Source organism: Schistocerca gregaria, chromosome 8 (assembly GCF_023897955.1).
Source record: "Schistocerca gregaria isolate iqSchGreg1 chromosome 8, iqSchGreg1.2, whole genome shotgun sequence".
NCBI lineage: Eukaryota > Metazoa > Arthropoda > Insecta > Orthoptera > Acrididae > Schistocerca > Schistocerca gregaria.
Window position 1 is genome coordinate 507076450 of NC_064927.1, and position 121816 is coordinate 507198265.

The 121816-nt window shown below is 45.4% G+C and overlaps 1 protein-coding gene across 1 annotated transcript; it reads right to left on the minus strand.

The window, feature by feature from the left end:
* Nucleotides 1-29889: 29889 nt before the first annotated feature.
* LOC126285278 (uncharacterized GMC-type oxidoreductase Mb1310-like) lies at nucleotides 29890-81115 on the minus strand. The gene is made up of 8 exons (XM_049984567.1): nucleotides 80666-81115; nucleotides 77982-78141; nucleotides 65374-65537; nucleotides 59179-59283; nucleotides 52583-52798; nucleotides 44107-44349; nucleotides 43480-43616; nucleotides 29890-35775 (listed from the first exon to the last, which is right to left on the minus strand). The coding sequence occupies exons 1-8, from the start codon at nucleotides 81113-81115 to the stop codon at nucleotides 35367-35369; spliced, it is 1884 nt and encodes a 627-aa protein (XP_049840524.1). The 3' UTR covers nucleotides 29890-35366.
* Nucleotides 81116-121816: the final 40701 nt, after the last annotated feature.

Genomic DNA, 121816 nt, shown 5'->3' on the forward strand with positions numbered 1-121816 from the left:
CGAGTACGCGAGTTACCATCTATGGTAGCGTCTTCTTTGGACATCCTCCATGGTTCTGGCTCTCAAATTAATCACGATGCGCGGTGGAGACTAGGATAGCTCGCCTAAGGACTCAGTGTCAAACGTGTTGACAACTACCAACGTTTACAAGTGGTTCAAGTGGCTCTGAGCACTATAGTACTTAACATCCCAGCTCATCAGTCGCCTAGAACTTAGAACTACTGAAACTTAACTAACCTAAGCACATCACACACATCCATGCCCTAGGCAGGATTCGAACCTTCGACCGTAGCGGTCGCGCGGTTCCAGACTGAAGCGCCTATAGCAGCTCGGCCACTTCGGCCGGCACCAACGTTTACTTGACCGTTTCAACAGGGAAGGCGATTCCCTTTTGACAAGCATAGTCACGTTGGTAAAATGTAGATTCATTGCTGTGCGTCAGAATCAAAATGCCAGAGGATGTTGTGGAACATGCCGGATCCGGAAAAAATAAATAAAAATTCAGAACTCTACAATTGTCAGGAAAGCTTATGTTAACAATTTTTTGGGACACATATGGGCCTTAACTGGAAGAGTACATGACAAATAGAACAAATATCACCGAAGAGTTTTAAGGTGACTTTTTGGAAAACAGTTCTCAGCAAACGAGGTGGTCTGTTCTCAACGAAAGTGTTTCTGATGCATCTCACAGCCCTCGTGCACGCGGGACTCCACACCGTTGAACCTCTTTGTTTTGCAAGGTTAATTTTCCTCGGATTTGGAGGTGCAGAAAGCAGTACAAAACTGGCTTCGCGACCAACATTAAATAGTCTTCTTGACATGAATAGGCAACCTGTGGACCGCTGAGCCATGACCATTGGAAAGGAAGCAGAATATGTTAAGAAATAACGTACATTTCGAACCGCCGTTTTTTGTAAATACATTGTAGACCAAAAAGGTATATACAATTTTTGGCTTTTCCTTAATGTTTCCTTATTTTTATGCCATATTGAGGAGAGGTTTCCTTCCCGCAAGCCGCAACGCCTTGTTATCGAAAGATACTAATAAATCAGTCTTAAGGTCTGTACAGTAGCAGTAGGTTAAGACCGCAGTCGTGTATCGATAAGGAAGAGCCCGAGCCGTGCTACTTCCTACCTGCAAGCCAGTCACACTATTAGATACGGCCAGTCTGTTTTCGTTACCGCTTCGTGTATTCATTTTACTATTGCGGTAGACCTAGTGCTTGTTTCTGTGGTTTCCTGATCTTCAGGAAGACGCCAGTTTTCTTTCAGACGATCGAGAGGGTCACGTCATTTATCTGCAAATTGCATAAACCACAATTTTTGAGTGATCCTTGAACGCGGCTCATCGTAACTGGGCCTGCTGCAGAAATATTTCTCGCGACGTCTAGGTCATTTTCAAAGGAACGTTTCATACCTTTTCTGTATCTGCGTCTATTTAGATACACCGCAAGGCATCGCAGGGTGCGTGGCGGAGGGTACCTGTACCACCCCTTGTCATTTCCGCTCCTGTTCCACCCGCAGCAGACAGAGCGAGGGAAAAACGACTGTCTGTACGCGTCCGTGTGGGCCCTAATTTCTCTTCTACTATCTTCGACGTCCCTAAGCGCGATGTATCTTGGCGGGAGCAGGAGCAGAATCGTTCGGCAGTCGGCTGCAAATGACGGTTCTCTAGATTTTCTCACTGGTGTTTCCTGAAAAGAGCGTCGCCTTCCCTTCATGGATTCGCATTTGAGTTCCCGAAACATCTCCGTAACACTTAAGTTTTCTTCGAACCACCGGTAACAAATCTAGCATCCCTCCTCTGAATATCTTCGATGTCTTCCTTCAACTCGACCTGGTACGGTTCCCAAACACTCGAGCAGTACTCAAGAAAAGGGTGCAACACATTCCTATATGAGGTCTCCATTGCAGGTGAATCCTCTTTCCTGAAATTCTCCCAGTAAACCGAGGTCGACCATTTGCCTTCCCTACCACAGTTTTCACATGTTCGTTCCACCTCATATCGCTTTGCAACGTTACGCTGTGATATTTAAACGACTTGACTGTGTTAAACAGTTCACTAGTAATACTGTATCCGAACATTACAGGTTTGTTCTTCCTACTCATCCGCACCAACTTACATTTTTCCACATTTAGGGCTAGCTGCCATTCATCACACCAACTGGAAATTTTGTCTTGGTTGTCTTGTATCTTCCTACAGTCACTCAACTTAGACACCTTACCCTACGTCGCAGCGTCGTCAGCAAACAACCGCAGACTGCTGCTCACCCTGACCGCCAAATAATACATCTATACCCAGAACAACAGCGCTCTGCCACACTTCCCTGGGGCACTCCTGACGATACCATTGTCTCTGGTGGACACGCGCCGTCTTGGACAACACACTGGGTTCTATTACTTAAGAAGTCTTCGAGCCGCTCGCATATCTGTAAACTTGATGCATGTGCTGGTACCTTCTTTAACAGCCTGCAATGGGGCACCGCGTCAAATGCTTGTGTCTATTATTGTGGTTGTTGTTGCTATGGTGGTCTTCAGTCCTGTGACTGGTTCGATGCAGCTCTCCATGCTACTCTATCCTGTGAAAGCTTCTTCATCTCCCAGTACTTACTACAACCTACATGCTTCTGAATCTGCTTAGTGTATTCATCTCTTGGTCTCCCCCTACGATTTTTACCCTCGACACTGCCCTCCAATAGTAAACTGGTGATCCCTTGATGCCTCAAAACATGTCCTACCAACCGATCCCATCTTCTAGTCAAGTTGTGCCACAAACTTCTCTTCTCCCCAATCCTATTCAACACTTCCTCATTAGTTATGTGATCTACCCATTTAATCTTCAGTATTCTTCTGTAGCACCACATTTCGAAAGATTCTACTCTCTTCTTGTCCAAAATATTTATCGTCCATGTTTCACTTCCATACATGGCTACACTCCATACAAATACTTTCAGAAACGACTTCCGGACACTTAAATCTACACTCGATGTTAACAAATTTCTCTTCTTCAGAAACGCTTTCCCTGCCATTGCCAGTCTACATTTTATATCTCCTCTACTTCGACCATCATCAGTTATTTTGCTCCCCAAATAGCAAAACTCCTTTACTACTTTAACTGTCTCATTTCCTAATCTAATTCCCTCAGCATCACCCAACTGAATTCGACTACGTTCCATTATCCTTGTTTTGCTTTTGTTGTTGTTCATCTTATACCCTCCTTTCAAGACACTGTCCATTCCGTTCAACTGCTCTTCCAAGTGCTTTGCTGTCTCTGACAGAATTACAATGTCATCGGCGAAACTTAAAATTTTTATTTCTTCTCCATGGATTTTAATACCTGCTCCGAATTTTTCTTTTGTTTCCTTCACTGCTTGCTCAATATACAGATTGAATAACATCGGGGATAGACTACAGCCCTGTCTCACTCCCTTCCCCACCACTGCTTCCCTTTCATTCCCCTCGACTCTTATAACTGCCATCTGGTTTCTGTACAAATTGTAAATAACCTTTCGCTCACTGTATTTTACCCCTGCCAGCTTCAAAATTTGAAGGAGAGTATTCCAGTCAACAATGTCAAAAGCTTACTCTAAGTCTACAAATGCTTGAAATGTAGGTTTGCCTTTCCTTAATCTTTCTTGTCAGATAAGTCGTAAGGTCAGTATTGCCTCACGTGTTCCAATATTTCTACGGAATCCAAACTGATCTTCCCCAAGGTCGGCTTCTACTAGTTTTTCCATTCGTCTGTAAAGAATTCGCGTGAGTATTTTGCAGCTGTGACTTATTAAACTGATAGTTCGGTAATTTTCACATCTGTCAACACCTGCTTTCTTTGGGATTGGGGTTATTATATTCTTCTTGAAGTCTGGTATGTCTATTATGTTGCGTTCATTTCCTTCAAATCGACAGCGCAGTGCTGTAGTGTGGCTGTGGGATCATAGGATCGGTTGTTAAGTACTTGTACGAATTAAATCTGCGCCTCAGACTCGAGTCTTTTCCTCAGACCAGCGCTCCTCTACGTTTCACGGTGTACCAGCACGCTTGGTACGGCTAGTATAATACGTATTTAAAACAGCTAAAAGTAAGAGTTGTGTCGTGTTTTGAGACTCGCTGTTGAACGTACGAACTTTATGCCGCGTCTCAGTCCTCGTCCCCCTGTTATTTATTTTCTAACATTAGCCCAAGTCACGACAGTTAAAGGTAATTACTGGCGGTATGTTTGTGGCGGCTCGTCGGAAGCACAAAAATCATGAAAACAAATACTCTAAATCATCTGAAACACAGGCACAGGATCTGAAATACGACTTGCACATTACCAGACGAAAACCTGTTACTGATTTTAGTTGCATTTTATCATTTTTATTGTTTTCCGGAAGTTCGTCACAGATACGAACCCATAGAAAATTCAACGATTGTTGAAAGTATGTCGTATAAATATTGAGTGAAGGAAGTGATAAATGCGACCGTGATATTTTTGGAAAGTGTTATTGCGGCAACGGGAGAGAACATGGTATTCACGACGACCTTTACAGTTAAATTTCAAAGATGAAGATGAAGTCAAAGGAAATGTGATGGTCTGCTTGCAGAACTTTGACATATTTATAAGACAGGCTATTAGAAAACAGAGGAAAGTCTTTGGAGAAGGCAGTGAGACGCGAAGTTTATGTTAAAAAAAACTGTCTTATCCTACTTGTACTTTTCTCCTTATTTCCGCATTCTTCATTTTGTTACAGATGATGGGATTCGAAATCTACAGGTCGTCAGATTCCGCTTTTAATAATTGCTTTAACACCTGTAGACTAATTCCCCCTTATAAATGTGTTTGTTGATTCTGAAATGGACAAAGCATAAAATATTATTCTGTACGACAGAAGGCATGTTAACATCTCCTGTATGTCCCAACTGTTGAGCGTAGTTTCATTCCGTGTCTACATTTGTCCAAGAAAGTAAAATGTTCTTTTAGTCGATGTTTGTAACCTTGTAAATGTACTGTATTGGTACTGGAACGTCTATTGCCAGAAAATTGACGTTGGTTAGCTCTAGTCAGGAACTTCAACAATTTCTTATAAATTCAGGATATGTGGGAAACTATTAAGATAAACCGCAACGACTGACTTCGGCATGATCAAACAACTTCCTTTCAGCAGTATTGTCATAGTGACTTGAAACGGCATGCTTAGGGGAAAAAAACAGTCTGCTCCATAAAGTTTGTTACGTGTAAAATGACACGCATTTTAAAAAACAGAAGAGAAGTTAAGCGAAGTGACTGTCCACATGACTTCCCCTACAGCAGGTGGGCCTAGCTTTCCGAATTAGTAAGAAATAGATGTACTCAGTATCAGGACATGAGCTAGCGCCTAAAAGGAGGCATCCATCCGTACTCGCAGGTTACGCGGGTAGAATACACACTCAGGAAATCTGCCTAGCTGCAATTACAGAATACCGTTCTGAGTTCAGAAAACGCGGGCATTCGTCTAATGGTGTTCGTTGTTATTCCGTACTCGCAGACTTGTGTGTCTACTACATCTGTATCCACCCATTGAACAGTTCATAAAGTTAGGACCCGTTTAACGTATGTAAAAATACAAATTTGTGTCATAAGAAATAATAATACATTTATTTTATTACAGAACTGATCTGTAAATAAAAATAATATTCTGTGTGTCCTCGAGACGAGAAAGAGACAGAAATTACTTAATATTATTCACTCTATAAAGCAGTATGTTTGGAATAGGTTTGACATGAGCTTTCACGGTTTGTTAATACCACCCAAGGGTGAATGACGGAAGGTGTCGACCAAAGGGATTTGAGGTACTTCATTCACTGTTTATTTTTTTACAACACACTTCTTTATTAATAACATTGATGATACTTTTAAAAGGAAACAACACAACAGGCCTTGTAAATCGCCTAAGTGAAGTACTAAAAATAATCGTTAATATGGTTAGGAACACAATAAACTTCAACTCACAAATAGCATTCAATTGTTTACTAATTAATTAAATGTCTGTTCAAAGGAATTTCCCCACATAATCAACACAACTTGAAACCAGAATTCAATACACATCCTTGCTATTAAATGTCTGAGCAACAATTCAATTGACTTAAAAAAACCACAACCACCTAACCATGTTTACAGAATTATGGGAAAGAAATGCATATACACCTGTTTAGCAAATGAACCACTTTCGGCCTGAGCCACCAACAACATAAGTCGTTCTTATTACCCATTTAGAGCCACTCCGAGGTACTGGAAGCAAAAGATAAGTCTTCCACGTGTACACCAAAGGCACGGTTTCCCCGACTGCATGCCGTAAGAAACCAGTCAACACGCTCCCGCCTCCAAGTACAGGAAGGCGTCGGGCTAGTAAACAACGGCCGCTACGGTGGGCGGGCGCGACTACGTAACTGCTAGCCACAGTGGGTCGGTTCCTCCCGCAGCCTCTGCAAAGACCGGTGGCAAAATTACTGAAATTGTCACCACCTGTGACACAAAGGGCAAGCAACTCACCAACGTAATAAGGACATAAATGATTTGCATATACAACGTGTCCAAAACAGCTGTCTGTCCACTACTTCCAGCACCTCAGAGGACACCACTTAACACGGTGAATTCAGAGTCACCTAAACATACCGCGCAATCTGCGCAAAACCACATAAACCTCCTGCATGAGCGCACTACGCTTAAAATAAGGAGTATTAACTTAACACAACATACAACTTCTAAATCTCCGGGTGACGCCTGGACTCGTGAAACGGATCTACCAACACATCATCACGGCCAATAAACCGCCTCCGCTCTCCACTTGCGAGGCACAAATAGGATATGTCCTGCAACACACTGATTAAAATATCTAAAACAGTGTTCGTTACAAGATTAACACTCAATGTCACAGGGAAACATTAATCAGAAACAGAAATCGGTTCGTTACAATAAACGCACAAATTACATGGCTGAAAAACACAACCAAGTCAGTGGCACACAAGAAGGTCTTTAATAGTAAGGCCCTTCATCATTTTCCCATTCAGAGAGACGTAAAACAATAACACTTAAGAAGAGTAGTATGAATGCGTTTGAGCACTTCAGTGACTGACAACCAATAAGTTTTTAAATGCAGAAAACAAGTCCTCCCAGAATAAACGCGGCATTACGCAATGGACTCCTAACAGTAAGGTCATGCGTCCAAAACTGCTCAATAAATACACCACAACGCAAGCACACACAGTAATCGCCAGAACGATGGACACTGACAACAAAATGCAGCTTACATCCAAACGAACTGTGCTCGCAAAGGCATCACGTCAGTCACAGAGCCATAGAGACGAGAATGTAGTCACTAGAAGCAAACGGCAAATCCATGACAAACAAGGAAGCAGCATGTTCCCGACAGCGTCGGCGCCTCTACCCACCAAGTCTGCCGCAAACGCCCAAACACAATCAGGTAACGCGGCAACTTTCCTCTCGCCACCACACACGGCGTCGGCAGACACGGCTTCACGCTCCGCCCACTACTGCCTATCGCACTGTTTCTGCCCGCCCTCCAAAATCCAACCACTCGACTGTCACAGGTGCCTCGGCGACTTCCCCCACGAGGGGGCGCCACTTCTCCCTTTCCTCCCCAATAAAGCGATATTATACGCGGTACGTGCGATAGATCAAACCCGAGCCGCCACGGCTCAGGTTAATTTTAAGACATCTCCTTTTATACTGTAATTATTGGCGGTTACAAAGATGTCAGTCACTGTTAGAGAAGCATCTTGGCTCGAAGACGGACACCAACAGCTCAGGGATACATCTCTGGGAGGTAATTGCTGCTTAGGACCAGCCAGGTGTTAGCAACATAACAGATCTGGAGAATTCCCTCAGGACTGACTGGTAAGACACACTTAGCTTTCTACAGGAACGGGCGTTTAGAGTAGGAATAGAAATTAATGCCTGCCCTGATAGTCTGCTGTTTTCTTGCTGAAACAGAATTTTGCAATGGGAGTGAGGGGTCACTCAGCTTCACTTACAAGGGTTGGAGAAAAATGTGGAAACACCAAAAATACAACCCAGAACCAGGCCTAATACAACGTAGGAAACGCGTTGGCAATCAAAGTAGTTCACGGTCGTGTCGGAATGGATAAATACAGGCCACGTACGTTTTTCAGTGGAGTCCCATACCATTCTTCCTGCAAAATAGTGCTAACTACAGGAAATGATGATGGAGGGGGATAGTGATGTCCCCCAAAGTAGACCAGAAAGGTGTTGCGGTAGGCAGGGGAGATGAGGCAGTTCATTCTCACGGTCACACAACCCACCAAAACCCATGCAGGACGATGTGAGCTTCTCGAACGGGGGCTTCTCATCTTGGAACACAGCGACACAATTGGAGAATAAACATTGTACCATGGAATGTATCTGATCAGCGAAAATGGTCACACAATCATGGGCAGTAATTCAATCTTGCAGAGGAACCATGGGAACATGGAATACAACGATACGGCTTCCCAAATAACTACATAACTTCTGCTATATTTCACGCTTAGGCCATAAACTCGCTTGGAAACAGTGAGAGCAAGTCTCATCTTACCAAATGACATTCTTCCATTGATCCATAATCTAGGCTTTATGGCTTCGGGACCACGTTTTCCTCTTACGGCCATTTGCATCACTGATGAATGGTTTCGGTATTTCGGCTCGCCATGAAATTTGATGTTTACGGAGCTCCCTTCGTGGTGTTTTGATGCTGTCAGGGTTCACGAGTGCGACATTCAGTTCTGCGGTGACTTTTTCAGCTGTCCTCATCTTTTTTTCGCCGCAGTCGGTTCGGTGACCGTCTGTCACGTTCACAGAGCATATACTTTCACCTGCGTTGTGACTTGGCCAATCTTGTTTTTCCGCTTTCCCTGTATGCAATGCAAATCTTGAATAGCGTGCTTCTTGAAACACCAAACACTGGACTAGCTTTGTTCCGGAAGCACTCAGTATACAAGCACCCTTTAATTAGCCTATGTTCTGATTCACTTAGATGCGACGTGCACTCACAAGTAAACAGAACACTGATGTGACTACGGCTGACATTTGTAACGTATTGAGGAAACTGCAGAGGTGCTGTTCATGGTCAAATACAACAGCGCAACCTGCAGGCTCCGGTCGCATCTGCCTGTGTGATTTAAGCATGCATTTCTCGCATTGTTTCCACATTATTGTCCTACCCTTGTAACCTCCCCCTCAATTACGGACCTGGATGACTGTGAAAAATTAAACCGCTTGCACCAAATGGAAATTTGGGAAAAGCAATCGTTACCGAAGTTAATTTGTCGGTAAAGAGGAAGGAAATGGTTACATCTAAATGAAAGGAAAAATGCAAATTAAATTGGTGGAAATTAATTTTGAGAAAAGGGTAAAATTAATAAAAGTAAATGTGCGGTCGTTACGTTAACAATTAATTGGCGTTATTTAGATATTTGAGATTTGGGGAAAATTACGGTCGCCAGTCCTATGGACAACTACTACAATAACTGAAAAAGAAAGATTAATGCACATATAACTAGCACTAAAAGCGTGGCAACTGAAGGTGGACACGTGTTGTGTGAAAACTGAAAGTTTGTCAGAATTAATAAATTTCGCTACACTCTGACTTAATTTAGCAAAAGAATTAATAAAACTGGAAAATTGAAAGTTAATTTAGTGACTGAAATTCATAGTGAACTTTGTTTATGAAGCACTACGAAATTCAATAAAATAACGTTTAGTCTTATGCTACCTGAACAATCGTTTCAAAAGCTACTTGAACTTACGCAATTTAGAAATAAGAGATTTAACTTTGAACTTGAATTCAATAATTCTGAACAATTAGCATAGTAGAATTAAGTACGTACCAAGCTGAGTTGCAGTCACAGGTAAGCTAAAATATGGTAACAAAACTCGCACTCTTAATTTCTGCTCGTGTAATCTAAATATTGTAGCCATCTATGAATACTTTAACTGCACTTTGAAATTAATGGAATGATATTACTTTAATGGTGGCGTATGAATTTCAACGACACTCGACTTAATTCCAGAAAAGGAAGGGACCCTGCTTGGTAATACAATTGGGATAATTAGCGACAAAGGTTCATGCTAAGTTGCTGTATTTTTGTGATGCAACAGTTTGATAAGCTGAGGTCTGCCATACAGTTCTAAAACTTTGCGTGCTTCCAGTCTTCCTTGTGGGTTGATTGAAGGTTTGCAGTCGTCGATCGGGGAGGTGGCGACAGTCACTCATTGTCGGCCGTCGCTGTTGCAGAAGCTGGATGTTGGCGCGCCTTCTTCACGACACGGTCACCAGGCGAAACGGGCTCTTGATGTGCGCCAGCTAATGCTTCCCGTCCGCGACACCGTGTCGGAAGCTATCATAGAAAGTCGAGCGCAATTACATGCTGGCAAACCTCGAAAGCGCGGCAACTCGCGGGAGCGCCACACAACACACCTGCTCCACCGCCCTACTCCAGCCAGACTCCCTCTGCCCGCGCTCCACGCGGGAGAGTTAACATTACCGAAGATCCTAGACACTTTGGCTCTCCACAGAACGTATCGATGTAATAGTTCGATAGCATAGTTTTCCCTAGGCCAGACCCAGCGTAAAAATACAAATAGTATTTACAAAACAAACCAATTATACATCGATATATATATATATATATATATATATATATAGTAAAACAATTACCATATACAGGGTATCCCGGCTATCGTGTCCACCCAAAATATCTCTGGAACAATAACAGCTATTGGAAAATGACTTTCACCAGTATCAATGTAGAGCTGGGGCCCATGAATGTACATATTTGGAAACATTCTAAAACGAAAGCACATGTGTTTAACACAAATTTATGTTTTTTTAAAAAATGGACTTCCTATATTTTTTCTTCAGCAATCCATAGTATGACAATGCACATACACAATGGCGTTGATTGCATCGCAATATTCGCATTACATCCCGAGATATTGAGACGCGAAGTTGGCGCTTGAAACACTCGACATGCGCTGCTAGCGCACGTCCTGAGGCTCACGCGTGAACCCCATGCTGCCCGTAATCGCGATGTGATGGACATGTGTAATCACACCTCCATACTTGTCAATAGTATAGTAATATAGGTTTTTCCTCGCAAACTTTCCGCGCTGGGCGACAAAAGACTAAAATACGGTTGGTCGGCGTTCAGAAGAATCTGTAGAGAGGGAGGACATTCCGTGGTTTCGAGAAGATGATTCGTTCTCGGAATTGCGAGGGTGGGAAGCCGAGCCTTGCTGGGAAGCCAGCGGTGGAGAGACGAGGTCTTTCGTCGTGAGCGCCCGTGTGTGACGGTCGCTCGATATCAGCTTCTGTTGGTACAGACGGACTTACTGTCCTTGCTCTCAGGAGGGTTTTTAGTTCGAACAGTTAGGCCCTGTACTGCTGCGAACCTATACGATTCTGGTTGGTTCAAATAGCTCTGAGCACTATGGGACGTAACATCTGTGGTCATCAGTCCCCTAGAACTTAGAACTACTTAAACCTAACTAACCTGAGGACATCACACAACACCCAGCCATCACGAGGCAGAGAAAAACCCTGACCTACGATTCTGAAATTCACCTCCTGGTTGGAAGTCGTCGTTGAGAACGCAGCGTTCAGTAATCGGGAGCACTTCCTCCGCCTATACTTACGATGAGGCGTTATCTGAACTGCGTGCTTGTGGCTGCGAGTACGCGTTTCTCGTCTGTAGACCACAGAGAAGAGAAGACAGTATTAGAGTTTATTAGTCAGAGGACCGCCTTCTGCCGTCCTAGTGTTTCAAAGAGTTTCTGTGGCTGGAGTTGTTCCATCACTTCGACACACCGGACACACTACATATGGTGATATCGCAAATTGGTTCGGCTTATTAGGGCTATGAAAGCTAAGCAGCTATGATGACGTTAATTTATTTCTACTGAGGTTACACACCACCGTAGATCATCTAAGAAAGTACTGTTTTCTAGTGTTTGGTACGTACATGATTTCAGTTATTGATATGAGATCGCGCAGTCATAATAAAAGGGGAGAGTTGGGCAACTGACTAGTAATTTTAATTAGGAAATGTAAACTTTGTAATCTAAAGGATTTTTTTAAATCTACAATAAATATATAAGCAGGACAACGTTTATTATTTAGTAGTATTAGTTGCGTTAATCATTCATTTATGTTTTGGTTGTAATTTGTGTGTTAAAGTCCATTAAGAGATCCTAAGATCTGCTTCAGGACCAGATCTTCATTTTAGCGTTTACTATTTTCCGTTGCCCACATTTATTTTTACACCCGTCTGGAGTAGCATTTTGAACTCAAACTCGCAAGTAAGTAAAGTTTTAACAATAAATGAATTCTTGTTATTAAGAGCGCTGTGCGGCTGGTCCCAGCGGAGGTTCGAGTCCTCCCTCGGGCATGGGTGTGTGTGTGTGTTTGTCCTTAGGATAATTTAGGTTAAGTAGTGTGTAAGCTTAGGAACTGATGACCTTAGCAGCTAAGTCCCATAAGATTTGAGACACATTTGAACATTTTCCATTGTACGCATAACTCGTGCTTTATTGTTTTACGGATCTCATGTGCAAGAAATGTTGTCGTTTTCGCCAAAGAGAATCTTCATTACACGGTCTAGCTAGAAAGGAATGGGCCTCACGTAATGTTATATGGGCTACGATGACATAACAGCAACTATTTGCACTGTACTTTTTTTTGAAGGAACTTTGAATGGCGCAAATTAATTTACGCATGTTGCAAAGATGGTTAATACCGTAGTTTGAGAAAAGGGGCCTCACAGGACAGAGCGCCTCTTCACTACGCCCTTGCTGTGCGCGAGTTCCTAAGTGAAGACTGTCCAAGATGATGGATGGGTCGCTGTTCACCAGCTAAACCCGCTCCTCCTTGAAGTGGCTACCAAGAAGCCTTGACCTCATCACACCTAGCAACTCGTTATTAAGGCGCACGTATCTGCGCGTCGTTACGCAACAAACGAAGAACTGAGCAATGCTGTTCAGGATGCCTGCCGCACTATAACACCGGACGTGCTCAGACCTATGTCAAGAAGAGCATGGAGGGATGTGTAAATGCGTTTACAGCACGATGGCGAAGAGTCCGGCACATTGGAGACTTACTACGTAGGTAAGTAGTTCCGCTAAAACAAACCAAATCATTTAGCGTTCGATACTACGGGAACGGGGAATTCTCGCCAACACTGTATAGAGTGACTAACAATGGAGTAGGACTTGTTGTAGACGCTTATAACATACGCTGAGCTAAGACGTATCCATCTCGAACAGAATGATCTCCGCCGTACCAAGCAGAACGGGTTCCGAAAAAGTCCGTCTTACGAAACTCGATCCACAGTCCCCTCCCGCGGATGGCCGTGAAGGCTTCGGATCAAGGCCGTCGAGTAGATCCAGTGTTTATCGATTGCGGGAAAGTCTTTGAATCCTTACGAAATCTGCGCTGCTGTCAAAAGTACGATCGTATGGGGCATCAAACGAAATTTGTGAGTGCATTGAGGATTTTTTGGTACGGAGGACGCAACAAGTTATATTGGCTGGAGACCCATCAGCAGGTGTACAGAATGAACTTTGGGTGTGGAAGTGTGCTGCGACTGTTGCTGGTCTTGCTGTGTAATGATGATCTGTCGGACCCTGTTAATAGCAACGTCAGAGTTTTGCAGACGATGCAGTTAATTATAATGGAGTACTGTCCCAAAGAAGCTGCATAAATATTCAGTCAGATCTTGACAAGATTTCACAGTGGTGCAAAGAGAGGCAACCTGCTCTAAATATTCAGATATGAAAAATGTGTACCTCACAATAAAAAAAAAATCAACCTAGTATCCTGTGGTTACACTATCAGTGTGACACATTTGGAATCGGCCAATTCGTACAAATACCTAGTTGTAACACACTGTAGGGGTGTGAAATAAAATGATCACATGGGTTCAGTCGTGGGTAAAACAGTTGGTAGACTGTGGTTTACTGGTAGAACAAGCGAGAAATGCAGTAAGTCAGCAAAGGAGTTTGCTTACAAATCACTCGTGCGACCCAATCTAGAATATTGCTCGATTGTTTAGGACCCGCACCACATGGAACTTACTGGGGGATGTTGAACGTATGCACTGAAGGAAAGCACGATTCGTCAAAGGTTTGTTTGACCCGTGGGAGACTGTCACAGAGTTGCTGAAGACTGTGCTGGTCTACTGTTGAAGATAGACGTAAAATATTCCGAGAAAGCCACTTTCAAAGTGAAGAACCGGCTTCAAATGATGTCTCCAGGAATACACTGCATCCTCCTATGTATCGTTCTCATAGGGACTGTGAGTACAAGGTTAAATGCAGCACACACGGAACCATTTGAACAGTTATTCTTGCCACGCTGCAAACTGGGAGAAACCCAAACACCTGGTACGGTGGGATGTACCCTCTGCCATGTACTTCACAGTGGTTTGCAAAGTGTGAATGTCTCACTTCCTTCTCAATTTCTGCTCTATCCATGACTTTTGACTGTTATAACTGCTGTCTGATTTTTGCACAACTTGTTGATAAGTTATCACTTCCTTTGCTTTATGACCCCCCCCCCCCCCCCCCCCCATGAACCATGGACCTTGCCGATGGTGGGGAGGCTTGCGTACCTCAGCGATACAGATGGCCGTACCGTAGGTGCAACCACAACGGAGGGGTATCTGTTGAGAGGCCAGACAAACGTGTGGTTCCTGAAGAGGGGCAGCAGCCTTTTCAGTAGTTTCAGGGGCAACAGTCTGGATGATTGACTGATCTGGCCTTGCAACATTAACCAAAACGGCCTTGCTGTGCTGGTACTGCGAACGGCTGAAAGCAAGGGGAAACTACAGCCGTAATTTTTCCCGAGGACATGCAGCTTTACTGTATGATTAAATGATGATGGCGTCCTCTTGGGTAAAATATTCCGGAGGTAAAATAGTCCCCCATTCGGATCTCCGGGCGGGGACTACTCAAGAGGACGTCGTTATCAGGTGAAAGAAAGCTGGCGTTCTACGGATCGGAGCGTTGAATGTCAGATCCCTTAATCGAGCAGGTAGGTTAGAAAATTTAAAAAGGGAAATGGATAGGTTAAAAATAGATATAGTGGGAATTAGTGAAGTTCGGTGGCAGGAGGAACAAGGCTTTTGGTCAGGTGAATACAGGATTATAAATACAAAATCAAATAGGGGTATTGCAGGAGTAGGTTTAATAATGAATAAACAAATAGGAGTGCGAGTAAGCTACTACAAACAGCATAGTGAACGCATTATTGTGGCCAAGATAGATACGAAGCCAACACCTACTACAGTAGTACAAGTTTATATGCCAACTAGCTCTGCAGATGACGTAGAAATTGAAGAAATGTATGATGAAATAAAAGAAATTATTCAGATAGTGAAGGGAGACGAAAATTTAATAGTCATGGGTGACTGGAATTCAAGTCTAGGAAAAGGGAGAGAAGGAAACATAATAGGTGAATATGGATTGGAGGTAACAAATAAGAGGAAGCCGTCTGTTAGAATTTTGTACAGAGCATAACTTAATCATGGATAACACTTGGTTCAAGAATCATAGAAGAAGGTTGTATACATGGAAGAACCCCGTAGATACTAAAAGGTATCATATAGATTATATAATGGTAAGACAGAGATTTAGGAACCAGGTTTTTAATTGTAAGACATTTGCAGTGGCAGATGTGGACTCTGACCACAATCTATTGGCTATGAACTGCAGATTGAAATTGAAGAAGCTGCAAAAAGATGGGAATTTAAGGAGTTGGGACCTGGATAAACTGACTAAACCAGAGGTTGTGCAGAATTTAGGGAAAGCTAAGGGAACAATTGACAGCAGTGGGGGAAAAAAAGTACAGTAGAAGAAGAATGGGTAGCTCTGAGGGAGGAAGTAGTGAAGGCAGTAGAGGATCAAGTAGGTATAAAGACGAGGGCTAGTAAAAATCCTTGGGTAACGGAATGAATATTGAATTTAATTGATGAAAGGAGGAAATATAAAAACGCAGTAAATGAAGCAGGCAAAAAGGAATACAAACGCCTCAAAAATGAGATCGACAGGAAATGCAAAATGGCTAAACAGGGATGGCTAGAGGACAAATATAAGGATGTAGAGGCTTATCTCACTAGGGGTAAGATAGATACTGCCTACAGGAAAATTAAAGAGACCTTTGGAGAGAAGAGAACCACGTGTATGAATATCAAGAGCTCAGATGGCAACCCAGTTCTAAGCAAAGAAGGGAAAGCAGAAAGGTGGAAGGAGTATATAGAGGGTCTATACAAGGGCGATGAACGTGAGGACAATATTATGGAAATGGAAGAGGATGTAGATGAAGATGAAATGGGAGATACGATACTGCGTGAAGAGTTTGACAGAGCACTGAAAGACCAGGGTCGTAACAAGGCCCCCGGAGTAGACAACATTCCATTGGAACTACTGACGGCCTTGGGAGAGCCAGTCCTGACAAAACTCTACCATCTGGTGAGCAAGATGTATGAGACAGATGAAGTACCTTCAGACTTCAAGAAGAATATAGTAATTCCAATCCCAAAGAAAGCAGGTGTTGAGAGATGTGAAAATTACCGAACTATCAGTTTAACAAGTCACAGCTGCAAAATACTAACGCGAGTTCTTTACAGACGAATGTAAAAACTAGTAGAAGCCGACCTCGGGGGAGATCAGTTTGGATTCCGTAGAAATGTTGGAACACGTGAGGCAATACTGACCCTACGACTTATCTTAGAAGCTGGATTAAGGAAGGGCAAATCTACGTTTCTAGCATTTGTAGACTTAAAGAAAGCTTTTGACAATGTTGACTGGAATACTCTCTTTCAAATTCTAAAGGCGGCAGGGGTAAAATACAGTGAGCGAAAGGTTATTTACAATTTGTACAGAAACCAGATGGCAGTTATAAGAGTCGAGGGGAATGAAAGGGAGGCAGTGGTTGGGAAGAGAGTGAGACAGGGTTGTAGCCTCTCCCCAATGTTATTCAATCTGTATATTGGGCAAGCAGTAAAGGAAACAAAAGAAAAATCATAGTAGGAATTAAAATCCACGGAGAAGAAATAAAAACTTTGAGGTTCGCCGATGACACTGTAATTCTGTCAGAGACAGCAAAGGACTTGGAAGAGCAGTTGAACGGAATGGACAGTGTCTTGAAAGGAGGATATAAGATGAACATCAACAAAAGCAAAATGAGGATAATGGAATGTAGTCGAATTAAGTCGGGTGATGCTGTGGGAATTAGATTAGGAAATGAGACACTTAAAGTAGTAAAGGAGTTTTGCTATTTGGGGAGCAAAATAACTGATGATGGTCGAAGTAGAGGAGATATAAAATGTAGACTGGCAATGGCAAGGAAAGCGTTTATGAAGAAGAGAAATTTGTTAACATCGAGTATAGATTTAAGTGTCAGGAAGTCTTTTCTGAAAGTATTTGTACGGAGTGTAGCCATGTATGGAAGTGAAACATGGACGATAAATAGTTTGGACAAGAAGAGAATAGAAACTTTGGAAATGTGGCGCCACAGAAGAATGCTGAAGATTAGATGGGTAGATCACATAACTAATGAGGAGGTATTGAATAGAATTGGGGAGAAGAGGCGTTTGTGGCACAACTTGACGAGAAGAAGGGACCGGCTGGTAGGACATGTTCCGAGGCATCAAGGGATCACCAGTTTACTATTGGAGGGTAAAAATCGTAGAGAGAGACCAAGAGATGAATACACTAAGCAGATTCAGAAGGATGTAGGTTGCAGTAGGTACTGGGAGATGATGAAACTTGCACAGAATAGGGTAGCATGGAGAGCTGCATCAAACCACTCTCAGGACTGAAGACCACAATAACAGCAGCAACAACATTGCTTCATGAAAGAAAGAAATATTGTCTTTTTGCTGTTATTACGCCCTGAATGAAATAGGATGACTGAGTCGATTCTCCTAAATCTCCCGCAGTGTAAGCAGAAGGTTAGTTGCTTAACGTTTCACAGTGTAGCCTTTTTGTGATGTTTATTAGTGCTATATAATCGCACAGTATTCTGACGGTGGCTGGCACAGGCCACTGGAAGAGCAAGGTTGCCGGAGCCCCAGTGGGCGCCGCGCTTACTCGTGCAGGACACGTGTGGAGGAGACCTCGTGTTTGAGCGGCGTCTGGGAGGGGTGGGGAGGGGAGGGGAGCGGTGACGCAACATCCCGGCCTGCCTGACCGCCTGACAGCCGTGATGGATGCGGCGCCGCCTCCAGCGCTGTCACTGCCTGCTCTTCGGAACTTGTCCACTCAGCCCTTCTGCTGCGCCTGTGACGCAGTTCGGAATTCCACGTGAAGTACAGAATGCTGGAAACGTCAGCGGGATCGAGCGCCCGTCTTACTTGCACTGAGGCGACGAAAGTCTTTGGGTAGCGATACGCACATAGACACGTGGCGGTAGTATGGCGTAAAAGATGTGTGAAAGGGCAGTGCGTTGGCGGAGTTGCCTTTTGTACTCAGGTGATTCTTGTGAAAATGTGTCCGACGTGACTGTGGCCACACGACCGGAATAAACAGACTTTAGAGGTGGAATGGTAGTTAGAGCTAGACGAATGGGACATTCCATTTCGGAAATCGTTGGGGAATTCACTATTCAGAGACCCACAATGTCAAGAGTGTGCCGGGAATGCCAAATTTCAGGCATTACCTCTCACTATGAACAGTGCTGTGGCCGGCTGCCTTCACTTAACGACCGAGAGCAGCGGCGTTTGCATAGAGTTGCGATTGCTAACAGACAAGCAACAGTGCACGCAATAGCCGCAGAAGTGAGTGTGGGGTGGACGACGAACGTACGGCGCTAGGAGAGTGCGGCGTTGGTCGGCTGTGGCAGCAGACGGGCGACTCGAGTGCCTCTGGTAGCAGCCCGCCTCTCCCGGGCGCGTCGTCATGTCGCTTTGAGCCTAGACAAGTAGAACACTGTGGCCTGGTCAGCTGAGTTCCGACTTCAGGTGGAAAGAGCTGACGTCGGCTTCGGGAGTGGCGCCTATTGTTCGCGACTGGTTTGAAGAACATGTGGACAATCCGAGCGAGTGAACTGGCCACCCACATTGCCATACATGAATCGCATTGAGGATTTGTGGGACTTAATCGAGAGGTCAGTCCTTGCACAAAGTGCTGTACCGGAAACACTTTCGCATTCACGGGCGGCTAAAGGGCAGCGGGGCTCAGTATTTCTGCAGTGGATCTTCAACGACTTGACGAGTCCACGCCACGTAGAGTTGCTGCACTGCGCCGAAGGTCCTACACTGTGTCAGGTGGTACCCCACGACTTTTGTCACCTTAACGTGTAGTGCCAAGTGTAGGCTACCGCGTACTAATGTTACCAGTTTCCTTTCCTGTTTCACTCGCTAATTGAATGAACGAGAAAGCACTTTCTAAATGCCTCTGTATAGTGGCTAACCTCTCTCCATCTTACTCCCGCCGTGAGCTATAAAATAGCGATTGCAAAAATAGTCACACAGAAATCCTGAAATACAAGTTCTGTAAATTTACCCGTCAGTGTTTTTCGAAGAAGTGCGTCTTGAAACCTTCACAGGCTATCAGAATGCCACCAAAATTTCCCTTTCACTTTCTTACTGGCTACAGTGCCCATTTGAGATCCCACCAGCGGGTCTGTAAATCGTTCGATGTATGCTGGCCCGCCTGGTTGTTAAAGACTCCAAAATTTGGAATAATATTCAAGAACTGTTCTCTATATGTTCTTGTAAGTCATTCCCTTCATACGAGAGTAATACGTTACTCGTCATTATGGCACCTATTGATTGAGCGTTGCACTACATTTCAAAGAGACACACATCCATGACACTATTTTTTCAACATATTCACAAACGCAGACTATGTGGTCTAAATATTTTACCAGTCGTTCAGTTTCTCGACGACAGAAATCCGCTACGTGGTCACGGAGCTATTCGAGGACTGTTGTGTGGACGTATTCATCGTTGGAAAATAGTTTTCTCCTTTGTTTTATGTTATTTCAGGCTGTAGATAAAAACGCCTGGACTTCGTTGTTCCGATCAGTTTCGAAGACTTCCCTTCCCCACCACACCGTGCGCCCTCGGTTAAATTCTCGACACCATTTCACTCATTTCACTACGGCTGGATATGACATCGCGTTTGGTCTGTACATCGCCAGAATTTAGCAGTGGTTCTGTGTACAGTTTAGACATTTTACTCACAATAATCATACTGTCCCGTGAACTTCAACTCTGGAGTACGTTTCCAGTTCACTTGCACCGTGTTATCTGTACCGCGGCAGAACTGCATCTGCAGGGAACCCAGAATATGTACTCTCTTTTGACAGTGCGCAACATTTTACTTGCAAAATTCTTAGCGTGGGATGACATGTGTAACGTGTAATTTGCTTCCCGAAATCCCGTAGTAGACACACGACAATTCCCCAGATCCCTTCCACTAAATCTAAGACTTCCATTCGCCTTCTCTAATACTATTTCTTTGTTATTTCATATCGCTTCTTTGTTATTGCCTCTAAATACTTGTACGATGTAACGTGCTTAAGATGTGCATCTGATTCTACACGACTACTCTGCTATTCACAATTAAGTGCCTGGCAGAAGGTTCATTGAACCACCTTCAAGCCATTTCTCTACCGTTTCACTCCCTGACCCCGCGTGGCGAAAACGAACACGTAAACCTTTCCGTGTGAACTCTGATTTCTCTTATTTTATTCGACCATCATTTCTACCTACATAGGTGGCATCAACGAAATATTTTCTCACTCTAAGGAGAACGTTTGGGATTGAAATTTCATGAAGAGGCGCTGCCGCAGCGAAAAACGTGTTTCTTTTAATGACTGCCATCGCAACACTTCTGTCATATCCATGACGCTCCAGTCACTCAACTGTTTCGCGATAACACAAAGCGAGCTGCCTTTCGCTGAAATTTTTCTGTGTCCTCCTTCAGTCCAATGCAACGGAGCTTGTCAAGCGCTATGCTAAAAATGTGACTACTACAAGAGTAGCGGTAGTTGTAGTTTGGAACGGCAATATTCAGTGCGATAACAACACCCCTTTTATCCTGTGGTGGTTGGCGCTACATTAGCTTTCTATTTATTATACGCTTTGAACTGAATAACCTGAATCTTTAAAATTGATAGGTGGAGCAGATTCATCGAACAACAAAATAAAGTAGTCTGAATATCGACTCTGAAATTCTAGCCTCCCATGGAAGTTTACGAAAATTTACACTTAAAAATTAAGTTAAACCAGTTTTTTAGATTACAATCCTATTCCTTTCTTAAGTAATTCAGTGATGAAGATATCTAGATAATTCACATGTACGTGGCTTTTATTCACTAGAAGGCTACGCTACCTTAGAATGCATTCTGCACAGCTACATTCACAATCATAAATTTCACTTCTGCCACGACATATTATTCAAGATATATTTTATCTGATAGACTGAATAAGTTCTAATGCTTAAGTAAGGTCTAAGTGAAATGTATATCAGAATTAGGGGTTCTTAAAGTGGCGGTTGTGCCTTTTTTATTTTCTAATGACTACACCGATGTCTGAACAACGCTCGCAAGCGTCTTTGCAATCTAACAGCACTGATATTCAAAGGTATGGACCTCGCGTAAAAAAAGACGCTCAAAATAAAATATTTTATACCTATCCGGTAATAGCCCAGAAGAGGACAGACAGTCGCGTAATCAGATAGTATCGTGTTCATTGTCTTTGTTACAGACTCCGCCGTACGTTTATCCATATTTAAAGAGAGGTGTCAGTCATTACAGCAAGGGGAAATTTTATGCAAGTCTTTTTGCCTTTCCTTACCAACTTCCAATGCGATACCCCCGTGTATGCAACAGCATAGTTAGCGATCAGTGTTACAGTGCTGCCGATCCTATCTGATAAATTGTTGGGTATCAGAAGTTACCCACTAAACAGTACAACACGAGTCAGTTATATGCATGATCGATAAAGATTACGGCAGGTATTTCAGCCGGGTGAACTCGATTACGGCGACTCCGGTCAGGTTTACTGCCGTGCGTCGCGACTCGTTAATATTACTTACGGACTTGATAAGTGCTTAGTGGTGACAAAGAAAGGCAACAACTAAATCTAAATCATGTCCTACAACCCAAAGCAAAGTAATCGCGAATTGCTGAAAGAGTTCATTTAGTGCATGGAAACAAGCCTTGCCTATTACAGGACATTAGACCGAAAAACATCACAATAAAGCGAAGAGGAATGATGCAATCAACATCTTTCCAGAGCACATAGCAGCAGAACTTGATGCAGAGCAGTCCTCATTTTTTTGAAAGTTAATACATTGAAGACAAATTGCAGAAGAGAAAAAGATATGAGCGTGTGGCGTTGTTGCCCGGGAGGCCCCATTCGGGGAAGTTCGGCCGCCGAGTGCAAGTCTTACGGCATTCGACGCCACATTGGGCGACTTGAGCGCCGGTGATGGAGATGAAATGATGATGATGACAACACAGCATCCAGTTCATGAGCGGAGGAAATGCCCAACTCGACCGGTAATCGAACCCGGGCCCACTGCATGGGAGGCAAGCACGTTGCCACTTTATTTATTTATTTTTTCACCTAAGCAGGCGGACTGCAGAAGAGAACGAAAGATGATCTGGAAGGTGAAATTTCCTGGGAGAAACCAGGACTCGAACCAGAGCCAGTTGCAACCCGTGGGGAAGCACGAGTCAGGACCCATCGTGATAGCTCCACTTTCGCCAGTACCTTCCAACTTGCTCAGGAGTTCTCGCGAGTAACTTGCAGGACTAGTTCTCCGTGATATTGCTGGGATATGGCTTGGGTGGATCGGAACGCTTGCTCGCCAAATGCATAGGTCCTAGGTTCGGATCTTGGTCCGGTACACCGATCTAATTTGCCAGGAAGTTTCATATCGGAGCACACTCCGCTGTAGAGTGAAAATTCATTCTTTAAACTGGAAGGCAGTTACAAATCCGACGCTTTGGGGTCAGTAGCCATCTTCTAACAATCACCTCGAAAAATTCAAGCTGCGACCACGAAGCTTGGGTGTCTTCCTCTATATATTCTACCTTCAGTGTGACACATTGTTTTGCAACGTTGGTTGACTTCGCAGAGACCTTGGTTGCGTTTTCGCTGTTAAGGAAATGGTACACAGTATTAGAGGTTTCCAGTTCACTCGAGATTTATTGTTGCGGTAGTGCGTATGAAGTAACGAGATGATTACATCTACAGATCAGTAGCACGAGTGGTTCTGAGATACGAGTTTCTGACCCATGCCAAAACACCCATTCTAGTACGCTGTGTAACCTCCACGGCCGACGATGCAGGAGCTGGCTCTGCCATACATCATGCCGCACCTGGCCGACCTGTTCGCATAATTCTGTAAGAGTTGTTGGCTGACGAGATGCACGAGTCGCTTCTCGTCCCATGACATCCAACAGGTGCTCTACCGGACACAAGTCCATAGATCGTGCTGGCCAAGGAAGTTGCTGCACGCCTTGCAGAACACTCTGAGTTTCAAGGACCTACGTTATCTTGCTGGAACATCATATCAGCTTCCTGTTGCAAGAACGGCAAAAGAACGGGCCTCTGAACATTCTGCGCCTACCGAGGACTGGTTAGAGTCCTCTACAGAAACACCCGAGATGAATGAGAGTTGTAACTTAAATCGCACCCCAGAGCATTAGGCCTGGTGTGGTGCCAGTTTTTCACGGACTAATGCACTGCATGAGACGGCACTCGCCAGATCTACATCATACGCACATGCGACCATCACTCGCGTGCATGCAGTATGTGCTTTCTTCTAAGTGATTCTTCGACAGCGCCATACGAGCCGTGCACATCAGCGCTGTGGCGTGAGTAGAACATGGGCTAGAGGTGTGCTTGCTCCTAGTCCCACTGCTTATAACCTGTTCGCTACAGTTCGGGTTGACACGTCTCGGCTCACAACCCTTCTTATCTGTGCTGTGGTAGCTGTACGGCCTGCCCCTGCCGCCATTACAATAGGGTGACCCTGGCTGGCGTCTGTGCTGCCTGGATATCCAGAACGTCGTCTGCGGGTGTGAGAATGTTCACGTGGCCACTGATACCAGCATCGTTGCACAACTGAGGCAACACCTCCGACTAGAGAGGTAGTTCTTCAAAAGGATCATCCCGGTACTCGGAAGGCCACAACTTGACCCCTTTAATTCGCTCAGTTGGCTGTAGGAAGCTAGAGTGCGTCTTCATTGCCTGCTTACTTCCCACTTCTGCACCACCCTGAGCCTTCTACCTTTGAGCATTCCCTATTATATGGTAGACACAGAGGGAGCTCTGGTATCTATATCACTACACTGGACGGGCGACGTTGAAACCATTACTACTGAGTCTAGTATCGCCCAGATGGCATATGCCGTCATCGGATCCAAATCGACGTACTCTTTCCAGGTGCACTATTTTTTTTTCTCCGGAAATGTATGTTCCATCTCTAAGATCACCTCGTCGTATTCTTCTGACGAAGAAAGGAAAGAAGTCAGTGGGTGTCGTTCAAATGGCTCTGAGCACTATGGGACTCAACTGCTGTGGTCATCAGTCCCTTAGAACTTAGAACTACTTAAACCTAACTAACCTAAGGACATCACACACATCCATGCCCGAGGCAGGATTCGAACTTGCGACCGTAGCAGTCGCACGGTTCCGGACTGCGCGCCTAGACCCGCGAGACCACCGCGGCCGGCAGTGGGTGTCGTGTTAGAGGAATATGGTTGGGGGGGGGGGGGGGAGAGAAGGCAGGTTCAAATGGCTCTGAGCACTATGGGACTTACCATCTATGGTCATCAGTCCCCTAGAACTTAGAACTACTTAAACCTAACTAACCTAAGGACATCACACAACACCCAGCCATCACGAGGCAGAGAAAATCCATGACCCCGCCGAGAAGGCAGGTAGGCAAATTTAATTTCGTTGTCCAAAGAAGAAGCACGTGCGGCTGTGTTTCGTGCAGACTCGGATGCAGAGCTGCCGTGAAGCGTGAAGCAGACACCTTTTTGGACAGCTACCTTGAAGGCTTCGTCTTGGACGCCACCCGTATCCTCGTCGGAAGATTTCGGAGTATACTGCTGTAATAGTTAGCCTCTTAAGAACCTAATCTGTTTCTGCCACAACAGCCTGAAGGAAAAATTAAGATACGTCCATAGGATTGTCGACCTGGAAAAAGCGTTCGAAATTCTCAGAAAAATAGGGTGAACTATAAGGGACGACGGGTAATACGCGATATGTACAAGAACCAAGAAGGGACAAGAAGAGTCGAGGGCGAAGAACGAAGAGCTCGGATTAAGAAACTTGTAACACAGGGATGCAGTCTTTCGCTCTACTCTTCAATTTTTACATAGAACAAGCTGTAACGGAAGTAAAAGAAAGTTTCAGGGGTGGGATCAAAATTCACGTTGAAATGATGTCAGTGATACGATTCGCCGATAACATTGCTATTCTAGTTGAAAGTGAAGAAGTATTAAAGGAGGTATTAAATGGAATTGACTGCCTGATTTTGATTCAGAGTAAATTGAAGAAAGACGAAGGCAATGAGAAGTAGCAGAAATGAGAATACCGTGAAACATAACATCAGAATTGGTGACCAAGAATTAGACGAACTTATGGAATTCTGCTAACTAGCCAGCAAAATAATCCGTGGTGGACTGAGCAAGTAGGATATAAGAACCAGACTCGCACTAGAAAAAAGGGCGTTCCTGGCCAAGATATGTACAGTAGGGTCAAACACAGACCTTCCTTTGAAAAAGAAATTTCTGAGAATATGTCTTTGGAGCACAGCATTCTATGGTAGTGAAACATCGAGTAAGGGAAAACCGAAACAAGAGAATCGAAGCACTTGAGATGTGCTACAGAAGAATGTTGAAAATCAGGTGAGGAGGTAAGGAGTGGGGAGGTTCCCGTAGAACCAGAAAGCAAAGGAGAACATTGAAAACATTAATAAGAAGAAGGGAGAGAATGATAGGAGACCTGTAAGAGATCGGGGAATAACTCCCATGATACTAAAGGTAAATGTCTGAATGCATTCCCCATTCTTCCCCAGTCCGAGTTCATGTTCCGCCTCTAATGAACTCTTTTGTCGGCCTGGCGTTGTTACCTAATGTTCCTTTATTAACTATCAGCGAAGGACTAGAGTGTATGAAACGGCTAAATACATTTCTTCCTTCATCAATAGGTAATGATGTTGATCATGTGACTTCGAGTAACTGAAAATGGAAATACGTTTTTCGAATCGTTAACCAATCTTCGGACGTAACTCGTCTTCTTCTGCATTTTTTTCTGTGCAGGAGCAAAGTGAAGTAACTGTGCTCTATGCTTAAAACAGTTAAATCAGCAAATGACGCTTTTACACTCGTGCTTGCATTCTGTTGAGGCGATATGGATCTTTGCTAGCTTATCGTGCACGCAGCTATTTTAGTGGCCAACATCAATCGTCTAGATATTGTTAACCGAGTTCACTGTGGTCCAAACATTCGCCAAATAACATTGACTTCCGTAGTTGTGTGTTTCCTTTGGAAAAAAATACCTATTATTCTCTATCGCCCACTGAATGCAAAGCTGCCTGAAGCCACTTGAAACATTAATCGAATTTGGCTCTAAATCTTATAATAAAGCGGACAGCAAGATTTCTCTCAGACTTCAGAGGCTCCAATCTAAGCACAAAATTTGAATATGTGCCGTCTCATACATTTTAATTACAGAACAATTACGGTTAATGAGCTTATCAATATTATATGGTGTGTCGGAATGCACATTAAGGAGACGTTAAGTATACCAAGTTGACAACAAGTAACGTGTATTCATAAAATGGAGCGAACTCCTAAACTTCACTAAACATTCCATAAGTAAAAAATTATATCACTACGGTTCCATGAGGGGTACCAATTCTCCGCAAAGTTCGTGATCAGTATTCAGCGAGGATTAGGTTAAATGAAGAGCGCAGCACGGACATTCAAGTGGCACAAAAATTCACGCACTCGAAGGTTATGGTTGGTTCAAATGGCTCTGACCTGCTGAGGTCATCAGTCCCCTAGAACTTAGAACTACTTAAACCTAACTAACCGCAGGACATCACACACATCCATGCCCGAGGCAGGATTCGAACCTGCGACCGCAGCGGTCGCGCGGTTCCAGATGGTAGCGCCTAGAACCGGTCGGCCACACCGGCCGGCGAAGGTTATGGAAAGCCTAGTTCACCATCTCTAGCGCAGTTCTGGTTGTGAAAATTCGCTTGTGACCCGAAGCTTCATCGGGATTACGATGAATGAAGTGAATCGTGGACTGATGAAGAACCAAGTGGACCCCAACTGAATCATGTTAAAGGATAGGCAATTTCTCATTAGCGAGATTCCCGTAAAATGTTCCGACAAACGAATTAACAATTATAGAAACTTCCTTTCACGAAAAAAGACTAACTCCCAAACAAAATCAGATTCGAATCGCAAACAGCGATGTCATGTCACACTCAGATGACTCCCGAACAGCGACTGATAATTCTAAATAACATTCTGCCTGCCTCATCTCCATGGACATAAGAACTTGGCGGTGGCGAACCGACCGATCAACAAAGCAAATTTGCAACGTTACCAGGTGTCTCCTCCAAGCAGGAGATAGCAGACACAACGCTTAGGCTTTCTCGACATATACATGTGCATCATGCTCAGCAAGCTATCCAACGGTGTGCGGCGGGGAATACTTCTGATCCCTCCCTTCCCTGTGCCACTTGCGAATGGCGTGTGGGAAGAATCATTGTCGGTAAGCCTCTAATTGCTCGAATTTTCTCTTCGTGGTCATTTCGCGAGATGTACGATGTGGAAAGAAGTAATATGTTGTTGGACTATTCCCGGAAAGTTCTCTCGCAATATTTCCGTAGTAAACCTCTGCTTGAGGCTGACCTACTCTCCTGTAATGTCTGCCGGCTAAACGATCCCGTGACAAACATGCCGCTCTTCGTTGGATCTTCTCTATCTTTTCTACCTGGTAATGATCACGGATTGACGAAAAATATTCAAGAATCGGTCGAACAAGCATCTTTCATGCCACTTCCATCGTAGACGTGATAAGTTTCCTTTAGATTCTTCCTATGAATCTGTCTGGCATCTGCTTTCCGTATTATTTGTTTTATGTGATCATTTACTTTGGTCGGTCCGGATAGTTACTCCTACATATATTACGGTAGATACTGACCCCAGCAATTGGTAATCAATACTGTAGTTGTAAAGGTGTGGATTTCTGTGTGTCTGCAGTATGTAAATTTATTTATTATCTACGTCCATGGTCAACAGCCAGAGTTCGCACCATTCACTAGACGTCCGAAGATCGATACTGTTTTGTGGCGTTGCTACTTCGTTATGGACAAGCGCATCGTCGGCGAACAGCTTTGAAGAGCATCCGACGCTTTCTACTATATCATCAGAATCAGCCTGAGAGGGTTGTCTACAACTCTATGGATCTCATAGAGGAAGAGAGCGAGCTAAGTTTCGCAAGATATGTGTTTGCGGAATGAGGTTGACTTTCGTTCGCAAAATACGTCATAATTCTTGAAAGAAAACACTTTCTATATTTATAAAACTGACTAACGTCAACGGTATAGGCCTATAATTATGTGCACCTGTGCTACGACTTTTCTTGAAAATGTTAAAGACATACGCTTGTTTTTCAGTTGCTAAATACCCTTCGTTGCTCCAGCGATCTACGATAAACTGTTACTAGAATGGGATCACGACCTTTAGTGTAATCATTTGTCAAACCGTACAGATTTGTCATCGAGTCCGGTGCCTCTCCACTGCTGAGCTTCTATTGCTCCTTTTTTACTCTGTGAACGGCTATCTTAATATCTGCCATTTCGACGTTCGTACGATCTTTCGCTGTGATAGAATTAAGGAAGACGGAATTCAGTATTTTGGCCTTCTCTTTGTTATTTCGATACCGTTATGGTCACTGAGTGAATGAACAGAGGATTTCAATCCCCTTACTGGTTTTACGCAAGACAAAACTTCTTAGGGTTTTACACAGATGTTGTGAGTACATGTGCTTTTGAAGTTACTATCGTCTACTGTACGAAAAGAGTAATATGGAAATGCTAATATTTACAATGATGTATAACATACAGATAATGTGTGCAAAAATAAAGATACTTTTGTAAAAAAAAAAAAAAAAAAAGGAAATGTCAGGAATGTAATGTGGAAATGACATGGATGCTACAGCTGTAAGTAAGTTCTATAATACCTTACAACGCAAGTCGCACAACAACTTTCAATTGTGACAGTTGGATCTATTGAATCATCATCATATTATTTGTTTTTTCCCCAACACTGAACACTGAAACCTGTGACCGAATATAAAACCACCTGAAAATGGTCACAACCCAAAAACGGGTCGCATATTAAATAAAATCATCTCCTATTGTGGCTGGTGGCTGTTATTATTCTATAACCATAAAGGAACAGTCACGGAGTCCAACTGCATCCATAATGGATAAAATTCAAGAAGTAGCCTGTTTCTTATTAAAAATTTTGCAACCTCTGAAGTTTTCGATAAAGTCCGATACTGTTAGGATTTGCTAATTCTAGAGCCTAACGGTTGATGCTAAGTTATTCATAAAAATATCGGAGCTAGTTATTCATGAAAATATCATAGCTGGTTGAATGGTGTGTGTGTGGGGGGGGGGGGGGGGAGGAGTGAAAATAAGATGGTTCAAATGGCTCTGAGCACTATGGGACTCAACTGCTGTGGTCATCAGTCCCCTAGAACTTAGAGCTACTTAAACCTAACTGACCTAAGGACATCACACACATCCATGCCCGAGGCAGGATTCGAACCTGCGACCGTAGAGGTCTGACGGTTCCGGATTGCGCACCTAGAACCGCGAGACCACCGCGGCCGGCTGAAAATAAGAACCTTGTTTGTTATGAAGCTATTCACTCGAGAGGTGCAACGTTTTTTATGCGGCGAAATTGCCTTTGTTTAATCACGATAGTAGCAGTGCAGAGAATTCTGCTCCTCAGTTTCCCCGGTATTACTTGTGACAGCATAAATATAGTGTGAGAAGTGGTACGATGGCTTCGTGAGAAATGTCAGGGTTCAGTAGTCGACACACTTAGGTTTGTTCACGACGCTGTAAGTGACGTGATTCGTAAAAGAAGTGATGGAGCCGCGATTCGAATTCCAGGCTAAACATTAAGTTTCCCTGTATAATTGTCTGGGTAAGCGAGTTGGTAGACCTAAGGAAGCCAAGGGCATAATACCCGTACAATAAGTAGTGTTAGACTGAGACTACCTTTTGATCCATGGGCTCTTTTTCTTTTGCAAATATTCTAGCTATGTAGAGCAGCGAACGAGGAAGAGAACGGACAGAAAAGTTGAATGACAGCTCAGACAAATGTAAGAAATAAATTATTTATTACTAGAGAATTACATTATTACAAAGTAGAATTTCGAATTTCAGTATTCATGTGTGTTTCGCAAGTGCTTCAAAATACATCATTTACACTGAGAAGTATGTAAAAATATTGAGTGCGGTGACTTAAAATTTCATAGTTTTGCTATAAAGAGGTATAATTTAACTTATTTAAAATAATATATTTTTCTGTTAATTTTGCTAATGTGAGTCTTGGAGAAAGTGCAGTGTGTCATGTGGCAAACGAGGAGGAGAACAGTATTTAACGTCCCGTTGGCAATGAGGTCATTACAGAGGGAGCGCAAGCCCGGATTAGCGATGGATGGGAGAGAAGTCGGTCGAGCCCTTGACGTTTGGCTGAAGCGATTAAGGGAAACGACGGAAAACCTTCATCAGGATGGCCGGACGCGATTTGGAATCGTCTTCCTTCCGAATGCGAGTCCAAGGGAAAACGAGTGGTGCTTTCGGGTGTTATCGTTCAGGTTTTAGTCCTAACGTGAGATGTACTCGCGTAACGTGAACATGAGCAAGAGCACGAAATGTGCAGCTTCACTGTAGTTACGTTAACATGTCATGTGACTGATGCTGCGTTCCTGCAATTTATTATTCTCAGAGTTCTAAAATGAAAAGTTAGGCAGTAAAGACCATTTATTTCTTGGAAAATCTATGCTCCACATAAATGTAGCGGTATCAGTTAAAAAATGTAAAGTCCACGTCGCAGTAGATCCCAATAGCAACTAGATAAACGGTTTCGATTGAGCAACAATCCTCTTCTGTTCATACTTCCAATGTAGTTGATTCCTAAACATAAGACAGTCTTAACTACCACAAAGCCGTTGCTATCAGTAACTTGCCAAAATATCCAAAATCTGACCCAGAGCATGTCTGTCGGCGTATAGTACCAGATCACAATGTTAAAACACGGTTGTATGAACAGCATACGCACAGTCCTATGTAACGCTGAATTGACCACTAGATGTCGCGAGAGCCGAACACGTCAATATGAAACAGAAGCAATAGTAGCAGACTGGGTCCGTAAGAGTAGCCCGGTGACTTGGAACGTGGACTAGTCATTTGATCACTGCTACTAACAAATCCAATAGCGAAATTTCAACCCTTCTAAAGCTGCCCAAGTCTGCTGTAGAAGTGGGTGTGAAGTAGAAACGCAAAGGGACGACCAAAGCGAAACGAAGACCAGGCAGGCCTCATGTACCGGTGGCGCACACAGGCTGTCGAGCACGCGGAGGGCGGTTGTAAAGAGGTCACTTGAAATCAGCGGAAGGTGCAATTTGTGAGATTCAAAGTGCTGCCAGCACTTGAGCTAAGACACTGCCTGTGCGTGGGAAGCGTTTCTGTGATGAGTGCTAGGCGACACTTGGGATCACGTAAAGAGCGCCTACACTGGACTTGTGAATCCCGCTACACGTGACAATCTGATGTTGGGGTATGGGCCTGGCGAACACCTGGAGAACGTTATCGGAGGAACAGCTGCGACACGACGGTTGGATCGGTATGGCACTGCGTACTGTCGCAAAGCGGGTCTGAGGCACTCGCTTGTGAACAGAAACATTCCTAGAACGGACTGGCCTACCCAGTCCCACATTGAACCCAATGGAACAGCTTTGCGATCAGTCAGAATGTCCACTTCGTTGCAGACCTTAGCTTCCAACATCACTACCTTCTCCAGTTCCGGCGTTTGAGGAAGAGTGGGTTACCGTTGATGCACAGGCAGCCAGTCACCCAACAGAGTTCAAGCTGTCATAAAGGTGAGGTGTGGACAGACCCGATATTAATGTCCACTATTAGGTGTCCCGATACTTATTACTTTTCTTACACGACTCATATTGTGATGAGACTGACAGCACTGAGAGCGATCTGACAGCGCTGTGTTCTGCTTGTGCAGACCGCTCTGTTCATCCCTCAGTCCGAGTTTCAGCTCCGTACTGCCATCACGTTATTTTTGTGAGCGCCATCAATGAAGTCACGCTTTTGTTGTGCGTTATTAAACTGGAGCAGCGGAATTTAGACCAACGTTATAAGATCTCGTGTGCTTGGGAAATCCACGAGTGTGACCTTTGAAAAGTTGAAACAGGTCTGTGGGGGAACATTTCTTGCAAAAGCACAAGTTTTTCGCTGACACAAATCCTGTTTGGAAGGCCGAGAACACGTTGAAGATGAACCTCGCTCAGGGAGATCTTCAGCTTCAAAAACCAACGAAAACGTTCAACGTGTGCTTGCTGTTTAACAATAAGGATGATGGGTGACCTGTTAAACTCACGCTTTCACCGTACATGAAATTTTGACCGAAGATTTGCATATTCGATAGATTTGTGCCAAAATTGTGGCAACAAACCTCACAACTGAGCACAGGTACAGTCTTGAGAGGGTTACCAATGATCACGAAGGTGATCACAGGTGGTGAATCCTGGATTTTTTAATACGATTCTTAGACAAACTGAGCCATCTCCTCGACCGAAAAAAAGTTGGATTGAGCAAATCAAACATCAAAACAATACTGATTTGTTTTTTTGGCAGTAGACGTGTCGTGCATGAAGAATTTGTTGCTCCAGGGCAAACTGTCAACCAAGTGTTTTATCAAAGATGTCGTTGAAAGGCTTCTTGAGCCTCAAGGTGACTCAAGTGAGACTGGACACTGCAACAAGTGGACGCTGCACCATGACAACGCCCCGTGTCACACGGCCGCTTCCATCATGGAGTATTTGACCTTAGAAAATATTACTGTTGTTTCACAGCCCTCCTGTTCACCTGATCTGAGTCCGTGACTCTTTTATTTTCCCGAAATGAAAAAATCTCTCAGAAGGAAGTCATTTTGGGACTCTGGAGAACATTAAAAAGAACGACATCGACATGTTGAAGGCTGTACCAGTTGAAGTCTTTCACAGGTGCTACCAAGACTGGATACGACGACTCCGCCGGTGCATAGCTGCCAGAGGGAACTACTTACAAGTGGACAAGACTGCTGTTTGAAAAACAAAAGCCTGGGTAATCAAAAAGCCGGTGTCTTCAACGCAATATTGCGAATATTCAGCCCAGTTGTCAATCGTGTGATTATTGCCAAACATGTTTCGGAACAACATTATCCCATTTTTCAGGAGCTTAATGCCATTAGGCCTCGTCGCAAGTTGGAAACAAGCTGGACACGTGCATTTTCAACTCAAACCATAAACATAAAACATCACAAGACGGAGCATGCATCGTTCACGAGATCCAGTTTGCAACTGTTAAGTTGTGACGAGGCGTATTGGCATAAAAACTTTTTAAGCAGTTGAAAATGGGATAATGTTATCCCGAAACATGTTTGGCAATAATCACACTATTGATAACTGGTCTGAATATCGTCAATATTGCTTGAATGACGGTTATGTGATGGCTGCACATCAGTTATTGGTGTCATAAAGTTTCTCACACACCTCCAGAATGAAATATTCACCGAGCGAGGTGGCGCAGTGGACTCGCATTCGGTTCAATCCCGCGTCTGGCCATCCTGGTTTAGGTTTTCCGTGATTTCCCTAAATCACTCCAGGCAAACCGTGTGCCGGACCGAGACTCGAACTCGGAACCTTTCCCTTTCCTGGGCAAAGCACTCTACCTACGGAGCCACGCGAGCATGACGCACGTTCCCTCTTCACAGCTTTACTTCTGCCAATATCCCATCTCCTACTTTTCAAAATTTAAACTTCACAGCTCCTCTCCTGCGAAACATGGAAATTAGTTTCGGTTTAAATTCTCATTTCACATGCTATTAAATGCCGTGTAAAAAATTCATATATCCTTTCTGAAAAACTGTAGTTACTTTCGTATCTCGGTAGATAAACAGATTTTGGATATTTATCATGAGACGAAATACATGACTTTTTACAAGTTATCGTTGGCAAAAAACACGTTTCGATTTCTTGAACTGTTTACGAAATTTGCGGTTTATACAACCACATGGTTTACGACGAGCAGTACACAAGTATCGGTCGCGTCGCGAGCAACCCGCGCCCGACCCCCGACATATCATTCAATATCTCGAGAACGGTGGTAGCTATCGATCTGCTCTCAACTTTAAAAACAATTTCCATATGTTGATTAAATTTCATACGCAATAATGTATTATTTAAAATGAACTTTACGCAAAGTCCACGCAATGCCTTTTTATCTCTGCACACACATTAAAATTTCGTGTAAAGGTTTGCGTAAATGCGATACAGCAAGTAACCACGATGAATAACGGAAAGAAATTCGGTCCTTTATTGAGAAAAGATATCTGGCTGTAATATGCCCAAGAATCAAATTTTTGTACCGAATAGTTTCCTCGGAATCGGATGATAACTATTTCATAGCTGCCGCCGCGTTCGCGCCAGCGGTTCGACGAAAGTTTGTGTGGCCCGGGCTTCCGTACCTGACGTCACGCGCAGCGCCTTCTGTGATTGGCGGCGCGGACCGGCAGCGCGGCTCGCGGCAGCGGCAGCGGCAGCGGAAGCGGAAGCGGTTCGGCACGGCCAAACCGCGAGGCAGAGCCCGCCGCGCCGTGCCCGTGACGCCGTTTCCATGGCAACGATGCCGCTGCCGCGAGGTTTTGACGCGCAGCAGCCCTAGTGCGAACCGGCCTTACGTCGTGCTGCGGTAGCTCAATCGGTAGACCACTTGGCCGCGAAAAGCGAAGGTCCCGATTCAGCCTCCGTCCGACACAGAGTTGTAATCTGCCAGTGTGTCTCACCTCGTATACTGTATTTTGTAATACACTAAGTAATAGAGATCTTCTTGTGACGGTGTGTGGCATCTAGCGTTATTGGCATCTGTGCGATTGTCACAGACGATACGTCGTCGGTGTCGTTGGAAGCAGTAAAGGAGACAAAGGAAATGTGTGAAGGAGTCGCACAGTGGACGGTGAAGCGGGCGACGGGGGCCGGCCGCAGACCTGCTGCCGGCTAGGCGCACCGGTGGTCCTCCGCGATGAGGTCCGCGGCGCGCTCGGCCAGGGCGATGACCGGCACGTTGGTGTGGCCGGAGGGAATGAGCGGCATGGCGGAGGCGTCGACGACGCGCAGCGCCGCGACGCCGCGCACGCGCAGGCGCTCGTCGAGCACGCCTCGCGGCCCCATGGCCGCCGTGCAGCACTGGTGGTAGATGGTGAAGGAGAGGTGGCGCGCGGCGCAGCGCCAGTGGGCGTCCGAGCCGGCGGGCAGGCGCGAGCAGGCGGGCACCGCGAGCGGCAGCACGCGCGCCGCCAGCCGGCGCAGCGCGCCGCCGCCGGCCACGCGCTCCGCCAGCCGGACGCCCGCCACCACCAGCTCCAGGTCGCGGGGGTCGCTGAAGTAGCCCATCTCCAGCACCGGCCTGCGGGCACGCCACAGCCTGTCCACACGGGCAAAAATTATTCGTCTAGGTCTATGCAGCACGTGGATGTGCTGTGGCCCACATTCGATTCGCAGTACGGACGGTGTGTGCCTCTGCTGCACTGTTCATCTAGGTGTATACTTGGTGGTATTTCCAAGTGGAGCGTGTACTGTAGGAATCTCTGAGCGCATACGATGCTGTCAAGGCCGTACAAAATGTGGTCAAACGTACCTGCCAGCACTACATTTGATACCTTGCCAGCAGCGCCGAGGGTCGGTCTCGACGGAATGCTGCGGTACTGTCCAGCGTGAATAAGGGAAGGATGTCGAGTACACTTTAGAATGATAGTTGAACGTAAAGACGATCACGTGTCGAGGAAAGCATCGAAGAGAAAATCCCCGACACACGTAGCAGAGATGGCTATGTGTACCCATAATCAATGTAGAACGGAATAAAACCTCAGAGAGGGGCTGATCAAGAGAGACTAGAGATTCAGTGAGTAATCCGAGCAGCTGGAATGCAGTGAATGCTCGTGAGCAGCACCTGTAGACACGCCAAGCCCGAGAAGCTGGTGACAGGCTCTGGTGCACACTTTGCATCTCCAACCTATCTAGCTGTTTTCAATATTCATTGGAGAAAGCATTGAACAGAGACTGCCTGTCTCTGTATCAAAGAATTAAGTTATAGGAATTTCAGTGAAGAGCAAGAAAAAGTTACTCATTGGTATTTGTATCTTGTACTATAGGGTAAATGGCTCTTGATTGATAGTGAATTACTTCAAAGTGTCGATAATTTATGATGTAGGACAAGTAGCCAGTAGGTAGCACACTGCGTCGCAGTGAAAGAATGTCTGATAAAGGTCTTCCTAATGATTATTAAACGAATCTTACATTCTTTAATCAGTTGCAGTCTGACATCTCAATAAACGAGTGTGTTAATAGAAAAATAAACCACTTGACTATATGTAATAAGTTGCTACGCCACTTGACTAAATGTAGTAAGTTGCTACGCCAGCAGATGAGTCTCCTCAATTTGAGGAAAATAAACAACCTCTTGGAACTGGACATCCATCCCACCCAGAGAGATTTCCTCTCTTTGAACTCTGCTATAAAGGTTGACAAAAAAAAAAAAAAAAAAAAAAAAAAAAAAAAAAAAAAAAAAAAAACCACTAAACCCATATAATCGTTAACGTCCTGCTGATAGTGCTGTGCAGATAACAACGAAACCAAAAGAAAAAATAATTGGTGTAGGGAAACTGTGCTGGGATATGACAAAGCTGAAAAGGTCATACGGCTAATGGACTTAGGTCCAGAAATGCGTTCCGAGAGGGGTACGCCCGCTTGAAGATCTTTGCAGTGTAGGTTTCAGTAACCTAAATCACTCACAAGAACGTCCAAGGCAAGTGACAATTTTCTGTCTGTACTGCTGTCTCAGGTCCACACTCAACAGGGTAGTGAGCTGGAGCACCGTCATGTAGTAGCCACAATCCCTGTGTGCCACCAAAGGCATTTGTTGCAGCAGAATGTACAGATACCAGTCGCCCGTAAGGTCTTGTGGAAGGGTGACTGATCCCATGACGCATTCCCCTATAATCCCTGCCCATACAGTGAAGTTTAATCAGTGCTGATCGTTTCCTATCATAGCACCATCGGGATTATCCGTAGCCCACAACTGGTTGATGATATTGCCCTCCTAAAGGTAGTCTGCAACAAATTTTCGGCCTTATGTCCAAATGAGGCTCTTTTTCTCCTTATCCTGCTGGGGCTGGTACCCTGCAGCATGTCGCCATTTAACAAAATCACCCTGCATATAATCAGCAAGTAGACTCGTAAAACTACGGTAGGCTACCCCTAGACTATCACACTAAGTAACTGTAGCCTCCTGTAGTTTTCCTAATAGCTTTGGTCGGTTAAGGTCGTACCTGCGTTACCTGTGTGTTAGGTATGTCGCATACCTGTAAGGCATTACCTCGTAACGATCGATTTGTTTGTGTATGCCTTCACTGACTTATTAGATTTCCCTAGAAACCAGAAATCCTGAACTGTCTAGAAACAGAGAGAGGATGCATAGGTGGTCTCGCAACCTAAGGACATTTTTGTTCTGCGTTGTTAACTTCCTATCTGTTAGTTAAAATAAACAGTATCTGTAGCAAAATTGAAAATTTCGCTGTTTAACTCAGATTTTTATTCTAAATTTTTTTATTTATAACGTCAGACAAGGGGATAAGGAAAACAATACAGTTATATCACGTAGTGCTAGAAAACGCAATTTCCTCAAAAACAAAGAAAAGATAAAGTAAAAAAAATCAAACAAAACATCAAACATCGCTTCAATATTTCGCCGAACTTACATAAAACATGTTTTTTTGTTCATAAACGACTTTGGCATTTATTAGTAATATAAGGAAACTCTTGCCATTTATCATGTTGATCAACATTCTGTTGATTACAAAATAGCAGCCGACCGTTGTGGTCGAGTGGTTCTAGGCGCTACAGTTCGGAACCGCGCTGCTCCTACGGTCGCAGGTTCGAATCCTGCCTCAGGCATGGCTGTGTGTGATGTCCTTAGGTTAGTTAGGTTTAAGTAGTTCTAAGTTCTAGGGGACTGATGGCCTCAGATGTTAAGTCCCATAGTGCTCAAAGCCATTTGAACAAAATAACAAATATGTTTGTGCGTGTAAACTGTACTTGAATCAAAAGTAATTGCTTTGGTTACATAAAAGTACAAGTATAAGAAGAAGAATGGGTATCTTTGAGAGGTGAAATAGTGCAGCCAACAGAGGATCAAGTAGGTAAATGGACGAGGGCTACTAGAAATCCTTCGGTAACGGAAGAGATACTGAATGTAAGTGAGGAAAGGAAAAATATAAAAATGCAGTAATTGAACCAGGCAAAACGGAATATAAACGTCTCAGAAATGAGGTCGACAGGAAGTGCAAAATGTCTAAGCAGGAGTGGCTAGAGGACAAATGTAAGGAAGTAGAGGCGCATATCGCTAGGAGTAAGATAGATAATGCCTACAGAAAAATTAGAGATACGTTTGGAGAAAAGAGAGCCACTTGTATGAATATCAAGAGCTCAGATGGAAAACCAGTTCTAAGCTAAGAAGGGAAAGCAGAAAGCTGGAAGGAGTATATAGAGGGTCTATACAGGGCGATGTATTGGAGGGCAATATTATAGAAATGGAAGAGGACATAGATGGAGATGAAATGGAGATACAATACTGCGGGACGAGATTGACAGAGCACGAAAAGACTTGAGTCGAAACAAGGCTCCGGGAGTACACAACTACTGGTAGCCTCGGGAGAGCCAACCCTGACAAAATTTTACCGACTGGTGAGCAATAAGTATGAGACAGGCGAAATACCGTCATACTTCACGAAGAATATAATAATTCCAATCCCAAAGAAAGAAGATGTTGACAGATGCGATAATTACCAAACTATTAGTTTAATAAGAGACGGCTGCAAAATACTTACATGAATTCTTTACAGACGACTGGAAAAACTGGTAGAAGTCGACCTTGAGGAAGATAAGATTGGATTGCTCAGAAGTATTGAACACGTGAGAGAAAACTGAGCCTACGACTTATCTCAGAAGATAGATTAAGGAAAGGCTAACCTACGTTTCTAGCATTTGTATACTTACAGAAAGCCTTTGACAATGTTGACTGGAAGACTCTCTTTCAAATTCTAAAGGTGGTAGGGGTAAAATACAGGGAGCGAAAGACTATTTACAATTTGTACAGAAACCAGATGGCAGTTATGAGAGTCGAGGGACACGAAAGGGAGGCAGTGGTTGGGAAGAGAGTGAGACAGGGTTGTAGCCTCTCCCCGATGTTATTCAATCTGAATATTAAGCAAGCGGTAAAGGAAAAATTTGGAGTAGGAATTAAAATCCATCGAGAAGAAATAAAAACTTTGAGGTTCGCCGATGACATTGTAATTCTGTCAGAGACAGCAAAGGACCTGGAAGAACAGTTGAATGGAATGGACAGTGTCTTGAAAGGAGGATATAAGGTTAACATCAACAAAAGCGAAACGAGGATAATGGAATGGAGGAGAATTAAATCGGGTGATGCTGAGGGAATCAGATTAGGAAATAAGACACTTAAAGTAGTAAAGGAGTTTTCCTATCTAGGGAGCAAAACAACTGATGATGGTCGAAGTAGAGAGGGTCTGGCAATGGTAAGGAAAGCGTTTCTGAAGAAGAGAAATTTGTTAACATCGAGTATAGATTTAAGTGTCAGAAAGTATTTCCTGAAAGTATTTGTATGACGTGTAGCCATGTATGGAAGTGAAACATGGACGGTAAATAGTTTGGACAAGAAGAGAATAGAAGATTTCGAAATGTGGTGCTGCAGAAGAATGCTGAAGATTAGATGGATAGATTGCTTAACCATTGAGGAGTTACTGAATAGAATTGGGGAGGAGAGGAATTTGTGGCTCAAGTTGACTAGAAGAAAGGATCGGTTGGTAGGACATGTTCTGAGGCATCAAGGGATCACCAGTTTACTACTGGAGGGCAGCGTGGAGGGTAAAAATCGTAGAGGGAGACCAAGAGATGAATACACTAAGGAGATTCGGAAGGATGTAGGCTAAAGTAGGTACTTCGAGAATAAGAAACTTGCACAGGATAGGGTAGCATGGAGAGGTGCATCAAATCAGTCTGTGGACTGAAGACCACAACAACAAAATGAAAGTGGAGAAGTTGTGTTATCAACCAATTTTTATTAATCATAAAACGTAATTTATATTGTGTAAGGATATAAAATAAAGAATGGACTAAAACTGAGGTGCGTGCAGTTCTAATTACGTGCAAAACAGACAGCAGACAAAGAGAAGTCGTCGGCCTACACTTCCTCTCTTACACATTAATTTTTCTTTCCCTAGCCGTCATACGGGTAACCCTACCATTTACTGCACAATGTAATTGCTCTACCAGAAGCACCAAACTGCAGTTTTAATACAGCACGACTCTATCCGGAAGCCAAAACACACAGTGTGACAGAGGCTACAATAGTGTACCAATATCAGTTTCGCAGACTACGAAAGATTTTCGGTACCTATGTATGTTGAAACTTGACTTATTTTCGTTTTCTCGGAGCTTCCGTCGTGTCGAGCCAAGTTAAGAGTGGCGTCCGTGGCTGGGACCGCCGAACTGCTGGCGATGTGCGCGGCGCCGGTCAAAGCACGGCAGGTGCTGCTCTGCGGATTCACTCGCAAGTATTTACTGATGGAGCCGAATTAGTTCTCAGTGCTCCTAAACTAAAACCACACCAAATAAAGGTCTCAGAGATGATGGTAAAATTGTTACTGGTGTTGTTGCTGCTGTTGTGGTCTTCAGTCTGAAGGCTGGTTTGATGTCCTTCTGAATGAGCTTACGATATTCATCTCTTGATCTCCCTCTACGATTTTTACGCCTCAAACTTCCCTCCAGAACTACAGTAGTGTTCCCTTGATGTCTCAGAATGTGTTCTATCAAGCGAGCCCTTCTTTTGGCCAAGTTGTGCCACTAATTCCTTATCTCCCCAATTCTGTTTAGTACCTGCTCATTAGTTGCTTGATCTGCGCATCTAATCTTCAGCATTCTTTTGTAACACCAGATGCCAAAAGCTTCTATTATTTTCTTGTGTGAACAGTTTATCGTACACGTTTCACTTGTATACACTGCTACACTCCAGACAAATACTTTCAGAAAATAGTTCGTAACACTTAAATCTATATACAATGTTAAGAAATTCAGTCACGAATTTACACTACTGGCCATTAAAATTGCTACACCAATAAGAATTGCAGATGGTAAACGGATATTCTTTGGACAAATATATTATACTAGAACTGACATGTGATTGCATTTTCACACAATTTGGGTGCATAGATAGTGAGAAATCAATACCCAGAACAACTACCTCTGGTCGTAAAAACGGCTCTGATACGCCTGGGCATCAAGTCAAACAGAGCTTGGATGCCGTGTACAGGTAGAGGTGCCCATGCAGCTTCAACACGATACCACAGTTCATCAAGAGTAGTGACTGGCGTATTGTGACTAGCCAGTTGCTCGGCCACCATTGACCAGACGTTTTCAATTGGTGAGAGATCTGGAGAATGTGCTGGCCAGGGCAGCAGTCGAACATTTTCTGTATCCAGAAAGGCCCGTACAGGACCTGCAAGATGCGGTCGTGCATTATCCTGCTGAAATGTAGGGTCTCGCAGGGATCGAATGAAGGGTAGAGCCACGGGTCGTAACACATCTGAAATGTAACGTCCACTGTTCAAAGTGCCGTCAATGCGAACAAGAGGTGACCGAGACGAGTAACCAATGACACCCCATACCATCACGCCGGGTGATATGCCAGTATGGTGATGACGAATGCACGCTTCCAATGTGCGTTCAGCGCAGTGTCGTGAAACACGGATGGGGCCATCATGATGGTGTAAACAGAACCTGGATTCATCCGAAAAAAATGACTTTTTGCCATTGGCGCACCCAGGTTCGTCGTTGAGTACACCATCGCAGGCGCTCCTATCTGTGATGCAGCGTCAAGGGTAACCGCAGCCACGGTCTCCGAGCTGATAGTCCATGGTGCTGGAAACGTCGTATAACTGTTCGTGCAGATGGTTGCTGTGTTGCAAACGTCCCCATCTGTTGACTCAGGGATCGAGTTATGGCTGCACGATGCGTTAGAGCCATGCGTATAAGATGCCTGTCATCTCGACTGCTAGTGATACGAGGCCGTTGGGATCCAGCACGGCGTTCCGTATTACCCTCCAGAACCCACTGATTCCATATTCTGCTAACAGTCATTGGATCTCGACCAACGCGAGCAGCAATGTCGCGATACGATAAACCGCAATCGCGATAGGCATTTCTCCTCCTTACACGAGGCATCACAACATTTCACTAGGCAACGCCTGTCGACTGCTGTTTCTGTATGAGAAATCGGTTGGAAACTTTCCACATCTCAGCACGTTGCAGGTGTCGCTAGGGGCACGAACTTTGTGTGAATGCTCTGAAAAGCTAATCGTTTCCATGTCACAGCATCTTCTTGCAGTCGGTTAAATTTTGCGTCTGTAGCACGTCATCTTCGTGGTGTAGCAATTTTAATGGCCAGTAGTGTAATTACGTCATCTGACAAGGAGAAAGAGTGAGAGTGAGAGCGAGAGAGTGTGAGAGTGCGAGAGTGAATGTGTGAGTGTGTGTGTGTGTGTGTGTGTGTGTGTGTGTGTGTGTAAGTAAAGAGGCTTCAGTGCGTCGCAAGGCGTTGCCTGGCGTCATACTAACGTAAGATAGCGACATTTCCAAATCTAACATTATCGCTTTCGATTAATCACACTGGTAATATAATATCAAACAATCATTGTCTTCATACTGCAAATTACTTCCATTCATAAGTTTAATGGTTTGCAGATTCCCACTAGGGAACTTTGAGCTTCTTACGAAAATTCAAGATTCAATATGAAGCTCGATTTCAGACAAGAAGAGGGCGTTGACACTTTGTGGACATTTCAGTGTTAATACTTTCTAAGAGTAAAAATCGTCTGTAAACGCCGTCTGGTTGTCAAATGTGGTTGCGGCAGCTACTTTTGCAACTGGTGTAGTACTGCGCCTTCCCACATGCCGTGAGACTGGGTAGTTTTCAGTGAGTACACAGCCTGTAGTTTCCTGTGTTTTCTGCTGGACGAGTGAGACGGCGCGTACTCACGGCTGGCGTGGATCGGACGAGGCGAGGCGCACCCTGCCGCGGCTGTGCGGCCGCAGCGGGAATGGCACGACGGTGAAGCCGTGCTGGCCCTCGTACGGCCGGAACGCCGCGTCATACACGTCGGCCCTCAGCCCCGACTGTCAACACGCGGTCGAGGGCTCAGCAGCGGTGGAAGGAGGAGCAGGGAGTGAGGGGGACGGTGGCGTGAAGTGAAGAAGAGGGAAGCTGGGATGAAGGGGGAAGACTGGGGAATGAGACAGAAGGAAGGAGGTGCGAGGTTGGTGGTAGGATGGTGGGAAGAAGGTGATGGGCTCGGGGTGGGAGGAGGAAGGTGAGAGACTGGGGGACAGCAGGCAAGAAGGTTTGGGGCAGGATCCTTGGAGGTTAAGCAGAAGGGGAAAAAGGTCAGGCACTGAGGAGGGGGGAAGGGGGGATAAAGTTGGAGGGTGGAGGAAAACGAGAAGTACGGAAGTGGGGAAAGGGGAGGTGGAAAGGCGTGAGGAGAGGAGGAAAGTAAGAGGGTGAGGAGGGGTCGGTGACTGAGCACAGAGGGGTGGGGCAGGGGGTTGCGGACTGGAAGCACAGTGCTATAAAAAGAGAGGACAGTTTGCCGGTGTCAGAACTCACGGCGATCCTGATGAGCGCCGCGTTCATGTTGGTGACGGCGGCGAACAGCAGCTCGACGTCGGGGTAGCCGTCGCCGTCGGCGTCGTAGAAGGCGACCGCCTCGGCGCCCCCCAGCGAGGAGAGGGGCCCGCCGCGGCGCCGCAGGAAGTCCAGGGAGGGCGCGGCGTCGGCCAGCAGCTGGCGGTCCTGCAGGTCTCCCGTCGCGTTCACCAGGAACGTCAGCCCGCCCAGTGTCACGTGGTCCTGCGGACAGTGGCGGCAGAGGTGGGCGCAGTAGAACAGGAGAACTGCTGCCCAGCGTGGAAAATGTACAGAGTCGTGATTTCCGTGAACCAGTCAGTACGTGTCTACCTCTCCCACATGCTCTGTACCGAGTACTTCTGTCCCTTTACATTCGACTCACTAAGAGGAACAGACATTTTTAATTGCCAGTTCAGTACAACAAACAGTGGTCCACACTACAAAACAGCGCGTGTTCATTGTCAAATATTAACCAAAACACAATTCGTGAAACACGTGTGCGTTACTGTTTACACAGTAATTCGAGACTTCAGTATTTCTGCAAAACCTCCAGCACAGTCTGCAATGTAACACATGTGCCAAAATGGTGCGACTCTGGCTCTGTAGCGAAAGAAAGTGTACCGTCTGAAAAGAGTTCGAACACAGGAAACATGAGTCGAGTCTTTTTACAAATACTTTTCAGGCCACTTTCGTTTTGCTGACCGTGTACGAGCACACCAGCCTCTGTTTATGCGTCAACGTCGTTGTTAAATGTCGGATACGAGATGTATCGCTGCGTGGGTCTCATAGCCAGAGCCTAAGAAAAAATGACAGAAAATGTGGTATTGGAGAACGACAAATATCCTTTTCAGAAAATATAACATTCAAAAGAAGTGTCTTGCACGTGAAAATATAGAAAATAAAATCGAAAGTAAACTTGGAGTGAGGAGAAGAGAACAGTTCATACACGAAGATCAACAGAAAATATTAGCAACTGAAAGAAGGAACTGAATCTGGAGATAAGTGGAAATAATGAAGCTTAAGTGAAGGCTGTTGATGAAATGACAGACGCACTTTGTTGACTTTGGACCTGCCAACAGCCAGAACATTATTGATTATTGTGACAGGATATGCCTTGTACGGTCGGCCGTTATGGTCGAGCGGTTCTAGGCGCTACAGTCTGGAACCGTGCGACCGCTACGGTCGCAGGTTCGAATCCTGCCTCGGGCATGGATGTGTGTGGTGTCCTTAGGTTAGTTAGGTTTCAGTAGTCCTAAGTTCTAGGGGACTGATGACCTAAGATGTTAAGTCCCATAGTGCTCAGAGCCATTTGAACCATTTTTTTGTCTTGTACGTGGTCATTAACTCTTGAATCTGTGGACAAACCGACTTCTGCAGTGTCTCCCGCAGCTACAGTTCTGACGTGCGCACGGCAACAAATGGGTTGCCGACACTCACCGTAGCAGACAATAGTCTAAACTGCTTTCACTAGTTGCTGCGAATGGTGAAGAGCGAATGACGTGCACCGTAACAATGTTCCATACAATTAATCCTGAGAACCGTCGGTGCCAACACTGATGAACCAATGCTTCACAATCAGGTGATGGGCGAATATTCCAAAAATCCATAAAGTCTCCAGTATGTCCAGAATTCTAGTTCCCTAAAATCCAGTAAATAATTTGAACTGCACTCCTCTACCCCATCATTTTATGTCTGTAATGTTTAGCAACCCGATTCGTTGCTTCAAACAATACACCTTTCTTTCAGTAAATCAAATGCTGTTAGTACAGGTTCAGCCTTTACTTACTCAATCCACGTAACTTTCTCCAGCGTGGTGAATTTGCTGCCCTCTAAGTGCTGCATTCAATCAGGTGTTCATATTGTACATCACTTCCGTAGAGGTACTCATTTTTTACTTTACGCTAGTGTGTTGTTTGCAAATGTTCTGGTATCATTACCGACACTCAGGGAGGGTTAAAATTTGTAACGGCGCGAAGAAATCATGGAATAGAATGAAAAACACATTAAAAATACTGAATTCAGACATCGCTGTCACGTACTTAAAGATTTAATAAAAACGGAACCAAAAGAGTCTACGTATGCTGACTTCGAATAGACGACATGTTTTACCTGTTCATGAACAAACTTCCCGCCAACTTCATCCAATACAAAGTCAGTGATGTATACTGGTTACTGAAACTTACAGGCCAGGGAGCCATTTTCCAGTCTGCCTCAAAGAAAACATGAGCACACGGATCATCGTGTGTTGGGCATTATCGTGTTGGAAAATAGCAGCAATTATGTATACTGAACTGAGTTTCAGCTGCCGTACTCTTGGCTTAACTTTTGCTCTTGGAGTATGCGAAATTACAAGCACCCTTCTCCATCGATGATCATCAACTTTCTGCAGCATCTTACCCTATTCTCATTGGGTAAAAGGTACTGAAACGCGCCTGCAGTATGTACTGGACATTCTGTAACTAATTCAGTGGAAGGCGTACGAATCAGCAGACAGTCGCACAGAGGAGTGCCGCTCATCCGTGGTCACAATGAGGACCACACAGGTTTACGCACTTGTCGAACGGTGGTCTTGTGGAAATCTTACACGCGACGAGTTGTGTTCCCAGCGGTAACTAAGACTTGTGAGGCGTGTAGGGCAAAGTAACATCCTCGCTCCATTACACCCTGGGTACATGTTTCAACACCACTATGTCCCACCACCGTACGTAAAAAGTGCTGAAGCCCTTGATGCAGAATAATTATAAGTCTCCTCGCGGTATACTCTGTTGGATTAATATGTAATTGGCTAGCAATGTATGGAACAAAACAATTAAAGCGAAAATGTTTTCCTGAACTCACTACCAGTGTACAATGGGGTCGAATCTATAGAATCTGAAATGTAATACCTTACGCTGTTCACGGACGTGTCTGTCATTGTGAAATACACCAAACATGGTTTTCTTCTTGGTTGGTTTTCGGTAAGAAACAAATTGGCTCATATCACGGAACGTGTTCCTCATAGTGATTTCATTCGCGGCCGAAACGGTCTTCATGGCAGTTTTGTCTGGAACAATAATAATATAGTTCGTTGGCGAAAATGGACGTGCATAACATTTCCGCGTTGGTGCCATTAAAATGCACTTTTCCTCTCTTTGACCGCATGCTAGCCATGTTCTTTTGCTTGTATTATCCATGCAGCCATACGTATTATAAAAACAGATGTATGAATGTGTGTATGTTCCACATCTCCTAAACCATTGGACCGAATTCAACCAAGATTGGTACAGACATCCCTTACTCCCAGGCAACAATCGCTGTGAAGACAAGAACCACATACTTAAAATAGTTGAGGAGATAAAAATAGTTGAGGAGATACAAAGTCATAAACATTGATATGCGTCAAAAACTACCACGTTTAAATTTATTACTTGGTTGCTACTAACTCTCTTCGGAACATACACTGAAGCGCAAAAGAAACTGGTATGGACATGCGTATTCAAATACAGATATATGTAAAAAGCGGAGTACGGCGTTGCAGTCGGCAACTCCTATGTAAGACAAGTGTCTGGCGCAGTTGTTAGACAGGTTACTGCTGCTACGAAGACAGGTTATCAAGATTTAAGTGAGTTTGAACGTGGTGTTACAGTCGGTGCACGAGTGATGGGACACAGAATCTCCGAGGTAGCGATAAAGTGGGGGATTTTCCCGTACGACCATTTCAGGAGTGTACAGTGAATAATAGGAATCCGGTAAAACATCAAATCTCCGACATCGTTGCGGCCTGAAAAAGGTCCTGCAAGAATGTGACAACTACGGTTGAAGAGAATCTTTCAACGTGACGGAAGTGCAACCCTTTGGCAAATAGGTGCACATTTCAATGCTGGGCAATCAACAAGTGTCATCGTGCGAACCATTCAACGAAACATCGGTATGAGCTTTCGGAACCGAAGGACGACTCATGTGGCCGCTATCGACAGGGGATCTCAGGTTGATTCCGTATTTCTGGATTTCCGGAAAGCTTTTGACACCGTTCCTCACAAGCGACTTCTAATCAAGCTGCGGAGCTATGGGGTATCGTCTCAGTTGTGCGACTGGATTCGTGATTTCCTGTCAGGAAGGTCGCAGTTCGTAGTAATAGACGGCAAATCATCGAGTAAAACTGAAGTGATATCAGGTGTTCCCCAGGGAAGCGTCCTGGGACCTCTACTGTTCCTGATCTATATAAATGACCTGGGTGACAATCTGAGCAGTTCTCTTAGACTGTTCGCAGATGATGCTGTAATATACCGTCTAGTAAGGTCATCCGAAGACCAGTATCAGCTGCAAAGCGATTTAGAAAAGATTGCTGTATGGTGTGTCAGGTGGCAGTTGACGCTAAATAACGAAAAGTGTGAGATGATCCGCATGAGTTCCAAAAGAAATCCGTTGGAATTCGATTACTCGATAAATAGTACAATTCTCAAGGCTGTCAATTCAACTAAGTACCTGGGTGTTAAAATTACGAACAACTTCAGTTGGAAGGACCACATAGATAATATTGTCGGGGAGGCGAGCCAAAGGTTGCGTTTCATTGGCAGGACACTTAGAAGATGCAACAAGTCCACTAAAGAGACAGCTTACACTACACTCGTTCGTCCTCTGTTAGAATATTGTTGCGCGGTGTGGGATCCTTACCAGGTGGTATTGACGGAGGACATCGAATGGGTGCAAAAAAGGGCAGCTCGTTTTGTATTATCGCGTTATAGGGGAGAGAGTGTGGCAGATATGATACACGAGTTGGGATGGAAGTCATTACAGCATAGACGTTTTTCGTCGCGGCGAGACCTTTTTACGAAATTTCAGTCACCAACTTTCTCTTCCGAATGCGAAAATATTTTGTTGAGCCCAACCTACATAGGTAGGAATGATCATCAAAATAAAATAAGAGAAATCAGAGCTCGAACAGAAAGGTTTAGGTGTTCGTTTTTCCCGCTCGGTGTTCGGGAGTGGAATAGTAGAGAGATAGTATGATAACGGTTCGATGAACCCTCTGCCAAGCACTTAAATGTGAATTGCAGAGTAGTCATGTAGATGTAGATGTACCCTTGATGACTGCTCGACACAAAGCTTTACTCCTCACTTACGTCCATCAACACCGACGCTGGAGTGTTGATGAACGGAAACATGTTGCCTGGTCGGACGAGTCTTTTTTGAAATTGTTTCGAGCGGGTGAACATGTAGGGGTATGGAGACAACTTCATGAATCCATGGACCCTGCATGTCAGCAGTGGACTGTGCAAGTTGGCAGTTAGAGTGATATGGGACCCGTGACAAATCTAGATACGGCTGTGACAGGTGATACGTACGTAAGCATCCTGTCTGATAACCTGCATCCATCCATGTCCACTGTGCATTCCGACGGCCTTGGAAAATACGACAATGCGACACCACACACGTCCAGAATTGCTACAGAGTGGCTCCAGGAACAATCTTCTGAATTCAGACACTTCCGTAGGCCACCAATCTCCCCAGACATGAACATTACTGAGCGTGCCTGTGATTCCTTACAACGTGTTGTGCAGCAGAGATCTCCACCCCCTCGTACTCGTACGGATTTATGGACAACCCTGCTGGATTCATGGCGTCAGTTCCCTCCAGCACTGCTTCACACATTAGTCGAGTCCATGCCGCGTCGTGTTGCGGCACTCCTGCGTGCTCGCGGGGGCCCTACACGATATTAGGCAGGGGTAACAGTTTCTTTGGCTCTTCAGTGTATTTCACAGACTGTACTCACCTAAGCCGCTGAATGCACCTACCAAATGTATCATGGAACGACACGTAGTTCATGCCATATTATCGTGATGACCTCTGAGATGTGTGAAAAAATCAAGTTTTAATAAATTTGTTGTTTGCTACTAAGACACACCTACAGTCCAGTTAACTTAAGGAAATCCCCGACACCTGGCAGCGCTTTTGACAGCTGTCATATGGAAAGCGCAAACAGTTGTCTGTGAGCACGACAGCAGTGTATACAGCTATGAAGAGGCGTTGCCACAGAGACGTCTACAAAATCACATTGTAGACACGGAAAGCAGCTGCGCCCAGCGTGCAGAAAGTATTTCCTAAGTTCAAAGGTGTTTTCACAAGCTCGTGAAAGTGAAATTTTTTCAGTATCACAGTACAAACAGACCACTCATTTTTGTTTGTTTTTGTCTCTGGGGTCAAAGTGAATACGTAGACAGTCTCGGGTTAGTCAGCTGGTACATAAACGTAAATATATGTGAACTTTACACAAGGCAAAAAGGAAAGTTCCATGTCCTTTCATGTCGCTTGCAATTTCCATTACAAATAGTGCAATGTAACTTTACAACAATGTTTCATAGAAGATGAACATTATTCCATCATTTTCACTTTTTATTCAATGGTTCAAATGGCTCTGAGCACAATGGGACTTAACTTCTGAGGCCATCAGTGCCCTAGAACTTAGAACTAACCTAAGGACATCAAACACATCCATGCCCGAGGCGGGATTCGAACCTGCAACCGTAGCGGTCGCGCGGTTCCCTACTGTAGCGCGCAGAACCGCTCGGTCACTTCGGCCGGCTCACTTTTTATTAAAACCCTAAAGGCGTTCGTATTACATCGCTGCTTCTATTCAGTTGCAGAATTTATAGAACATGTAAAAAAAAAGACATGAAACAAGAAAGTGCGAAAACTTTTAGTGGAAGCAGTTCAAGCTCTCTCCTAGATCAGCTGGTGTCCTTGGACGAGTAAACAAACGCTGAACAGCGATCGAATCAGATAGTGACATCGAAAGCAATTGCAAAAAGTCAAAGAGAAGAAAAAATATTTGCTGATAACAGGATGCCAAGAATTAAATTTGAGTTCAATTTTCCGCGCCTATTCATCGAGTACACTAAACTGAACTGGTGTTCTCGTATCTGTATCTTTCACGTTAACATGTTCTGAAGCCTTTAACTGCCGATATGTTTTTAACTGACATTTAATTACAAGAAATCATACCAAGAATGACACGTTTTGGTAAATCATCAATCCTCCGTTGCATTGAAACCGCATACTTCCATAACACACAAATTATAATTAGAAATAATTATTTAACCACCAATAAGACGTTTCCTGTTAGTTCATTAAACCAAATAGGCAACGTCGTTACAACGTTGGTAGCACCGGTTCCCGTCCGATCATGAAAGGTGAGCCACCTTGGAAAGGGTTTGTACTGGGATGGGTAGCAGTCCTGGGAAAACCTGGTGCCGTCGGTTTTGAGGACGTGCTGGTCGCCGAAGTGGCGTCCACTTTAAAGACTTGCACCAGCTCACTGAGCCACACGACGGCTGCTGGGCCCGGTGGTCTAGTAGTATAGTAAAGTGCTTCACTTGGTTTGAATCTCGACCGGATCCTGGATTTTCAGTCTGCGTTTCAATCTAGGCTTCTCCTCTCAACGGTTTGAGGAGTCGCTAGAAACGACCCGTGGTTCGGATTTCACGTTAAACCGTAGGTCCCCTTTTCCCGGCCGGATGAATGGACTACGTTAGGAAGTCCCAAGTCTCTAAATTGGCGTCCAATTCAAAGACGTGCACGAGATGAGTGACCATACTTTTTTTATTACATAAAATCGCAACGAAGACGATAGTTTCCGGGATATCCTCTGTGTTCTGGTTTAAGTTATAGTTCAAGTATAGCACGCACCAAATACGACATTTAACCAAAAACAATATAATCCAATATAGCGTCTCCCAAGTCCAACTTGTGACGTAGAACTTGATCTTGCGTCTGATTGACGACATTCCTCTCCACAAAGCAAAAGTATTTCGAGCTTTGGAATGCTCTGGAACGTCAAATTTCGGACTGTGACGTCACAAAACTCGACCAGCTCAGCGTCCATGAAACGTTCCACGTGCAGCGCGAGGACTGCCTCACAGAGACCTGCGCCTCCTTAAGACACTCAACGAGGTAGGGGCTCTCTCCGCGGATTGCCCCGCTGCAGGAATCGTTATGAAGACACATTATTCTGTGTGAGAAAAAGTACCCAAAGCTACGACAGGATAAATCCACCCTCAAAGAATAATTTGCTTGGAGAAAGAGAAACCTCAGTATAATTGACACTTTAGTTTGAGAACTCAGACAGTATTTGTGAAACGTCCGCAACTCGTGGTCGTGCGGTGGCGTTCTCGCTTCGCGCGCCAAGGTACCCGGGTTCGATTCCCAGCGGGGTCAGGGATTTTCTCTGCGTCGTGATGACTGGGTGTTGTGTGATGTCCTTAGGTTACTTAGATCGATCCAAGCTGTTGTTGCGTGTTACTCACTGAATAGTGTCGGGGGGGGGAGAGTTGTTATTGAAAATTTTAAATTTGTTGTCATTACTGAATGTGATCAGAGTGGAACATGTGCTGGACTGTGACGGTAACAACTTTGCGGCCGTTCAGGGGAGGGTAGGCGCCGCGGGGGGACGCTAGCGCCGGGGGCCCGCTGCTGCTACCTGCAGGTTGAGCCCGACGGGCAGGTCCGCGAGCACGGGCACCCCGTGCGCCTCCAGGTGCTGCCGGGGCCCCACGCCGCTCAGCAGGAGCAGGTGCGGGGTGTTGACGGCGCCGGCGCACACCACCACCTCGCGACGCGCGCGCACGCTGCGCCGCCGGCCCTGGCGCTCCAGCTCCACCCCGGTGGCTCTCAGGGTCGTCCCGTCGATGACCACCTTCCGAACAGAACAACACATACCAGCTGGCTGCAGGTATCAGCACGCAGGCGACAGCGTGCGTAACTTACGTCGCGCATAGAAACGGATTTTCCGATGCTCGTACCTCGGGTGATAAAAGGGAAGGATCAAGTATTCTGGATAGCCGTTGAGCTAGGGACCTTTGTATACCCGTTACTGCAGAAACTGGACCATTATGGAGTAGGGGGAGTAGCTTACAATTGGTTCTCCTCTTACTTTAAAAACAGAAAGCAGAAGGTAATTCTCCGCAACATTGAGAGTGGTAGTGATGTTCAGCCCCAATGGGGCGCTGTTAAGTGGGGCGTTCTCCAAGGGTCGGTGCTCGGGCCACTGCTGTTTCTTATTTATATAAATGCTATGCCTTGTAGTATTACAGGTGATTCAAAACTATTTCTGTTTGCTGATGACACCATCTTGGTAGTGAAGGATCTTGTGTGTAATATTGAAACATTATCAAATAATGTAGTTCATGAAATAAGTTCGTGGCCTGTGGAAAATAATTTGACGCTAAATCACAGTAAGACTCAGTTTTTACAGTTTCTAACTCACAAATCAACAAGAACCGATATTTTGATCAGACAGAATGGGCAAATTATAAGCGAGACGGAACAGTTCAAGTTCCTAGGCGTTCGGATAGATAGTAAGCTGTTGTGGAAAGCCCATGTTCAGGATCTTGTTCAGAAACTAAATGCTGCTTTATTTACCATTAGAACAGTATCTGAAATAAGTGACAGTTCTACACGAAAAGTAGTCTACTTCGCATATTTTCATACACTTATGTCATATGGTATTATTTTTTGGGGTAATTCTTCTGATTCAAAAAGGGTTTTTTTTTACTAAAAAACGGGCTGTTCGAGCTATATGTTGTGTAAGTTCGAGAACCTCTTTTCGACCCTTGTTCAGTAGTCTGGGAATTCTCACATTGCCCTCACAGTATTTATTTTCTTTAATGTCGTTTGTTGTTAGCAATATTAGCCTATTCCCAAGAGTTAGCAGATTTCTCTCAGTTAATTCCATGCAGAAATCAAATTGCATGCGGAATGCATTTCCTTGACTCTTGTACAGAAATAGGTGCACTATTCTGCTGCATCCATTTTCAATAAGCTACCACAAGAACTCAAAAATCTTTGCAGTAGCCCAAACACTTTTAAGTCTAAACTGAAGAGTTTCCTCGTGGCTCACTCCTTCTATTCTGTCGATGAGCTCCTGGAAGAGCTGAAAAATTAAGCAAATTCCAGTGTTACATTGTTGATTTTCTTTATTTAAACTTACGAATTGTCGCCTGAATACGTTTCTCATATTTAATTTTATCTGTTTCTACTATCGTGCTATCATTTCATGTATTGCCTCGTTCCATGACCATGGACGCTGCTCCTCAATTTGGTCCCACGGAACAATAAATAATTAAATAAATAAATAAAATAAATAAAAACAGAAGGATCGTCTAGAGTACAGTGTCAAAGTATAAGTATACACTCTTGCTCCTACTTAGGCAAATGGAGCAAATCGGTTCGTTGTTTTTGCATTTGATGTGGTCTACGGTAGACTTGATGGGAGGAGGCACCGTTACTTCACGGGTGGTTCTTCGGAAAACGTACAAACAGTTTTTTTACTCTAGTTTTGCTGTCACCAGCGGACCAAAGCCCAGCAGAGGATTTAAAGACGGGTATGCGCAGCAGATGGCTGAAATTTGTGCGATATATTCGTAAGATATATTACGACTTAGTTATAGCTGCAAATAAGACAAGGATGACGGCTTTCAAAGGAAAGAATCCAGTCAGGTCGAAAATAATAATAATAAATTAGAAAATTATAAAATAAGTATCTACTTTAGTTATCTAGGATGTGATGTTAGTTTTAATTTTGACAAACACATTCAGATGAAGGTTAATAAATATCAAGCTGTCTGTGGAACAGTTGGAAGAACGTAAGTAAGAAAAACGAGAAAAGAAACACACATACAACTCCATAGAGTCATGGCTATGCCTACTGTTGTATATGGTTACGAATGTAGCAGAGTAACAGAAAAAGAACAAATACGTATACAGCTAGAAGAGATGAAGTTCCTGAGTCATATGAAATGGCTGTAATAAAATGGATAAAATTACGAATGAAACAAAGAGATCACATTTAAAAGTAATTTCAGTCAGTGAGAACATAGAGGAGAATAGAATGAAATGAAAGGATCACGTTGACAGAATGACAGAAAACATAATGTCGAAAAACATAATTAATTATCGGCTGAATGGAAACACATAACTATCTTGAGATGGGTAGAGACCGGAAAATGGGATTACAGTCCTTGGAAGAGGATTGTAATTATTATTATTATTATTATTATTATTATTATTCAAACAATCCGATATGGAAGGTCCTTGAAAATTTTCTTAATGTCTTTATCATTTCGAAGATACAGAGTTTCAAAATTATCTTACTTGTATACGTCAAATACGCACGTAAAGACCAATGTGAGGCGAAAATCGCGTGGCATGGAGAAATATGATGTAAAGTGTCTCCGTTATCATCACAAGGGCTCTGTGGACCTCTAGTTGTAGTACCGAAGGACATAAAAAAATTTTGTGTTTGTAAAATCGGGTAGGTGTGTAAAATTAGTTTGTTTAATTTTACTTTTACGCAAGTAAACTATGTGATTTTACTGACCAATAAAGTTCTTCTCATATGCGTCAAGTGTCCTGTTGCAGCAGGGAAAAGAAGGCGACCAGCGAAAAAATTCTCCTATCAGAGCATAGAAAATGTGAATGTGCCGCTTAAAAGACTCTGACTGAAAAGTGGGGCACCAACTGCTTCATTCTACCTTTTTTCAGTTTATTTGAAAATTTTCACAAAAGAAACTGGCTTGCGAGCATATTAGAGCTGTCACGCTGAGAGAGGAGGAGGACACCAGCACTCGCAGAGAGGCGGAGAAAGTAAACACAGGAGGCGGTGGAGGAAAGCGAAGGAGGCAGTGGCGGTGTCCTTACTACAACTTCTCCAGCTGTGTGAGTGGGGGCGTTATATTCAATGCTTCTCTCCACTGCCGGGGATAATGCCTGTACCAATGAACGGCCATGGTGACCTAAATTGCTTTCGTCGTTCTTACCAGACAGTGTAACGCAGAACCCATTGAAAACCATCTTTCTGCAACTCATACTGAAACAGAAGCTGAGTCACAAGCCAAAGTAGTGAGAAGGAAGTCGAAAGTGTGACCTTCAGCCTGTGTTCTCTGTAAACACAGGCTGTAATACGTGGACAGTCTAGAAATTGACTCGGCAGACCACATTACATAGGTACTTTGTTCGGAATGCTATCTCTTGTTCTCTTCACATAACTGAAAACTCGCACGCAAGGAGACGGCGCTGTGGTTGAAACATCCGTCCAGCTTTAGGTTTTCTGTTAATCGTCAGAGGCAAATGTCGGGATAGTTAATATGCAAAGTACACCTGTCTCGAAAGCAGTTTGTGCGCTATCTTTAAGGACCTTATTGTGGACGGGGTGCTAAAACCCCAAATTTTTCATACCTATAACGTGCATTCATATGGCGTAGGAGATTGGACGATAGCTTATCGATGATGAGCGTTTTATGTATGGAGTCTCGGACCGTAGTGGGGTCAGTGTGTTACCTTGACAATCACATTAGTGACAGAGATCATCTTACTAGTCCTCAGTAATCCCATCTCTCCACCAGTAAGTTGAATTCTTTTCTCCTCAACATTAAATTTACCAAACTAACTTGACCCGTAACTCCTGCTGTCATGACACTTGACAGTGGCTCGAGGTACGGAGTACATTTGCGACGGTTGTCACGGACACAATTCTCGTTAGAGGTCTGCGGTATACGACGCGACAACAGTTCGACAGGCACTGATGAGCCAAAACATTTATGACCACGTGATTCTTTGCAACGAAATACGTCTCTAATCCTGCGTCTCAGGTATCAGACAGTTTATTCGCTTGCTGTTTGTGGAAGTAGATGTCGATGGACGGGTCACGTAAGTCGCGTAAATACCGGACCGCCGATTTGCGTACGCGGCGATGACGGCCGATTGCGACCCAGATGGGTTCCTGGATTTGCATGAGGTCAGGTTGGTCGCCGAGACATCGACGTCAGTTCGTTGTAATGCTCCTCAGACCACTGTACCGTTGTTCTTGCTGCGACACACAGACATTCGTACTGCTGAAAGATGACAGGCATAAAGCATGAAGGAATGCGGGTCGTTCGCGACTGTCAGCGTGTCTTCCATTAGTACCACAGACTCCGTGCAAGCGAAGGAGAATGCCTCCCGCAGCATAAAGCGCTCCCACCAGCCTGCGTCCGTGGCGCGCTCACGTTTCGAGCCGCCGTTCACCTCGATGACTGCGTTTGAGGCGACGACCAGCGACCTGGCGTAGCAAAAGTGTGGTTCACCGGAAGAGCCGACGCGTTTCCATCCACCTACGGTCGAATCCCAATGGTGCCGTGCCCACTACAATCGTAGCTGACGATGTCGTTGGCTGAACGTGAGAACGAGTAGGGGTGGTGTGCTCGGAGTTCGATGCTTAACAGTGTACGACCAACGGTGCGCTCCGAAACACTTGTGCGTGCGCCTGCACTGTGCTCTTTGGACAGAGGAGCCGCACATCATCATTTATCCTACTGTACAGGACAGGCAAGCCTCCGGAAACCACGTTCTGTGAAGAGACGTGGACATCCAACGATTTAGCGCCTAGTGGTAGTTTCTCTGTTCTTCTACCTCTTTCCGTAGTTGCTTACGACAGCAGCACGTCAACATTCGACTAGCTCCGCCGTTTTCGAGATACTCATTCACAGGCTCTGCCTAATAATAATTTTTCCTTTGTCAGAGTAGCTTGTCTGAATGGATTTCCTCATTTGTAGCGTACGTCTCCGCTAGAGCGATCCCAGGTGCACGTCTGCTCCGCTTACGTACTTTCGTTACCACGGTACGCCGTCGCAACGCCACTAAACGGAATCCAGTTCGCGGCGAGCAGTGATCGTGATTTTTTAACATATCTGTGTGCATCGATACAGCGGCTGTATAATTGAAAGTTTATATCAGACGTGCATTCGAACCCGGATTATCTGCTTTTTGTATTTGTATTCCTTCCTGCCCCCCTTCCCCCCCCCTCCCCCCCCCCCCCCACACACACACCACCCTGTGGTCCTGTTAAGTAAACATGTCTTCAGGAGAGTCTCGGAGTGTAGTGTCCCACCTCTCGGATCTCCATGCTAGAGCAATTTGGTCTTGGCGAATTGAAGACATCTATGTCTTTCAGAGAGCTATTTCAGTAGCGAGTGTTGATTTGTTGTATTGCTTGATTCAAGTTAATTTCAGCAGTCTCATTCCAATAAAGAAACTGCAAAGATTCTTGTTGTGACACGCATGAATTAGGATTGTGGCAGGTGCGGTCTAAGATAAGAATATACAATTGTTTTCTTTTCTTTATTTTTTCGAAGGAGCCGGAGGGTGGGAGATGGATGCGATTTAATTAATAATGCTGTTTATGAAGCCTCTCTACGTCGTCAGTACGAATGCTATTTATCTGAAAATAACGCATATTTTAAAGGCTTATTTGTTCTGTGGGAGGTGACGTCTGTTACTTCCATATTTTCCAGTGCCCCCTCCCGCCCCCCCCCCCCCAAAAAAAAACAATAGCTTTCACATTTTAACATAAACCAAAAGAGTATTGTGCGAAAAATAAACGAGAGAGAGTGCGTCTTTAAGACGACACAGTATGATAACAACGCAGTCTCTGTCGTTATCCGCCTATGAGGAAAACTGAAAGACAAGTACAAACGTACGAAAAATACTGCTTCCTCTGGTTTATAAGTGGAAGGTAAGGAGTATTTTTAAATAGGGGGAAAAAGGCACATGAGAAGGCAACGTTTATACCCTAAAGAAGTAACTTTATTATTTAGTGACTGTGTAGAAGAGTGCTTCACTATTGCTAATTCCTTTATTTCTTCCATATCGGTGATTCAGTGATCTGTTGAAGGAAGGAAAGAAGGAACGAACGAAGGAAGGAGAGAAAAGAAAAAAAACGGATGAGGGGAAGAGCAAGGTAGAAGTATGACATTGGGTGCACCGTATTCATGATATAGTAGGCAGATATCAATTTTTACAGAAATTGCACTCGATGTTCCTTCAGAGCGTGTTTCTTTTCTGTGGGCCCTCAGTTTTTTTACCTTATTTCTTTACAACAACTTCGTAAGGTAAATGACAAAACCAAGTATGTATGTTACCTGCTGTGTTATATAGAGAGAGAGTGTGTAAGTTGCAGGTACTGCAATGACGCTGTAACCAAAAGGTCAGCGTAGTGACGAGTATTAATTAGCAGGAGGCTGGTGTGACTCTGCGGCTTACCTTGGTGACGAGAGAGCGCTTGCTGACGTGCAGGTTAGGGCGGCGCCTGGCCGGCATGAGGTAGGCTCTGGAGGTGCTGCACCGCGTGCCGTTGCGTGTGGTGCCCTGGACACGTGAGAGGTGACGAGTGACCGGCGTGCACACGCAGCGGCACTCGAACTCGTGGCCACTTGCAAGAGAGATGAGTAAAAGAGGGGCCAAAGTGGATGAATCAATAACAAGTGCATTAGCACAGTGCAGAGAAGATTGTGTTCACACCTCACCCACCCACCCTGCTGACGGCCACTTATATTAATGAAGCTATTCTGCAGTGCCTTGACTGTCACGTGTGTTACGCTACGTCTGTGCAGAAGTCCCGCCCTGTGATGTACGCCGTGGCAAAGGTCACCGGATACCTCCTAACTTCGTGTCACACCTCCGTAGTGCAACAACTCGACACGGCGTGCACTCCGAAAGTGGCTGGACGTCCCCTGCAGAAATGTTAATCAATGTTGCCTCTATAGCTGTCCGTAACTGCGGAAGTGTTGCCAGTACAAGCGTTTGTGCGCTAACCGACCTCTCGATTACGTCCCATAAATGTTCGATGGGATTCACGTAGGTCGAGCTGCGTGGCCAAATCATTCGCTCCAGTTGTTCAGAAAGTTCTTCAAGCCATTCGCGAAGCGTTGTCGCCGCGTGACATGGGCCATTGCAGTCCATGAAAAATTCCGCCGTTGTTTGGTAAAACGAAGTCCGTGAATGGGTGCAAGTGGTGCCCAAGTAGCCGAACGCAACCAGGGCCCACTCCATTGCATTTAAACACAGGCCGCGCCGTCAGCGAGACCGGCGTGTGCGCTGCCTTGTGGGCAGCTTGCGTGCACGCATGGGCCGCACTCCAGCCTCACCGCCAGCTCCCACGAACTGGAACCGAGGCTCGCCTGACCGGGCCACGGTCTGCCAGTCGCCCAGGGACCACGGCACTGCAGCTGCAGGCGGCGTCGTGCTGCTAGCAGGGCCACCCGCGTCCTTGGTGCGCTGCCGTAACTCAGTAGCGGCGCACTGCAGTGACGGACACGTCCGTCGTATATCCTCCCATTGACTGCTGCGGCTGTTTCGTGCAGTGTTGCTCGCCATTAGCACTGACAACTCTACCCAAACTCCGCTGTTCTCGGTCGTTAAGTGAGGGCTGTCGGCCATTGCTTTGCCCGTGGTGGGAGGTAATGCCTGAAATCTGCTATTCTCGGCGCTCTCTTGACACTATGGATCTGGGAATATTGAATTCCTTACTACCATTGCGTGTTGAAAGTCTGTCAATTCACGCCGTGCGGCCACAGTCGCATCGGAAACCTACTCACTAGCATTACCTGAGTACTAATAGCAGCTCCTCCAGTGTACCACTCTTTCACACCTTGCGTACACGATAATACCGCCATCTGCCTGCGTGTATATCGCTACTGCACGACTTTTGTCACCTCAGTCTCCTCCACAGAAGGTAAGAGTCGATGGCTACAAAGAGGTATCTGATTCTGTCCTTAAAGCATGCTGCAAATGTAAAAGGGGAAATTCAAGAATAAGTGAACACGCCCATCCCGTAGCTACTCGCGAGGGATAATTTGACACTGCGTTGTCCCTTTTTCTTTCATATTTTTTCATTTATTCTGCCTGTCGTAGAAGCGGTGTCTTAAGTTTACATTATTAAACATGCTTCTTTCCTTTTACGGCTTTAAAATAACTTATTTTTTATTTATTTTTGCTGAAATTTCCAGTATTACCACTCATCATTAGGCAGAAGTCTCAAATATGAATATACACATTGGCCAAATATAGCCCCTGGTCCAAACATCAGCGGCTATATGAATCCAGTAAATAAACATTAAATTGACTGCTCTAACGGAAACAATTATATTAAATAATTATACGAAACCTGTGGACCGACCCTACTTAAAATTATTAGTTTCCCTCCATCGTTCGAAAGAACAGACACCACTTATTCGTATAACTAACTGAAACGGTTGGGTTTACTCAAAGAGTGCTCGCATAAGAAAGTACTGGCAGACGCGTATCGCGAATGACCAAGTACTGCAAACTGTGGGAAGCGAGTAGACATGGACGCAGAAACTGCTCTGCAGGGCGTGAGCGTTCCGGGGCAGGTGACTTCAGCGTCGGATGAAAAATGCTAATGTGACTATAATAGATAACATTCTTCATTATGAGCTCACCAATAAATTTACTCAGTCTCTGTCCGTTTTCCAGCTCCGCACTTCGATAAAACTGTTACTCATTGTCTGTAGACAAAGTGGTAATAGGCCAAAGAACTTAATCCGTCTTTCCAGGGATTGTGATAGGGGCAACATTTAAACGTGGCAGAGCGTGTCGTAAAAAAGTTATAATCTTTCCGCTGACCGTTCGCTATTTTGTTTTGGACACTGAAAAATGCTTTTGGATGAAAAGTTGGTTAATCACTATTGCCACTGTATTGACAGTAAGCAGTTAGAACTAACCAACAATATCATGCTGTACACATTCATTCGAAAGTGCTGTTATTAATTATTTCGCGTGTGCTATGTCGGAAGATACACATTTACTACACTTTTGATTGTAGGTAAAGTGCTCTATCGTATTTTGTCACATATTGTGGTGCAAAAATAAAAAAAAAAATGATTATAAGAAAGAATACAAACAAGCGAGATGCGACACTGGAGAAGACGGGCTCTCATTCCGAAAGTCGAGACTCGCGATTCCTGCCGGTTCATCCATTTTGAGGTTTTCAGTGGTTCCACTGTATCAGTTGAGGCTTATGCGCCGATCATTACGATCGATTCCGCTGTACAGTGCTTGTTGTGTCCCACTTTGTGTTCTGTCTGGAATGACTTTCGTCGATAGGACGGTGCCCCACTGCAGACTCCTAACTAAGGTACTAGCATATGGGATTGGTTCCCAAGTATGTGAGTCGCTCCAAGACTTCTTAAGTAATAGAACCCAGTACGTTGTCCTCGATGCTGAGTGTTCATCGGAGGTGAGAGTACCATCTGGTGTGCCCCTGGGAAGTCCGCTGTTGTTTTCTATCTGCATAAATGATCTTTTGGATAGGGTGGATAGCAATGTGCGGTTGTTTGCTGCTGATGCTGTGGTGTGCGGGAAGGTGTTGTCGTTGAATGACAGTAGGAGGATACAAGATGACTTTGACAGGATTTGTGATTCGTTTAAAGAATGGCAGCTAACTCTAAATATAGATAAATGGAAATTAATGCAGATGAATAGGAAAAAGAATCCTGCAATGTCTGAATACTCCATTAGTAGTGTAGCGCTTGACACAGTCACGTCGATTAAATATTTGGGCGTAACACTGCAGAGCGATATGAAGTGGGACAAGCATGTATTGGCAGTTGTGGGGAAGGCGGATAGTCGTCTTCGGTTCTTTGGTAGAATTTTGGGAAGATGTGGTTCATCTGTAAAGGAGACCGTTTATAAAACACTAATACGACCTATTCTTGAGTACTGCTCGAGCGTTTGGGATCCCTGTCAGGAAGGATTGAGGGAGGACATAGAAGCAATTCAGAGGCGGGCTGCTAGATTTGTTACTGGTAGGTTTTATCATCACGCGAGTGTTACGGAAATGCATCAGGAACTCGGGTGGGAGTCTCTAGAGGAAAGGAGGCGTTCTTTTCGTGAATCGCTACTGAGGAAATTTAGAGAACCACCATTTGTGGATGACTGCAGTACAATTTTACTACCGCCAACTTACATTTCGCGGAAAGACCACAAAGATAAGAGAGATTAGGGCTCTTACAGAGGCATATGGGCAGTCACTTTTCCCTCGTTCTGTTTGGGAGTGGAACAGGGAGAGAAGATGCTAGTTGTGGTACGAGGTACCCTCCGCCACGCACCGTATGGTGGATTGCGGAGTATGTATGTAGATGTAGATGGTAAATTCTCATTATTGAACCTTTCGATAATAATGATTATTATTATTATTATTATTATTATTGTTTTACCTACATCGTTGTTTAGTTAGGAAGAGGTTCAGTCAGCATTTTGAGGAGAAGATAAAATTTCCTAAGCAGTTATTGAGTTCAGAAATCGAAATCGATTGTCTTAAAAACAAATTACTCTTAGTGACGCCTGACATCAGGAATGGAGAAGGCGATCTTTATGTACTTTGTTGAACTTTAATTTGCTTTACAAAAGTTTTTATTACCCAGATCGCAGTTACATAAGAAGATTAAAATGTCATGACTAACTAGTTTCGTATAATTCCGTAGGCTCCCGCGGCGCCGGCCGTGGTGGCCGAGCGGTTCTAGGCGTTTGAGTCCGGAACCGCGCGACTATTACGGTCGCAGGTTCGAATCCTGCCTCGGGCATGGATGTGTGTGATGTCCTTAGGTTAGTTAGGTTTAAGTAGTTCTAAGTTCTAGGGGACTAATAACCACAGCAGTTGAGTCCCATAGTGCTCAGAGCCATTTGAACCATTTTTTTGCGTATGGGAAAGTTGTAAGCACCTCCAGAAATTGTATGCGTGGCGCATACCTGTAGATGCTGTAAGACGTCTTGGTCTCCTGACCTTCATTGTTTTCATACTCTGCCCTCAGAATCATATTCCGCACATCAAGACTCTTCATTCGAGCCCAAACTCGATAAGATAAAGTCAATGTTGTATGAATTCATGTAAACGATATGCAGTTAACAAGTAAGCGCACCGTGTTTGAAATACTCGAGGCTGGCGTACACACATACATTCCATACACGACGGTCACAGCTTCTTTTAGTTCGGGAGAGAAACCGGACAACGGGACGCCGGTTCTTTCAGAGGATGACACAGCCGATGTCGCCGGTGACCGCCCGTGTAGCGGACAGCGTGGGCCCGAGTAAAAGGGGGGAACGACCCCGTGTTCGGCTTAAAAGCAAATTCCGCTACATTGTGTGGGAGCAGCGAGCCTACGCATTCTTTACACATAGCACGCAGTTACAGAGATTTTCACAGGGAGACTGCAAAAGCCAAACGCCAATGCTACAGGTTTCCGGATTGGTCGCCTGAAACGAAATGTCATTCTCCCGTTTTAGAAGAGCAATGCCGATTGTCAGACGATATTTCTGACGCCTTGAGCTGAAGGAATAATGGAAGAGACCGAAAGAAATACCCCTTCACGTCTGGTGTGGAGAGGCGGGGTTCCATTGTCGCTCTTTGAGCGAGGAACAAGTCTCTCCTGAGTACTTCACTGGGAGAGCACCTCTGCCGAGAGCGAATCGAAGTGCTACTCTATATCGAGTCCTACTCTATATCGAGTCCTTGCGATTAAGTGTTGTTAACTGTGTTGGCCGACACACTTATTGTGCAGAGTGAACGAACGGAGTTATAGTTAAAAGCCTGCGAGCGAATTTTGAGTGGCATGGCGGTGGACTGGTTCTCTGACCGGTGTACCGCGCCAATATTTAGACTAGGGGCGGATGGGAATCCTCGGCTTCATCAAGGCATAGGGAGAGTTTGATTGGCGAAGGTCAATCTAGATAGAACGAGAGTTATCTTATTCGTCAGCAGCGAGCGGCGCAGACAGCAGTCATCGCAGCTTAAGGTGTTGTGCGCTGCAGCTATTGCGAGCCCCGTATTTCCTCCACAACAGTACACTTCACTGAATTTCACACGCGACAGCCTCGACCGTACCTAGCAACATTCTGAAGGATAATTATTCAAGTTGAGTAGGCGCGCCTCTCAGCCATTCTGCCAAGACAACAACCATTTTAAACTTTGTATAGAAATTTTACTAGCGAATCCTAACCTTGAGAGGTAACTTCACATTCCGAAAAGAACCAGGATATAACTTGTTCAATTCATAACTAAAAGTGCCATTGTGGTTTCTCAGAATTTTGGAAAATAAATAATAACTTTCGTTAGTTTCATGTTTTTCTTACACTAGCTAGCACTACTCCAGTACCCAAGTATCCCGCTAGTTACGTAAACAGATTTTGTGAATTCTTGTGTCATTTCCTTACAGCGGACGACTCCAGAAGATATTTATTGCTGAAAGTTTTCAGGCATTTCTCTTTAGAACGTTAGGAGCCTCTGTCTGACTTCTGTAGTAGTGTGGGGGTGGAAATTGCATCTTGCAGGAGCCACAGGGTGAAGGGTACATACCAGTTTAAGCCGTTGCTCAGAATAACAGATCAAGCGCACAGCTCAGAACGCTGTGCCGGACGAGGCGTGTGGTTCGACTGGTGTACCTGTAGGAAGCTGACGGCGGCCTGGTCCTCTGCGTTGTAGTCGGCCAGCGGCAGCCGCAGCTGCTCCCGAACGGCCGACACCCACGCCGTGGCCAGCGGCGTGCGGAAGGACGGCTGCTCCACGGAGACGGGGCCCGACGTCCCGCGGAACTTGGCGTCGGCCGCTGCGCACAGGGAGACCAGGGGGTCAGTCGCGGCGAGCAGCGGCAGGCGAGGCGAGGCGAGGTGCGGGCTGCGCAACTAGGCGGCAGACTCTGGCGACGGCAGCGCGTCCCAAGTGCCACAACCCGCTCAGCGGAAGAGGGGTCAAAATAAGCAAACACTTGTCCCGGCGTATCCACAGATAATCGATCTTATCGAGAAAACGACCGTCAAAGTTTTCGAGGTAATTTCTGTGCCCTTTACGGAATATGCAGTCAGCCGCAGCTGCTGCACAGTTGCTAGAGTTGCGGCTTAACGGTACCTGATTATTACTTTTATTTTTGTCGGTCATTCATCTAACCGAGTCCATAGAAGATTAAAACACAAATGTTTCCCAATGTATACTGAAGCAATGTTGCTTCTTTTCGTTTACTAGCTCTATACGTCCCGCGAAAGAATTTAAAAAAAGCTGTGGAAAAATGATTAGAATTGCTTTCGGTGAAATTCCTGTGGTGCATACTGATACATGATCAACTGCAAGCGTCAGTTTTCGGAGAAGTGATCCATTATGCGACGTCAGCAGTTAAATTACTGCCGACGCGTGTAGTCTTCAGAAGTGTCAATGACGTTTCTCTTCCGAGTGAAATTCGTACGAGGAGAGGCAAACGTGCCTTCACGCGATGCTCGTACTGTTGGGAAATACTCTGTGTCGATTGTTTGTACGATCCATATAGTCGAAGCGAATGCACCGAATCCTCCTGAAGAATAAGTATATAAATGAAATATAAGATTATGAGAATTAACAACTGATATAAGAATGACATATAAGAATAAGAGAATTCAAAAACATACCTGAAGACACCATACACGCATTTATTAGATAATATATGTATGACAGTTATTGTCTAACCCAGTTCTAATTTTACAATTGGTATAACGGCCTTGCATCTCCTGCCTTGATAAAAACACTCGTGTAATTAATTACCTTCTACGGAAACTTGCCAGTCATATAGGAATGTTGAATAACTCGTTATTGAGTAGAAAATAAGAATAATTACGTACATTTTTAATGTTTCTACATGTTACCACTGCTTGCATAAAAAATAATTGATTTGGTTACGTACAAATGCAGAAGTTAAAGGGCTAACACTAAACGATGTGCGGTTCTAATTACGTGGAGAATAAACAAACAAAGATAAGACATCGGTTCCCTTTTTTGTCTTTCACATTTTATTTTACATTTATCTCCCTACCAATGCTACCGGTAATCCTACAATTTACTACGTCATTCATGTACTCTACCAAAACTACCGAACCGTAGCTTTCATAGAACGCAACTTCGCGCTACATTCATTACAGTTTTTTAATGTGGTGAAATTAGCTAATCGCTAAATTATGGAATAAAGCGGTTATCACAAAAGTTAAACAGCCTACGCGGGAAAATAACTTCGCTCAGGAAATTCACAGCGGCTGTGCATCCGTCGATTGTTCGAACACCATGTGATCAAAAGTGTCCGGAGACCTGACTGAAAATGACTTACAAGTTTGCGGCGCCCTCCATCGGTAATGCTGGTATTCAACATCGTGTTGGCCCACCCTTAGCCTTGATGATAGCTTCCACGCCGGCTGTTGTGGCCGAGCGGTTCTAGGCGCTTCAGTCTGGAACCGCGCGACCGCTACTGTCGCAGGTTCGAATCCTGCCTCGGGCATGGATGTGTGTGCTGCCATTAGGTTAATTAGGTTTAAGTAGTCCTAACTTCTAGGCGACTGATGACGTCAGATGTTCAGTCCCATAGTGCTGAGAGCCACTTGAACGATTTTTGAACAGCTTCCACTCTCGCAGGCATACGGTCAGTCAGGTACTGGAAGGATTCTTGGGGAATGGCAACCAATTCTTCACGGAGTGCTGCACTGAGGAGAGAGGTATCGATATGAGTCGGTGAGACCTGGCACGAAGTCTGCGTTCCAAAACATCCCTAAGGTGTTCTGTGGGATTCAGGTCAGGTCTCTGTGCACGCCAGACTATTACATGGATGTTATTGTCGTGTAACCATTCAACAATGGGAAGCAAGAAGATACATGAAACATCAATGTAGGCCTGTGCTGTGATAGTGCCACGCATAAAAACAAAGGCTGCATGCCCCCTCCATGAAAAACACGACCACACCATAACACCACCGCCACCGAATTTTACTGTTGGCACTACACACGTTGGCAGATAACGTTCACCGGGCATTTGCCATACCCACACGGATCGCCACATTGTGTACCGTAATAAGTAGTTAGCACACTAAACTCACATTCGGGACGTCGGCGGTTCAAACCCACGTCGGCCATTCTGACTGAGGTTTTCTGTGATTTTGCTAAATGACTTCAGGCAAATGCCAGGATGGTTCCTTTGCAAGGGCGTGGCTGACTTCCTTCTCAGTCCTTATGAGACCGATGACCTCGCTGTTTGGCACCCTTCCCCCAAATCAACCAACCAAACAATCTAGATTTATTTTGGGTGGACAGCCGTGGTTACCCCGTCGTGTTTAAGGTCAGTTTCCGCGAATGCGTGAAAGGCTGTTCATCTGCCACACGCGTGGCTCTTCATTTTCGAAAGCTGTAATACAGACTGTGGTTCTTAGTAGACTCATACACCAGCCAGATGGAAGGTATGTTTAATTTCTGTAGATAAATGTAGGACTGCCTACCATCCAAGATAATAGACGCACACAGGTAATGCTAGAAGCTAAATATTAATTACTAGTCACTCCTCCGTCACCTTCTCTCCTACTTTTGCCTCACCATAACTTACACGCACTATGAACAGATGAAAACTCAAATGAATATTGCCACCAAAGCACAAATACCGTGACAGAATGATCCACATCGGTAGTTGGCAATACTTCCTCATACAGTGTAAATACATGTAAAAACGGAAAACGTTTAGTGGGGATAGGAAAACATGCACATAAATGCTCACAGCAGGACAGCCTAGATAGTAGGATATAACCAAATTTAATTACACAGCGGCATAGTTTTGAGGAAAGTACGTACTTAATCTTACTGGATTAATTAAAAAGTTCTGTAATTGTTTTTATTAACTTGGCAATAGGAGTTTAATGTAGAAATGCGTTTAAGGCTATTTTACTGTATACTTATTTTATAAACACAGCGAAACCAAATTACATGTTACTGGACACAGTGTGCTCAAAACTAAAAGGGGCAAAAACATATGACTGACAATATAAAAGCTGTTTATTTAGTCGTTGAGACAAATGTTGCACACGAAGAAGCAGTTATCAAGATACCGACTAAGGAACCAAAGACGATATACAGGGTAATTAAAAAAAAACTTTACAAACTGAAATGACACATCGGACTGCAAGGATCAGTACGGGGGTCGCAAAGTCGGCCTGGGGCCACTAAATGGCGCTGCAGTCAGTCATGTGCCACAAATTGACTCTCGCTACAGGAGACGCTCAAAGTTTTGCCCAGATGCATCGAGACACGCCTCACATCGACGCTACATTGAACAGCGCATCCTCTCAAAGATACTTGACGGACCTCGAAGATACCCTGCTGTTGATGTATCTCTAAGAGATCCTGCTGCCGCAACAATCCTGCACACTAGGTCCTCTGGCGATGTAACAGGTGTTTCGTACACAAGGCCCTCCAGATACGCCCACGAGAAAGAAACGATTGGAGGCAGACTGGGTGATTGTGGAGGCCGTGAGACAGTGCCACCGACCGGGAAGGGGGCCTGCAGATGTGCTCTCACTTGTCTGCTAAAAAGCAGGGCGGTTCCGTCGTGCTGAAATCGAAATCAGCGTCGAATGGCATGGGAGTATTATTCAGCGTGTCCGACTGAACCTCTCACAGGATAGGAGACACGTGCGACCGTGAAGTCGACACGGGAGAATGTACGGTCAAATCGTAGTCCCTGACGATGCCAGTCTACAGTTACCGTATCGCCTTCTCGTGGCTTTTGCGACCCAATCATCATGTATAAAACAAGGTACGTGTAGTTACTTGTATCAGGCGATCTTGTAACCTCGAACCTTTAAGTTTTTCAAGAAAGGTGATTATACGGAATTATTAGTTGGGATACAATGGTACGTTTTTCGAAGTGCAACCCTAATGATTATAAAAGAGGACTTAGTTGACATTAAAGGTGTCTTCCGCTTTGTTTTCTGCAGTGTGCCCGTGCATCCACTGAAAGATAGTAATCACAACGTGCGACTGCCGTGGTTGTGGCAAAAATTCATAACGGCGTACGTACTAATTGCCGGCTGAAGTTACGTGAACTTGCGCTGAGATACCCAAGATACCGACAGACCCTGTTTACCACTTTTAATGCTACGGTTTGGATATGACAATGCTTTCTGCTGGCCGCCGCCTGTTAATAATCAGTGTAAGGTTGCTGTTCAAGCCAAACCCAACAATTTACAAACACGAATACTACGTGCCGTCTCACTCAGGTGCCATTGCGAACCGCTCGGACACTTGCTGCAATGCAGCTTGGCATTCTCTTCGAATGGTGCATGCCATCGTATTCTTCGGATTTGCTTCTATGCGTTACATTGCCTAATCAAAACAAACGAAAGAGAAGATCGACAAAGACCTACATCAGATGATGGTCATGTAGAAGAGAGAGACGGATTTTTTGCTCCTGTGGACAAATAATAATGTACTGGTCACACTGACAAATTAAAAATTCGGTGGACTAAATTTAATAGTGTAAAAGGTGACCATATTCATGTATTAAAAATGGGAACCTTAACCTGCCCATTTACTTCAACCCTTAAAATATCATATCCACGATTCGACACAGAAGTTGCATCGAGATTGAAAATTAAGGCTCCAAGTCAAGTTTTCGGCAAGGGACTAACGCAGCTACCATCACGTCATTGAATCTCTCCTGGGAGTCCAGTAGCTTGTATCCGACGAACCACCGCCCATTTACCTTATCCGTCGCAACCTCTCCGCCTGAAAATAAAACAAATTTTCAGACGGAGAACACCTTGAATTTCCCTCGTATCTGTCGACGTGTGATTTCGTTCCGTGCGAATGTTTGTGAAAATATTCTGGACAGAATCATGTGAAGCCGTTTGGTTCAAATAAAATGGTTCAAATGGCTCTGAGCGCTATGGGACTTAACATCTGAGGTCATCAGTCCCCTAGAACTTAGAACTACTTAAACCCAACTAACCTAAGGACATCACACACATCCGTGCCCGAGGCAGGATTCGAACCTGCGACCGTAGCGGTCGCGCTGCTCCAGACTGAAGCGCCTAGAACCGCTCGGCCACACTGGCCGGCGAAGAAGCAGCTTGGAATCGCATCTTTACTTTGTCAGCTAGTGCAGGAGCACTGCTTTAAACGTTTTATCAGCGTCTCGTAACACTTACCACAAAATTCATCTGCGTTATTCTGTTATCAATATGTGTGTAATATAAACATTACTAGGCACATAACGTCTTATCACAGCAACGATTTTGGTGCGCGAGAACATTGCAAGGGCGGTATCTCTGTTATGCATATGACCGCATCGTCAGAATCTTCTTGTACTTGATGTCCGACGTCCTAGCAGTTACGGTGTTGTTGCTGTTCGCAGATGTTGCGTTACGTTCCACGCAACGAATTGCTTCGTTTGTGTCTCGCAAAGATGCTGCGTTTCATAACCAGCAGCCTCCACGCCTCTTAATTAGGACTTACTTGCGTGTCAACAAATCAAGGACGTTCCTACTTGAGTGCCTGATAATTTAAAGGAATATACACGAACGAGAGAGAAAAACCTGTTAATTACAACTGCACTACAGGTGTGTCTGTCAGTATGTAATCCGAACTATCCCGATATTTCACTTCAAATACGAAACACCGGATCATGTAGCTATCAAGAAATGTGTTCCGTGGTGGAAAGAATAAATGTATTAAGTGTGGTACGCATTTAAACGTTCCTAATCTAGTGTGACGTATTACATTTTTTTATCACATAACTTTGCTTCCTTAAATGTCCAGTACAACGATCTCTCAGATGTCTGTGCTTCAACTGAAGTACTCTCACGGACGAAATAAATGCACCATAAAGTGAGAATGACACAGTTTCAAACGGGGTGGGCATTTTCTGAATCGGAAGACAATTCAATAGTTGTATTTCCACTTCTGCGTAACTCACACCTGAAAGGCACTCCCATGTTACCCATAAGTCACCCACTGTGTGATATTTTATTTTGCCTTGATCGCATCCTGATACATTTCGGCGCTTGCTGTCGTCCTGGTGGATACTGTACTCGGAAAGAAAAGAATTTCTCACAATTAAATATAATTCTTTGGCATTCGTTACTCCATTGGGTCTTTTCGTACAAGGCAAGAGCGGCTTGCACGGGTGGAGGATTTGTCCGGTGGGCGGCACGCCTTGTTCCTAGACCAGCTTGCGTAACACGGCCCATGATGGTCTCAGCTGACGGTCCGAGTGCAGTCTTAATCCGTGCTGCGCTCTCAGCGCGGTCAGCAGTGGCTGCTCCTCGCACCTGGTGGGCCACGCTGGAGCCAGGGCGGTGGGCAGCCGGCAGCACATCTGGCAAACAGGTGGCCCGTCTCGTCCGAGGTCGGAACGCCTATTCAGCCTCCAACTGGCCAACGCTTCCAGAGGATTGAAATACCTTTAATTCCATGACCTGTGGTCGTCAGCTCCATGACGGCATGCTTACCATATACTAACTCAAAACAAAACTCGGTATAACAGACCATTCACTGAAGAACTCAGATACATTTGTCGGGGGCTCATTGTTTTCCTGCACAATGCAAGTTTCGTACTACGTCCTCGACATGGCACTTAAGACCATTACCCACGGTCAGTTCGCCATGAAAAATATGTCGTATGCCGTATCTTTACATGTACCTACACTGAAGCGCCAAAGAAACTGATGTAGGTATCCGTATTCAAATACAGACATATGTAAACAAGCAGAATACGGTGCTGCGGTCGGCAACGCCTATAATAGACAAGTGTCTGGCGCAGTTGTTAAATAAATTACTGCTGCTACAGTGGCAGGTTCCCAAGATCTAAGTGAGTTAGAACGTGGTATTATTGTCGGCGCACGAGCGATGGGACACAGAATCTCCGAGACAGCGATGAAGTGTGGGTTTCCGTTCGACCATTTCACGGGTGTACCGTGAATATCATGAATCCGGTGAACTATCCAATCCTGCGACACTGCTACCGTCGGAAAAAGATCCTGCAAGAACGGGACCAAGGACGACTGAAGACGATCGTTCAAAGTGAAAGTACTGCAACAATTCCTCAAATTGCTGCAGATTGCTTCCATCAACAAGTGTTAGCTTGCAAGCGATTCAACGAAACGTCTTCGATATGGTCTTCCGGAGCCGAATACCCACTCGTGTACCCTTGATGACTGCGCGACACAAAGCTTTACGCCTCGCCTGGGCCCGTCAACACCGACATTGGACTGTTGATGAACGGAAACATGTTGTTTGGTCGGACGAGTCTCGTTTGAAAGTGTATCGAGCGGATGGACGTATACGGGTATGGAGACGACCTCACGAAACCCGGGACGCTGCATGTCAGCAAGGGACTATGCCAGCTGGTGGAGCCTCTGTAATTATATGGGGCGTAGCGACTTGACGGGGTAGAGATGATTCGTTCGTCGTAAATGTTTCATTACTGTCTCTCGTCGTACTCTTCACTACAAGAGTTCCACCTACCTCACTACGGCGTCAGATCATCAACCCGTTTCTCCGCATACGTAGATACTGTTCAGACGGTGTTAAAAGCAGCGTTCAAGTAAAACACCATCAATACTTACGTTTGCAAAGTCCCCGTAAAATCTAGTAGCAAGGTATCCTGTAATATCTTACAACAAATTTCCTGTGGAGGGCGATTGCTTCATCTCTTTATAAAAATGGCAAAATTCTGCAACGAGTTCTTTTATTTCTTTAGGTTCAAAACTAAACACTTGCCATCAGCTCGTATTTAATTAACGAATAATATCAGTGTCCTCAGCTCACAGTCCATACAACCCAGTACACGCACAAGACAGCTATGAATGTACTTAAGCCCGACCTGAATTATTACGCGATTTACAGTCATTACTCTGCTACAATATACGAGTTTCACATTCGGTCCTGTTTCAGTCGATTTCTAATACAGAAATTGATCGCCAAATATTCCATAAACGAATATGAAACATGTCACGCGGAATTTTACAAAGGCGGAAAGTTCACACGCGGTTCTCTTTCCAACAAAACAATCCAAAAACTTCCAAACTTCACAAACTTGTCCGTAAATGCAATTGCTATTACGGCCACTCTATCTGGACACGAAAAGACAATTATTTCTTCATTTTACACACAACAAAGACGGAAGCGTTCAACATGACCCGCATGTCCGATAGGTGACTGGAGACTCCTCACTGCCGTTCCTTCCGGGGCCTATAACTAGTTGCAATGCGCGGGAAACGACTAACTCTGATTGGTTGTACAAAATTACCAGACAATCAAAACAATCGTTCGAGTTCTTTCTCGTGCTAAAACTGTCGTACGCCTATTCACAGATGCATTTGCGACACTTCATGATGCAAATTTAAAAAAAAAAAATGTTTAACAAAACCAAGCGAAAAGAAAACTAATCTTCAAATAACTTCAGAAAACTATTACTCTGGAAATGGCTATTCTGGCTGCCTTTTTAGAAAAGCAGGTACCCTTGGGCATACGTCATCACCACGGTGGGGAAATTACATTTTTCATTGCGTCTTGCCTGCTTAACACTTTCCCGTGACATAGTGACGTAATGTTTAACGTGAGATGATGATGAATTTTTTCGTATGTCCCACATACACTCTCACTCATTCTCATTTGCTCACGTAGCAACAAATTAAATAAATACTGAGCTTTTCCGCTTTTAATATTAAGAAAATGAGAAATAGTTAAAGTTTTTAATTACGAAAATTCAAACAAATTGACCTAGCATTTTGTGAAATACAGTAATGATTGCAAATGACACTGAAAGACAAACTGTTGTGAATCCTAACTGACTTTCATCTTAAAAGTCTCGGTTTGGGGTGTTCTAGGTAATTTTCTCTAACTCTGGTTATGCCAGCTAGAAAGCTGAGATTCTTACACAATTTTCTTTTTAATAGCAAAGGACAGTATATTGACTTTCAACTCAATTGAATAATATTGAATATAGTTTATTTAGGTTCTTAGGGGTTGAGTATTCTGTCGCTCGAACTGACAAAGGTACCGCTTCCCACAGCTAGGCTAGCGACAGGCGTGACTGAGTCACGCCAAGATACAAACGGCTGTTTCTTTCGCCGCCAACGGCTCCAAAGCTGCGAGCTGTACTGCAAAGTAGTGCAACAAATGCTATTGCGTATTGACTCGGGACGTGACAGCGTGTGAAGCTGGAGTGATATGGGACTCCTGACACGTCTAGATACAACTCTGAATAGGTGACACATACGGAAGCGTACGTCTGACCACCTGCATCCATTCATTCCGTTGTGCGTTCCGACGCACTTGGGCAATTCCAGCAGGACAATGTGACACCCCACGCGTCCAGTATTGCTACAGAGTGGCCCCAGGAACTCTCTTCTCAGTTTAAACACTTTCCCGACATGAACATTATTGAGCATATCTGTGACCTCTTGCAACGCACTGTTCAGAAGAGGTCTTCACACCCTCGTACTCGTACAGAGTTACGGACATGCCTGCAGGATTCACGGTGCCGCTTCCCTCCAGGACTCCTTCAGGCATTAGCCGAGCCCACGGCACGTCGTGCTGCGGCACTTCTGCGTGGTCTCGGGGGCCCTGCACGGTGTTATGCAGGTGTACCAGTTTCTTTGGCTCTTCTGTGTATTTGTCGTCATACGCTAGCGTACTATTTCTTAATATTATATAATGAGATTGTACACTAAATTCTTGAAAGGTGCTAAGGTTGTTACGTGCAAAGAGCGTGAGCCAGTTGTCAACTGAAAGGAGCGTATCAGATGAATTAGCGGTAAAGGACGTAGCTGTATAGTGAGAGAAACACATACGATCGGATTTTACAACTATTGTTAGATGCCACTGATAAGACAGATTTAGTTTACAGCCTCAGTGGGATACGATTGACTCACGTCAAATGTTGCTTTTCATATTATTTTTTAGCAGTTGGAGTAGTTTTTGATATCACTCTTCCTGATGTCTGCGCTAATCACGTCTACAGTGGTGCTCAGTATGTAACAGTATCTGGTATTTTATTTCTAAGTTTTAGTATGTGGCAGCCTTTTTTATGCTTGCTGTCAGCATGCATTCATTTATGGTTTTTAGGGTTTCGTGCGCCTGATCATTGTCATGACAGCATTAATTTAAGGGCTCCATTGTCTGGAGTTGAGTCAAACTGACGATTTAAAAATGAATTTTCCTTATAAACAATCGATCAAATTAAGTGATAGATTTCTGTGATAATCTCTGCCGGAACTCATGTCTCAGATTGATGTTTTCGTCGGGACACCACGGCCTGAAAATTTACGCTTCCCCACTGACTGCTGATACCGGGTTCAGTCATTTGAGATACAGGACCATACGTTACTGGGAGGAAGAATGACAGGACGTTGGTGACAAGAAGCTGCTCCCCAGCCGTGGCTCTGCACCTTCCAGCCACTGCTGCTGACTCGTCTCCAGACAGCACTTCGATACGTATAGTCATCTGCCGGGGAGAGAAGCCAGCAGTGTGTGACACTTGCGGCGTCCAGTACGTCTGTCGGGCGGATTTTTTGGAAGCGCTCCCAGTTTTCGACGGGAGTTCGCGGTTTGCCACTGGGCTTAGCGTCTTATCACATATTAGATATTGTAGCTGTTCTTAATTTATTGCTCGTTCGGTTTCAGTAGTCGAGTGCTTGCTCAATATCCATTTATGACCCACAATTTTACAGAAAAGCGGCAGGAAGGTACACTTAGCGTGTTCCAATCAAAGCAACAACTACTACTACAACTACTGAGGCTGCTGTTTATAGAGAACCACACGGTCCAGGCACATTAATGTGAGCACCGCCTGCGTTCGATGTCAGCCTGCAGTGACCACTCGCAGAAAGCAAGTCGCAGCTACACCACTGGAGGGTGTGCAAAGGGTCGGGGTGGGGGGGGGGGGGGGGACGCGGAAGAACGTGCAGCGTTTGTCAAAATGCGGAAATGAATTATCTGACGTCCAGCTGAGGGTGGAAACGCAGCCGCGGTTAAAATATACCGCGCACGGGAAAGTGGTGCTATTTATGAAACTGCCACCGAGACAACTTTGGTGCAACATGGGCCACAGATGACGGGGGTGAACGACTGCGGCGGAGATGTGTACGGGCGAACAGGCGTGCAACTGGCAGCCCAGATGAACCGAGGGGCTGCCAACAGCGCCTCGTCAAAACCCGTTCATCGAACGTTGCTCCGTACGGGAGTCTGCAGGAAGCGCCAGATCCGTGCACTCACGTTGGCAGCTGTTTACCGGCGACGACAGCTGGAATCTGCGCGCCAGTATCGCATCAGGATGCCCACTGAACGGTGACAAGTGGCCGTTTCAGATGAAACAGCCTTATGCTCCATCAGATAGATGGTTTTTGGTGGACGTGGCCCTTTAACAATCGTCGCAAAAATCGAGGGTAGAGGAGGGAGCGATATGTTCTGCGGAGTGATTTTGTTTCACTTAGTGGGTGATTTCGTCATTCTGGAAGGCACTGTGGATCAACTCAAGTAAGCATCTATCCTTGCGGACGATGTCCTACGCGGAGTTTGGTTTTTCCTCAGCACGATGGCATCTACCAACAGGACAATGCAATCTGTCACACAGCTCGCGTTGTCCTCTCGTGGCTGGCAGAGCATCAGCATGAGTTTGCCGTACTCTCCTAGCCACCACTCCCCCCCACCCCCCACCCTCTCCGGATTTAAACCCAATTGAGAATGTGTGATACATCCCGGATCGGGCTGTTCGCACCATGGATCGTCATCGGAGAAACCTATTGCAGCTGCACATAGCACTGGGGTTGGCATGACTCCACATTGTTGGTACCTTCAAGAACGTCACTGACTCTCATTCTGCAGGTTTTCTCTGCAAAAGATTGTTATTCAGGCTATTAACAGGTGCTCACATTAATGTGCTGGACAGTGTTTATTAAGTGTCAATCCTTTCCATTTCGGATCTTTTCAGATTTATTTTTGTTAAACATGTTACTGCATTTCTGTTGTAGCAGTGTATTATTTTTGTTGCTGTTTGTAATGCTCATTTAATTGTGACTTTATAATGGCTTAGGCCGATTGCTAATGGCCTGTACTAGCGTATTGTGCCTGTTGGACATGAATTTGAAAGTGCAATATGCCTGGTGGGTCATGTAATCCACGGAGAGAGGGTTCTGTAATGATTCGCCAGACTTCTCAGTCCAGTACTGTACCCACCCTGGAGTCTGCCAGGGTGGCAGGCTCGTGGCAGTACTCACCCAGGTCTGGAACCGCGGAGACGTTCTCCAGCTTGCGAAAGTAGGGCAGGAGGTCGTCGTAGCTCCAGCCGGGGTTCCCCAGTGCGGCCCAGCTGTCGAAGTCGCGGCGGTTGCCGCGCGTGTGGATCATGTAGTTGACGCTGCTGGAGCCGCCCAGCACCTGGACAGCGGCGCGCGTCTTAGCCCTACTCAGTGGCGCGCCAAAAAACACCAAACCAGGTGGCGTCTCTAAGGGAGTCTTTGCAGTGTAGCGTGTTAACACACTGAGGTAACAAAAATCACGGGATAGCGATATGCACATACAGAAATGTAAATGTCGTGTGGCTAGGGCCTCCCGTACGGTAGACCGTTCGCCGCTGCAAGTCTTTCGATTTGACGCGACTTGGGCGACTTGCGCGTCCATGGACATGAAATGATGATGATTAGAACCACACAACACCCAGTCCCTGAGCGGAGAAAATCTGCGACCCATCCGGGAATCGAACCCCTTAAGATTGACATTCTGTCGCGCTGACCACTCAGCTACCGGGGGCGTACTGCGCACATCCAGGGGGCGGTGGTGTCGCGTACACTCGGTGTGAAAGGCCAGTGCACTGCTGGAGCTGTCACTCGTACTTAGGCGATTCGTGTGACGTGTGGAGACATTTCCGACGTGATTATGGTCGCATCATGGGAATTAGCAGACTCTGAACGCTGAATGGTAGTTGGAGCCGGATGCGTGGGACATTGTTTTGGAAATCGTTAGGGAATTGATTATTCCGATCCACGAAATCAAGGGTGTGCCGAGAATACTTCTCACTAAGCCATCGTGAGTAGCGGCGTTTGCGTAGAGTTGTTAGTACTAACAAACAAGCAAGACTGCGAGAAGTAACTGTAGAAATCAGTGTGGGACGTACGACGAAGGTATCCGATAGGACAGTGCGGCAAAATTTGGACTTGATGGGGTAGGGCAGCAGGCGACGGACGCGAGTGGCTTTGCTAGCAGCACGACATCGCCTGCGACGCCTCTCCTGGGCTCGTGACCGTATCGGTTGGACCACGGCTGGAAAAACCGTAGCGCGTTCTGGTGAATCCTGATTTCAGCTCCTAAGAGCTAATGGTAGGGTTCGAATGTGGCACTGACTCCACGAAGCCACGGACCTAGGTTGTCAGCAATGGACTATGCAAGCTGGTGGCGGCCCCATCTGTTTTTGCAGGGATCAGTCTATCTATTATTGAAAACGGTATCAAAATACCTTCATACACAGACAGAAAACGCCGCAGCGGACCTCAGTTTACACTGAGGTGACGAAAGAAATGGGATAGTGATACGTGCACATACAGACGGCGCCAATACACGAGGTGTAGAAGGTCAGTGTATTGGTCGAGCTGTGATTTGTACTCCAATGATTCATGTGAAAATGTTTCCAACGTGATTGTGGCTGCACTTCAGGGACTAACGGACTTAGAATGCGAAGTGGTAGTAGCACCTAGACGCATAGGAAATTCGGTTTCGTGTGTCGTTAGGGAATTCAAGATTCCGACAGCCACAGTGTCAAGAGTGTGCTGAGAATACCAGCTTTCAGGCATTATCTTTCACGACGGGGAATTCAGTGGCCGACAGATTTCACTTAACGACCGAGAGCAGCAGTGTTACCTTTTAGAGTTGTCAATGTTAACAGACAAGCAACAGTACGTGAAATAACCACAGAAATCAATGTGGGATGTACGAGGAACGTATCCGTTAGCTAAGTAGAACTAAATCTGGCGTTAACGAGCTATAGCAACAGACGAATGACGCGAGAGCCATTGCTAACAGCATGGCATCGCGTATCACGTCTCTCGTGGGCTCACACCCGTATCGGCTTGACCCTAGATGACTGGAAAACCGTGGCGTGCTCAGAAGAGTGCCGATTTCAGTTGGTAAGAGCTGATGGTAGGTTTTGAGTGAGGTGCAGGTCCCACGAAGCACGGAGACAGGTTTTCAAGAGGGCACTGAGCAAGCCCGTGGTGGCTCTATAATGGTTTCGCTTGTGTTTGCATGCAATGGACTACGTCCTTTGTCCAACCGAACCGGTCATTGATTGGAAATGATTATGTTCGGCTACTTGGAGACCATTTGCAGCCAGTTATGGACTTCATGTTCCCCAACAACAGAGTCATGTCTCTGGGCCACAATTGTTTGCGATTGCTTGGTTCAAATGGCTCTGGGCACTATGGGACTTAACATCCGAGGTCATCAGTCCCCTAGAACTTAGAACTACTTAAACCTAACTAACCTGAGGACATCACACACATCCATGCCCGAGGCAGGATTCGAACGCCCGGAACCGCTCGGCCACTCCGGCCGGCATTTGTGACTGGTTTGAACAACCTTCTGGACAATTAGAGAAAATGATTTGGCCACTCAAGTCACGCGACGCGAATCCCACTGAACATTTGTACGGCATAATCGAGGGGTCAGCTGTTGCAGAAAATCGTGCACCGGCAACGCCTTCGGAGGTGTGGGCGCTCATACCGGCACCAGGGGTCAGTGGTTCAGCAGGGGACTTCCACCAGGCAGAAGGAGACTCCCCGCGACCTTTGTCGCCTCAGTGTATGGCATGTATAGATGAGGCCGCGAGCTGCGCCACCAGTGTTTAGAATTGCTACACAGACGTGGCAGCAGAGTGCGTGGCAGTGCCTGGGCACCCACCCCTACGCACCTTGCCCGCGGGCAGGTTGCAGCGCTGGCCCACGTAGCCGAGGCAGGTGGCGGCGTCGGGGCGGCTGCGGTGGCGCCACACCTGCGGGCCGAGCTGCAGCAGCGGCGCCAGCAGCGGCACGCCGCCCGGCACCAGCGCCTCGTCGCCGCCCGCCTCCAGCACCAGCACGCTGCTGCCCGGGCACTCCGACAGCCGCGCCGCCAGCGCCGCCCCCGCAGAGCCCGCCCCCACCACCACGAAGTCGTACTCGGCGCGCGGCTCCGCGTCCTCCGGCTGCGCCTCGGCGAACTCGCGCGCCTCGCGCAGCAGCCGCGCCGCCGCCGCCGCCGCCCCCGCCAGCGGCTGGCTCGCCGCCCCGCCGCCCCCGCACAGCAGCAGCACGGCTGCCAGCCGCCCCAGCACGGCCGCGCGCATCGCTCTGCACACCAGCACAGTGGAGGCACTTGACATCAGCGCGGGGTCTGCTCCTGGCAGTGCCGTTGTCCGTCCTCAGTCTGTCGCGCCGCTGAGGCACAACGTAACACTAAGGGTGCGCACACAAGGGCGATGCCCGTGCTGGGCAGCTTGGCCCATCGCGGAAAGTGTCCTCGTCTCATATAATGAGGCACCGCACTATGGTAGCACGGTGGCGGCGCCGGCTGCCGCCGCCCCGCACCTGTCAGCGAACTCGAATGACCGAGACATTCGTTGCCCACTTTCTGCACGCTGCTTGGCGACACCTGCTCAAAGAATCGAGTCGCACGCTCTGCAACGTTTCTGAAAGATTTCACACAAACTAATTCGTAAAAAAGAGAGAAATTGATTTTGGCGTTAGCTGTAGCTTTACATGTCAGATTCTGGGTGCAGGTCCCAAAATTTCGTTATTTTGCTTAATTTTGCATCAAAGTACGATGGTGTATGAAATTCGAAAAATTTGCAATGAAAAATAGAGATTGCTATGATTTTGTTTGGTGCATATTACCCTATATGTTCCTGTGAATGAAATTTAGCTAAGATTTTTTTTAAGACTTGGAATGATGTCTCTATCTGTCTCCATTCTCGAGGAAATAGAATTTATATAACGCGCTAATTTCCGACTGCACACGCACGAGCGACATTAGTGAAGTGAAATTTCTCTCTTGTGTCACCCCGGTACAGCCAGTCTTTGTGGGTTGTAGACGACGACTGAGCCGTGAAATGAAATGAAATAAAATGATGGCGTGGCGTTATTGGCCGAGAGACCCCGTCTGCAGCTGTTTGGCCGCCAGGTGCGTGTCTTCATACTTGACACCACCTCGGCGACTGTCGCATCGATGAAGACGAGATGAAATGATTAAGCAATAACGGACGAGTACGGCTCCCCCGAAGTTGTGTTCGTGTGGCCGTTCACTGAAGTTATCGTCAGGTGAAAGGGGGGGGGGGGTTCTATACGTACCCGATTGGCGTCTCGAATAAAACTGCACAGGAGTTTGACTAAAGAACCACTTGTGATTTGCCACAGGCCGAACAATAAAGTCTTAGGTTATTTTTTCGTTTCCGGAGACCAAATCACATCTTTAAGTGCAGTTTTGGTCGATGCCCGGACCTTCTTTATTGTCCAGCCACAGAGCATCGAATGTTGCATTCGTGGGGACACCTGGGACATGCCGGGAGTCGTCCCTTGGTTTGCTCAGCACCGCGGTCACCCGTCTTACCATGACCGCACATGATCATGTTTGATTTCACTGAGGTCAGCCCAGTTCTTGTGCTGAACGTGCTCTTCCATGTTTTCTAGTTTATTGTGCAGCTGCTGGGCACTACGAGCGCTGGTGCATAGTCAGCTGACGGTCCTCCGATGGCCGTGTTTGAGAACCTTTTACGGGATCTCCGCTGCTGAGGCTCGCACTCAATGCCAAACATGGAGTGTCGGTCTTTGATGGTTTGTCTGGGCCTCTCTGTAAGTTCTTGAGATGTTGTTCAGGAACCCATATTCGCAAACCAGCAGCTATGTAAAACTTTGATAGGGACGTGTATTTCGTTCACCCCATTGTCATTAAACGTGTTCCAATAAGGCTCACGTCGACTTTCTCGTGTAAGTTGACCTGCTCCATACTGGGCGGCCATATTTAGTTGTAGAGAAGCATAGTGCTCATGCAGTAGGTTTGCTCCCCATTTGCAGTGGGCGAGTTTTCGCAAAAAAATATTGTTTCTGGAGGCCACAGTGGTACCTTTGTATCAGAGATCTGCCCGACTCCACACACAGATAGGTGTGTTACAATACGGTTTTGTTTCAGAAAACACTGAGCTTTTGCTTTGCTTGATGACGTCGAAGGGTGAAAGCTCTTACTTGAGCCTTTAAAAGGTTGTACCTAGGGAGTTATTTTAGTGATATACTGGTAAGTAACTTCAGCGCTTCTTCCATCTTCTGCTCTAAGTTCTCGTAAGTTCTCCCCTGAGCTGTGACTGCCAGGTCACCTGCATTTGGGAAATGCTTAGTATAGTTAGGTACTGGTTGTTCAAAAGCGAGGGGGCCAGAACGCTCGCCTGGGACAGTCCATTTCCTTGGAAAAACCATCGGCTCTTTTTTTCCATCGAGAACGACTTAAAGTTGTCTATTTTGTAAGGGAGACTGAACGACCTTGAACAGTGATAACCCCCTAAGTTCGTTACAGAGTTTCTGAAAGAGCAACTTACGGTTGACTGAATCGCATGCAGAGCTGGAGTCGACCACTGGTAGTCCTACAAACTTTTTTATTTTCGTACCCTTCTTCTATATGTTCTGACACATACAGAATTAGGCTGGTGCTTGATTTTCCAGTTCTAAAATCAGCTTGTTACGGGATAACTTTCAGATAGACCGATCTGCCATGAGATTCAAAATGAATCTTTCTTACAGTTTATACAGCTGACAAAAAAGTTATATAGGTCGACAGTTCTTTGGTGACAGTGGTTCCTTCCAAGGTTTGAGCCGCGATACCATTCTTGCCTTTTCCCACGTCTTCGTCATATAATAACACCTGCTGGACTTACATATTGGGACGTGGGGCAGCATGTTTGATCTGCCCCGTGCATATGTAATCCACGCTGGCCCCTTCACAGTTTTTGATAGCATGGAGCTCTTGGTTGAATTCTCTCATTATGAAAGGCACTGAGAGTGTATAGGTTTCCGACTGTGGGACCCTGTTCATTTTTACTTTTTGCTGTTTTGTATTGGACTTTCCATTCAAGAGCAGTTGATGGCCCACTTGATTTGGTGTTACCTCAGCAGGCTGCCTGGGGTCTTTTGGGTCATCGTTCATCCTTTGCACAATATTCCAGGCTGTTTCGTTGCTGTTTTTCACATTCATCCTCGGCAGGGTCTCCATCCGTCTGTTTTCCCTCGCTTCACCTAGCATTTTCGTCAGTGCCATGACGCATCTTACAGATTCTTTATTAAAATTTTCTTCCTTCTATAGTTTTTCATATTTGGCGTGGAGTTTCCTAGATCTATGTGATAAATTGCTGGTCTGCAGCCTCGTGGTATGTGCTGTCTCGAAATTCTTTGTTGTATTTTTACAAATGCCTGGTAATTTTCAGATGTAGGGGAGAGGTCCACAATGGCTTTGTCAGATGTCCTCCTGAAAAGATGTTGTATTTGGCTTTCGTAAAGTTAAATATTCTGTGAAACGAAACGGTAGCTGTCTTAACTGCGGCATTCATCTGTATTCCAATTGGTCACTGTTGGCTTCGAGGAATGGTCTGGTACACCATTTTAGTGTAGCTGACTCACATATTAGACAGGGTGATACAGTTATCGAAGTTGTAGCCACGCTTCTATACTTTACTCGTGAAGGAGCATGACACCACTTGTGACTGCTCACTCCTCCAGCAGATGTGCGTTCTCATCAGTTTTGATTTAGCCCCAGTTAATGCTGTGATAGATGATATCTCCTTTTATGAATTTGGTGGTTTGGTTGTTAAAATTTTTTGTACGTCAGGAAGGGTATTTTTCTCCTGGGAGTTTGTACACGGATGTGACTATGAGGTTTTAACTTTCGACTCTAAGTATTTCAGTGCCGTTCTCTGTGCTTCTATCGACAGAGGTGGCGATCACGTGTGGTCTAAAGAGTGTGGCACTGCTTGGTCTACGCAGCTGGTCGCATTACTTGTATTTCGGGTGTTTTGCCTTCTACGGCTACGTGACTTTCTTGAATGTATCACGTGTCCCATTTTTATGTTTAGCAGAGTGTCAATAATACATGTTGCTTGTTTATTGTAATTTCTTCGACGTTTAGACTTGCAGTAGTTATAGTTGCGTCTGAGATACGCCTGTTTTGGTTCTGATTTGTCTTGAAGTTAGGTTACTGATGGTGGAAAGATTGGCCGTAATCTCTCTGGACAACGCCCCCACGAGACGCCAGCATTCTCTGTCCCTCACTGCAGAATCCTATGTGTTGTTGGTGAATGAATTAAATACCGACTTGGAAGATGTGCGTAACCCAACTGACAGCTCACCATTCAAATAAGGTGAGGCAAGGTTAGTTCCGTATGTAGTAAAAAGTTCTGAGAGTTCTTCTGGCATTTGGGCTACAAAGTAGACGGGTGAAGGCTTTAACATTGTTAAGGATTGTAAAATATGATAAATATTCATATATATTCCTGACATATCAGCACGAGGGCGACCTGCATTAGTGTGGGCTCTGAAGAAACTTTAAACCGCAAAGGTCGCTAGTGAAACATTTATCACATTCAGATAACCGCTTTTGGCAAGACCACATTGGCATCTGTGGATTTGCGATAGCATAGAACTGAAATTAGTAGGACAAACAGCTAAATAGCGAGATATAACACGGTACACAAATATTTCAGTTATCACAATATATGGAGCAATAACGTACCTTATACTTTATAACATTACATCAAATTTATATTCAGTACTGTAAATCGTGTTACACCACATATGGATTTTCCAGTTTAATGGAGTTTCCTGGAAATTGGCTTGAATGCGGTTTAGGCTGTGTATAAGAGCATGAAACTGAAATAGATAGTATCCAAAAATGGCTCCGCTATCTAAGTCTTTATTTTTCTATGTCGTGATAGAGTTAACGCAGATTACATCTAACTTTATTTTATCATTACCAAAGAGACGAAAATACACTTACTACAGTGCCTTACGTAAAATCATTATCAAGCGAGAGGATGATACATTTATACACACTCGATGGCTGGATGATTATTAGGTGAAAACCAAATATCGATAGGAAGGGCAGCCAAAGTGAAATTTAACATGTATGCAGAACACAATCGTAATATCTGCCGACGACCAATAACTTACGAGCAAAAAGTATCTATTTTCTTATTACATACTACGTTGAAGCGCCAGAGAAACTGGTAAACAGACATAAGACGGCGCTGTGGTCGGCAACGCCTATATAAGACAACAAATGTATGGCGCAGTTGTTAGAACGGTTACTGCTGCTACAATGGCAGATTGTCAAGATTTAAGTGAGTTAGAACACTGTTGGATAGTCGGCGCACGAGCTTTGGGACACAGCATCTCCATAAGACCATTTCACATGTGTGCCGCGAATAACAGAAATCCGGTAAAACGTCAGATCTCCGGCATCGCTGCGGCCGGCAAAAAGATCCTGCAAGAATGGGAGCAACGACGAGTGAAGAGAATCATTCTACGTGACAGAAGTGCAACCCTTCCTCAAATTGCTGCAGATTTCAATGCTGGGCCATCAACAAGTGTCAGCGTACGAACCATTCAACGAAACATCATCGATATGGGCTTTCGGAGCCACTCGTGTACCCTTGATGACTGCACGACACAAAGCTTTACAGCCCGCCTGGGCTCATCAAACCCGATATTGGACTGTTGATGACTGGAAACATGTTGCCTGGTCGGACGAGTCCCGTTTCAAATTGTATCGAGCGGATGGACGTGTACGGGTGTGGAGACAACCTCATGCATCCATGGACCCTGCATGTCAGCAAGGGATTGCTAAAACTGGTGGAGACTCTGTAATGGTGTGGGGCGTGGGACCCTTGATACGTCTAGATACGACTCCGACACAACAGGCGTACGTACGCGTCCTGTCTGATCGTGTCCATCCATTCATGTCCATTGTGCGTTTCGACAGACTTGGGCAATTCCAGCAGGACAATGCGACACCCCTTACGTCAAGAATTGCTACAGAATGGCTCCAAGGAAACTACTCTGAGTTGAAATACTTCCGTTGGCCAACAAACTTACCAGACACGAACATTATTGAGCGTATTGGCTCTGAGCGCTATGAGACTTGACTTCTAAGGTCATCAGTCCCCTAGAAGTTAGAACTACTTAAACCTAACTAACCTAAGGACACCACACACATCCATGCCCCAGGCAAGATTCGAACTTACGGCCGTAGCGATCCTGCGGCTCCAGACTGTAGCGCCTAGAACCGCTCAGCCACATCGGCCGGCTATTGAGCATATCTGGGATGCCTTGCAACGTGCTGTCCAGAAAAGATCCCACCCCCTCATACTCTTACGTATTTATGGACAGCCCTGCAGGATTCATGGTGTCAATTCCCTCCAACACTCCTTCAGACATTAGTCGAGTCCATCCCACGTCGTGTTGCGACACTTCTGCGTGCTCGCGGTGTCCCTACGCGATATTAGGCAGGTGTACCAGTTTTTTCGGCGCATCAGTGTATAATACCTGACACCTCTGAATCCTGACTCAGTGTCCAGGTGAAACGTAGTAAAGACAAAACATTAACCAAAGCAACTAAAGAATGAATAATACCATATTATGCAAAGATCCTACGCTGCATTCTTAATTTTATTACATGTCTATCTTAAAAACCTATAGAAAGTAGGAACCCTTGACAACCAATGTCGACAACAGTACGTGATATACTATGGAAACCAGATTAGCAGTAGTAGGTGTGACGTCCGTAAGTATAGAGAAAGATAACGTCTAGGCGTAGCAACATAAACTGCTAATCGTGTTTCCATAGTAGCGTTATGTGCATCATGTGCTGTTGTCGACACTGGCTGTCCATGATTTCTACTTTGCGACATTTGATTCTCGACGTCTAGGTTAAAGGCAAGTTTATACTATTAGGTCTTCGATTTATATGATGTTGTTCATTCACTAGATGCATTGCTGTTAATTGATGTTTTTTCTTTACTACATTTCACATAGACGCTGGATCACGATTCAGAGGTATCGGGTCTGTAGTATCGTAGCTTATCGATCCTGCCGTAGATGGCGCCTTGAAGATTCGTGCAGGCGGCGCGAGGGGCGCTCTGAATATCGCCACCAGTGAAGAATCTCCAGGCCGCAGAGCAGCGAACACAAGCGGCTGGCACATGGGCAGTAGTCTTCTAGTCGAAATTACTTACACATGCTAGTTGGTGTCGAGTGTTATACCGAGTTGCTTACAGTTAGCTGTACTGTAAGTAGGCACACGACCCTGTCGGGCCTCTGCTTATAGCTAGCCACGGCTGCCACAAGTTGTCAAAAGTGTAGCAGTTCTCCAAAAGTTGTATTAAACATAGTCCTCTTGCACTTTCACCAATCTTTTCCTTGCCTGTCCGGATTCCTGAGGCGACATATCTTCAGGCCACCTTGCACCTATTTATCATTAGCAAAGAGGACATCACATTTGGCTCCTCGGAATATAGCGACTGCCGACTCATTCCATAACGGGGTTTTATAGTATGTAACAAGGAAATGAGTACTTTTAGCTCTTGAGTTACTGATCTTCCGCATATATTATGAATCTGTCCTGCACACATGATAAAAATAAAGTACATTGATAACCCGACTTGACCCAGATATTCGTGGTTTCTGAAGTTTTCGTCTGGGCGTGGCAATTTAAGTGATGGCAAGCCTACACCAGCAATACGTCAGCTTAATTAGTTACGCGTTAATAGCATTTGGAACAGGATAATTCACAGCAGTCTATGAATCAGTATTAAATAATGAAAAGAAAAATTACTCCATTTCGTACATAATGAAATGGAGATGTTTAATGCTTGTTTCAACTTTGGCGTACTCGCTAAGACATGTTTCGATTTACTCCTGGGGTAGGGCTGCCGTATGGCGGTATAATGTGGCACTGCTATCATCGTACGGCTTTTAACTAATAATCACCCAGACATCGGGTAATGTTTTCAGGTGTACTAATATCTCAATCTTTCGCTTGATAATATTATCTCCTCTTTTGTTATGAGAAAATAATGTTAGATGTAATCTAAGATAACTATCATGCCATCGCAAAATGGCCACTTACGTGTAGAAGTTACTATTGGATAGCAATATGATCAGATTATATATGTCTACAACACATCAATTGGTTTTGGCAGTGTAACTGGTTTGAAACAATTTTTTCCCGCTAGGTTTCACCTAGGCAATCGGTGACAAGTCAGGTGTGTCTGAACATTATACTACTTCCTTAGTGACACAAGCGTTCGGTGTAGATTTTCGTTAATGGTGTTCGTCAAACATTATCAGTTTAATTTGTGTATATGACGGCAGTTAAGATGGTTATCCTTGTAATCCATATATCGATTGTTCTTAAAAACAGTTAGACATCAGGAGACAGGTTATAATAAAAAACTTGTCAAAACTTAGTCGTTTTTCGAACACGAGACACGAAACTAAGTGTGAACTCCGACCATTTGTTTTGAGTAAATTAATAGATGTATTCTGTGTTAATTTTAATCATGACATACATAATTGTCCCTTTAGATATCGGTGTACTTCTAGCTTCATGCCTTTTACTCTTAGGTATACACAGAGACCCAAACCAAATGTTTTCTAGTTTTGACTGTGTAATTTTTCAATATTGTAAAAATTTTGTAAATAGTTTAATATGTTACTTTATAAAAATGTTTTTTTAGATAACCCCAAAGATATTATGTTCTCTAACATAATTTATACATGTTGTAAATAACGACTGGATTTTATGTGATATAAAACAATTATATGGGACAATATATCGATGCTTTTGTCCAGTGAAAGACGTTACTACCTTCTGGTGGGCTTAAGTAACAGTTAGAATGTTTGCGCTTACTCTCAGCCAGCTGTCATTTTTTTGTTTATAATAACTTTTAGGCGGCCTTTTAGTATTATGTTTGTACGTAATATTTTATTTGTGTTTAACTTGACGATATCCAATGAATTTCACGACGCTGACAGATATGCACGTGGTGTAACATGAAGAGTCACCTGAAGAATGTCATCTCGTTTCATGTATGAATTATTTCAAAGTTTTTTCTGAAAGTATTTGTGTGGAATGTAGCCGTGTATGGAAGTGAAGCATTAACGGCAAACATTGTAGACAAGACGAGAGTAGAAACTTTCGAACTGCGGTGCTACAGAAGAATGCTGAAGATTAGATGGATGGATCACGTAACTAACGAGGAGATACTGAATAGAATTGGGGAGAAGTGGAATTTGTGACACTACTTGACTAGAAGAAGGGATCAGTCGGTAGAACACGTTCTGAGGCATCAAGGAATCGCCCATTTAGTATTGGAGGGAAGCGTGAAGGGTAAGAATCGTAGAGGGAGACCAAGAGATGAATACACTAAGCAGATTCAGAAGGATGTAGGTTTCAGTAGGTACTGGGAGATGAAGAAGCTTGCACAGGGCAGAGTAGCAAGGAGAGCTGCATCAAACCAGTCTCTGGACCGAAGACCACAACAATAAATTCCTTCCGCGAATGTGCGGTCTTCTATTAAATTAATATTTCAAGTTGTCTATGAAAAATGTAATAAACAAATGAGCTGTAAATTCAGATCAACGATATCACAGAAATCGGCATGTGGCTGAAACGAATCGGAGGAATTCTATTTTTTTCTTTTCCTAAAGGAGCTAGGAGCGAAGCTCCTCTCAGCAAACTTAATTTTCCCCACTCCTCTTATCTCCATCGAACTGAGCAGACGTATTTTGCGTGTGTCTGCAGTAGATACAGATATGATTTATAATGGCTCTGAGCACTATGGGACTTAACATCTGAGGTCATCAGTCCCCTTTTGATTTATAATTAAATATTTTAGAAACGGTTTGTATTATTGTTATCGTCCATGGTTAACAATTCTCCCCGCAGTTATTAAGCTGAAAATAAATTATGGATCTTGTAATATATATTCCAGAAAAACCTAGATGGAATCGCGAGCTCAGCAGATCGTAACAAAGAGACGCAATGGACCGAATGCAGTTCGTGTTCAGCCATTGATTCCATTCTGCTATAAGCAAAGCGCATCCCTTAGATTATTTGTGGCTCATGTAACAATGACTTGCGACCATTCCGGGCAAGAACAAGCTAGCTATTGTCTCCGCACTGTGAATCTGCTGCTCTCACGTCTGTCTGATATAGGCCTCACATAAGTGATGCTGGTGTCAAATTACTACGGCTCGAAAACGTTAAAAACTTCAGGAGCCACTTTTACTCTGAAGCCATTACATTATTCTGAGATGCGTATGAGATGCAGTAGGAAGGATACGCGCCACAATGAACAGTGACCTCTGCTCCACTGCTCAATCAGAAAAAAAAATCCTTTTAGAAGTTGATTTAATTTTAAATTTAGTACTTCATTCAGATACTAAAGCAAAACGCGTTAAACACCACTAAAAGTACTGAGGAAAAAGACGATGTAATGTTATAAAGTGTAAGGTATGTTTTTGTTCCATGTATTGTAGTAAAACGAAATACGCCCTCTATGAAACAAGAAAACAGGCATGGCAAAACTGGCTAGCACAGAAAACAGAAGAAAGCAGATAGAATTTCATTAGAGTTAGAAAACTGGTGGATAAAAATATAAAGATTAAGAAGACACATGAAAAGAAAACTCTCCTCCAAATTGATGAAGAATTTACTAAAAACAACACAAGAAGCTTTTACAGAACTTTCATACAAAGGTTATCAAGATACAAAGCACCTACCCTCCAATTTCGAGATGTAAATGGGACCATCGCTCACAGTTAAGAGTGGTATCAGATTGGGTTGCAAAAAGAAGAACCTTAAAGTAAATTGCATTGCTTTTGCACATGATATGGCCCTGTTTGCTGAAACAATGGAAGAAGCACGGGAGTAAATTCTTGAGCTAAAGAAACAAGCAACTAAAATAGGTCTTCGCATCTCCTTTGAAAAAAACCAAGATACTGACAAATATCAAGCACTCATGTAATTACCTCAAAGTTCAATAACAAAAGATTGAAATAGTAAAAGAATTCGAATATCTCGGAGAATGGATTAGTTGGAATGCTGGGGAAAGCAAAGCAAGGGAATCCAGAAAAAAAAAAAACTTGAATTGGTCTTCCAACCAACAAAAAATACATACAACAAAAAATACCTTTCATGGGAGTCTAAAATTACACATTACAAGACAGTGATTAAGCCAGAAACACTGTATGCACCAGAAACGCTAAACATGAATTTCAAAGGCCAAATGGAGAAACTTGAGCTAAAGGAAAGAAAAATTTTAAGAAAAGTCATAGGACCAAATTTTAAGGCAATAAGATTATATACATAAAAAATGAAACTCTCCATAAGAAAACTGAAAAACTTCCAGATACTATGCGAAAAAGGAGGATACGTTTTTATGGTCATCTTCTCAGAATGTATACCAACAGACTAACCAAAAAATGTTTGACTTTTTCCGTAACCGCAAAACGAAACCCAACTGATTTAAAGAAACTGAGAAAGACTCAGTAGAATTGAAGATTTCAGAAAATTCACTTACCGTTCGAATAGCTAAATTAATGACTAAAGCTAAAAACCCCTTCATCTCGGAAGAAGAGAGGAAAAGATCAGAAAGAATGAAGGAATACTGGGCCCTAAGAAAAGAACAAGGCACAATGAAATGATTGATCCAGCGTACCCCAAAAAGGGTGAAACGAAAGAAGAAGAAGAAGAAGAAGAAGAAAGAGAAATATTTATGATCATTGTTGTATTATGCTACTTAAATATTTTTTCTGTCAATTTCGGTGCTATCTTATTGCAGATACAAAAATGGTAACATAGTACTGCCGAAACCGCTTACGTAGATGTAGTAAATGCTTTATTAGAGATTTTGGCATTTGAAAGTATCTTGGCAGTCTACATTTAATATCCAGACCGCCGGCGTAGATTCAGCTTAACAAAAGGAAAAGGGTGTGGCAACGGAAAAACGCTTTCAGTGCGTTCATAGACAGTACCAATATTAATAAAGTTCCCAGAAAGTTTGTAAGATAGGAGACGAGGTACTGGCGAGATTAAAGCTGTGAGGACGGGGCGTGAGTCGTGCTTGGTTAGCTGAAATGGTAGAGCACTTCCCCGCGAAAGTCAAAGGTCCTGAATTCCAGTCTCGGTCCGGTACACAGTTTTAATCAGCCGAGAGGTTTCATTAATAAAGTTATTACCGAGCACCCTGTTACTACGGCACCATAGGCTACAGAGCTTGTAGTATCCGCACAGAGGAAAAGCTGAAGAAACAAATGTCGATTACCGTTGTCACTTCTGAAAGTATCACATCACTCGCGACATACGATGCTGCAGTGCATGTGTTATTCCGACTTAGGATCCAAAGTTCCTTCTGACATGCACGCATGTCCGAATCAACAGGCACTGCGGTGACTACAGCCTTCATGAATACATGGAATGGTTCAAGTGGCTCTGAGCACTATGGGACTTAACTTCTGAGATCATCAGCCCCCTAGAACTTAGAACTACTGAAATCTAACTAACCTGAGGACATCACACACATCAATGCCGGAGTCAGGATTCGAACCTGCTACCGTAGCGGTCTCGCGGTTCCAGACTAGCGCCTAGAACCGCTCGGCCACTTCGGCCGGAGAATACATGAAATATATTAGCACTTACGAGTATGGATAACCATCAGCTGTATAGCGGTCTGACGACAATGAAAATTTGTGCCGGGTCGGGAATCGAACCCGGATTTACCGCTTACCGCGAGCGGTCGCCGTATCACTAGGCTATCCGTGCACGCCTCACGGCAGGACCCAAACTTCCGTACGTCGTGAACGACGCATCAACATCCTGTACTCGTACTTCTCGTACATTCGTTATTTATGTTCCCGTACGTGGAGCTGGCCGGAGTGGTCGTGCGGTTCTAGGCCCTAAGATCGCAAGTTCGATTCCTGCCTCGGGCATGGATGTGTGTGATGTCCTTAGGTTATTTAGGTTTAAGTAATTCTTAGTTCAAGGCGACTGATGACCTCAGAAGTTAAGTCGCATAGTGCTCAGAGTCATTTGAACCATTTGAACCCATACATGGGAGACGATATACTTGAAAGTCATTTGCCCGATGTCAGTGGATAAATACGGTATTACAATGTCTGTGTTATTCCGAATTACGGTCCGAAGTCCGGACACAAATTTTCACCATCGTCATTGCATTATACAGCTGATGGACGTCCATATACGCAACTACGAATATATTTCATATACAGAAGAACTTTGACAAATTCTCCAAAATAGACTCCGTGTCAAACCACCTGCCAATTTATTTGCTATATGCGACTGGTAACGACACACAACAAACACTCCGCGTAGAGTACAGGTAATGCGTTATAGTGTAGGATTTGCCGTATAAATGATATTCGCTGTCTGATGTAAACTCACTGACATACGAAACAAAAAGCAGTAGGCACTTCAAATCTTCAAGAAACGAATGACAGACGTATTGAGTAACTGCATTTCGCTGCCAGCGCCTTCTGCACTGTCGTGTCACTCTACCTTCGGTTTAACGCACCCAGAGCCGCGGAAATCGGGCAGCACACATACACACACACACTCACTCTGCTCGTCTTCCACTCGCGTTGTTCAGAAGGCTGGGCGGAGACGTCGGCGCGCCGGAGGCTCCTGAGGCTGCTGCACGAACAGCAGTGGACTGCAGCCGGCGCTGACGCCGGCCGCTTATATAAACGACACCTGCCAGTTAGCAGGTAATCGTCGCCCTGTTTTAATCAACGTATAATTATCAGCGTCTCACATTGCACAACCACAAAATTAGAAGCAGAGGTGGTCGGGGTTTAGCAGCACGCATATGCGTGCTAAATGTTCTGTAAGACGCAAAAAAATGCCTCGAATGGATTGGGAACTGTGTTGCATCTTAACAAGGGTACCAATTTGACGTTCACTAAGTCTCATATTACGCAAATTGTTGGCTTATTGCAGAACAAATATTTTTGTTCCTGGTGTGAGTTAAAGTGACAGGACAAATTCGAAATTTGACGTAAGTGAAGTTGCAAAACCCTCCGACAGGGGCTTAGCGATACTTTCCATTATGCACACGAAAATTCCACATGTTCTCACATCATCTAAACATCTGTGGCACTGGTAATTAGAGTTGACCTTCCACTTAGTGACTCGATTGATACGTACATCTCGTTCTTAGTTTGTGGCATCTAAGTACAGTAGAGAAGTGTTTGACTAGGTTTTGATTTATCAGATTAGTGTGTTTAATGATGTTCATCACCTAAGTTACGCCACTAATTTACTTCATATCCATTATGAAGAGAAAATTTTAAAAGCTGATTCAACCTACAAATGTTTTAAGCTTTATTGGTCGCTCATGAACTCATTATTGAATATACTATGCAATTGAATTGCCCTATTTTCAAGACAAATATCCCGAGTGAATGACATTTCGTTCCACGTTTCAGACAGTGGACTTCTTCGAACGACTGTGCAAGAGGAATAAAGTTAAAAGAAAAAGTAAGCCAGTAAACCATATTAACAAAAATAAATTCTGGCCTACTACGAATCAAAATCAATACAAAGTGAATCAAAGAAAATGGTTCAAATGGCTCTGAGCACGATGGCACTTACCTTCTGAGGTCATCAGTCCCCTAGAACTTAGAACTACTTAAACCTAACTAACATAAGGACATCACTCACATCCATGCCCGAGGCACTGCGTGGTGGGGATACACAACCACTTTAATTTACGGTCTGTTCTTCTTTGAAGAAAGTACACCCAGAGGTCCTGTCGGATGTGCCGTGAAGTCTGGATGTTATCGAGACCTTATACAGCACGTGATTCCTGCTTTGGAAAAGCTCAGCTGTGCGGAAACCACTATTTTCATGCTGAATGGACGACACCTCACGTCGCTCGCCCAGTGAAAGATCTGCTTAATGCAATCTTCCAAGAACATGTTATCTCTAGAACTTTTCCAGTTGAATGGCCTGAAAGATCACCTGATCTGATCTCAGTTGAGTTTTGTCTCTGGGGATATCGTAACAACACGTTTGGTCTCCACCTGATCTGAAGGCCAGTATACAGGAACCGTTGATCAGATTGGTCAAGCGGCAGTTAATAATAAGATCAACACACGCCTATATTACATGTTTGACCTTTTCTGCCGACGTCTCGTTCCTAATCCGTAACATACGTAAACATTTTTATATGTCTTTCTTGCATTTACAGCGACCGATTTTCACCTGGTGGACGAGAGTGGAGCGAATTTTTTCCAGCGTAAACAGTTTCCGCATTAACGTATTAGCGTATGGACCGAGTGTCGCTGTCATACGGTAATCACAGCCCACACTGGACCTCTGTGAGTTGTGCGCCTCAGTTACAACCACCCGGTACCATTGGTTTACTTTGCTTCAGTCGATGTTAACGCAGACAGGAAAATCGTGATACATAAGTGCAACGATGACCGCTGCATCTTACATCTCTTTTATACATTATATTTCCCAGATCATGTATCGTTGGACAGAAAAGTGAAGCACGTAGAAAACATGGGCGTATGTCATTGTAACGTCGTAGACTTACGTACCATCTGTGGGTACGTAAATGACTAGATTTGCAATTCTGTCTGGTAGAACGGCCGCCAGATCGCATTGGTATTGCTCTTGTTCAGTGGTGTTGGCAGGCCTGGTATTGTATTTAAAGGATGCGAACAGCGTCATATGGTGAGCGATCGCTGTAAAGGACACGGAAATGTCAGTTACTCCTAAGAGAAAATGCTATCAGCACCTCGCAGAGTTTGAAAGGTACCTCACTGTGGATCACGACTTGCTCGGATCGTACACTGCCCAGGTTTGTGCGGCTTTCGGCTGTGAGAGTGACCTGTTGCTGTCCTGCATGTGAGCGTGGCGGCAGGCATACTGGTCTTAAGGCTCCGGTCGACGTCGTCTCAAGTCCACAAGGGAGGGCCGCCGTTTTATGCGCCAAGCAAGTCGTTAGCCCTTCACACCTCCAACTAGGAGTAGTATCGGCCTCGCCGCAACATCATGTGCAGCCATTTGCCGGAGACTAACAGCAGGGAATTATCGGCCCATGCGTAGACTGACGTTAACACCGCGATTAGGACGTTGCCGTGTCTTGAAAGCATGAACTGCCGATGAATGGCGTCGCATTGTGTTGAGCGATGAATCACGTTTCTGCACTGCTCCAGAAGGCCATTGTCGGGGAGTATGGTGGCGCCCGGTGGAAAGGTCCCACCCTCCAGTGTTACGGAAGGGCACAGCGATGGAACTCCCAATAACGTGGTGTGCGAATCCAACCGGTATGATTTCAGGTCGCGGCCGGCAGCGAGTGACGGTACTCTGGCGGCACTACGGTAGCCGATACGACACGGACATCTTGCTCAAAGATGGCTCTAAGCATTATGGGACCCAACTAACCTAAGGACATCACACACATCCATGCCTGAGGCAGGATTCGGACCTGTGACTGTAGCGGTCGCGCGGTTCCAGACTGAAGCGCCTAGAACCGCTCGGCCACTACCGGCCGGCGGACATCTTGCGTCTTCAGGTCCTACATCTCGTGCGACAGTGTCGTGGTGCCATTTTTCAACTGGACTCTGCTCGTCTACACGCTGAACGTGTCTCTGTGAAATGTCTGAGTGACGTGTCGGACTAGTAAACACCAGTATGATGAAGTACAATTTACAAGAGGGCAGGACAGCTGCCTCAGGACAGGAGACAACGGCTGTGACGTCACTGCCAACCGAACCATTCATGCGTGCAGGCCAGAGCGGTGCAACATCGTAATGATAAGTGGACTCATACTACTGCCGATTTCTTCGTGTATTTTGTCGTATCTTGCCCACTCGTCTACAGGGAGCCGAAGAAGATGTTCTCTCGGATAGCGACGACAATTCAAGCAAATCTTATTAATGCAGTTTATTACAGTGAGTTAAATTGACAGTACTTTGCGTTTTCACAATGAGTTGTCGGCAGCAATTGGCGACCTGCAAATAGTGGATGTCCTTTGGCATGTACAATTTCAGAGCAAGCAAAACACACCGTTCGTAAGTGATGGCTTAAGTCGTGGCTAAGGCATTCGGATGACGGCTCGTCTTGTGGTCCGGCCGCGTCTGGCCGGCCCGGCGCTCACGTCCTCCTCTCGCAGCGTCGCCTCCGTCGGCTGGCGCCGTCTCTCAGCCTTCTCTGCTGTGTCGTTCCGCTGCTTGATGTTACGCCGGAACACGTTTTGTCCCTGAAATGACGTCACGTACCCGCTCAACCTGCCAACTTCCACTTCGTTTCCTCTTCTCCTAGTGGGCGCTTCACTTTTTTGAATGGCAGTGTAAATTCCAATGCGTTGTTTGGTGGCTTGATGAAAGTTCTGTACACCGGAAGTGGTAGCACACTAAAGAATTTCACTTGCTCCGTAATGCGTACTGCAACAGAAGAGAACAACAAAGTACACTCCTGGAAATGGAAAAAAGAACACATTGACACCGGTGTGTCAGACCCACCATACTTGCTCCGGACACTGCGAGAGGGCTGTACAAGCAATGATCACACGCACGGCACAGCGGACACACCAGGAACCGCGGCGTTGGCCGTCGAATGGCGCTAGCTGCGCAGCATTTGTGCACCGCCGTCAGTGTCAGCCAGTTTGCCGTGGCATACGGAGCTCCATCGCAGTCTTTAACACTGGCCGCGACAGCGTGGACGTGAACCGTATGTGCAGTTGACGGACTTTGAGCGAGGGCGTATAGTGGGCATGCGGGAGGCCGGGTGCACGTACCGCCGAATTGCTCAACACGTGGGGCGTGATGTCTCCACAGTACATCGATGTTGTCGCCAGTGGTCGGCGGAAGGTGCACGTGCCCGTCGACCTGGGACCGGACCGCAGCGACGCACGGATGCACGCCAAGACTGTAGGATCCTACGCAGTGCCGTAGGGGAACGCACCGCCACTTCCCAGCAAATTAGGGACACTGTTGCTCCTGGGGTATCGGCGAGGACCATTCGCAACCGTCTCCATGAAGCTGGGCTACGGTCCCGCACACCGTTAGGCCGTCTTCCGCTCACGCCCCAACATCGTGCAGCCCGCCTCCAGTGGTGTCGCGACAGGCGTGAATGGAGGGACGAATGGAGACGTGTCGTCTTCAGCGATGAGAGTCGCTTCTGCCTTGGTGCCAATGATGGTCGAATGCGTGTTTGGCGCCGTGCAGGTGAGCGCCACAATCAGGACTGCATACGACCGAGGCACACAGGGCCAACACCCGGCATCGTGGTGTGGGGAGCGATCTCCTACACTGGCCGTACACCTCTGGTGATCGTCGAGGGGACACTGAATAGTGCACGGTACATCCAAACCGTCATCGAACCCATCGTTCTACCATTCCTAGACCGGCAAGGGAACTTGCTGTTCCAACAGGACAATGCACGTCCGCATGTATCCCGTGCCACCCAACGTGCTCTAGAAGTTGTAAGTCAACTACCCTGGCCAGCAAGATCTCCGGATCTGTCCCCCATTGAGCATGTTTGGGACTGGATGAAGCGTCGTCTCACGCGGTCTGCACGTCCGGCACGAACGCTGGTCCAACTGAGGTGCCAGGTGGAAATGGCATGGCAAGCCATTCCACAGGACTACATCCAGCATCTCTACGATCGTCTCCATTGGAGAATAGCAGCCTGCATTGCTGCGAAAGGTGGATATACACTGTACTAGTGCCGACATTGTGCATGCTCTGTTGCCTGTGTCTATGTGCCTGTGGTTCTGTCAGTGTGATCATGTGATGTATCTGACCCCAGGAATGCGTCAATAAAGTTTCCCCTTCCTGGGACAATGAATTCACGGTGTTCTTATTTCAATTTCCAGGAGTGATTTGCGATTATTTTAAACTGTCCTTGCTAAGACCACACTTCAAAAATAGCAAAAGGGTATACTGCTAGCCATAATGTTCAGCTGTGTAGTAACGTGAGACTTGGATGAGGAGAAGCCGGAAGTGATACGACACTCGCCTTACCTCATGTTATGTTCACTCTCATTTGGGTGTAAAGTAAACTACCTAGTGTCTGACCTTCATCAACATCACGAGGAGCAGCAGTAGTGGTTATTTAATATCCAATTCTGGATAAAGGCCTCGTCAGGAGCTTTCCTTGCACTGCGGTTTCCAACTACACGCATGCACGTTGTTCCTGCAGATTTTCTAGTGCCCTCTACTCACATCACGCAAGGTCCTTCAGAAGCGACAACCTTTTTCGCTTACAGCGTCGGTAAATGGATTTATTTATTTTCGATCGTATTTTTGGCTATGGAGACATTTTCAAGTAATAGATCAGCAAGTGCATGGAGGTATGCTTATTTCTCTTAAGAGCACATCATTCGTGTTAATGTTTTTTATATGCGTAACAGAACGGGACGTACAACTTCATATAATTATTCTTATCGAATTATGAAGTGGCTGATGAGTAGCATGTGCACATTTGTCAGATGAGTGTCCATCGTTCCCTTTATGACGGCTTGAACTCTGGTGGGGAGGCGCTGTCAGTAGAGAGATGGGGCCCCTCCACGCCCACACCAACGTGGTGACCAGACCAAAAGTCCTACTGTCACCTCCGTCGACACGTTAGTTATGTAGTAAGTGGATCACAGGATGCTGGGCTGTGATGTTATCCGTGCGTCTGGGTAAGAACACGGTCCATTAGGTGATAGTGGACGAAACGCGAGTAAGGGTAGCGATTTGAAGAGCAGAGGGGAAAAAAAGTGTCAAGGCTCGTGCCGTGGGAAAAAAACCTCTGCGACAGTGCGATGGGTAGTAAGAGCAGTAGTGGCTTACTAGCTGCGATAGTTCACGCAAGGTTGGATTTGTTAGTATAGGTATCGTGCGTCATTACCGTGGCAAGCGATGGCGATGTATCCCAGTTGCTCCAGCCGCTACATTCCTGGAACAATCGAGATCGTTATACAGTAGTGGGAGATCGGCCATAGATCATCTCACTGTGTGGGGGATGTGTGGAGCTTGTCTGCATGCAGTGTACGGTACGGCTTCCCTGCGTAGTGCCAGTTATTCGGCAGTGTGTTCCAGCTGGATATCCAGTAATGGCGTCTGATTAACAGGGGCTTACCTGTACCGTTATGTTTGCGTGTGCTTGGCCATAGATGTTAGGTCCTTACAAATATGTCTTTTGGTCTTTTGTGTTTCCATCTATGGTTGTGGTCATAGCTCCCCAGATTCAGAATAAACGGGTTCTGCAAATGTCCGGAGTTTCTGTACGGTCTTGTGTTGAGTTTATGGATTACCTCCTTGAGAGTTTCAAGTCGGTATTCCCAGTGAAGGACCGCGATGCGCGTGTATCGTGGAGCATTGCTTATGATTTTCAGTACTTTGTTTTGTATGAGCTGCAGACGGCGCAGACGTGTGGGCGCAGCGTATCCCCAGACAGGGGCTGCCTACGTCATCAGGGGTCGGAGAAGGGTCACGTACATGGACCTCGGCACCCTTCTGTTCAGTGTGCTACGCCTGTTGAGCATAGGGTAGAGCTGTTTGAGCATCGCGCTAGCTCAGTTGGTCATGTGTTGCATATGGTCCCCCCAGCGTAGTTTGTCCAGCCAGACACCGAGGTATTTGGCTTTCTCGCGGAAATGTATTGGACGTGCATGTAGAGTTATCGGTCTGCAGTATCGGTGTTTGCGCAGTTGCTTCGGTCTTTCAGCTTCACACTTGTCGACGTTTTCCTCTGACACGCCATTTCTCCAACCGAGGCTCAGCCACTCTGAGTACAGTCTGTAAACGTGGCGTAACGTTTGATGGTTTCCAATGTTGCGCGAGGATGGCTGTGTCATCTGCGTAGATAGCCATCTTTGTGTTGTGTGTGGTTGGGAGATCGTTTATGTAGAGGTTAAACAGTAGGGGCCCTTGGATGCTTCGCTGGGGTACTTCCGAGTGTATACCGTGTCGTGTTGATGTTTTCCCTGCACGTCAGTATTGAAACTCCTTTCTGTGAAGTATGAGTGTATTAGACGCACCGGCCCATCAGGGAACCCCGCCTCGCTGAGTTTGCGAATGAGGCCGTTGTGCCCTAGACGGTCGAAAGCCTTTTCGATGTCCAGGAACACCGCCCCTGTAGCTTTGTTTATGTTGAAGCCATTTGTTATATGTTCAACGACCCGTAGGAGTTCTCGTGTTGTGGAGTGGTGATTCCTGAAGCCGAATTGCTCCGGTCTCAGTATGTCATTTGTTATGCAGTGCCTAGTGATGCGTTTGAGAATCACCTTCTCAACAATCTTACTGAGAGAGCTCAGAAGGCTGATGGGTCGGTAATTTTTTGGAAGGCTGTGGTCTTTCCCCGGCTTCCTGAACATCAGGACCTTGGCCGTCTTCCAAAAGGCGGGGAAGTGTTGGTGTTTTAGTATGGCATTCTTTATGTGTGTTAGGTACTTATTAGCTTTATCCGTGAACTCCTGGAGGACACGGTTTTGAATGCCATCATGACCAGGGGCTTTCCTAACAGCAGAATGCATTATAGCCCAGGAGACTTCGGCTGTGCTAGCATGTCGAATGTCGTCGCGCGATGGTTGGGTTAAAATGCGTGTAACCTCCTGGTCAGTAGGGAGTGTGAACACTGGATCTGATGGTACCAGGTTCGGTGTGAATGACGCCACGAGTGTGCGGGCCGTTAGTTCTGCTTTCTCTTCCGCTGAGTATGCACGTCCGTTTAGGCCCTTGAATTGTTGGGGTGTATATTTTCTCCCTGGTGAAGTGGCGGGCTAGTTGCCACACGGCAGGTCGTGCGGTGTCCAGCCCTTCGAGTTTTTGGTTCCACTGTTGTGTTCTATGTGTTGGTATTTTATCGTGTATGATGCCCTGTAGCGTGTTAATGTGCCGTTTGAAGTGGTGACGCCTGGTGCGCTGCCATTGTCTCCTGAGGCGAGTCCTCGTTGAGATTAGGCCCAAGATTTCCTGGGGCAGGGACGCACTGCGTAGTTGTGGGGTGCGATCAGGTGTGGCGCCTGCCATTGCGTCCTGGACGGCGTTAGTTAGAGTTTCTACTGCCTCGTCAGTTTGTGCTGTTTCGTTAATTTCGTGTATGGGTGGTATGTGGCTATCGACCGTTTCCTTGAACGAAGTCCAGTTCGCACGCCCGTAGTGCAACATCCAGCGTTGTTCCATATGCTGCAGTGTTTCCTCAATGTATAGTATTACAGGTTGGTGTTTCAACGGCAACATTGAGTGTCGATGTAATGCCCTTGATGAGGGCCATGTCTAACACGTCTGGCCTGTGTCCCCTCTGATAGGAAATGTGCGTCGGTTCAGTCGGCGCTAGTATAATGTAGTTTCTGCCTAGTGAATTCTCGTACAGTTTTTTGCCGTTCGGATTTCGTATGCATGAATTCCATTCTGGGTGTTTTGCGTTCAGGTCTCCAGCGACGATTAGTCGCGGTGAGATGTTGAGTAGTGTGCTGATATCGCGTGTTGAAATGCCTACAGGACTGTTGTATACCGATATCAGTGCTGTGTGGGCTCCGTTGAACTTGCCTCTGACGGCCGTAGCCTCGATTTTTTTCCAGTTCAGGGAGCTGTGTGTTTGTGTGCTCAGTGTCTTTGTGTGGCGATTGCAGTGCCACCTGCCACGGCATCGCCCGGTCGGTCGGTACGATAGACGCAGTAGCCAGGAAAGTTTAACTGTTTGTGCGGTTTAAGCTTAGTCTCGCTCAGTAGCGAGGATTCCCTTGCGCTCCATGAACGCGGCAAATTCTGCTCTTTTGTTGTTGATCGAGTCTGCATTCCAGAACAGGATCTGTGATAGTGTGTGCGGGTTTGCGTTACGGGCCGGGTGTGGCGTATTATTCATGTAAGAGTGTGAAAGAGTGTTGTGATGGCAGTGTGTATGACAGCCCAGCATTGCCCGGGTTCGGCGCTCATAAGCTGGGTGATGAGTGTAGTGACGGCCGTCAGCGCCTTGGCAAGGATTTGAACGGCCGTGTGTCGAGGGAACAGTGTTTCCGGTGTTCCCCCAGGTGATGTGTTGGTGTTGGGTGTGGCAGCCTGGGGTGCTGTTGTGGAGTTAGCGGTCGCTTGTGCGGGTATTCGTGTGTTGTTAGGAGTGGCATTTGAGTTTGTTTTGTAGCAGAGGTTGGTTCAAATGGCTCTGAGCACTACGGGACTTAACATCTGAGGTCATCAGTCCCCTAGAACTTAGAAGTACTTAAACCAAACTAACCTAAGGACATCACATACATCCTTGCCCGAGTCAGATTTCGAACGTAGCAATCTCGCGGTTCCCGAATGAAGCGCCTAGAACCTCTCGGCCACAAGGCCGGCTGTGGCAGAGGTTGTGGCACCTGTGTTACTTCTGTGGTGAGGGGGATGGTAGTGTGGGTTACAGCCTCGATGTCTTGTTGACTGACTCCCTGTGTGTTACTGGTCTGTTGCTGCTGGGTGGCCTGCTGTGGTGATTTGGTGTTCCCCAGCCTGTTTTTACCCTGGTCCTCCTCAGGGCTTGGGGTTCTGGGGGTTCTTGTGTGGGTGTGTTTTCCTGTATAGCGTGCGTTTCTTCGCAGCACGTGACTTCCAGGAGTGGGGTCGTGTTGTTTGGGGGCATAGGTGTTGGTACCAATGCTTGTTGGTTTTCAGGTGTTGTCTGTGGCTGTTGTGTAGCTGTTGCAGCGGTTGTTTCGCGTGCGTGTGAAGAGCGCTGAGGTTCCGCGGCCTGTGCCGGGATGCACTTTTACAGTAGAATCGCAGATAACAGAGCGCCGCCTCTACTGTCCCGTTGGGGGTTCTGGGATCCACTCCCTTGATCACGTACTGCTGGGTTCTCTCGTCCAGCGTTCTGTACGTTTAGTGTTCGATCTTCCGATCTTTGAGGAAGGTCAGAAGATCTTCATATTCGTTGTATGTGGCAACGTACAGTGAGGCCCTATCCTCCGAGTACTTTGCGTGTAGTGTACTGTTAATGTGCCTTTCCGCGAATGCAGTGTTAAGGGCACTAAGGTTCCCACAGTTTTGTATAACGACTGAGGGGAAACCAGTCTTGTGTTGTGTGGGCACCGCTGTGGCTTTGTGTGCTTTGTTGTTGTTCGCCACAGCCGTGTTTGCGTTTTGTTTCGTGTTATTGTTGTTGCTAGCCTGAGATGAGCTAGTAGGTGTAGGCAACAGCGGCTTTCGGTTGCCTAGCGAGTTTGGTTGTTCGCTTGTCTGTGTTGGTGTTTTTCTGGGTCTGCGTTTAGGGCCCCTCACCTGCTAGGGCTCTATGTAGTGGTTTACTGGGTCCGCTGCCAGTGAAGGTCTGAATGTCTGTGGAGGTATGGCTGCCATTCGTGCTGAAGAGCCGAGTCCAGAGTAGGCAGTGACGTTGGACGCTGGCGTATGGAGGGAAGTCTACGTTCTCCTTCAACCCAAAGGCATTCCATTACGTTCAGGTTGCGGCTCAGGGTGGACAAGTCCATTTCGGGAGTGTTGTTGACCACAACCCATTCCCTCAAAATGGTTCAAATGGCTCTGAGCACTATGCGACATAACTTCTGAGGTCATCAGTCGCCTAGAACTTAGAACTACTTAAACCTAACTAACCTAAGGACATCAAACATATCCATGCCCGGAGCAGGACTAGAACTTGCGACCGTAGCGGTCGCTCGGCTCCAGACTGTAGCGCCTAGAACCGGATGGCCACTCCAGCCGGCCCATTCCCTCAAAGATGTTCCTTTGTCACAGAATGCATTGTCATGGTGATACAGTTATCGTCTCTCTACTGTACGAACGTCACAATGTTAAGAAATTGTAATTATATCCTTCCGCGTTTAGCGTTTTCTTAGTTGTACCTAAGCGGACCAGACCCTGACACGAAAAACACACCTGTACCGCAGCATCAGCTCCTCCGTACTTCACTGCTGGCACTGCTCGTGATGTCAGGTAAGGCTCTCCAGTCATTGGCCAGAGCCAAATAATTTCATCGCATTACTACAGGGTATAGCGAAATTCATCATGGTACACAAAACAGGTCCGAAACGCTGTTGCAGAGGCAACGGAAAAAGCATGCGAAGTTCAGAAGAACGCGAAATCCCGAAGATTTACAGACACGCGAAATTTGGCACGGACTTCAATGCGAGATGCCTTTAATAGGTTCCACAACGAAACAGTCTCGAAATTTGGTACAAAATCCGAAGAAATCTGGGCGTGTGTAAAGTACACAAGCGGCAAGACGCAGTCAATACCTTCGCTGGCAGTGCCAATGGTATTGTTACCGACGACTTGACTGTGCCGCTAAAGCGGAGTTAGTGAACGCAGTTTTCCGAAATTCCTTCACCACGGAAGATGAATGGAATATTCCATAATTTGAAACACGAACATCTGCTGGCATGAGTTTCTTAGAAGTAGATACGTTAGGGGTTGCGAAGCAACTCAAATTGCTTGATACAGACAAGTATTCAGGTCCAGATTGTATACCGATTAGGTTCCTTTCAGATTACGCTTATACAATAGCTCCCTACTTAGCAATCATATACAACCGCTCGCTCACCGATAGATCTGTAACTACAGATTGGAAAATTGCGCAGGTCGCAACAGTGTTTAAGAAGGGTAATAGGAGTAATCCATCTAAATACAGACCTATATCATCGACGTAGGTTTGCAGTAGGGTTGTGGAGCATATATTGTATTCAAACATTATGAATCACCTCGAAGGGAACGATCTATTGACACGTAATCAGCATGGTTTCAGAAAACATCGTTCTTGCGCAAGCAGCTAGCTCTTTATTCGCACGAAGTAATGGCCGCTATCGACAGGGGATCTCAAGTTGATTCCGTATTTCTGGATTTCCGAAAAGTTTTTGGCACCGTTACTCACAAGCGACTTCTAATGAAGCTGCGGGCCTGTGGGGTATCGTCTCAGTTGTGCGACTGGATTCGTGATTTCCTGTAAGGAAGGTCGCAGTTTGTAGTAATAGACGGCAAATCATCGAGTAAAACTGAAGTGATATCAGGTGTTCCCCAGGGAAGCGTCCTGGGACCTCCGCTGTTCCTGATCTATATAAATGACCTCGGTGACAATCTGAGCAGTTCTCTTAGGTTGTTCGCAGATGATGGTGTAATTTACCGTCTACTAAGGTCATCCGAAGGCCAGTATCAGTTGCAAAGCGATTTAGAAAAGATTGCTGTATGGTGTGGTAGGTGGCAGTTGACGCTAAATAACGAAAAGTGTGAGATGATCCACATGAGTTCCAAAAGAAATCCGTTGGAATTCGATTACTCGATAAATAGTACAATTCTCGAGGCTGTCAATTCAACTAAGTACCTGGGTGTTAAAATTACGAACAACTTCAGTTGGAAAGACCACATAGATAATATTGTGGGGAAGGCGAGCCAAAGGTTGCGTTTCATTGGCAGGACACTTAGAAGCTGCAACAAGTCTACTAAAGAGACAGCTTACTCTACACTCGTTCGTCCTCTGTTAGAATATTATTGCGCGGTGTGAGATCCTTACCAGGTGGGATTGACGGAGGACATCATGTAGATGCTGATGTAGATTGACTCGTTTCCGGTGATCCAGTTCAGCGGCGTCACTCTTTACACCGCCTCAAGCTTGGCTCAGCCTGGAGCACAGAAACGTGTGGCTAATGAGCAGCTGCTCGACCACTGTGGCCCATTCTCACCATCTCCCTACACACAGTTGTGGTTTTACGTGGACCGCTGCAACTCATGAGTGGTTGCTCCTGGTGCTTTCTGCTCGTCAGTGCGTGAGATCTATCTGGTCTCGGTATATCCGTGGTCATGCCCTCGCGTGTCCACTTTAAAATCACATTACCAGCAATGTACCTGAGCAGCTTCAGAAAGGTATGAAAGTCGCTGATGGATTTGTTGCGCACGTCAGCGATCACTGAGTTCTACTGACGGTTCTGCTGTTGCAGCTTCTCTACTGAAGTCACAATAATCACTACCTGTTTCAATAATGGCGCGTCGGCATCTCGTGACATATAGTGGTCAACTCCGCATCACATAAGAGTTTCGAGATACTTTTGATCAAATAGTGTAATAGAAAAGCTTACGTCATCTATTTAAGAGGCTGTAGCATGTCACATAATTATTCTGATCGAATTATATGAACTCATACATCCTGTTACATAGGCGAGCAATCCTCTTCTGTTATGCAATTGAAAAATATCGAGAATGACACAGGGATGATGTCCTCCTCTTGAGAAAAACGAATCTGAACTGACACACTTCGTAGTGAACTGTTACTTTGGAATCGCACAATAATCGAAATAACGATCGTAAACAAATATTCACATCTAATAAAGATTCCCGCGGAAAATAATGTTGTTTTCTAAAATAATGCAGAACTGTGGTCGCAACTAAACAGACATCCGCGATCCGTGACATGGCGCCTGAAACCACGCGGCCACTGTGCAGGGCTGAGTTTTAGAAACAGAACTTCATCTATAGTCTGTAGTGACCACGAGTCGTAGGAAGCAAAGGGGACCTGAATCAGATACTTCTGTGCCGTGTGTGCCCTCGCAGATGATGCTTACGACGTGATGTACGACAACCCCATGCATATTTTCTCTGTCCAGTCGGGAAAATTTCCAACTTTCAGGATACGTTATTGCGAAACTGGTGACTCAGTATTGCCGTAAGAGAAGTCTTTCACGGCTTAACAAGGTGCTAGAGATAAATGTCACTAGGCAAACTGGTTCCTGCATAATGCGACTCCCGTGTCGGTCTAGTCAGTTTTCTGGCGTCACATGCTAAGTGCTAGTTACGAATGTGAGATTTCTTCTAGATATTTCCGACTCACGTGGCGATGCCTTAGGGACCGTTTCGTCCAGCCGTTACAAAGGAAGAGTACAGAGTTATCCAATCTTCAATAGACAAAAGAGTGCAAATTTCCCCTGCAAAATCAATTTTGTTCAGAATCCTGAACCGATGTTTTGTCGAAGTAAAGGGCGACTGGATGTTAAGGTCAAAGTAATTTTGACAGTTGCGAAGTGTATGGTTGAAAAAGTCGTTGGAAGAAAAAGAGCTGTTCGGCCCAAATTAGCTCCGCGGCCACCTCGGCTCTGGGGATGACGGTTTTTGTTTTCGTTCGCGTGCTCGAGTGGGAGCACTTGAGAGTGGCGAAATCTGACAGTCCAGAAATCGAGTCCTGAGTGCAGCTTTCCGTGTAAGGTTGGCTCCAGGAACATTTTAGTCTCTTGTGGATGCACGCCGCTTGGACACGGAAACTGCTGGAAACTCTCCAGGTCTACTCTGACGCGGGCTCTCATCGATGCTGTTTGTTTTCGGTTCGTTCGTGAAAATAGGCGCCGAAGTGTGCCGCTATCTTAGCTATTGGCGTGTATTGGCTGGAGCCAGATGTGCGTTCGGTCATCGTGGTGAGAATCCGGTAGCGTTGCGAGAGAATGCAGACGACCAGCGCGATCCCCGGAATGAGGAGCGCACGCAGTCTGCTCTGGATGAGGGAGCAGACACGGTGCTGCCGCAGTAAGGCGCGTGCACAGCATCCCAGAGAAAGCCGAGGAACGTCGGAGAGTGGATTCAGCCGGACGTTGGTCGCGAGAGCATTTGCGTTCCGCTTCTCGTCCACACCAGACGAACGGCTTTGGCGCCAATGTGGAATCGCAGTTGGCTGTGGTAACTCGCCGACGTTGCTCCCGTTTCGTTATTGTTATGAAACAGCGTTGTAACTACAATTCAGTAGGCCGGTATTATGAGGAAGCATAGGGGTTTAGCAGTCGTCACATGTGCAGCGTTTATTTCACTGCAAGAAGGTGATCATCAGGGAGTCGTGTGTTGGGACAAAATTAATGTCGACCTTAAAGCTGAATTGGAATATGGACTATTTAAAAACTTTTTTCCAAATGAAAGGTACAGATATGGAATTGTTATGGAGTTGTGTAGGCCTTAAAACTTCCAACGATAACACCTGTTTTAGGAGAGCTGTTAATACTCACTCACAGTCTTGCTTGTTTCTCTTTGTCACTCACCTCGAAAAGATCTCAGTAAAGACACAACATTCTTTTTTGCATCGTGCTTACCACTTTTTGACATCTGAGTTATTTTCCTGCAAGCGTCTAGTCTTTTACTGCGTTTTTATAACCGCAGTTCGTTGGTGCCATAAACATTCCCATTCACGCTAAAACTCGATACTCTCTCCATATTCTACTCTGTACTCCAGTATTTTAGACACAATAAATACGTACACTTAGCGAGAGCAGGTACTGCCTGCAGAGGCAACAGCGACTGTTGATTTGAGTTTTCCAGGACAGCCAGAGGTGTCACTCAGCAGGTTTCATTGACTGTTTCCGCTCTTTAACAGCCAGCTACTGTGCTTTGAACTGTAAATGCCACAGTTTGTCATTATCATCTTGTTAAATTAAATAGTGAAACTGGTAAGTAAAACCATAATAAGTGCGACTTGTGTCTGTTCTGAAAAGAAGGCACCCGTTCTAGAGACACAACAAATGGCTTAACCAAAGAACATTCACACAGTGTCGACATGAGGAGACGAGTCCGACTGCCAGCGCTTTTATGTTAGACCGATGCGCAACCGAGGCCACGCGCCTCGCTGGCTCCGACTTGCCGCCCCAACACACCAACCAAATCTCGGCGGTCTCTCGTGAGCCCAGTGTGTACGCGCCCTAAGAGTTCCCGCACATGCTAGCGTTTGCATTCGAATCTCGTTCATCCTCATGGACAACAATGTCTCCTCTCTATCTCTCAAGGCTGTTTCCCACTCTTTTTACAAGTTTCAACTCTATAGTGGCTGGACGATTTTTGATTCATCTTTGGTGTAATTTTAGTAATTCATAATCCCGTAGAGAATCGGCGCTTACTGTGGACAATAATGCATTGAGAATTGGTAATGTCCCGCTCTGTAAAGGCTTCCTCGCTTTTCATTTGTGTCAATGTCTCAATATCCAGAAAAAATTATTTGACGTTCTACCTCCCTGTTCCGCGTCTGTGGCTTTTTCGCTGTCCCTTATTCTGCAGCGCTTTCTGGCTGAAACACCTCCTGTAGGTTTCGTTCTCCAATGCTGCCGTGGCCGCTGAGACAAAGATGTCTCCGGTAAGCTAATATTTACCTGAAGACAGCGAGGATGCTACAGTTACGTCATCAGGTCCGTTAGCCACCATCAAAACTATTTCACTTCTCGTTGTTATCTCACCGAAGTGTTTCTATTGAGACTAACATACCTGACCTTCATTTAATAAGCTTCGGCTGTTCCGAAATTCCGGTTACAAACTTGTAGGACTTGTAGAGGGGAGTTAGTACGCAACATTTTGAATAGGAACCCATGTCCGGGAACATACCGTTTCCGAGCGTGTTTGAGAACGTGTTTCCTAGGTGGGTACGCAGCGGGGTAATGATGGTGGACGGCGGTTACGTCGGATCGGCTGATGTATTTTGAAGCCTGTCCTACCTCTCTGACTTGGTTCAAGCCAGATTCACGTGTCTGTTAGTGCTGGAGCAACGTGGTTGAGCACACGTTTGCGGAAAACACCGACGTGATTTTTCTGAATCCCAGGAGGAGATCAGTGTTCAACATCCCGCCGAAAACGAGGTCATTAGAGAAGGTGCATGAGCTCGGGTTAGGGAAAGACGGGGAAGGAAATCGGCCGTGCCCATTCAAAGAAACCATCCCGGCATTTGCCTGAAGCGATCTAGGGAAATCACGGAAAAGCTAAATCAGGATGGCGGGACGCGGGTTTCAACCGTCGTCCTCCCGAATTCGAGTCCAGTGTGCTAACCACTGCGCCACCTCGCGTACCCTTTTCGCCACAATTACGCAACGGCTTCGAGAAAAGGTACATTCACCGATTCACCGTCAGCAGGCGTGGATGTGGTGCTCCAAGGAGACACCGCACATCCGAACTGGAATGGGGCGTACCGCATCACGTTCAAGAGGTTCCGTCAAAGACTACGCTATCAATTTCTTTGGTTATTAATGAGTGGAATTATGAAACAAGTAATACGTCACGACTAATCGATTACTTGCAAAAATGGTCGCGTTACCGACATCTTTTCAATTGGTTGTATCACGGAATGACACCGGACATGAGTTGCAATTGAAAATATTATGTACTCACTCTCCTATACAAGTCCTGGAAGATTGTAACAGGAATTCCCGAACATGGTGTATACAAGGTGAGTCAGAACTCGACCTACAAAATCTGCAAGTTGTTCGGGGACTTTTTCCTGAGTATTTTGATACAAAGAGACCAGTGGTCTCCAGTGGCGCGTAATTGCATTTCCTTTAATTTCTTGCTTCATCTGTCTTTGTATCCATGTTATACTGAAGATAGCTTCGTAACGCATCAAATCTCGAGCCGGCCGGAGTGGACGTGCGGTTCTAGGTGCTACAGTCGCAGGTTCGAATCCTGCCTTTGGCGTGGATGAGTGTGATGTCCTTAGGTTACATAGGTTTAAGTAGTTCTAAGTTCTAGGGGACTGATGACCTCAGAAGTTGAGTCCCATAGTGCTCAGAGGCATTTGTACCATTTTTGAAGCTTCAAATGTCGACGGCATCCACTGCGTGTCGTCTTGCGTTCGGTACTGTTCGTTTCTGATTCTTTTTTTTTCTCGGATGAGTTAGTCACGCGTTAACAGTGATACACAGCAGTACGGATGGGTTGACTGACGTAGTTTGCCGAAATTACGTGTAGTACGGCTTCACTGAATGCAGTTGAAATGCCGCACGACGCCGGTCAGCTGAGGTGTTCTCTCATCGAAGCAACCGCATTAAAAAGCTTTTGGGACTGCGAGAGTGTTGTTGCATAACTCTGTTGTCGTGTTAAAGTCGTTTCCAATGTTGTGAAGGTATTTTCCCATAAATAAAAGTAACTGGTGTGACATACTTGACAAACAACCGAAGCCAACATGTAACAGAAACCGGTATGTTGTCCTCGACGCCAAGTGCTCGACAGAGAAAATAATATGATCGGTGCGGACCACAGTTACTATAAATGATCTGGCGGGCAGGATAAGCAGCAGTCCGATGGAGGAGGTCAGAAGACAGTTTCTAGTTCATGATATGAGTGGCAGCAAGCTCTAAATGTAGAAGACGTAGGTTAATCCAGTAAGTAGTTTGAATACAGCATTGTGGCGTGACGTCGATTAAATGTAAGGGCGTAACGTTGCAAAGCGATACGAAATGGACTGAGTGTGTGAGGACTGTATTGGGGAAGGAAAATGGTCGTCTTAGGTTCAATGGGAGAATTTTAGGAACGGGTGGTTCGCCTGCAAAGGAGGCTGCATGTAGGACACTCGTACGACCTACTGTTTAGTGCTGTTTGCGTGTGTGGTATCTTAACCGGGTCGGATTAAAAGAAGTAATTCAGAGGCGAAGTACTAGATTCTTTTACTGGGGGGTTCGAACAACGAGCAACTATTACGCAGCTGCTTCGGGAACTCAAAATGGGATTCACTGGAGGTATGGCGATGTCCATTTCGAACAGTTTCGGGAAATGTAGAAAGCCGACATCTGAAGCTGACTGCAGAACGATTCTACTGCCACCAACGTACATCTAGCGTAAGGACCGCAAAGAGAATGTCAGAGACATTAGGACTCCTGCAGAGGCATACAGACAGTCGTTTTTCCCTCGGCCTGTTTGAGAGTGGAACAGGAAAGGACATGGCTAGCAGTGGCACAGAGTACTCCGTGCCAAGCGCCACACAGCCGCTTGCGGAGCAGGTACGCGGATCAATAAATGATAATTATCTCATTACTCTGTTACGAGCCGCTGGACACAACGGCTCGTGTTCCCCGGAAGGACCTCCGAAATTTTTTCTGTGGTCTTATAGTTCACCCTGTTTACTAACACCAACTAGAACAACCACCACCACCATATTGTGATGTACTTACCTTTAAAGATCGACGGTACATTACAGTTACAGAAGCTTCTGAAAACCACACTGAAGGACAGAATGCAATCTGTCAAAGAAACACGACTATGATGTCTTCAGCTTCTGGTTTAAAGCTCAATACACGAATTATTATTCCATCCGTGCTATCGGTATAATTTACAGTTAAAGACTTCCTTTCGTCACTCACCCTTTTATTCCTGTGGGTCCTCTCATCCAACTGACAACTGAACGCTTCTAATGACTCACTTCTTTTAACTCTCTTCTTTCTCTGTTTCGAGGCTTTGCTAGTTACAAAACATCGAAAACATCATTCTGCTTCTCTAAGTGTATTAATTAACTAGGCAAATTAACTAAATCAACCACGAAATGCTTCACTGCTAAGTACAGTGAAGAGTCAAAGAAACTGATACGCCTGCTTAATATCGTGTAGGGACTCCACGAGCACGCAGAAGTGCCGCTACACGACTTGGCGTGGACTCGTCTACTGTCTGAAGTACTGCTGGAGGGAACTGGCGCCATGAATCCTGCAGGGCTGTCCATAGATCCGTGAGAGTACGAGGGTGTGGAGATCTCTTCTGAACTGCACTTTGCAACGCATCCCAGATATGCTGAATAATGTTCATGCCTGGGGAGTTTGGTGGCCAGCGGAAGTGTTTAAACTGAGAAGTGTGTTCCTGGAGACACTGTAGCAATCCAAGAAGTTTACAGTGTCGCAAGTCTGTCGGAATGCACAATGGACATGAATGGATGCAGGTGATCAGGCACGATGCTCACGTACGTGTCACCTGTCAGAGTAGTATCGAGACGTATCAGTGGTCCCACATCACTCCAACTGCACACGCCCCACGCCATTACAGAGCCTACGCCAGCTTGACCAGTCCCCTACTAACACATAGTGTCCATGGACTCATGAGGTTGTCTCCATACCAGTACACGTTCATCCCCGCGATACAATTTGAAACGGGACTCGTCCGACCAGGCAACATGTTTCCGTTCATCAACAGTCCAATGTCGGTGTTGACGGGCGCAGGTGAAGCGTAAAGCTTTGTGTCGTGCAGTAGTCAAGGGTACACGAGTGGGTCTTCGGCTCCGAAAGACCATATCGATGATATTTCATTGAAAGGTTCGCACTCTGACACTTGTTGATGGCCCAGCAGTGAAATCTACTGCAATTTGCGGAAGGGTTGAACTTCTGTCACGTTGAACAATTCTGTTCAGTTGCCGTTGGTCCCGTTCTCACAGGAAATTTCCGCCCTCCAGCGATGTCGGAGATTTGATGTTTTACCGAATTCCTGATATTGACGGTACACTAGTGAAATGGTCCTATGGGAAAATTCTCACTTAATCGCTACCTCGGAGATGCTGTGTTCCATCGCCCGTGCACCGACTATAGCAACACCTTCAAACTCATTGAAATCATGATAACCTGCCACTGTAGCAGCAGTAACCGATCTAACAACTGGGCCAGACCGTTGTTGTCTTATGCAGGCAATGCCGACCTCAGCGCCGTATTCTGCGTGTTTACATATCTCTGTATTTGAATACCCACGCCTACACCAGTTTCTCTGGCGCTCCAGCGTAAATGTACAGTGGTATTCTTTACGAGTGCAATAACGTAGCCATTGGAATAGCGCATTGCCGATGGGATGACATAATTGCCCAACGAAGACTGAATCCCGAATCGTATTATCCCTTACACTTTCCTACTGTGCAGTGGACCGTAACTGGGTCAACTTGTTTTAAGTAACGAAACAAGAACAGTTGCCTAAGTAACATCAATTGAAAGACAGGTTAAACGTATCAACCGAAATAGAGATGGATATCGCGATCGTGGGCAGTATTTCAATATATTCAGGGATCACGTAATATCCATCTGTTGTCCGCTCCAGATACACATCACCAAAAGACAGCGGTGGAGGACGAAGGATGGTGTGGGGGGGGGGGACGTAGAAGAAGATGGAGGAGCAGAAAAACAAGAACAGGAAGAGGCGGAGGTGCAGAAAGGAATCCTAAGTGGTGGGAGAGATGGCAGGACTGGGCGGTGAGACAGGTGGTAGTTAGTGGGGAGGGGGGAGTGGAATAAATGGTCCCTCTGGTGATGTGCTGACCGTAGAAGCACTGCTTCTGCACGATGCCACTTCTCATACGAAAAGTAGCGTTTCTCCTACTTGCTCTCTATTTCGGCTCCACAACACATGTGCGTTGCTTTTTTCTTGTGAAGATTCTTTTTGGAAAACGTTGTTGCTTAACCCAAGGTGTGGTGCACTTACTGGAGCTTAGTTATTGCGTGTTTCCTCTCCTTCTACATGAAAAATTTCCAAAATATATCTTACGAGAAGAAGGTAAAATTTATGAACTGAAAAGTTTCTTCCAGAACGTGTGAAATTGGCCAGATTATGTACACGGCTTTTGTGCGGCGTTCGTTTGCATTCCTGAGGCATTTTACAATTTCAGAACTGAATCAACTTTCTGAAACTCATACACCTTAAGTAGCAAGTGATGCAAAGCTACTCCAAGAACAGTGTCATTGAACACTTCGGCCACCTGCTTGCAGTACCAAGGTAATCTGCACCGCCGGGATAATGAACGAACTGAAGACAACACCCTTATTTGTCCCAATAATTGTGATGCTTACAGCGATGTATTTGTGTAAAACCCGTGTCCTCGGGAGTTAATTTGTTTCGTATTTCTTAACAGTCTATTTTGGACCATTGAAATATTTTCCAAGTAAACCCCGGCGCAGGTAGGCGCCAGTTTCTCAGTATGCTAGTAAGAAGCCAAGGACTGGCGTTCACATCACCTACGAACGGGACAAAAGAGATTGTTCGACTTCACATCACCGCCACAATATTACTCCCAGGTATTTGCATGATTAGTGCCTCTAACTGTCGCTAGTTGTGTAGTCAAACAGTACCACATTCTTATATTTTGGCAATTGCACAACTATGCACGTATCTACATCAAGAGCTAGTCACCAGTCACTGGAGCAGATTGATATTTAGACTAGTTCCGATTCGATATAACTATGAATTTGACCAGGAATGTAAAATACTGTATGTGGCTTGTGAAGTTGCACGAACGTTTCAGTTGCCACTTAGAATATTCTGCATTCACTTTCATTTACTTTTTGAAACCTGGCAGTTCATTTTATAACAAAAGCAACTGTATTCTGACAGCATCACCATGTTTCTCTGCTTTTGCGAAATTTAGATTTTTCATTGTCGATATACTATGACGTGGCTGTAGTCAGAGAGAGAGCAAAAATTGACATTCATTACTGATTTCTTTTACCTATCCTGTGGAAGTTCCTCATTGTCTTGTAGAGGTGATGGGATTCTTTGGTCATGGACGTTTCCTATCTATTTTCATATCATGTTCTTATACTGATAGATGCGACGTGTTCCTTTATTCGATTTGACATTAAATTTTTCGTCGTTGTTTTCTTCCAATTTTTATTTATTAATATGCCATTTATATTTGGCTTTAAATGTCTTCCAGCTCTGTTCTATACACCGGGTCTTGCTACTCTGACGTTTGTAACTGGCACATTCTTCCAGCCACGAATTCTCTTTGGTTTCATGGAAGCGTGGTTTTATCGTGTACTGAGTTTATAATACTTGGAAAGTAAACAGCGAAACAGTTACAGCGCAGGCAAAAATAGCAAATCTCAGTTCCACAAAGTACAAATACACGAATCTAGCGACTTATCGTACACAGTAGCAGCAGTAAAAAATCACAAGAAACACTCGAAAATGTTATAGGCGTCAAGTCAAGAGAATCTCAACAAGTGCTGGAGATATCGGCTTAAACTTAAAAAAATTATGTACACGCAGTACAGTTAATAAATAAGAAGAAAACCCTGATCTGTCGTATTTTGTCTTAAAAACAGTTCATATAGTATATTTATGACACTGTCGGTGTGGGACGATCTTCAGTGTACGGTCACTGAAGACAAGTTCACAATCCAAGTTCGCTAAAAAAGCATTTTATAGGATAACCGGTTTATTGTAAAACATAAGATCCGAGCACGACAGCATGGTTGTGTCGGAAGCGGTCATCCAGTGAATGTTCTAATGTGTGTGTATTCTTAAGGGACCAGACTGCTGAGGTCACCGGTCCCTAGACTTATACACCACTTAAACAACACACACACCCACACCCGAGGGAGGACTCGACCCTCCGGCGGGAGGGGCCGCGCAAACCGTGACACGGCGCCTCTAACCGCGCGGCGGTCACGCAATAAAATGCTTTCATAGAGGTCTTAGCTTGTGAAGTTTTCTTTAGTTGACAGTTGAAAGAGTGCTGCTGCTGTTGCGTGCGTGTGCGCGTGAGTGAAGCCGCAGGTTGAGACAGCGCCGCCTAGCGTATAGAGCGCCAGCGTGCGTACCTACTGCAGGCAGCGCATACACACCCCTCCTTGCTCTCCAGTCTGCCCGCTGCGACTGCCGCCACGGGACTGGAGTTGTGTTCACGTAACTTCTGCATCCCCGAGTGAAAGTCGATTACCTTCAAATTTCCACCTCCCCTACCTCCCACTGTTTCCTTAATTCCCCTTCGCAGTTTCTCTCTCTTGTCCCTGTTCTTCACGACTACACAAACGGATAGGTAGCTGAAGAGTCACGTGCGCTAAGAGGTTTCGTCCAGTACAAGATTCTAAGTTTTCTCCAGTCACAGTGAGACGCCATTTCTGTAAGCTTAGGCTGTCACAACGAGTAGTGGCCTATAAGCATTGGTCTGAAGTATTTTGACACCTTGTTCTCATGCCTTAGAAAACAGCAATCACTGGACAGTAGATTAGTGAGCAGCTGAACATTCACGGTGAATTCAGCCTGAGCTCTAAGTGGTTTAAGGTAAATTCACACTCTCTCTCTCTCTCTCTCTCTCTCTCTCTCTCTCTCTCTCTCTGTCTCTCTCTCTCTCTCTCTCTCTCTCTCTCTCTCTGGCCAGTAACCTACAAGCCACTTCCCGAAGAACGACGTGCCTCTCTTGGACCTTTACGTTTGCCTGATAGGTCTGCAATGTACCAGGCGCATCTCAAAATTTCGGTGGATGGTCTCGGAAAATAGAGAACAAGAACTGTAAATGGAATAGCCTTACTAGCTTTCAAAGTAAGCACTCTTTGCTACAACGCACTGCTGACTTTAAAGTTGTTGAAAACTGTCAGCAAGCACGTTTTGTGAAATCGCTCGAAGCACCGTAGTGGCGCGTTGTTGGATATCAGAAACGTCTGCGGATGTTGGCGAGCAATAGTGCCAGCAACTGTCTTCGCTTATCTTCAACTGTTCTGCTCTCATGCTCAAAGACACACGCCGTTTTCCGCAAGCCTAGGTCGTTCTCGTTCGATGTTATCTGGGATTGTGCGTGTTGACCCAAACACTGTTCATTCCACACACCGTCCTTTCCATATCTATAAACCGCTCACTCAGACACTTTTTACTCACTGGTTGAATACGGTATACCTGCATTGACATTCCACGAGTCTTCGACGCCGTTTCCCTAATTTGAAGCAAATTTCATGTTAAAGTATTGCTCCATTTTGCAGTAACAGGAGTGTGACACTCCGAGCGAGGTGGCGCAGTGGTTACCACTCTGGACTCGCATTCTGGAGGACGACGGTTCAATCCCGCGTCCGGCCATCCTGATTTAGGTTTTCCGTGATTTCCCTAAATCGCTCCAGGCAAATGCCGGGATGGTTCCTTCTAAAGGGCACGGCCGACTTCCTCCCCCACTCTTCCCTAATCCGATATGCGATATAACCGCTGACCTCGCTGTTTGGTCCCCCCCCCCTCCCCCCAAAAATCAACAAACCGCCCAACGAGTGTGACAGATGCTTGCGGATGGATATCCAACAACGGGTGACCACCGAGCTTCGAGCGATTCCGCAAGAAGCGTATCCTGGCGGTTTCCAAAACCTGTATCAGCAGTGTGCTGTAGGTAATGAAAATTACTTTCAGAATCTGTAAAGGTATTTTGTTTATAAACGTTGCTTCCTTTGAAACTTCCTGGCAGATTAAAACTGTGTGCCGGACCGAGACTCGAACTCGGGATCTTCGCCTTTCGCGGGCAAGTGCTCTACGAACTGAGCTACCCAAGCACGACTCACGCCCCGTCTTCACAGCTTTACTTCTGCCAGTACCTCGTCTCCTACCTTCCAAACTTTACAGAAGCTCTCCTGCGAACCTTGGTAGAGCACTTGCCCGTGAAAGGCCAAGGTGCCGAGTTCGAGTCTCGGTCCGGCACACAGTTCTCATCTGCCAGGAAGTTTCATATCAGCGCACACTCGGCTGCAGAGTGAAAATCTCATTCTGGTTGTTTCCTTTATTTTCTGAGATCACCGAACTTTTCAGACGCACCTTGTAGATGTTTGACAACTTGTTAAGTTGTGGTCCTCCAAAACCAAGATCACATATAAACTCCACGTAAGAGGTACTTCAGAGCTACATTCGTGCCTTCTTTGATTCACTCGTGCTACGCTTAAGAGTCTCCGGTAGCAACACAATGGGGCTTCAATCAATACGGAAGAGATGACGTACATTTGTGTAGTACTAGCCATGTGTGCGTCGTCATTGATGCGTTTCTCCCTTCCTCTTCACGAAGATCTGCGCACCGAGCAACGACTGCCAGTGCCCGTGTGCATGCGTGAGTTAATGCTGTGAAATGTGTGGCGCCATTTGTACCCTTGTAACTTTGATTTTGCCAGGTTATGCCACTTCGATGTAGCCAGTAAAAACAGGTCAAAGACATGTATTGATGTCTACAATGCATTGTTATTAGTTTGTCACTAGGACGGTTATATACACACATTAATACAGAACTGCTTTTATCCGTAGTGAATTTTTACTGCCGATTCGGCGAGATGTACAGTGCATGTTCAAGAAAGTTATAACTGAAAAAAATAGGAACTGAGTGATGGAGCTCTTAAGAGACCAAGACTCCACCATGTTTTCCTCAACACCTTCCATTTATGGATGTTACCAGCAGTACGCAATACGCGTGGTAAGGGCAGGGCCAACAGGAGACTGGACATCACTCGTGCTGTGAGTTTCCTCTTTATTCTAACAGAACCCACTGAGCTACGTTTACTAAACATGTACTGGTAAAACACCTCCGGTGGTACTCACTACTAACAAACAGAATAATTTACAATCATAAAAGTGTAACACACTTATTGATAGAAAACAGATTAAATAGCAGTACACCAAAAGAGCCAAAAAATTCTCTCTCGAGAGAAAATGTAAGATTTACCGTCCAAAATAGAAGTATAATCTGCGAATAGCATCACATAAGAAAATTACTATAGCGCCTGGCAGTAGAGGTGCGCAAGGCACGTAAGAAAAACTACCAGAAGAATGTTGATGTTAAACATTGCGTTCTGAATGGTACAAATTGTCATTGAGAACCTTCATGAAATTACCAGATCTCATATGTAGTAGTGTTCGGCCAGTGCAAAAACCAACACTGGATATAAGGAGTAAGATTAATAAAGATTAAGTTGGCCGAGCCACACTCGCATGAACATATTTAAGTGAATAAGTATAGTAATTACTTAATGGACCAATTAACGTGTTAACACTTCAACAGTTTACATGAGCTAAAAAAAAAATAAAACTGGAAGCAGAGCTGCAGCAGGTGCAGCAGGTGCGCACACCGACGTGCTGTGCGATCCTGTCTGGGAACGGCTGCCCGTTCGGCCGAGCGCGGACTTGTCTGCCGTTCCGGACCGTGCGCCTGCTCTGTTAACCAGGCAGATTTCATCCAAGTCCCACCAAAGGAAACATGAGTGGTAGCGTAATTAACGGAGAAGTACAGAATTTAGTACAGGTATTGGGCCATGCCTCCACTGTAGAGGAACACAGCCGCACGACAATCAAAGTTACAGCGACAAGAAACAAGGAAGAATTTGTCAATGAGTTAACGGAGTGAAATCAATGAAACTTGTAAGGTGGCCAAATTCTAAACATAGTTCCTAATATAGTTACCGAGCGAGAAGTTCGACTGCCAACCACAAATTTACCAACCTCGCGCCACCCGGGCGAAGGGTAAAGAAGTAACCGCCACGTGGGGCGGAGCGCTAAACCCCGAGATGATGCGTTGGGTTGGCTAACGAACCCCTGACTAACAGCAGATACATCATGACCTTTTGAATAACATT

Bases quoted from the DNA above. Each gene is read 5' to 3' on its own strand.
- LOC126285278 (XM_049984567.1), bottom strand. From the start codon at position 81,115: ATGTCAAGTGCCTCCACTGTGCTGGTGTGCAGAGCGATGCGCGCGGCC. The intron at 59,284-65,373 runs GTACACCAGTCG...TCACGTGTCCAG, and splicing joins CCGCCGTCAGCTTCCTACAG to GGCACCACACGCAACGGCAC. The intron at 43,617-44,106 runs GTGAGTTCTGAC...GCGTGTTGACAG, and splicing joins CGGCGCTCATCAGGATCGCC to TCGGGGCTGAGGGCCGACGT.